Here is a 144179-nt window from a genome sequence, read left to right as displayed (position 1 = left end):
GAGGGGGAGGGAGAGAGAGGAAGGGGGGAGGGAGAGAGAGGAGAGGGGAGAGAGAGAGAGAGAGAGAGAGAGAGAGAGAGAGGGGAGAGAGAGGAGGGGTAGAGAGAGAGAGGGGGGAGAGAGAGAGAGGAGGGGGGAGAGAGAGAGAGGAGGGGGGGGGAGAGAAGGGGGGAGAGAGGAGGGGGAGAGAGAGAGAGAGGAGGGGGGATAGAGAGAGAGGAGGGGGGATAGAGAGAGAGGAGAGGGGAGAGAGAGAGGAGGGGGGGGGAGAGAGAGAGAGGAGGGGGAGAGAGAGAGGAGGGGGGATAGAGAGAGAGGAGGGGGGAGAGAGAGAGAGGAGGGGGGAGAGAGAGAGAGGAGGGGGGGGGAGAGAGAGAGGAGGGGGAGAGAGAGAGGAGGGGGGGAGAGAGAGAGGAGGGGAGAGAGAGGAGAGGGGGGGGAGAGAGAGGGGGGAGAGAGCTCAAAAGAGAGGGGGAGAGAGAGAGCAAAAGAGAGGGGGAGAGAGCAAAAGAGAGGGGGAGGGAGAGAGCGCAAGGGGTGGGACCGCTGTACTGCAAAAAATGGCCCGTGTGAATGGGCTTTAGGACTAGTCTCTAAATAAATTACCAATAGCCCTTAAATTGTATTGCCCTAAAATTACCCCCTAACATTACACCCCCACCCCCCAAAATAAAAAAAGTAACTTAAAAAAAACCTGATCTACCCATTGTCCTGAATAGGGCATTTGTATGGGCTTTGTCCTTAAAAGGGCATTCAGCAATTTTAAGCCAATAAAAAAAGCCCTAATCTAAAAAAAAAAAACACCAGAAAAAAAACTAACACTAACCCCAAAATAGGTACCGATCCATCATCATCCAGGCGGCAAAAGGTATTCATCCAAGTGGCTCCATTTTCATCCATCTAGGGATCATCTTCTATCTTCTTGGTGGAAGCACCGATGCAGAGTGGTCTGTGGATACAGAGTGGTCGGCGGAGCAAAGATGATCAGCGACGAGGAGGTCCTCTTCATGCGATCATCCACTACACACTGAAGATTGAATGCAAAGTACCCCTTTTATATGGGGGTACCCTTGCATTCCTATTGGCTGAAAAATTCAAATCATAGCCATAACTCTAGACAGGACATTTTATTAATATTTCCCTCTAATGCACAAAGTATCAAAAATAATTTGTTAAGATCTCTTGTGTTGTCTCTTTTCCATAAAAAAAAATATATATGCCGTCAATCTGGAGGCAGAAATCTGCAAAAAGATTCTTAAAGACTAATATGCTCAGAAAACCTACTTATAGATCACTTTCCACACTATGTTAAACTATCAGGCAGTATGGAGAGTCCTATGATACTACAAGCCACATGAATAACTCATATAAGGTTGAAAAATTCAGTGGGGTCTATAATAGCTCATATAGGGTTGGAAAATTAATTGGGGTCTATTCTATGGGCACCATGTACCTAATCATCAACTAGCCGCTCACTTGCCATCTTGTGTCAGAGTCTGTGAGTGGATAATAAATCAAAGTGAAAAAAGCCATCGACCCTATGAAATCTGTTATAATTCATTTAATCAACACTTTTGTCAACACTTTTGTGTGCTTCTCCCCATCAAGATCTGTGATTTACATACGCTAACTTTCAGGTGATGGGAACAATAGAAATCGATAGAGGTCCCAGACATACATCCTAAACTTCAATAGAGGGATTAACCCCAAGCAGTGTAAAGAAACAGTACAGTTAACATAAATATAACTTACTGTTTGATTATGCAGTTTATGCCACAATGGATACCTTAATGCATATGTTTATTTTGAGGCTTTTTCATAGACAGGAGAAGGTTGGATGGAAACAAAGAATTGGAACCAGTGGTAGAGGGAAAGTTCCAAGGGGGAATAGAGAGGCAATCTATACTGGTACTGTATAGAATGGGGATCTATACTGGTACTGTATAATGAGGTCATTAAAGTTCTGCAGCCAATGAAGTAGCTATCACTGGCCATTCCTAGATGCACTCTACCTCCCCATTTCCTTCAAAAATAACATTTCTGACACCTTACTTGTCCATTGGGTTCTGGTTTTGCTTTGTAATTATACATGATGATAATTGTGCATGTCTGCGCTAATTGAAGCTTCTAAGTTACCATTTATTTATTGGTCTTCATGTAATATTTAACTTCAAGTGTTTTTTTAAACACATTTCTGGTGGCAGAGGCACTTTCGCAAGATGTGAACCACAGTAGATTAATTTGTTTCTCAAGAAGCGTACCAATTGGTGCGTTAATACATAAGACCCTATTACATTAGGAGAGCTATGGTTTCATTGTATTTTTAATTTGATAGGAACGCCGTTAGAAAACTCAGTTATGTGGTTTTGAGTGACTTCATATTACATAAACTCCAACTATAACAACTTAACCAAACTATTTTGGCCTCTATTGCATGGCTTATCTTTGCTGCTTTCTCATTTAAATTATTTACGGGTTTATAAAATTGTTAGCTATATCTCAAAACACATTTTAAATCTTATGTACATTTTAAATATGGTTAAAAACAATATATAATTGGAAATATGTTTTGGGCATATTACAAATGCTAATTATGAAATTATCTATAACAAATAACTGGTAGATGACCATGTAAATAGCACTTACACCTTAAACAAAATTAATCACAGGGACACAGCAGGTAAATGCAAAAATTCCTTTATCTTAAATAAATGGGTAAAAACAATCTAAATAGCAAAATATATAGGGACTGACAAAACAAACTACACAACATACATGGGCCCCTCACACTAGGAATAAACAGCCAGCTTGTAGCAGTTCAGTGGTGCACCATATAAATATCCAGCACTGAAAACAAGAGGCTGAAAGATGTAGAATTCTGCCTAAACACAAGCAGGGAAATGCTAGACAATTGTAATCTGTTACCTAAAACAAGACCACACAGTAGACCACGGGTAGACCCCAAGGGGTTAAGGCAGTTGGATCGATATAAGCATACAGCCAAAGTCTACCAAAGCAGGACCGCCATTAGCATTAAGCCAACTCCACCGGTCGATGGTATACTACCTGCCCCTTTTGCGTCTTCTCTGGGTGCCGAAATTGTCCCGCTCTGTACATCCAAGGTTTTGAAAGGAGTCTGGTCTGAAGAGTGTTGGGGGATCCTACAGTGTACTTGCTGCAGACCTTTCACTTCTATATTTTTTTAGAGATGAGCAAACTGCCCTTTTCCCTTTCCTTTGTTATGAAATTATCGCCAAATTAAATAAAGTGAAAATGTTGAGTATTCAAGGATGTACTGTGCTTTACCAAACTTATATACCTCAGAAAATCTTCTATTTGTGAAAGGCACATTATGGGCAAAAAGTAGGTGGTCATGAGGTGGTAAATAGCCATAGAACAAGCAATTACTTTGTGTTTGTTCTCTGGTTTCAGTGATCCTCTCTTTCTGTGTATGAAGATTATGCCCTTGGAGAATAACCTTCTTAAAGGTGATGGTGGGATGTGGACCTGTTACACAATGTAACTAGAGGGATATGGCTACACCTTACTGATGAGGCTTACACTAGGCCAAAACATGTCTGGGTTTTTGCAATTTTTCTCATTTAAAGAGGGATTACCAATTATTTTGGGGCCAGATTGTGCTCTTTAGTCAGGACCAGACTTACACATTGCAGGAAAGTTCTTCTTTGTGAAAGGCACATTCTGGGCAAAAAGAGGCTGCTCCTGGACTGGTAACTAACCACAAAACATGTTATTACACTATTGTTTGATCACTTCTCTCTTTTTGTGTATGCTTATTTCTTAATATTTTCATGTGTTTAATTAATTCAAGTGTAAGAAATCCAGACCATTCACCAATATGATATTGGTAATTCAGGTGTCTAAGTCAGCTTTTATATTTCTAATACACTGAAATGCAATAGAAAATGAGAGTTAAAAAAACATCATTGTTGTATGTAACGTTTTCACTCAGTACACTCCAATGGATTGAAGAAATTTCTGTCACAAACTTAAGTTGGTAGATTGAAGAAAGGGACTAGAGTAATCACTTTAACTGCAAACTGTAGCTAAGTGATAAGTTATTTAGCTGCGCTATCCAAAGATAGCTTAATGAGTGTAGTATACTAATGTCTAGATAATCCTATATTAGCACAACTATATAAAATGTATTTAAAATATATTTATTACAATGCGAAAACAAAAAACAGAAAAATAAAATCAAATCAATACAAGCATATACTAATTAGACCATTCAGATACACATAATAAATGGATAAAAAGCAGAACATATAAAGCATAACATATATAGCATACAAACGAGACCAATGAGATGATGTTGATGAGATTATATGGTTCCAATGTAATGGATTGTGGCATATGTGGCAAGCCGTATTAGTAAAGCAGACACATGTGTTTAATAGACACAGCGATGTTAACAAGGTAAGCGTTTTACTTTTTCCTTCCCAAAATTGCAGAGTTGGCAAAACTGCAGAATAGAGGCGAGAAGAGAGGACAAGAAAATCCTTTTACAAACACAAAATGAGTTCAAATTGGCAAGGTGTTTACTAATACTTACACCGGAAGCCAAGTGATGTTCCTCTGTATTTGTTACTCCAGGCGGCAGATTTCAAACGGTCCTGTGCTTCCCTGGAGAGATCAAGTTACACAGCTTAGGAAAATGTTTGCGGCAGTCAGTTCAATGTGGCTACGGAAGCCCAAGTGGTCCAGTATTAGAGTAACGCGTTTCGGCTGTACGCAGCCTTTCTCAAACTCAATACTGTTGTGAATGGGACAATGGTATTTATTTACTCGTCTTAAAGGGATAGATATACCCATTTTTTTCTTTCTTTAGTTTGCAGAATATAAATGTCCAACATATAATAACAATGCAATTTTGCTATGGAGATATATTATGCAGTAAAAGGAGAAATCCTGGCAACAGATTATATATAAAAAAACATAAAATTGATGGATAAAGTCCAACATATGATAACAATGCAATTTTTGCTATGGGGATATATTATGCAATAAAAGAAGAAATCCTGGCAACATATTATATATAAAACAACACATAAAATTGATGGATAAAGAACATCGTTAAAAGACATAAAAGGACCAAATGCAGTATATTAAAGTTACATTGTTTTTTTAAAAAAGGATCGCACTAATTCTAAGCTTAACCTTCAAAACTTTCTTATATCAAAACTACATGTAGAAAACTTAAAAGGGGAATTTATTAGATTGTATAGATCATAAAAAATTTTTTACAACCTAAAGAATAGAAAAAAACTAATTATTTAAGATATTTATAAGTCTTACTCAAATTACACACCTATCTGCATATGTATATACATATGGATCCATACGCATATCCATATACAATATTCCTAATCAGTATATTTATTGCTATTATTTTATAATTTTATAATTTTATACTCCTCAAATTCTAGTAGATTGAGGTTAGAATATTAGGATATAAGAATATATTAAAAAACTTAGGATATTAAAATATTAGAGATCATTAGGATATTAAAATATTAAAATATTAAAAAATTAAAAAATTAAAAGACAGTACATTTACTTCAGATTGAATTTTAAGGACACGTTCTGATTATGGCTTAGATCTTAATATTTCAAATAACAATTTAAGTCCAATTCCAAGTTTAGGCCTTGTGGAGTCAGGGTACCTAGTTGGAAAATCCACTTCCCTTCTCTTTTTAGGACTTCATTATGAAGATCCCCTCCTCTCCAATTTTTGGATACTAGATCTATACCCATGAATTTAAAATCCTTAAGATTGGCATTATTACAGGAAGCAAAATGTCTTGGCACTGGGAGGTCTTTATTACGGTCCTTGTCGTGGTGCTCAATTGACAGGATATGCTCTCTTATCCTATCACGTAGGGGCCTTTCCGATTCCCCTACGTATTGAGCACCACATTTACATTCTATGACATAAATTACGTTTCTATCTGTGCACCGAATAATTTGTTGAATTTTAAAAGTTTCTCCTGTGATATTAGATTTTACCTCTTTTTTCTTCATTCCATATTGGCAGGACTTACACTTATGGCATGGGTAATATCCTTTAAGGTCTTTTCCCCATAAGTCCTTTTTCTTTATTTCTTGTTTTCTTTTTAGATCTGAAGGGGCGAGTCTCATTTTAAGATTTTTTGCTTTTTTATACACAATTTGTGGTTTATCTGGTATAAGTGGACCTATCTTCTCATCTGATTTTAAAATACTCCAATGTTTCCTTAGGATTTTTTCTATTATATTTTTATTGCCACTATATGTTGTAATAAACGGTAAAAACTTTGCTTCATTTATTTTGTTTCTCTCAGTTAAATCAGTTTGTTTTCCCTTTAGGATTAGGTCTCGGTCTAAATCACGTACATTTCCTATTGTTTTGTTTAAGATGTCACTATCATAGCCCCTATTGATGAATTTCTCTTTTAAAATATTTGACTGTATATCATAATCATGTAGGGTACTGCAGTTCTTTCTAATTCGTACGAACTGTCCCTTTGGGATGTTTTCCTTCCATTGTGTGTGGTGACAACTTAATTGATGTATGTAGTTATTAGCGTCCACCTGTTTAAAATGTGTTTTTGAAAGTAACTTATTGCCGTTTATAAATATTTCTAAATCTAAAAATTGTATATTTGTTTGACTCTTAGCACATGTAAATTTTAAATTTTTAACATTTGTATTCATGGATTTAATGAACTCATCTAGACCCTCCTCACTACCGTGCCAAATCATGAAGATATCATCTATGTACCGCCGATAGGTAACCAGGCCCGACCCCAGCACGCTATCTGTTAGGAAATCTTTTTCCCATAAACCCATAAACAGATTGGCATAGCTGGGGGCAAACCTGGTCCCCATGGCGGTACCTTGCTGTTGATTATAAAAGACATCCATAAAAGTGAAATAATTGTGATTTAAAATATATTCTATACAATTTAAAATAAAAGCCTTTTGTTCTTCTGGTAATGAATTATCCAAGTCTAGGAAATGTTTAACAGCCCTCAGGCCATCCTTATGTGCTATGCACGTGTACAAGGATGTAACGTCACAAGTGACAAGGAAATCTCCTTCCTTCCACTCAATGTCTTTAATTAAATTTAGTATGTCTTTGGAATCCTTTAAGTAAGAGGGTAAAGTTTTAACATGTTCTTGCAAGAATAAGTCTATATACTCAGATAAATTTGAGGTTATAGAACCAATCCCCGAAATTATTGGCCTTCCTGGGGGGTTTATGAGGGACTTATGTATTTTTGGTAAACTATATAGAATAGGTATCCTTGGATGCTTTGGCAGTAGATATAGCATTTCTTTTTCTGTTAGTATCCCTATGTTATTTCCTGAATTCAATAATTCTTTAAGAGAGTCTGTATATTCATCTGTGGGGTTTTTTTCAAGTTTTTTATATGTGATATTATCTCCCAAAATTTCTTGACACATATTGATATACTGTTCTTTGTCTAAGACGACAATCCCCCCGCCCTTATCGGCCGGTTTAATTATTAGGTTGTCATCTTTTTCTAATTCTTTAATGGTATTTAGTTGTTTTTTGCTTAAATTATTCCTTAGTTTACCTATTTTTGTTTTATTAATATTTTCAATCTCCTTTAATATTAATTTTTCAAATGTTTCTATCTGCGGCCCTTTGTCATATTTTGGGTAAAAGCAGGATTTTTCTCTCAGTTTTGTGTGTTTAAATTTTTCCTGTGTTGCACTTTCCTGTCTTAGTTCTGGTTCATTCCTTATAAACCATCTTTTAACTGTTAATTTACGGATAAATTTATGGGCGTCTATATAAGTTCCAAATTTATCTAATTTAGTAGTAGGGGCAAAGGTAAGACCTTTGCTGAGAATTTGCTCTTGGGATTTGTTAAGTATTTTACCACTTAGATTAAAAATACCATTCCCACCCTTATTTTCTTGACTTATGTTCTTTTTGTCTTTTTCTGTCCTTCTTGATCCTCCTCTACTTCCTCTCTTTCTGATGACCTTCTTTTTCTTCCTTCCCTTTGGGGTAATTGTTTTGTGTTTTTTATTTGGCCTAATTCTAAAAAAGAGGAGGAAGATAAAGAAGAAGCGGAGGATGATTTATCTCCAATTTCTAAGTGTTTCTTTTTTTTTTTCACTTTCTGACCTACCGGGGTGTTACATTCTGAATTCGTTTTTGTTGGATCCAGTATTTCAAATCTATTTGAGGTGGGGAGAGGACCCTGCCCCCCATTTCTATTTAAATTGGGTGTTGGTCTCCAATCATGATCTCTATATCTATCAGAATTCCCATAATTTCCATAATTTCTATTCCTATAGTTCTGTTGCCTCCAATTGTCTCTACTTTCAAATTCAAAATTTCCTCCCCTATCTCCATTATACAATCTATTCAATCCATTCATAAAATATGATGTTCTATTTTCATTTTGGTTAGAATAATTTCTATTGTAATTGTAACTTTCATTAGAACTACCTCCAACAAAATTTCTCCTATCATAGTGACCTTCATTAAAATTAGTTCTGACAAAATGTCCTCTATTTTGGTAATTATTAACCCTATTCCAATTGTTCTGATAATGCCTTGATTCAGCACCTCTGGAATAGTTATAATAATAATTATTACCATTTCTTTTGTTAGATTCAATTCTTTGGGAGTTAGATGATGAACTCTGCTTATTATCACTGTTTTTTTGTTGTTCATTAGTAAACTGCCCTGCAGTATCCTTACTGGCCTCATTCAAAATACTCACAGCGCAGAGGCCATTTTTTTCAATATATTACTTATTGTTCCAAATCCCCTTTAATAGCCATCTGCAGCAGTGAGTATGGTAGATACTAATAATGAAAACAATGATTTTGGATACAGAACTAATCTTTATAAAGATATATATAATATGCTTTCTAATGATAAATTACATGTAGAAACAGCAATCACTACTGAAAAGCTGGATTTATTAGTAGAATTAATGAAAGAATTACAAACTAAAATGATAGCAGAATTTAAACATAGAACAGAATATATCTTTATTGAAAAATACTTGGAACATAAAAGAGTCCCAAGAGGGTTAAGAATAAAAAAAGAATGTTCTTTTAAAGTCGAAGAGGCTGATTTTAAAAACAAGTGGAATTAAATATTAGAAGAGGCTTCTTTTAAACTAATGAGACTAATTAAGGACCACAGAGGCGAAATTTTAAAACAACTAGAAATAGAAATTCGTCTCTTGGAAGAAAAAATTAATGAATATAAAGAGCTGGAAGAATATAAAATTAAAGAGAAAGAGATAAAGGCTCTAATGGACAAGACAAAGGAAGAAATTTTGGCATTAAAAATTAGGAAATTTGAAAGAGACCGTGATGACTATTTGTCTCACGAGAGTAAACCAGATAAGGATAAATATATTTCACATAGATGGAGATATAATGAAAAGAATGAGGCCAGTAAGGATACTGCAGGGCAGTTTACTAATGAACAACAAAAAAACAGTGATAATAAGCAGAGTTCATCATCTAACTCCCAAAGAATTGAATGGTAATAATTATTATTATAACTATTCCAGAGGTGCTGAATCAAGGCATTATCAGAACAATTGGAATAGGGTTAATAATTACCAAAATAGAGGACATTTTGTCAGAACTAATTTTAATGAAGGTCACTATGATAGGAGAAATTTTGTTGGAGGTAGTTCTAATGAAAGTTACAATTACAATAGAAATTATTCTAACCAAAATGAAAATAGAACATCATATTTTATGAATGGATCGAATAGATTGTATAATGGAGATAGGGGAAGAAATTTTGAATTTGAAAGTAGAGACAATTGGAGGCAACAGAACTATAGGAATAGAAATTATGGAAATTATGGGAATTCTGATAGATATAGAGATCATGATTGGAGACCAACACCCAATTTAAATAGAAATGGGGGGCAGGGTCCTCTCCCCACCTCAAATAGATTTGAAATACTGGATCCAACAAAAACGAATTCAGAATGTAACACCCCGGTAGGTCAGAAAGTGAAAGAAAAAAAGAAACACTTAGAAAATGGAGATAAATCATCCTCCGCTTCTTCTTTATCTTCCTCCTCTTTTTTAGAATTAGGCCAAATAAAAAACACAAAACAATTACCCCAAAGGGAAGGAAGAAAAAGAAGGTCATCAGAAAGAGAGGAAGTAGAGGAGGATCAAGAAGGACAGAAAAAGACAAAAAGAACATAAGTCAAGAAAATAAGGGTGGGAATGGTATTTTTAATCTAAGTGGTAAAATACTTAACAAATCCCAAGAGCAAATTCTCAGCAAAGGTCTTACCTTTGCCCCTACTACTAAATTAGATAAATTTGGAACTTATATAGACGCCCATAAATTTATCCGTAAATTAACAGTTAAAAGATGGTTTATAAGGAATGAACCAGAACTAAGATAGGAAAGTGCAACATAGGAAATATTTAAACACACAAAACTGAGAGAAAAATCCTGCTTTTACCCAAAATATGACAAAGGGCCGCAGATAGAAACATTTGAAAAATTAATATTAAAGGAGATTGAAAATATTAATAAAACAAAAATAGGTAAACTAAGGAATAATTGAAGCAAAAAACAACTAAATACCATTAAAGAATTAGAAAAAGATGACAACCTAATAATTAAACCGGCCGATAAGGGCGGGGGGATTGTCGTCTTAGACAAAGAACAGTATATCAATATGTGTCAAGAAATTTTGGGAGATAATATCACATATAAAAAACTTGAAAAAAACCCCACAGATGAATATACCGACTCTCTTAAAGAATTATTGAATTCAGGAAAGAACATAGGGATACTAACAGAAAAAGAAATGCTATATCTACTGCCAAAGCATCCAAGGATACCTATTCTATATAGTTTACCAAAAATACATAAGTCCCTCATAAACCCCCCAGGAAGGCCAATGATTTCGGGGATTGGTTCTATAACCTCAAATTTATCTGAGTATATAGACTTATTCTTGCAAGAACATGTTAAAACTTTACCCTCTTACTTAAAGGATTCCAAAGACATACTAAATTTAATTAAAGACATTGAGTGGAAGGAAGGAGATTTCCTTGTCACTTGTGACGTTACATCCTTGTACACGTGCATAGCACATAAGGATGGCCTGAGGGCTGTTAAACATTTCCTAGACTTGGATAATTCATTACCAGAAGAACAAAAGGGTTTTATTTTAAATTGTATAGAGTATATTTTAAATCACAATTATTTCACTTTTATGGATGTCTTTTATAATCAACAGCAAGGTACCGCCATGGGGACCAGGTTTGCCTCCAGCTACGCCAATCTGTTTATGGGTTTATGGGAAAAAGATTTCCTAACAGATAGCATGCTGGGGTTGGGCCTGGTTACCTATCGGCGGTACATAGATGATATCTTCATGATTTGGCACGGTAGTGAGGAGGGTCTAGATGAGTTCATTAAATCCATGAATACAAATGTTAAAAATTTAAAATTTACATGTGCTAAGAGTCAAACAAATATACAATTTTTAGATTTAGAAATATTTGTAAACGGCAATAAGTTACTTTCAAAAACACATTTTAAACAGGTGGACGCTAATAACTACATACATCAATTAAGTTGACAGCACACACAATGGAAGGAAAACATCCCAAAGGGACAGTTCGTACGACTTAGAAAGAACTGCAGTACCCTACATGATTATGATATACAGTCAAATATTTTAAAAGAGAAATTCATCAATAGGGGCTATGATAGTGACATCTTAAACAAAACAATAGGAAATGTACGTGATTTAGACCGAGACCTAATCTTAAAGGGAAAACAAACTGATTTAACTGAGAGAAACAAAATAAATGAAGCAAAGTTTTTACCGTTTATTACAACATATAGTGGCAATAAAAATATAATAGAAAAAATCCTAAGGAAACATTGGAGTATTTTAAAATCAGATAGGTCCACTTATACCAGATAAACCACAAATTGTGTATAAAAAAGCAAAAAATCTTAAAATGAGACTCGCCCCTTCAGATCTAAAAAAAAAACAAGAAATAAAGAAAAAAGACTTATGGGGAAAAGACCTTAAAGGATATTACCCATGCCATAAGTGTAAGTCCTGCCAATATGGAATGAAGAAAAAAAGAGGTAAAATCTAATATCACAGGAGAAACTTTTAAAATTCAACAAATGATTCGGTGCACAGATAGAAACGTAATTTATGTCATAGAATGTAAATGTGCTGCTCAATACGTAGGGGAATCGGAAAGGCCCCTACGTGATAGGATAAGAGAGCATATCCTGTCAATTGAGCACCACGACAAGGACCGTAATAAAGACCTCCCAGTGCCAAGACATTTTGCTACCTGTAATAATGCCAATCTTAAGGATTTTAAATTCATGGGTATAGATCTAGTATCCAAAAATTGGAGAGGAGGGGATCTTCATAATGAAGTCCTAAAAAGAGAAGGGAAGTGGATTTTCTAACTAGGTACCCTGACTCCACAAGGCCTAAACTTGGAATTGGACTTAAATTGTTATTTGAAATATTAAGATCTAAGCCATAATCAAAACGTGCCCTTAAAATTCAATCTGAAGTAAATGTACTGTCTTTTAATTTTTTAATTTTTTAATATTTTAATATTTTAATATTTTAATATCCTAATGATCTCTAATATTTTAATATCCTAAGTTTTTTAATATATTCTTATATCCTAATATTCTAACCTCAATCTACTAGAATTTGAGGAGTATAAAATTATAAAATTATAAAATAATAGCAATAAATATACTGATTAGGAATCTTGTATATGGATATGCGTATGGATCCATATGTATATACATATGCAGATAGGTGTGTAATTTGAGTAAGACTTATTAATATCTTAAATAATTAGTTTTTTTCTATTCTTTAGGTTGTAAAAGATTTTTTATGATCTATACAATCTAATAAATTCCCCTTTTAAGTTTTCTACATGTAGTTTTGATATAAGAAAGTTTTGAAGGTTAAGCTTAGAATTAGTGCGATCCTTTTTTAAAAAAACAATGTAACTTTAATATACTGCATTTGGTCCTTTTATGTTTTTTAACGATGTTCTTTATTCATCAATTTTATGTGTTTTTTTTAAATATAATATGTTGCTAGGATTTCTTCTTTTATTGCATAATATATCCCCATAGCAAAAATTGCATTGTTATCATATGTTGGACTTTATCCATCAATTTTATGTTTTTTTATATATAATCTGTTGCCAGGATTTCTCCTTTTACTGCATAATATATCCCCATAGCAAAATTGCATTGTTATTATATGTTGGACATTTATATTCTGCAAACTAAAGAAAGAAAAAAATGGGTATATCTATCCCTTTAAGACGAGTAAATAAATACCATCGTCCCATTCACAACAGTATTGAGTTTGAGAAAAGCTGCGTACAGCCGAAACGCGTTACTCTAATACTGGACCACTTGGGCTTCCGTAGCCACATTGAACTGACTGCCGCAAACATTTTCCTAAGCTGTGTAACTTGATCTCTCCAGGGAAGCACAGGACCGTTTGAAATCTGCCGCCTGGAGTAACAAACACAGAGGAACATCACTTGGCTTCCGGTGTAAGTATTAGTAAACACCTTGCCAATTTGAACTCATTTTGTGTTTGTAAAAGGATTTTCTTGTCCTCTCTTCTCGCCTCTATTCTGCAGTTTTGCCAACTCTGCAATTTTGGGAAGGAAAAAGTAAAACTCTTACCTTGTTAACATCGCTGTGTCTATTAAACACATGTGTCTGCTTTACTAATACGGCTTGCCACATATGCCACAATCCATTACATTGGAACCATATAATCTCATCAACATCATCTCATTGGTCTCGTTTGTATGCTATATATGTTATGCTTTATATGTTCTGCTTTTTATCCATTTATTATGTGTATCTGAATGGTCTAATTAATATATGCTTGTATTGATTTGATTTGATTTTTCTGTTTTTTGTTTTCGCATTGTAATAAATATATTTTAAATACATTTTATATAATTGTGCTAATTTAGGATTATCTAGACATTAGTATACTACACTCATTAAGCTATCTTTGGATAGCGCAGCTAAATAACTTATCACTTAGCTACAGTTTGCAGTTAAAGTGATTACTCTAGTCCTAATTTTTTAAATTAAGGAGTTTGGCGATTCCTTATATTCATTTTTTGCAGCTTTGTGTAAATACTCACAGCGCAGAGGCCATTTTTTTCAATATATTACAGATTGAAGAAAGGGCCCAATACCAACATCTCTACATCAGTTCACATATGAATGCAGAGGCTTCAGTTGCATGATTATTGTTGCTAAATATTGCACCTCAGCAAGCAATAGGGCACTGTTCTGTCATCACAGCTTCAGAATCAGGTAGACACTGATTGCTATACATACCTAAGTTTTGTCTGATTATCTCTCAAACCTGACCTTTAAAAAATGATGTCTGCAAAATAATGACACAAAATGTGAACCTCTACTTGAGTGATTAGACACATGGTAGATCCCCAGATAACGTTATCCCCTACTGGCACACTCATTATGTGAACTCATCATTCATTCTTACAGTCCTACAATCACACTGTTTTTTTTTTTCCAGAATAGTATGATTTCCTAAATATATATCTGAAAATAGTTATGAACATTGCTAATATAATTAGAGACTTAGTTCCTAATGAATGTACATAAAAGCAAAAATAAAACACAGATCTATTCATGGAGAAATATTATTCCTTATTTAAAGCTCTATAATATCTTTTAAAATACACCTTACTATTTATAGTTTTTATTAGTCAAATATCATAATGCAGATTGTGTTCGTAAACATCAATGTTTAACTTTTAAGTGTATGAGCATTTTTTCCAAAAAAATAAATAAATTATAGTACATAAGCACAAGACCAATTGTAATACACAATAATAATGCTTGTCTCCTTAATAGTCTCTTAATTAACAAGCTCATCCGTGGGGAACTGCTGTCATCTTACCTTACTTGATTGACTACTTAATGAAAAAAAGGCTAAACTTTATATGCCTGCTTGCACAAGAACACTTAAGCTGCTAGTGCAGTTAGAAACCACATGTATTAAAATGAGGTTACATGACCTGTAGCACTGGTGACAGATAATAGAACCTTATCAACACTGACAGGAATTTAATACTTGATCAACCATATTTGAGAGTGTGTTTTAAAAAGCACTGCATAATAGCAGGTACTTTGCCTTTCTATAATTACAGTATAACTCCTTGTAATCTTGTAAGACTTGATTTTATTTATATAACCATTTGTAAGTCTGTGTCACATTTGCATTAGTGATCTTAGCTACTGCAAAGATTAAATGACATAAAAACGGAGACGTATAGCATTAAAGAATTCAGCAAATATGGCAGCTATGAACCTGCAATCAAATGCTTTTTCTGCTATTAGAGGCTTAACTACAGGGGTCTCCGGGGGTTTCAATTAGCACCTCTAGGGGGATCATCTGGCCCTGCAACCAGTATTGTTTTAACTACAGAGGCTCAAAGTGTATGGTTTTGTCTTTGCAAATATAGTGACCGCCATATTTGAACAGGAAGGCTGAGCAAGGGCATATCTTCTGCTATGTGCTAAGCAAAGGGAAAAAAACTACTCAAAATCAAGTGTGTGTGCAATCTTAAAGGACCAGAATATACAGCAGATATGCATAATCAACAAATGCATGATAAAAATACAATGCAATAGTACTTAGGCCCAAGATATTCAAAGTAAAGGGTCGTGTCCGAGCTATGCTGGTGAGCGGCGATGTCTCTCCCATAGAAGTCAATGGGAGCGTGACATCACCATTTGCATCGCCAACATTGCCGCTTATCCGCATTTTGCTGCGGCCAGGGGGGGCCCTATTTGGAGTGGGCCTACACAGCGAAGACAATGCACTAACTGAAACTAAAATTAGTTTCCATGTAGGAACACTCCAAATATTGCCGTGGGGACCTAAGTTTAATAACACCTATTCTAACTACCGCAGGTGATGTAGTCTAGACAGCTGATAGCTGGCAAGCCAAACATGACTGCTACCCTCCTCGCAACCTGCTCTTTGATGATTCAAACATATCGATCTTGTGTCGATGTGTCTGAATCAAAATGCAGGCTACTCCCATTACCACGCCCCACTAACTACCCCTGAATGCCTTTAACTACATCACGTCTAAGCTACACTCCCCCTGCTCCACCTCGTTACTTCCCACCAACCACTTACACCTTTGTCACAGCTCCCCTACACTCCCCCTGCACCACTCAGATAACTCCCCCTGGCCGCCTACACCTATGTCATGCTTAACCTACACACCCCTGGAATGCCCAGCTAAGTGCCTATTGCCCCCTACATTTACATAATGTCTAACTCCCACATACTGCCTACTGTATGAAAAATACCTTATTATAATAAACTATAATACATAATAAATCTCCCCATTATAACTATAAAGCTATGTCATTAAAATTATAATCAATGTTTAAATAATGTGTCACAGAGTTGTTCTAGGACCACCAGAGGGCGGGAAAAACCTATCTGGCCTAGCCGGGCTCCTGGAATGAACCTGAATTGAGCACCAGTCAGCTGCTTCTTAAAAGGAGTGCTGATCGAGCAGGGTGCAGGGGATCAAGTTACACTTTTAGTATGTTGTTGGCAATTTCATAAGGCACCTAGGGATACCACTTTTTGGGGGGTGCTACTTCTGGGAGGAATGGGGAACACTTCAATTCCGGTCCTCCATTCCTCCCAGAAGGTAGCATCTCCAAACAAGTGGTATCCCTAGGTGCCTGATCAAATTGCCAACAACATACTAAAAGGGACACTTGATCCCCTTTACCCTGCTCAATCAGCACCCCTTTTAAGAAGCGGCAGACTGGGACTCAATTCAGGTCTGGCTCTAAATTCCAGGAGCCCGGCTAGGCCGACAAGGTTTTGCCATCCTTACATCGTTTCCCACATCTCCTTTACAAAATATGTATTTTCATGTATTATGTAGATCAGTGCTTGACAAATATGTTCAAAATCTAGGAGCCAGCCCAAAAATCTAGGAGCCAGGTATTTTCCGTGTATGTATGTATGTGTATATATATATATATATATATATATATATATATATATATATATATATATATATATATCTCAAAATGTACAAACTGAGTCCAGCACTAAATCCACGTATAATATCCTTATTATGTGCCTGTCACAATGGAGTATCTGTGTTCCTCCAAAGAATTACAGTCCATATATGCAATGTGACAGCACCACAAGCGTTTTTAAAGGTGATTTTTATTTTATTTAGATACAAAACCTTAAAAAGCGACGTTTCGGACCTACATGGTCCTTAATCATGCATGATTAAGGACCATGTAGGTCTGAAATGTCGCTTTTTAAGGTTTTGTATCTAAATAAATAAAAAATAAAAATAAATCACCTTTAAAAACGTTTGTGGTGGTGTCACATTGCATATATGAACTATATATATATATATATATATATATATATATATATATATAATATATATATATATACATATATATATATATATGTATGTGTGAGTGTGTATATATATATATATATATTTTGTGTGTGTGTGTATATATATATATATATATACTGTATATATATATATATATATTTTTTTTTGTGTATGTATATATATATATGTGTGTATATATATATATATATATATATATATAGAGAGAGAGAGAGATATGTGTGTGTATATATATATATATATATATATATATATATATATATATAGTGTGCATGTGTGTGTAAGCCTAAAGAGGCTAGAGAAAATTTCATAAACCACAACAAAACAGTTTTAAAACAAGACCACCCTTAACAGTGCACATGGAGACTTCCCAAACAAAAAGAATAAATCATTTTAAGATAGTAAATAGATTGTAGTACAACTAGGTGTAGAGAGAGGTAATACGATTGATTTAAAAAAAAAAACGCTTCCAGCAATCACTGTGTAGAATGCAGAATTCCACCATTTCTAGGGCAGTGGAAAAAACACAGGAAAAACAACAACTTTGTAGTATATTTTTATTACTTGATTTCCCTATTATCCTCTAATTTTTCCTGTGTTTTTTTACTGCCCTAGAAATACTAGAATGCATTGGCAGATGTGTGTGGGGGGGGGGGGGGATAAATGGAAAATTGTAGGGAAATAAAATAGTGAAAGTACATTGCAAAGTTGTTCTTTTTTATGTTCTAACCAAGTAATACATATTTCACACTCAGACACCAAAACCTGCAGTAAAACATTTTTTCTGCTTGTGACCAAAAAGTAATACATTTTGTGCCAGAGTGCGGTCAGATGTAGTGTGTAGTTCACAAGTGTTTTCTTTTTTTTTCAAATACGGTAGTGTATCTTTGCTAAAAGTAATTTTTTTTTTTATGGCAAATGGTTAAACGCTAATACTTTCTTCTTGCCCTGACCTGTATTACAAAAGTGCAGGCACACTATACAGTGGGTTGTCTTACTGTGAAACAAGTGTCCTACGCTAACTTCCTTCAGCTCCTTGGCTTCTTCATTGCACTCCGGTACTGTTGCCTGCTTAGATACAATGAGCGCACCATGCAAACATGCCCAGAAACCGACCATCCCCCAGATGCAGAAAAGGGACAGTAGGTTAAACACTTGCATATACAATATGTGCACTGTGTGAACGCGCAGTAACTCCATCACTGTCATGTTATTGAATATGTTCCAGCCGCAACAGGAAATAAAGTTATCAGGATGCTGGCGGAAACGGAAAGCAGCAAAGCACCAGAAATTGGACACTATGCACACTGTACACAAGCGCATCATGATATTATTGATGGCCCGCCACTAGCCGCAACAGGAAGTATTTTAATCGGGTGGCTGGCGGAGGGCCAAGGGCAGTATATGGCGGTAGGAAAAGGGACTGGGAAAAGATAACGGAGTAAAATGAAGGCACCAGACATAATTTTGAAGGTGCCAGTGGAGCCTAGGCGCCCAGGATAATCGAGCTCTGATGTAGATTATTTAAACTATTGTAGATATATTAAAAGGATATTTAATGATTGCTTGCTGTTATTTCAAACATAAATATATATTTGCAAATATTTGTTTATGTTTAAAATAATATAAAGCATCACTGAATACCTTTTAGTCCATAGCTATATAAAATACTTTAAACTATTTGCATTGTATATGACTATGCATATCATTTAAACTTTGACCCCTAAACTACCATAACCTAAATCTAACTGTAGAAGCTAAATCCCTACACATAAATATTCAATCTTTAAAATTATGTATTGTTATGCATATTGTTTAAATATTTGCATATAAATTAAAATGTAATTAATGTTGCTTGTTGTGTTTATATTTTTGTTTATTAAAGACAGTATGATTAACTTTATAGTTCTACATAACTGCATGCTTGTTATGTAAACATATAATGCTACTGACTACTATAACATAAATATATATTAACCCCTTAACGACGCATGTCGTACAGGGTACGTCACACACAAAATGGTCTTTAAAGACCTGTGATGTACCCTGTACAACATTAGGGTTTAAAGCGGCTGGAAGTGATCCTGATCGCTTCCAGCCGCTTTCAAGGTATTGCCGTGATTTCTCGATATTGAGGCATCACTGCAATACCTTTTTCACAAGACCGATGTAGAGAGAGCCACTCTGTGGCCCTCTCTGCACCGGTAGCGATGGAGCCGATCATTGGTGGGTGGGAGCAGCTGCCGGGAGGCAGGTGGGCGGCCCATCGCTACCCGGCATCCGGTTTCTGAATGTGCAATGTGCGGGTGTGCGTGCGATTGCACAACGACCACTGCCACCAATGAATGAGAGAGTGGGAGTGAGGCAGGGGGGGGAAATAATGATCAAAAGGATCTGGGAGGGGGAGAGGGAGGGGGTATTGAGGGGGGGCAGCTACGCTATAATAAAATTTAAATTACATGAAAAGAAATTTAAAAAAACTTTTTTGCGAGGCAAATTGGGTACTGGCAGACAACTGCCAGTACCCAAGATGGCAGCAAATAGGTAGTGGGCAAGGGTTATAGAGCTGTTTGAGGGGGATCAGAGAGGTTGGGGGCTAAGGGGGGTCCATCACAGCTAAACAGATATTTTTTTAAAATAAAATTAGTTTAAAAAAAAGCCTTTTATTTTAGTACTGGCAGACTTTCTGCCAGTACATAAGATGGTGAGGACAATTGTGGGGTGGGGGAGGGAAGAGAGATGTTTGGGAGGGATCAGGGGGTTGGATGTGTCGGGGGGGCTGATCTCTACACTAAAGCTAAAATTAACCCTTCAAGCTCCCTACAAGATACCTAATTAACCCCGTCACTGCTGGGCATAATACAAGTGTGGTGCACAGCGGCATTTAGCAGCCTTCTATTTACCAAAAAGTAATGCCACAGCCTTATATGTCTTCTATTTCTGAACAAAGAGGATCCCAGTGAATCATTTACAACCATTTGTGCCATAATTGCACAAGCTGTTTGTAAATAATTTCAGTGAGAAACCCAAAGTTAGTGAAAAAGTGAACAATTTTTTTTATTTGATCGAATTTGGCAGTGAAATGGTGGCATGAAATATATCAAAATGGGCCTAGATCAATACTTTGGGTTGTCTAATACACTACCCTAAAGCTAAAATTAACCCTACAATCTCCCTACAAGCTACCTAATGAACCCCTTCACTGCTGGGTCTAATACAAATGTGGTGAGCAGCGGCATTTAGCGACCTTCTAATTACCAAAAAGTAATGCCACAGCCATAAATGTCTGCTATTTCTGAACAAAGGGGATCCCAGAGAAGCATTTACTACCATGTGTGCCATAATTGCACAAGTTGTTTGTAAATAATTTCAGTGAGAAACCTAAAGTTTGGGAAACAGTTTGGGAAAAAATTTTTTTTTTTTATTTTATCACATTTGGCGGTGAGTGGCATGAAATATGCCAAAATGGGCCTAGATCAATACTTTGAGTTACAATGTACAAAAGAAAACAAAAAAGTTTGTTGCCCAAAGAAAAAAGATTGCTAGTCTCTGATTCAATACTATAAACCCATAAAAAATTGGATGGTCAGATTCACAAAATAACGGACTGAAAAAGTCCAAAATATCACAAGCGTGCACACTTTTACAAAATAACTTTATTAGAGAAAAAATAAAAGTCCGGTTGGACTAGTACTCATGCACTCCCACACACACACAGTTAAAACTTGCTTAAACTCAGATAGACAAATGTCTATATAAGAATGCACATATTATATCATAGTGTATTGCTTGCCAGAAGTGCAAATATAATATATTTCCTAATGGAATATTAACTCCTGGTAGCAGATAGACTAAATGCTATAGGCAGTTGCGTTAAATGTATTTTGTTATTTTTATAGCCTCACACTACGCCCAACATTTTTACTAGAGATAAGCAAAAAAATATAAAGCAGTGATTGTGCTTAATAGTGTCGATCTATTTAGATACTCTGACACACACAAATTATGACTATACTTGTAGCTTTTATCTCCTGTTCAGTAATTGTTGCAATGTGTGTTTAATTTTAAATTAAAATGTTGCCACTGATAGTTATTCAATAGTTTTTCAGAGGAATCCACATATTGTAGATATATTTGGCTAGCGTGGGTATAACATGTGCTTATTTAGAATTAAATGGAATTCAAAGCTATAGGTCTTAATTTGTGCAAAGGGTTAAAATACCACTTTTACTTTGCACCTGTATCAGGAAATTACAAAGACAACTTGTGTTTGACAAGAAACTATAGTTATTACCTTTTAACTGATCACAATGTGACCCAACACTGTTAAATATTACCACATTAATAAGGAATAAATGCTGATTCCAAAATACAGCCCCTACTGTGTAGGCAGCCGCAATTAATATGAGTTACAGTGAAACAACAACAGGCTAATCTCAATAAGGTCTCTTCTATAGCGGAGACCTAATTACATTTAACTGTCTAATCGTGATAAAGTCAACTTATTTAGCGGCATCCAAATATCAACTGAGCAAGCTTACTAAAAAAATAGAGGTTTCATAACCTCGTGGCAGTGCCCCTGACGCGCGTTTCACATAACGCTTCCTCCTTTACTAAAAAAAAATATATACATGTCAAGGGATATTAAGGGATTCCTGACAAATATCAGTGTTTCAATGTAACTATAGCTAATTTTGAAAATAAAATGGTTTGGAAATAGCAAAGTGCTACTTGTATTTATTGCCCTATAACTTGCTAAAAAAAAAAATTCTAAACTCAGGACAAAATTTAGAAACTATTTAGCATGGGTGTTTTTTGGTGGTTGTAGATGTGTAACAGATTTTGGGGGTCAAAGTTAGAAAAAGTGTGTTTTTTTCCATTTTTTTATCATATTTTATATTTTTTTATGGTAAATAATAAAATATGATTAAAATAATGGTATCTTTAGAAAGTCCATTTAATGGCGAGAAAAACGGTATAGAATATGTGTGGCTACAGTAAAAGAGTAAGAGGAAAATTAAGGCTAAACACAAACACAGCAGAAATGTAAAAATAGCCCTGGTCCTTAAGGGAAAGAAACTGAAAAATGGCCTTGTCCTTAAGGGGTTAAGATATATATCTTTTTTATCACTAATAAACTCAACAAGCTAACATAACATAAATACATTTTAATGTATATGCAATACTTAAAGTATTATGCAATATACATGCATATCAGTTTAAAAATACTGAATATCAATGCAAGGCCTGACTACATTATATCTACAATGTTAGAAATAAAATGCACGGTCATTTATAATGCATATTATTTTAAGTATTGGATATGTAAATTAAAATGTAGATATTCTTGCTTTATGCATTTATTATTTTAAATATAAATATATTTTTAAAATAGATATTTATGTTATAAAAGACAGTTGCATTATAATTATAGTATTACATAACTGCATGCCAATTGTAATACTTATTTAAAATATATATTTATCTTTACAAGAAAAAAAAGCACAAGAAAAAAATAAATACATATTAATTTATATACAATATTTAAAAGAATATGCATTATGCAAAATAATCCATAACATTTTAAAAATTGTAGATAGATGCATTATTAACCCCTAAGCTGTCCTAACCTAATAATCTAATCAACCCCCATACAGGTATGGGGGTGGTTAGGAAATGAAAGCCTAAACCGCAACCTCCCAACGCAAACTAGAACTAAACTAACACCTAACCCTCCCTCTAAACTAAACCCCGCTCTAAACTAAACTCAAATTACAAAAAATATCTGTTACAATAAAATAATCTTAGTTAAAATAAAAAATAATAAACTACAATATCCAAATAAAAAAACCCACCATTATACTTAACACTAATCTACATGTCCCATAAAATAAAAAACCCACTCAAAACAAAATAAAAACACTCTAAACCCTAACAGTAAAATAATTACCATAGCCCTTAAAAGGACCTTTTGTAGAGCATTGCCCTAAAGTGATTTCAGCTCTTTTACATTTAAAAAAGAATTATAACCCCCCCCCCCCTCTACAATACAAGTAACCCGCAACCCTCAAAGTAAAAAAAAACTATTCTTAAAAATAAAAAACCCACCCCAAAAAAAGACCTAACTAACCCCAAAAGATGTACTCACCATTGGAAAATCTGTCTCCTCTTGATACGAATTTGGGCCCTCTTCATCCCAGTTTCTGGCACTGGGGTTTCATCTTCACGGCGGTGGAAGCAGACATCGGCGGCCTCTTCTGCCACCTCTGCTCCGCATCTTTTTTTCTTCGGCTCTCTTCCACAAGGCCTCATCTTCATGCAGTCAAAGCGCACACTGAAATTCCAGAAGCGTCAAACCACCTAGGGGGATTAGTCTAGAGTCGGGTTAGGTGTTAGGTAGAATAAGGTTAGATTGCATTCACTGCAGTTTAGGTTTAATTTTAATTTTTGTAACTTCAATTTTAGGAGGTTTAGTTTAGAGGGGGCATTATGTTAGTTTGCATTTGGGGTATGTGACGGTATAGGGGTTAATAGCTTAGAACTTGCGGTGGGTATGTGGCGGTTTAGGGGTTAATAGGATAGCTACTTGGGTATGTGGGGGTTTAGATATTTATTAGTATTTTGTTAATTTGTGATCGTGGGATACTTCGGTTTAGGGATATTAGGATTAGTGGTTAGGCATGGCAGTTATATTGCAAAGGATCTTTCACTATACATCACCAATATGGGCGACAACGCTTTAGACCAATGGCATGTATAGTAAACACCTCTCAGCGATGCTGCTATGTCATGAGCTTGAAATATTTTGACAGACTCGCTCGACATAGCGGTAGATCCTTTGGAATATTTCACCACCTCATAGCAATTTCGATCATCGGGGCCTTAGTCTGAACTTCAAATGATTTTTTCTGACAAATTTCAAAGGTATGTCTATTTCCACTACCCCTGTATCATGTGACAGCCATTGGCCAATCAAAAATGCATAAATTCTGTGAATTCTTGAACCTGCTCAGTAGAAGCTGGTGACTCCAAAAATGTAAATATGTGCACATTTTGTTAATGGAAGTAAATTGGAAAGTTGTTTAAAATTGCATGTTCTATATTATTTACCCTGCAAAATTGAAGACAGATGGTGAAAATGTCCGTGTTTTTAACACTATATTAGAGGTAGAACAATTCCTGAAAGACTCAAATATCTTAGGCACACAACTGTCAGGCCGAAAATAGGCCATTAATGTTCTTGTTCTCTTTTTTTTTTTGTTTCCCTATGTTATGTGAGCATAGATTATGCTGGCCCAGGAGCTGTGGCTGGGTGTGCTCTTTCTCTTTTTCCTTTTTTTTTTTTTTTTTTCTCTCTCCCTCTCTTCACCCCCCCTTCCTTCCTTCTCCCTCATTATCTATATTCGGATTTCGTTTTTTTTCCTAGATGGCAAACTTTAAAGTAATCTCCTGGAATGTGGGTGGGATTCCCACGGGTGGGATTCCCACCCCCATTAAAAGGAAATCTATCTTTACACACCTGAGGAAACTGGGAACCGATATAGCATTCCTACAATAAACACATTTGACTCCGGAAGAGTCCTTGAAACTTAGATCTACTTCGGTGAAAGAAATCTTTTTTTCCCCGGGTGTGGGAAGGAGGAGAGGGGTGGCCATCCTGATAGGAAAAAGAATCAATTTAGAGGTCATCCATAGGGAAGCAGACCTTGAGGGAAGATTTGTGATGATAAAAATAAAAATTTGTAAAACAATTTCTACCCTTTGCAACATTTATGCTCCCAACAAGCTTGACTCAGATTTCTGGTTTATGATACAGGCTAAAATTATCTCTGTTCATGAGGGTCATCTGGTTCTCGGTGGAGATTTTAACATGTCTCCTCACTGCCCACTGGATAGACTTAGACAATCTACTAAACTGCTCAAACATAAAAGGGATAATTTAGAAGCCAAACTAATGAAATCAATTATGCAGAATCTTGCAATCAAGGACGTGTGGAGACTCCAGAATCCGGACGCCAGGGACTTTACCTGCCTATCTAGGGCTCATAAAACGCTGTCTAGAATTGATCTATTTCTTATTAATGAAAGATTAAGTATGTCAGAAGTAAAAGCAGGTATTCTTCCTATTTTTCTGTCAGATCACGGTCCCATTTATCTGAAGTTTCAGTTGAACCACTCCAAAAACAGACCAACACGCTTCATTTTCCCTGCATTTCTTGCGTCTGATCTGAAATTTAAAAATTGGCTCAAACTTAAATTTTCTGAGTATGTTCAACATAACCAGGATCATATAGGCTCTCCTTTGGTGTTTTGGGAAGCTGCGAAGGCAGTCCTCAGGGGTGAAATCATAGCCTATAGAGCTCTGAGATCTAGGAAAATAAGATTAAGAAAGAAAGAAATTACCAACTCAGTAATCAACTCCTATAACTCTTTTCTATTGGAAAAATTGCCTAGAAATTGGGCAAAATACATCAGAGCTAAAAACGCCAGAGACACATTTGCGGTTTTCCAGGAAACACAGAGGGACTTAAAACTTCAAGCCAGACTATATAGATTTGGGAACAAATCCGGCAAACTTTTGGTTAACTTGGTTAAGAGGGAGAAAAAGTAATCTTTTATTGAGAACATCCAACAGGATGGCACCTCTCTTGAGAAACCTAAAGAGATTGCGGAGGCACTTGTCAGATACTATAAGGATCTTTACTCTTGCAGGAGCTCAAATCTTGCTCAAGTGACGCAATTTTGGAGCAAAATTTCCTGCCCTAAAATCTTAGCTGATATGGCTGACACTCTTAATGCCCCAATTACGGAAGCGGAAATTGTAAAGACCATCACAGATCTTTCCCCGAATAAAACACCAGGCCCAGATTGCTTGTCGAATGAGTTCTGCAAAATTATGAACAGTGAGATTGCCTCTTATCTCAATAATCTATATAATAGCATGTATGTTAAGGGAGACCCAGTAGCCACCTCCTTTTCTGCCTCTAATACTATTTTAATTCTGAAGGGCGGGAAGGAACCCTTCCTTAAGGAATCATACAGACCTATAGCCCTCTTAAACGTAGATTATAAAATTCTTTGCTCCATTATCGCTAGGCGGTTACAGTTATCACTTGTTAACATCATCCATTTAGATCAGGCTGGGTTTCTATACAAACGAAACTCTACAGCAAAAATTAGAGAGGCCTTGGTTGTCACTGAATACTTCAGGACTATGGAGGCGTCAGGGAGCCGGGGGGACAAGGGTGCCCCTGACGACGAGGGTGCCCCTGACCTAGCCATTGTCTCAATAGATGCAGAGAAAGCATTCGACTCAATCCACTTCAACCACCTTTTCACCTCATTGGCCAATTTTGGCTTTAGGGGTGAGTTTCTTAAATTTATCACTAACCTGTACAAAGAACCATATACAAGACTGATTGTTAATAACATTGTGTCTTCACAGATAACTCTTGGGAGGGGAACTCGACAGGGGTGCCCTCTTCCCCCCTTGCTCTTCAACGTCTCAATCGAACCCCTGGCAATCATGGTCAGACATCAATCACCAGGAATCAAACTGGGTAACCAGATTATAAAAATCGCCCTTTATGCAGATGATTTACTGTTATATCTATCAGATACCCAAACTAGCATACCCAAATTTTTGGATATTGCTGCTCGATTCGGGTCCTTTTCGGGCTATAAGATTAACTAAGCAAAATCAGAACTGTTATGGCTTAGAAAAAACAACAATTCCCCTCTTAACATCCCTTTCAGTCTGGCTAAAGACTCTCTTAAATATCTAGGAATCCTTATTCCCTCTACCGCAGGGGAGCTATACGACCTTAACATTACTCCAATCCTAGTAAGTATCAGAGAGAAATTTAAAAGTTGGCAGTCCCTGCCATTATCCATCTCCGGTCGGATAGCTTTATTTAAACTGGTTCTATTGCCAAAGCTTCTGTATGTACTACAGAACACCCCATTAATTCTTTTAGAGAGGGATGTCCGGCTGCTTAACAGCGCACTTAGTAAATTCCTATAGCAGGAGAAAAGACCAAGGATATCTCTGAACAAACTATCTCTTCCAAAAGAGAGTGGCGGTCTTGCACTGCCTGATATTCGCCTATATAATTATGCCTTCCTCGTTCGAGTGGTGGCTGACTGTATTTTCCACAGTGATTACGTAACAAATAATTTATTAGAGGAAAATATTTGTTATCCCTATCTCCCGCTAGCATTAATTCATTGCCCACCTAAAGAGCTACCAGGAGAAATTAAAATACTTAAAAACTTTTTCTAACCCGTTGAAGGCCTGGTGGAAGGTGGGGAATCTCTTGTCTTTAAATTGTAAAGTCTCTCAGCATCTCCCATTATTGGGTAATCTGAAATTCCCTGCAGGCCTAAGCTCTGCAATATTTAAGAGATGGCATAATCTGGGTCTGAATAGGGTGGTACACCTTATTGATACAGAGAGAAAATGTGTCAAAACCTTTGAGGAATTAAAAAAATAGTTTCAAATCAATAATAAGGAATTCTATGCATATTTGCAAAGTAGGCACTTTTCCATAGAGCTTATGAAAGAGATAGGCTGGAGTTGGTCCTTGGGCAAATTGGAAAGTTGGCTTACACTGTTTAAAAATGGACATAGGTCTATCTCCTTGTGTTATCAGCTGATCAATCTTAGTAAAGGTGAATCGGAGCTAGAGAAAATTACTTCACTGTGGAACCAGATGATACCCCAGTCCAATATCGATATTAAATCTGTCCAATTATCAATTCAGAAAGTTGCTCAGGTTACCCTGTCAGCCACCTGGCGGGAGATGCATGTCAAACTTATACATAATTCATATTTTACTCCCAAAAAAGCCTGCAAAATTCGCAACCCTAGCTTTAATAAATGCCCAAAATGTTTGTTTCCTGCAGCTGACTTAATGCACATGATTTGGGAATGCCCTAAAATAAGGCATCTCTGGTGGAAGTTAGAGTTCTGGCTTAGTAAATCTCTTAAAATTTCTCTTCCAGGCCTAACACAGTTACAGATCATATTTGCTCTAAGGAACCACAATTCACAACAATCAAATGATAAAGTGATTTTTCTGTCCATATTGGCAACCAGATATCTTATTTTTAAAAAATGGAAATCGAGAGCAACACCATCTATCCCAGAGATCAAGAATTGTTTGAAAAAACAATGTCTATTAGAACAAAGAGACACTAATTTAGATAACGATTTAGATATTAGACAATTTTTTGGCAAATGGTCAGTGTTTATCAAGTCACTGCCCGATATGGAGATGAACAATCTGATATTCCCATTTAGAAATTCTGAATTGGTACTCTTAGGCGCTTGGTAATAATCAAGTAAGAGAGATACGAGCCAAGATGTCATCTTGGGTTTACTGATCCCGAAATTTAGAGTCCTCCAGGTGGGAGGGGGAGTGAACGGGAGGGGGCGCCCTTTTCCTCTACCCCCTCCTTTTTTTTTTTTTCACTTTCCTTCGTTTTGTTATTTTTGTTGGGTTGGGCTGTCGATATAGAGATAAAATTTCAGCAGAATGTAATATTTTACTGTTCGATTTAATTGTAAAATGATTTTGATTTGTTCTAATTTTTATAATTTTCCTTGTGACCTACTGCTGATACGAAAATAAATAATTAAAAAAAAAAAATTGCATGTTCTACCTAAATTATGAAAATTTTACTTTGACTTGAATTTCCCTTTCAATACCAGCAGCAGTTGCTGATCCAGAGGCACCAAATGCAACCATTTGTTTTGTGTGTGCACATGTCTAAAATCGCATATATACTGTATCTTTTTACCATTAAAACTATATAAAAATAACAGAACATACAAAGTACTTCACTAAACCTTTTCCTAAGTTCTTAAAATTATATTATATGTAAATAGAGAAAGAAACAGTTGTCATTAATAGTGACTCAAAGATTATTGGCCAAATGTCTATCGGCTAGATTACAAGTGTTGTGGTACGGCTTTTAACACTAAAAATGACAATTCCAGCGTAATGGCCAGCATATTACGAGTCGTGTTGGTATAGCTATACCGCAAGCATTTTAGCCTGTAACGCAACGTCCATTCCGCATTTAAAAAAATTACGTTTTGTATGGGATTTTCATAGAGCCAGTAGTACAGATTGTGCGTTTTGGCTTAAATGCTTGCGTTACTGCCTATACCGACACGATCCATACCGCCATCTGAGAGCAATAGTTATGGATTTTGCAAAACAAAAATGTTTCACAAAACTCATAACTAAACTGTTACAAAGTACACAAACATCCATAAACTACCTATTAACCCCTAAACCGCCACCCTCCCACATTGCAAACACTATATTAAACCTATTAACCCCTAATCTGCTGCCCACCCACATTGCGACTATTAAATGAACCTATTAACCCCTAATCTGCTGCCTACCCACATTGCCAACACTATTTAAATATATTAACCCCTAAACCACCACTCCCCAACATCGCCAGCGCCACCACTATAATAAAGTTATTAACCCTAAACCTCCGGCCTCCCACATCGCCGCCACTAAATAAACGTATTAATCGCTAAACCTCCGGCCCCCCACATCGCCGCCACTAAATAAACCTATTAACCCCTAAACCTCCAGCCCCCCACATAGTAGCTACTAATCTAAACCTATTAACCCCTCAACCGCCGCCCCCACATTGCAAAACACTAAATTATACTATTAACCCCTAAGCCTAACACCCCCTAACTTTAAATTAAAATTACAATATAACTATCTTTAAAAAAATAAAAACTTACCTGTGAAATAAAAATAAACCTAACATTAAACTATAAATTAAACTAACATAACTATTCTAATAAAATAAAAAAATACTGTCAATTAAAAACCTAAATTACAAATTTTAAAAAACCTAACACTACGAAAAAAAATAAAAAATCTAAAATTACAAAAAATAATAAACACTAAATTACCAAAATTAAAAAACACTAATAAACGAAATTATAAAAAATAAAAACAATTACAGCTAATCTAATAGCTCTATAAAAATAAAAAAGCCCCCCAAAATAAAAACACCCCCTAACCTACAATAACCTATCAATAGCCCTTAAAAGGGCCTTTTGTAGGGCATTGCCCTAAGTTAAACAGATTTTTTTACCTGTAAAAATATACAAAGTCCCCCCAACAGTAAAACCCACCACCCAACCAACCCCCCAAAATAAAAAACTTAACTCTAAAACATCCTAAACTACCCATTGCCCCTAAAGCTTCTTTTCACTGCCCTTAAAAGGACATTCAGCTCTTTTCCAAGTGCCCATACCTAATCTAAAAAAAAAATAAAAAAAAAATACCCAAATTTTTTTAAAAAAAGCCTAACTCTAACCCCAGAATATCCACTCACGGTTCCGGAAGTCTGGACATCCATCTCCATCCAGGTGGCAAGAAGTCTTCATCCAGGCGGTGACACCTTCATCCATCTCAGGGATGTCTTCTATCTTCATCCCAGCGGAGCGGAGCTATCCTGGAAGCCAAAGACATCCTGCGCTGAGCGTCCTCTTCATACGGGCATTGCCATACACTAAAGTTGAATGCAAGGTAGCCATTTCAAAATGGCGTAGCTTGCATTCCTATTGGCTGATTTGATTCTTCAAATTCAAATCAGCCAATAGGAGGAGAGCTTCTGAAATCTCAGTAGCTCTCATCCTATTGGCTGTTTTGAACATCCAATAGGATTTCAGAAGCTCTCATCCTGTTGGCTGATTTCAATTTTAAGAATCAAATCAGCCAATAAGAATGCAAGGTACGCCTTTTTTAAACGGATACCTTGCATTCAACTTCAGTGTACAGCGGTGACCGTATGTGACTCCGCACAGTATATCTTCGGCTACCAGGATAGCTCCACTCCGCACCGCCGGGATGAAGACTTCTCGCCGCCTGGGTGGAGACTTCTCGCCGCCTGGATGGAGATGGATGTCCAGACTTCAGGAACTGTGAGTAGATATTCTGGGGTTAGTGTTAGTTTTTTTAAAAATGTTTTGGGTGGGTATTTTTTTAGATTAGGGATGGGCACTTGGAAAAGAGCTGAATGCCCATTTAAGGGCAGTAAAAAGAGCTGAATGCCCTTTTAAGGGCAATGCCCATACAAATGTCCCTTTCGGGGCAATGGGTAGTTTAGAATTTTTTAGACTTAGGTTTTTTATTTTGGGGGGTTGGTTTGGTGGTGGGTTTTACTGTTGTGGAGATTTTCTTACAAGTAAAAGAGCTGTTTAGCTTAGGGCAATGCCCTACAAAAGGCCCTTTTATGGGCTATTGATACTTTATTGTAGGCTAGGGGGTGTTTTTATTTTGGGGGGCTTTTTTATTTTTATAGGGCTATTAGACTAGGTGTAATTGTTTTTATTTTTGATATTTTTGATAATTTCATTTATTATTTTTTGTAAGCTTATTGTGTTTTATTTTTTGTAATTTAGTGTTCATAATATTTTGTAATTTAGATTTTTTAATTTTTTTCGTAGTGGTTTTTTTAAATTAGTAATTTAGATTTTTTAATTGATAGTATTTTTTTTATTAGAATAGTTATGTTAGGTTAATTTATAGTTTAATGTTAGGCTTATTTTTATTTCACTGGTCAGTTTTTATTTATTTAAAGATAGTTATATTGTAATTTTAATTTAAAGTTAGGGGCATGTTAGGTTTAGGGGTTAATAGTTTAATTTAGTGTTTTGCGATGTGGGGGGGGGTGGCGGTTTAGGGGTTAATAGGTTTATTTAGTGACGTCGATGTGGGAGGCCGGAGGTTTAGGTGTTAATAACTTTATTATAGTGGCAGCAATGTGGGAGGCCGTTGGTCTAGGGGTTAATAACTTTATTATAGTGGCGGCGATATCGGGAATCGGTGGAATAGGGGTTATAAACTTTATTATAGTGTTGGCGATGTCGGGGAGTGGCGGAATAGGGGTTAATAACTTTTATTAGTGTTGGCGATGTCGGGGCGGCGTATTAGGGGTTAATAACTTTATTTAGGCGTCGGCGATGTTGGGAGGCAAATTAGGGGTGTTTAGACTATGGGTTTATGTTAGGGTGTTAGGTTTAAACGTAACTTTTTTTCCCCCATAGACATCAATAGGGTTGCGTTACGGAGGTTTTTAATTCCACACTTCAGATTTTTTTTCTAACACTCTCTCCCCATTGATATCTATGGGGGAAAGCATGCACAAGCATGTCAAATAAGCCCTTGGATTTTGTGCGGTATTTTGGGGGCTTTTTTATTTTTATAGGGCTATTAGACTAGGTGTAATTGTTTTTATTTTTGATAATTTCATTTATTATTTTTTGTAAGCTTATTGTGTTTTATTTTTTTGTAATTTAGTGTTTATAATATTTTGTAATTTATATTTTTTATTTTTTTTCTTAGTGTTAGGTTTTTTTAAATTAGTAATTTATTTTTAATTGATAGTATTATTTTTATTATAATAGTTATGTTAGGTTAATTTATAGTTTAATGTTAGGTTTATTTTTATTTCACTGGTCAGTTTTTATTTATTTAAAGATAGTTATATTCTAATTTTAATTTAAAGTTAGGGGGGTGTTAGGTTTAGGGGTTAATAGTTTAATTTAGTGTTTTGCGATGTGGGGGGGCGGTTTAGGGGTTAATAGGTTTATTTAGTACGTGTGGGAGGCCGGAGGTTTAGGGGTTTATAACTTTATTATAGTGGCAGCGATGTGGGAGGCCGTTGGTCTAGGGGTTAATAACTTTAGTATAGTGGTGGCGATATCGGGAATCGGTGGAATAGGGGTTATAAACTTTATTATAGTGTTAGCGATGTTGGGGAGTGGCGGAATAGGGGTTAATAACTTTTATTAGTGCAGGCGATGTCGGGGGCGGCGTATTAAGGGTTAATAACTTTATTTAGGCGTCGGCAATGTCGGGGGGGCAAATTAGGGGTGTTTAGACTAGGGGTTTATGTTAGGGTGTTAGGTTTAAACGTAACTTTTTTTCCCCCATAGACATCAATAGGGTTGCGTTACGGAGATTTTTAATTCCGCACTTCAGTTTTTTTTCTAACACTCTCTCCCCATTGATATCTATGGGGGAAAGCATGCACGAGCACGTCAAATCAGCCCTTGGATTTTGTGCGGTATGGAGCTTAACGCCACCATATCGCATGTACAAGGAGGCTTTACAGTAACTCGTAATGGCAGCGCTATGGAGAGTGAAATAATGCAACTTTTTTGGCTTTAGTTTGACACCCTGTTTAGAGCAAAACTGGTAATCTAGGTGTATGTTTCTATAATTGTTAGTAACATACATTTTACAGAATTGTTACTAAAGTACAGGTTGAGAGAGGCCTAAGTGGTAAATAATTTAAGGTTTAACAAGCTCTTCCCTTGTTCAATTAATACCTTCTACAGACACTTTCATCTTTCTAACAATAAATGTCCTATGTTTCCTATACATTCTCTGGACAGTGTAAGAACAAAAAATGCAGAATAAAAACTTATAATAAAGATTTTCACCTAACACTACCCCCTAAGTGTTATTTTCTTTTTCTTTAATATCTACTTAAAGCAAATATTGGGTTTTCACTATCCTTAGATATCTGTATATCCTAAATGTCAAGCACATACCAAGCACTTGTGATTTTTGTCTCATTCATTCTCTGGAATTTTAATAAATACATTTTAGCAGGATAAGTCTATTCAGAATGTTTACCCAAAAGTCTTGGGGAATACATCAGGTGCTTTGTATGCATTAGGAACTCACAAGAAGCGCATTTACAGAACCAAGGTATCATTTTAATTTGCTCAAAGCACGCACCACTGTGTCTCCAATAACTGTAAATGTTCTTAAAACAACAGCAGAAAAATGTATTGGATTAATTTTATGCATAGCTTAAGGCTATGTTCAATGTGTTTGGTTTTTAATTGAAAACAGTTTTTTGATTACTTTATCCAAGAAGTTATTAAATCTGTTCATTTCCACATCAAGAAGTACAGTTGCATTTGCATGCACACTAAAAATATTATTAACATATACAACTTCTATGCAGGAATTAACTATATTGGAGCTTATTTAAACCTCAGCAATCAATAAATATTATTTCCATTTTCTTATTTCTAGACTATAGAAAATGTTATCTGTCCATGGTGTCAATTGTAGATTAAATGTTGCACTGCTGATGAATTTAAATGCTCTGATATTTAAAGGGACATGAAACCCAAAATTTTTCCTTTGTCATTCAGAAAGAGCATGTGATATTAAACAACTTCCCAATTTACTTCTATTATTTAATTTGCTTCATTCTCATGTTATCCTTTGCTGAAAAGGTTTATCTAGTTAAGCTCATGAGCAGCAGAGAACTTAAGTTCTAGATGCTGATTGGTGGCTGCATATATATACCGATTGTCATTGGCTCACCCATGTGTACATACATTACACATTTACACCTATTAAACACTTAAATACACATGTATACATAGCATGCACATATATAGACATGTTTACATACACACATACAAGAACTTGCTGTGTGGTAACTTTTGACAGACAAAACTGAAGTGTGTAAATCTTTACAGAATGGCTTCCGTGATCATCTCAAGTACTCCTGACCAGCAGTGTTCACGTGGTAACGTGCTTCGGCCCTCCAATTGGCCTTTGGCCTTTGTCAAACCATGACACTTCTGTGTGGCTGGCTGTCTTTTATACCTTTATCCAGGTATATTTAATTACTTAATCTAGGGGTTATTATTAGTTGACCACCTAATTGCACTTATGTGTGGCTGGGTTTTTTTTTACTTTTATCCGGGTGTATTCAATTACTTAATCTAGTAGTTTTTATTAGTTGATCACACTGAATGCATCTAATTCATTTCAAACACTTAATTGCTGTAAAACCCATCATTGCAAAACTGCTTAATTTTTAAAAAACCTGCTTCATTTGTAAAAACAGCCTTGGCATTATTTGCATCTCTATATTTCAATCTGCAGATGTTTCTTGTGAATGCAGATTATGAGATATATGCGATATGCAGTTGTTATTGAGTTGTGTAATACTTTCAAGTTAATAATAAATAATAGAAATGAGTGTTAAGAAAGCTATGTTACAAAAAGTAGTCAGTGACAACAAAAATAGAGTACACTGTGTAGATTAAGTGAATTGAGTAGTAAAATGCATATATTGTGATAAGACACTATGGGGCAGATTTATCATTGGTCTCTCCGACATAATCCGCTCAGCGGATCATGTCTGACAGACATCGATGAATGCCGAAAGCATATTTATCATTGCACAAGTAGTTCTGGTGAAATGCTTGTGCAATGCCGCCCCCTGCAGATTCGCGGCAAATCTGCCACTAGCAGGGGGTGTCAATCAACCCGATCGTATGAGAGCGGGCGGATTGATGTCCGCAGCCTCAGAGCAGGCGGACCAGTTAAGGATCAGCAGTCTTAAGACCGCTGCTTCATAACTGCTGTTTTCGGCAAGCCTGAAGGCTCGCGCGGAAACACGGGTATCAGGGGCCATTCGTCCCTTGATAAATCGGCCCCTTTGTGTTGTGGCACAGGGATTGCTTGGTTAACTGTCATCCCTTTTCATAGCACAGAAAATATTAAGAAATATATTGATGTTAAAATTTATATTCTTCTGATGTAGCCTTATACATAATCTAAGAATTATGGTGTTTTCTTTAAAGATTATACTTTAGTCTTATTTGGTGCTACTAACATACCGATATGTTGAGTTTATGATTATTTAAAGAAACAGTTGATGTCAAAATCTAAATTTAGACCATTTGGGTGAAGAGTTTGTAGCTCAAAAATTTACTAGACTTCTAATTTAAGTAGTGAGTTGATCATATCACCCCCTCTCCTATCTTGTTCCATTTTTGTAATCGGTGTAAAGGAGACATTTTTTAGATTACTGTTGCTGCTTAGCCTGAAATGTTTTGCTACAGGCAGTTCTAAATTCCTATTCTCTGCTGCATTCTCAATTGTGAGCAGGTGTTCTCTAATTCTTTCTCTGATGGTTCTTTCCGTTTCGCCTACATACTGTATCCCACATTTTGTGCTTTTAATGAGATTCTTTATTTTATATTCCTCTTTTGTTTGTGAGGAAGTAAATAATTTGCTCTTGTCTATATGTCTGCAGGTCTTACAAATCCTACATGGAAAAAAGCCCTCCAGAATATCTCCCTGGATGGTTCTCTCCCTATTTGGATGCTTACCCCTCTTCATTGTTGGAGCTAGGATGTTTTTTAGGTTATTTGCCCGCCTATATACAAATTTTGTTTTTTCTGGAAGGTATGGCCCTAATTTTGAGTCTATCTTTAGGACATTACAGTGTTTTCTCACAATATTTTCAATTACTTTCCTATTCTTGCTGTATTGGGTGATAAAGGACACATTATGAGTGTTATCCTCTTTATTCTTTTTCTATCAGTCATTTTTATTTCTTGCCTCACCTGTTATATTCTATTCACCTCGTACCCCCTATCTACAAACTTCTGTTGTAATGTTAGAGATTGTACCTCATAGTCAGAGCCCTTATTACAATGTAGTTTTAATTGTAGGAATTGTCCTTTTGGAATGTTATTTTTCAAGCAATCTAAATGAAAGCTTGTGGAAAGGATGAAGTTGTTGGCATCAACTGATTTGAAAAATGTTCTGGTGGTTAGGGTACTCTTCTATTGCGATTTCTAGATCTAGGACATGAATAACTTCTCTGCTATGCTTCATTGTAAACCTAATATTTTTCTCATTATTAATCATGGAGTTTTACGCAATTTAGGGGCGTGGCCTCTCTCCCTCCCCATATAAAAAACAGATCGTCTTTATACCTATGGTATATTACGAAGTTGTCTTTAAATATTGTATTCTTAAAAAAATTATGTTTCCCATAATCCCATGAAGAGGTTGGCGTAGCTGGGCGCAAATCTTGTGCCCATTGTTGTGCCACATAGTTGCTAGGAATAATAGCTCTTATATATAAAGTAGTTGTGGGTAAGAATAAATTTGCCTGTTCCTTCTTTATCATGGTATCTTCATTTAAAAAAATGTGTAGTGGCTTCTATCCCGTCTATGTGATTAATGCAAGTGTAAAGGAAGAACACATCGCAAGTCACTAGAATAAGTTCTGTGTTCCATTTTATTGTTTCCAAAATATGTAGGTGGCTAGTTAAGTCTTTAAGGTAGTATGGTAGTTTAGTTACATATTTTTGCAGATACCTATCAATGTATTGTGACAAGTTGGATGTCAGAGACCCTATACCTGATATGATTGGTCTTCCTGGGGGATTGTTTAGATCCTTATGGATTTTCGTCAATGCGTAGAAGACCGTAATTATATGAAATTTGGGTAATAATAATTTTAATTCCTTTGCATTAATAATTCCTATTCTCTTTGCCTTATCCAATCTATCTTTAGAAATATTTGAAAAGCCTAGGTAGGGTTCCTGGTGATTTTCTTACATATTTTCTCATCGTTAAGTAGTCCCTGTACCATCTCAATATATTAAACTTTATCCATAACTACGATTGCCCTTGCCCTTGACTGCAGGTTTGATTATTAATTCTTTGTTTTGTTCTAATTCTTTTATTAAGTTAATTTGTTTTCTGATCAAATTATTTTTGGTCTTAGTATGCTTCTTTCCATCATTTATTTTGTTTATATCTTCCATGATTAGTTTCTCAAATGTCTCTAATGTTGAGCCTTAAAGGGACATAATACTCATATGCTAAATTACTTGAAACTGATGCAGTATAACTGTAAAAAGCTGACAGGAAAATATCACCTGAGCATCTCTATGTAAAAAAAGGAAGATATTTAACCTCACAATCTCCTCAGCTCAGCAGAGTAAGTTCTGTGTAAAAAGTTATACTCAGCTGCTCCCAGCTGCAGGGAAAAAAATAATAATTAAGAAATGAACAGCAGCCAATCAGCATCAACAGTGCTGAGGTCATGAACTCTTTTACTGTGATCTCATGAGATTTCACTTAACTCTCATGAGATTTCATTGTAAACTTCCCTAAACTGAATAGGGAAATAACATGAGAGTGCACAAGGCTTATCCCTCCAGCTGTCCCAGGACAGACATACTAATATGCTGCTTAGAAGTCCTTTACAATGGGATGTGGTTACTGAGGAACTTTTGAGGTAAAATATCTTTTTTTTTTACATAGAGATGCTCAGGTGATATTTTCCTGTCAAGTGTTTAAACATTTGGGTATTATGGCCCTTTAACCTTGTTTTGGGTAAAAATTTGATCTTAATTGTAACCCTGAATGAATGTACCCTTGTGAGTCGATAAGTGGAGTGCCATTTGTCTCATTTATGTGTTCTCTTTCTAGGGGGGGATCTCATAAAGTAACTTTTTAAGGTCAAGTTTCTGATAAATCTGTTTGCATCAATATATGTGTCAAACCTATTTAGGTGCAAAAGATAGTCCTTTGTTTAAAGCATCTATGTGGGCATTGTTCAGAATTGTTGAGCTAAGGTTAAATACTCAATTGTTACCTATCTCAGCCTTTTTGTTCTCTGTTAGTAGTGATCATCTCTTTCTACATTTTAGTGTCTCTTTCCCTCCTCTACATACTCTCTGCCTGATAATCTTCTTTTTCTTGGATTCTTGTTTGGTTATGCCTTGTTTTCTCCTAAAAAATGATGTTGTGATATTTTTGTGTTTGTTTGTAATCAGTATTATTCATTCTACCTTCATGTCTATCATTTCTGCCCTGTGTGTATTTCCTTGTCCCATATGTAAAATTATCCAAGATTCTTTTTGATTGCCAGGAGGTGCTTGGCTGTGGATCACAATAGTCAGTGTGAATGTCTTTATTTCTTTTCAGTTAGGGGTAGAAATCTGTTCCTGACTGGGATATTACTACTTCTAGGCATCTTATCGCTATCGTCGGTTCTATAATTAGTGTTTTTTGTTCCATTGTTCCATTGTGAAACTGTGATAGGTGTATTTTTGGGTTCACTTTCTGCTAGCTAGGACTTAAGTTTCTTTTCGTATACGTGTGATCTATAATTGTCTTGGTATGTTTTGTTTGAACTCTTATTATCATTGTTCCTATATCTAACTTCAGCACCCACTTCCCTTTTGTTTTTTTGATTGGGGATACTAATTATATCTTCATTTATGGCTAATATATTGATCATTGTTCGGCATTAATGCATATGCTTGGTAATCTTCTCTGTCCCTATCAAATTTCTGCATTTTTGTGGAGACTAGTTTCTTTTTTGTTTTAATCATTAGTTGCTTTATTTTCTTCTCATTTTGTTTATATTCTAGGTCATTCAAACATCTGGTCAATATGTTTTTATATTTTTATGTCCTTTGAGGATTTAGCTTTTAGCTTTTACACCTCTTTGTACTTGCACAACCCAAACCTAAGCCCTGTCATATATATTCTTAACAAGCGACCAGTGTTTCTATCCATTTAGGGGTCTGTAATGAACAAAGAAGTCATTTTACCCCATTAGTTCTAATAACACACAAAGTAATGAGTTTACCCCTTTGGAAGATAGTTACTCAAATGAGTGATTTAACCCTTCTCATTTTCTCTGAGAACATCCCAAGCAGAACTGTGATTTTACCCTTACTGACTGCCAGATGCATACACAGAACATTGATTTTACTTCTCTTTGGTAAAAGTAACACACAAGCTGACCACCAGTAAGACACAGAGGGCCAGATTACAAGTTGCATGCTAAATAACTTTTTCGCTCACACGTTATCTAAGTAAAATTTTAATGTGGCTGGGTAAGTGTGCATATTACAAGTCAAACATAAAAGGTCCAATGTGTGCTAACTTCAGGTCTTGGGATACCACACTCACTTCTTCTCCCCATAGACTTCTATGGGGCGTACTGTTACAACAACCTACAAATTATCGCTCAAGCTCTAACCCAACACTGAATTAGACCAACTATGTTAAACCCAAAGTGAGTTACAAAAACTTTACATTCCAATTTTAAAATAAATTGCATTATCGGAATTTTAAAGAAAACTCTCGGCTAGATTACTAGTTTTGCGGTAAACTGAAAAAGCAGCGTTAACAGGTCCTAACGCTGCTTTTTCACTACCGCTGGTATTACGAGTCTTGCAGGTTTAGGGGCACCGCACACTTTTTTGGCCTTATCGCAAACTGACTTATGTAAACTTCGTAAAGTCTTTTTTCTATGGGACTTCCATAGCGCCGGTATTCTGAGTTTGTCCTGGGAGGCCAAAAAGTGAGCGGTACACCCTCTACCTCCAGGATTCCTAACGCATTCTAAAGTCAGTAGTTATGAGTTTTATGGTTCAACGCTGTAGCATAAAACTCATAACTAAAGTGCTAAAAAGTACACTAACACCCATAAACTACCTATTAACCCCTAAGCCGAGGCCCTCCCGCATTGTAAGCACTGTAATACAATTTTTAACCTCTAATCTGCCGCTCCGGACATCGCCGCCACTATAATACACATATGAACCCCTAACCCACCTCGCAAACACTAGTTAAATATTATTAACCCCTAATCTGCCGCCCCTAACATCGCCGCCACCTACATTATATTTATTAACCCCTAATCTTCCACTCCGGACATCACCGCAACCTACATTATATTTATTAACCCCTAATCTGCTGCCCCCAACATCGCCGCCACCTAGCTACATGTATTAACCCCTAATCTGCCGTCCCCAATGTCAATGCCACTATCTTAAATTTATTAACCCCTAAACCTAAGTCTAACCCTAACACCCCCTAACTTAAATATAATTTAAATAAATCTAAATAAAATTACTATCATTAACTAAATTATTCCTATTTAAAACTAAATACTTACCTATAAAATAAACCCTAAGCTAGCTACAATATAACTAATAGTTACATTATAGCTAGCTTAGGGTTTATTTTTATTTTACAGGCAAGTTTGAATTTATTTTAACTAGGTAGAATAGTTAGTAAATAGTTATTAACTATTTAATAACTACCTAGCTAAAATAAATACAAATTTACCTGTAAAATAAAACCTAAACTAAGTTACAATAACACCTAACACTACACTACAATTAAATAAATTACCTACATTAAAAACAATTAAATAAATTACCTACATTAAATACAATTAAATAAATTAAATTAAATTAGCTAAATCACAAAAAAACAACACTAAATTACAGAAAATAAAAAAACAAATTACAAGATCTTTAAACTAATTACACCTAATCTAAGAGCCCTATCAAAATAAAAAAGCCCCTCCCCCAAAATAAAAAAAAAAACCCTAGCCTAAACTAAACTACCAATAGCCCTTAAAAAGGCCTTATTATTGCCCCAAATAAATCAGCTCTTTTTCCTGTAAAAAAATTACAAACAACCCCCCCAACAGTAAAACCCACCACCCACACAACCAAACCCCCAAATAAAACCCTAACTAAAAAAAACCTATGCTCATTGTCCTGAAAAGGGCATTTGGATGGGCATTGCCCTTAAAAGGACATTTAGCTCTATTGCAGGCCAAAAGCCCTAACCTAAAAAAATCAACCCACCCAATGCACTCTTAAAAAAATCCTAACACTAACCCCCAAAGATTCACTTACAGGGAGAAGTCTTCATCCAAGCGGCAAGATGTCCTCAATGAATCTGGCAGAAGTGGTCCTCCAGATGGGCAGAAGTTGTCCTCCAGATGGGCAGAAGTCTTCAACCAGACGGAATCTTCTATCTTCATCCTTCCGGCGTGGAGCGGGTCCATCTTCAAGACATCCGACGCGGAGCATCCTCTTCAAACGACGGCTTCTTCGTAATGAATATATATTTAAGTGACATCATCCAAGATGGCGTCCCTTAGATTCCGATTGGCTGATAGAATTCTATCAGCCAATCGGAATTAAGGTAGAAAAAATCCTATTGGCTGATGCAATTAGCCAATAGGATTGAACTTCAATCCTATTGGCTGATCCAATCAGCCAATAAGATTGAGCTTGCATTCTAATGGCTGATTGGAACAGCCAATAGAATGTCAGCTCAATCCTATTGGCTGATTGCATCAGCCAAAAGGATTTTTCTACCTTAATTCCGATTGGCTGATAGAATTCTATCAGCCAATTGGAATCTAAGGGACGCCATCTTGGATGACGTCACTTAAAGAGATATTTATTACGAAGGAGCCATAGTTTGAAGAGGATGCTCCGCGTCGGATGTCTAGAAGATGGACCCGCTCTGCGCCGGAAGGATGAAGATAGAAAATGCCGTCTGGATGAAGACTTCTGCCCATCTGGAGGACCACTTCTGCCCGTCTGGAGGACCACTTCTGCCGGATTAGTTGAATCTTCGGGGGTTAGTGTTAGGATTTTTTTAATGGTGTATTGGGTGGGTTTATTTCTTAGGTTAGGGCTTTGGGCCTGCAATAGATCTAAATGCCATTTTAAGGGCAATGCCCATCCAAATGCCTTTTTCAGGGCAATGGGGAGCTTAGGTTTTTTTAGTTAGTATTTTATTTGGGGGGTTGCTTGTGTGGGTGGTGGGTTTTACTGTTGGGGGGTGTTTGTATTTTTTTTTACAGGAAAAAGAGCTGATTTCTTTGGGGCAATGCCCCACAAAAGGCCCTTTTAAGGGCTATTGGTAGTTTAGTTTAAGCTAGGTTTTTTTTTATTTTGGGGGGCTTTTTTAATTTTGATAGGGATCTTAGATTAGGTGTAATTAGTTTAAAGATCTTGTAATTTGTTTTTTATTTTCTGTAATTTAGTGGGGGGTTTTGTGATTTAGCTAATTTAATTTAATTTATTTCATTGCAGTGTAGTGTTAGGTGTTATTGTAACTTAGGTTAGGTTTTATTTTACAGGTAAATTTGTCTTTATTTTAGCTAGGTAGTTAGTAAATAGTTAATAACTATTTAATAACTATTCTACCTAGTTAAAATAAATACAAACTTGTCTATAAAATAAAAATAAACCCTAAGCTAGCTACAATGTAACTATTAGTTATATTGTAGCTAGCTAAGGGTTTATTTTATAGGTAAGTATTTAGTTTTAAATAGAAATAATGTAGTTAATGATAGTAATTTTATTTAGATGTATTTAAATTATATTTAAGTTAGGGGGTGTTAGGGTTAGACTTAGGTTTAGGGGTTAATAAATTTAATATAGTGGCGGCGACATTGGGGGTGGCAGATTAGGGGTTAATAAGTGTAGGTAGGTTGCGGCGACATTGGGGGCGGCAGATTAGGGGTTAATAAATATAATGTAGGTGTCAGCGATGTTGGGGGCAGCAGATTAAGGGTTAATAAGTATAATGTAGGTGGCGGCGGTGTCCGGAGCGGCAGATTAGGGGTTAATAAAGATAATGCAGGTGTCGGTGATGTCTGGAGTGGCAGATTAGGGGTTAATAAGTGTAAGATTAGGGGTGTTTAGACTCTGGGTTCATGTTAGTGTGTTAGGTGTAAACATAAATTTTGTTTCCCCATAGGAATCAATGGGGCTGCGTTACTGAGTTTTACGCTGCTTTTTAGCAGGTGTTAGACTTTTTCTCAGCCGGCTCTCCCCATTGATGTCTATGGGGAAATCATGCACAAGCACGTACGACCAGCTCACTGCTGACTTAAGCAGCGCTGGTATTGGAGTGCAGTAAGGAGCTCAATTTTGCTCAACGCTCACTTCTTGTCTTTTAACGCTGGGTTGTAAAAAACCATAATAGCAGCACTGCAGGTAAGTGAGCGGTGAGAAAAAACTGCTCGTTAGCACCGCACAACTCTTACCGCAAAACTCGTAATCTCGCCGTCTATTTACTACATGACATTTCTTTAAAATTCAAAAAGTGCAATTTATTTCCAGGATTTATATTCTACATTGTTGCACCCTGGTTCGTTTAAATGTTTGTATGGTGAGAGTGCTTATCGTTTGGATAATATATATATATATATATATATATATATATATATATACATACAGTATATATATATATATATATATATATATATATATATATATATATACATATATATATATATATATATATATACAGTGTATATATATATATATATATATATATATATATATATACACACATATATATATATATATATATATATATATATATATATATATATATATGTTTTTTTAAATATATGTATAAATGTGTAAATGTTGTGTATATATTTTAAAATAAAAAGGAAAAACATTTCTATGTGAAGAACGTTGCAATTTAAATTTTATTCAAAACACATTAAAACAAATTAAAAATGAAAAAACATTATGTTGCATTTTTCAATGTATTTAACTGGATAGGACACAAATATAAATATGTTGCCTTAACTAGCCAAAGCCTAGTAAAGATGCTAAAGGGAGAAATGGAGACATACATAAGGAACCATTGTACCTACAATATATATATATATATATATATATATATATATATATATATATATATATATATATGTATGTATGTATGTATATATATATATATATATATATATATATATATCATGAATAAAATAACTGTATTTTTAATTTTTTTGTAATTGTGATTTTAAGTATACCCTTCAAAGGCACATCCTTTTTTATTATGCCCATTTTAACCTCTCCAACAGATCCATTTTTTATTTTATTTTAAAGAGTGGATAATTGTTGTTTGCAAATGTGGTATTTGAACCAACAAATGGGGTCTTATCTTGTAATATTTGCTTACCATTTTTCACTATAGAATGCCAGTCATGCTTGTTGTTTGTATCATACTGTTCTATGTATCAGTGAGCAGGTTATGTTTACTGAACTTTCAAAAAATGTCAAGTTATATGTAAATAAGTATGGACTATTTACAGTAAACTTTGTAATCCAATGTGTGCATGTGTTAGAATAATAATTGATTGATATATATATATATATATTTACAGCATATATTGTTGATTACTTTTCCATGATATCTATTAATATAGTAACTACAAATAAATTATACTTCATAAAAGTCTTTATCTCAGTTTTCTTCTCAATAGAAAGTGTATATTCTTAATTTCTGAAAAAGAAAAATTTGAAAGACGCAGTGTTAAAAATGTAATAAACAATTGAAAATGTGTACTACATGCAGATTTGAATATAAAATGTTAAATATATGATAGCTTACATTTTTGTGTGTTCCAAAATCCAGTTTGTAAATTCAGATACTTTTGTGTAAACTCCTGGCTTGCCAGGGCGAGCACAACCTTCTCCCCAACTTGTAATTCCAATTAGGTACCAAACCTTGTCAATTTCACATGTCAATGGGCCACCAGAATCTCCCTATGATACAAATAAGTACACTTACTAAAACCCATTATAAGGAAGTCTGATAGATGGAATTTTTATGTTACATTCACATGGTCAGTGGAATTGCTAGGTTTGCAATTAAGGACAATACCTTAAGCTTTAATTTGTTCTCAGATACTAACCTCTATTAACCCCAAACATTAGACAAAGTTTTTGCAATTTACAATGATGAAGCAGCCTTACTAAGATGGCTGCCTCCAGACAGTGTGACATGCATTCCATTGTTGCTATACACAGTGTAATTTCTTTCTAGAGGCAACAACTTAAAAAAAGACCTAATTTTGGTAATGTGTGCATAAGGGATAGTATGAAGCATAAAAACTATAGTGAAGAACAGGTAAATACCACTACTACTAAAAGAAAATCACAGATAAATCATCATATTGTCTGTGTCATTGGCAATATGATGAGACTAAGTAATATATGAAAAGAAAATGTAGGTAATAAGAGGTTGTAAGGCTACTCCTAATTGATTATTGAATAACAATCCCCTGAAAGGGGTTCCCCAAAATCAAAGATCATTTATTACAACCAATCTCACACGTCTCCCATTCCCAAAGAGTCATATATGTTTTTTGTGCATTACTTATACCCATAATAAGTCTAGTCACTGGTTAGATTTTGAGAAAATATGCATGTGAAATTGTGAAAAAGCCTGGGGGAAATACAGAGGATTTATTTTTTTCCAATCTAGCAAATCCCCTGCACCTAACAAATTACATTACAAATTCCATTCAAAAGAATTACATAATTACAGTAATTTATAATATTAACAAACAATTTTAAGGAGATTAAAATTTATATATATTTAGTAATCACATTCTTAAAATGTTACTGATTTTAATCTTTACAATATAAGCTCCAGAAAACTGGGTTTCAGTTTCGGCCAATATTGAAACTGTGTTTTTTGAGTGATTACAATCTCAAATGGTATCGTCCGCTAAAAGTCAGAAAGGAGTATTTCATAGAAAAGTTCACAAAAACTTGTTTTTGGTTTTTAACTACTTATTATCAGGATCAAAACTGGGAATCCTATTGAAACTGACATTGCCCTTTCACAAGTCTTAAGGTTGCATTACAGTTCTTTTGACATAAACCCTATGTACATTGTGAAGGGTAATCATCATTAATAAGCCTGAGATTAACCAATTGTAATATGGATCCATCCTGGTAATTGGTAAACAATACAAATGCCATTTGTATCTAGACATGATGGATATAATGGGTATGTTTGCTTAATGATTATATTAACAATTTCAATGTTTTAAAAGTATTTTTTTTCAAAATGGCCAATAATTAATTGAGAATGAACTGTTTTCCAGTTTAGTGATATACTGAATATCTTAAATCAATAAGAGCACTGAATAAGATTATGATCACATCATTTTTTCAGATGTATGTTAAAATGAGGGCTTTTTGGCAAGCTGAAAATGCATATTCTGTTTCATACTTTGGTGTATTGTTTGTACTTAATGTAATTGGGGATCTATATTTTACAGTTGTATATATGTTACTGAATCTTAGACTGTTTCAGAATTTACTTCTTTCTTTCCCCTCTAGTAACAAAAATGATGTTTACTTTCTGTGTTTGTGCTAAAAACAGTATACAGGCTTAACATCTTTATTAAAACATTTTTATTGTGTTTATTCTTCAACTGTGGTCATCCATATTAAGTGAGCCCAGTAGAAAATAGAGCTTCTTTCCTACTTATGGTTGTTCATACTCCTTTTCCTATTTATCACCTATTTTCAAACTGTGGACCCCTAAAATGATACTAAGAAATACCCAACTCCACTGCTATATCACTGAGAAACTCCTCTCTAGGTAATCCTGACCCCTTCCCAGCTACTCAGCTTCACCAATACTTCACCCCAAAATCCCTGGGTATAACAAAAACATGTTTGATAAAGGAGCTGTGACAGAGACAAAGCTATAATACAAGAATTAGAACAAAGTAACCTCAGATAACAGAGAGTGTGAGAGACATCAGAACCTTAGTAACAAGTTATGTGGCTATTCTCAGACAATACAGAAGAACACAGATGAGCTTGTAAAATCTGTATGACAATAACTTGTGTCATGCAATGTGATCAAGAGAACAGGCAAACAAAAAGAACATTTGACTGTCATGCCTGCTAAAAACAGTGCAAAATCATAATCTGTACTTATTGTTGGAGACAGCTTTCAATGACTATCCCCATACTTATATATGGATATGCTGGATTCAGTGCTAAAATGTGTCCAAGCCTTCTGTTGCAGCAAAGGGGTTAAATTATACTTAGTACAATACTAAGGCCTAGATTTGGAGTTTGGCGTTAGCCGTGAAAACCAGCGTTAGAGGCTCCTAACGCTGGTTTTAGGCTACCGCCGGTATTTGGAGTCAGTGATTAAAGGGTCTAACGCTCACTTTTCAGCCGCGACTTTTCCATACCGCAGATCCCCTTACGTCAATTGCGTATCCTATCTTTTCAATGGGATCTTTCTAACGCCGGTATTTAGAGTTGTTTCTGAAGTGAGCGTTAGACATCTAACGACAAAACTCCAGCCGCCGGAAAAAAGCAGGAGTTAAGAGCTTTCTGGGCTAACGCCGGTTCATAAAGCTCTTAACTACTGTGCTCTAAAGTACACTAACACCCATAAACTACCTATGTACCCCTAAACCGAGGTCCCCCTACATCGCCGCCACTCGATTAAAATTTTTTAACCCCTAATCTGCCGACCGCCAACTACGTTATCCTTATGTACCCCTAATCTGCTGCCCCTAACCCCGCCGACCCCTGTATTACATTTATTAACCCCTAACCTGCCCCCCACAACGTCGCCGCCAGCTACTTACAATAATTAACCCCTAATCTGCCGACCGCAAAGCGCCGCCACCTACGTTATCCTTATGTACCCTAATCTGCTGCCCCTAACACCGCCGACCCCTATATTATATTTATTAACCCCTAATCTGCCCCCCACAACGTCGCCGACACCTGCCTACACTTATTAACCCCTAATCTGCCGAGCGGACCTGAGCGCTACTATAATAAAGTTATTAACCCCTAATCCGCCTCACTAACCCTATCATAAATAGTATTAACCCCTAATCTGCCCTCCCTAACATCGCCGACACCTAACTTCAATTATTAAACCCTAATCTGACGACCGGAGCTCATCGCTACTATAATAAATGGATTAACCCCTAAAGCTAAGTCTAACCCTAACACTAACACCCCCCTAAGTTAAATATAATTTAAATCTAACGAAATTAATTAACTCTTATTAAATAAATTATTCCTATTTAAAGCTAAATACTTACCTGTAAAATACATCCTAATATAGCTACAATATAAATTATAATTATATTGTAGCTATTTTAGGATTAATATTTATTTTACAGGCAACTTTGTAATTATTTTAACCAGGTACAATAGCTATTAAATAGTTAAGAACTATTTAATAGTTACCTAGTTAAAATAATAACAAAATTACCTGTAAAATAAATCCTAACCTAAGTTATAATTAAACCTAACACTACCCTATCAATAAATTAATTAAATAAACTACCTACAATTACCTACAATTAACCTAACACTACACTATCAATAAATAAATTAAATACAATTGCTACAAATAACTACAATTACATAAACTAACTAAAGTACAAAAAATAAAAAAGAACTAAGTTACAAAAAATAAAAAAATATTTACAAACATAAGAAAAATATTACAACAATTTTAAACTAATTACACCTACTCTAAGCCCCCTAATAAAATAACAAAGACCCCCAAAATAAAAAAATGCCCTACCCTATTCTAAATTAATAGAGTTAAAAGCTCTTTTACCTTACCTTCCCTGAACAGGGCCCTTTGCGGGGCATGCCCCAAGAAGTTCAGCTCTTTTGCCTGTAAAAAAAAAACATACAATACCCCCCCCCCAACATTACAACCCACCACCCACATACCCCTAATCTAACCCAAACCCCCCTTAAATAAACCTAACACTAAGCCCCTGAAGATCTTCCTACCTTGTCTTCACCATCCAGGTATCACCGATCCGTCCTGGCATCCGGTGCTGAAGAGGTCCAGAAGAGGCTCCAAAGTCTTCCTCCTATCCGGCAAGAAGAGGACATCCGGACCGGCAAACATCTTCTCCAAGCGGCATCTTCGATCTTCTTCCATCCGGTGCGGAGCGGGTCCATCTTGAAGCAGCCGACGCGGATCCATCCTCTTCTTCCGGCGTCTCCCGACGAATGACGGTTCCTTTAAGGGACGTCATCCAAGATGGCGTCCCTCGAATTCCGATTGGCTGATAGGATTCTATCAGCCAATCGGAATTAAGGTAGGAATATTCGGATTGGCTGATGGAATCAGCCAATCAGAATCAAGTTCAATCCTATTGGCTGATCCAATCAGCCTATCAGATTGAGCTCGCATTCTATTGGCTGTTCCGATCAATAGGATTGAACTTGATTCTGATTGGCTGATTCCATCAGCCAATCAGAATATTCCTACCTTAATTCCGATTGGCTGATAGAATCCTATCAGCCAATCGGAATTCGAGGGACGCCATCTTGGATGACGTCCCTTAAAGGAACCGTCATTCGTCGGGAGACGCCGGAAGAGGAGGATGGATCCACGTCGGCTGCTTCAAGATGGACCCGCTCCGCACCGGATGGAAGAAGATCGAAGATGCCGCTTGGAGAAGATGTTTGCCGGTCCGGATGTCCTCTTCTTGCCGGATAGGAGGAAGACTTTGGAGCCTCTTCTGGACCTCTTCAGCACCGGATGCCAGGACGGATCGGTGATACCTGGATGGTGAAGACAAGGTAGGAAGATCTTCAGGGGCTTAGTGTTAGGTTTATTTAAGGGGGGTTTGGGTTAGATTAGGGGTATGTGGGTGGTGGGTTGTAATGTTGGGGGGGGTATTGTATGTTTTTTTTTACAGGCAAAAGAGCTGAACTTCTTGGGGCATGCCCCGCAAAGGGCCCTGTTCAGGGAAGGTAAGGTAAAAGAGCTTTTAACTCTATTAATTTAGAATAGGGTAGGGCATTTTTTTATTTTGGGGGTCTTTGTTATTTTATTAGGGGGCTTAGAGTAGGTGTAATTAGTTTAAAATTGTTGTAATATTTTTCTTATGTTTGTAAATATTTTTTTATTTTTTGTAACTTAGTTCTTTTTTATTTTTTGTACTTTAGTTAGTTTATGTAATTGTAGTTATTTGTAGCAATTGTATTTAATTTATTTATTGATAGTGTAGTGTTAGGTTAATTGTAGGTAATTGTAGGTAGTTTATTTAATTAATTTATTGATAGGGTAGTGTTAGGTTTAATTATAACTTAGGTTAGGATTTATTTTACAGGTAATTTTGTTATTATTTTAACTAGGTAACTATTAAATAGTTCTTAACTATTTAATAGCTATTGTACCTGGTTAAAATAATTACAAAGTTGCCTGTAAAATAAATATTAATCCTAAAATAGCTACAATATAATTATAATTTATATTGTAGCTATATTAGGATGTATTTTACAGGTAAGTATTTAGCTTTAAATAGGAATAATTTATTTAATAAGAGTTAATTAATTTCGTTAGATTTAAATTATATTTAACTTAGGGGGGGTGTTAGTGTTAGGGTTAGACTTAGCTTTAGGGGTTAATCCATTTATTATAGTAGCGATGAGCTCCGGTCGTCAGATTAGGGGTTAATAATTGAAGTTAGGTGTCGGCGATGTTAGGGAGGGCAGATTAGGGGTTAATACTATTTATGATAGGGTTAGTGAGGCGGATTAGGGGTTAATAACTTTATTATAGTAGCGCTCAGGTCCGCTCGGCAGATTAGGGGTTAATTATTGTAAGTAGCTGGCGGCGACGTTGTGGGGGGCAGGTTAGGGGTTAATAAATATAATATAGGGGTCGGCGGTGTTAGGGGCAGCAGATTAGGGGTACATAGGGATAATGTAAGTTGCGGCGGTTTACGGAGCGGAAGATTAGGGGTTAATAATATAATGCAGGGGTCAGCGATAGCGAGGGCGACAGATTAGGGGTTAATAAGTGTAAGGTTAGGGGTGTTTAGACTCGGGGTACATGTTAGGGTGTTAGGTGCAGACGTAGGAAGTGTTTCCCCATAGGAAACAACGGGGCTGCGTTAGGAGCTGAACGCTGCTTTTTTGCAGGTGTTAGGTTTTTTTTCAGCTCAAACAGCCCCATTGTTTCCTATGGGAGAATCGTGCACGAGCACGTTTTTGAGGCTGGCCGCGTCCGTAAGCAACTCTGGTATCGAGAGTTGCATTTGCGGTAAAAATGCTCTACGCTCCTTTTTTGGAGCCTAACGCAGCATTTTTTTGAACTCTCGATACCAGAGTTAATTTTATGGTGCGGCCAGAAAAAAGCCTGCGGAGCGTTAATAGCCCATCTACCGCCAAACTCCAAATCTAGGCCTAAGAGTTAAACAACATGTAGACAAACCTTGCAGGCATCGACTTGGCCATGTTTGTATCCAGCGCACACCACCTGATTAGTTATACTGTTCTGATCATAACTTGCTTGACATTCCTCAGTTGAGATTGGTGGAACTTCCGCTTTTTGAAGAATATTAGTTGCCTTGCCTGAAATAAATTAGGAAAATTCACATAAGTTACACTTTAAAAAAACAACAACATTTGGTTACCTACAAAATGCATGAAAACAGTGTTATTGACATAGGGAACTATTATGCCGCCCTCAATTTCAGCTCATGTTTGCCTCATATATTTTTTCAAAACCAAAGTCTGCCAAGGACACCAGGATGATTAACACATCCACAATAGAGAAACAACTATCATTTATTTATAATACAATTAATAAATATAACATTTGGGAACATAACACCAGAAATACATTATAAAACAACAAAAAATATTGGTGCACATCCAACCACTTAAGTCCACTCTTTCATGGCATATTTGTATATGCTTCTGTCTGCCAAATATACTTACATAGCTTCTAATAAGATTGGGATAAACATCTCACAATAATATGAGCCTATATCTGTGCTGCAAAAACAAATATACTTCTATCTGCTAAATATACTTACATAGTTCAAATAAAATTGGGATTAACATCTCGCAATAATATTGACATATTTATGCTGCAAAAAATGTTTTGCTTTAAAAAAAAAAAAATGCCTTTAAATGAAATGGGATCTTAGTCACACAATATGATCATATTCTGCTAAGCCAGTCACCATTCCTACACTAACCAGTTTCCACATTGCAGCAAGTCATGTCTACACAGTGTGAAGCTTTCTAGCTTATTAAGAATATTTATCTGGAACACACCTGAGCTGGGTGGCGTTAATGCACGCCACCCAGCTCAGGTGTGTTCCAGATAAATATACTTAAAGGGCCACTGTAAGTAAATATTTTCTATGCCTGTTACTAACTAACTACCCCAAATACACTTTTTATCAATAGTATTTCATTAACATATCTCTACCGTATATCAGAAATCTTATCTGCAAATTTAATTGTTTTCCAAACCCACTCCGTGGGTTTCCTTTGCTCTGTACCAATCCGTTTACAATACCTAGGTTTCAAAATGGCGCTTTAAACACAAAGGTATTGGTTTAAGTATTTTGAACATGCAGTGCTGAAAATAGTGGGCAGGATAACGTGACATCATCGGCGAATAAAAGATATAACTTTTAGAACGTTATGAAACTTCGTTTTGGAGAAAATATAGGTCAGTAGGTTTTAATTAATGTTTATTAACTTTAATATGTTAGTTGTTTAGCTTAAAAATTATAACAGAAAGTAATCCTTTAATAAGCTAGAAAGCTTCACACTGTGTAGACATGACTTGCTGCAGTGTGGAAACTGGTTAGTGTAGGAATGGTGACTGGCTTAGCAGAATATGATCATATTGTGTGACTAAGATCCCATTTCATTTAAAGGCATTTTTTTTTTTTTTTTAAAGCAAAACATTTTTTGCAGCATAAATATAAGTCATTATTATTGTGAGATGTTAATCCCAATTTTATTAGAAGCTATGTAAGTATATTTGGCAAACAGAAGCATATACAAATATGCCATGAAAGAGTGGACTTAAGTGGTTGGATGTGCACCAATATTTTTTGTTGTTTTGTAATTGTTTTGGTCACTTTGGTAGCACTCCCACAATATGTGTGTTAAGATTAAACATTCCTTTTGTGGTGTGCTTAACCAAAAAACCCCTTTGTTGTATTTCAGAAATACATTATGCCATAGGAAAAAAATTTGAATCAAAAGACAACAACATTTTGTAGATTCCAGAACTTCTTGGCAGGAATTTGAAATCTCCATGGTAGTTTGACTTCAATGTCTAATCAGTTTCAGGAGCAATATTCTCAATATGTAGGTTTTACCTCATTAGGATCATAACTAGCTAGTAGAAGAGGTGCTCAGAGAGACTTGCTAAAGGGAGTAGAGAAAGAGAGGAAGGCCACTAACATGTCTGCTTAGTGTTGTAATGGTCTCGGGACCTAAATGGAGATAATAATGATATGATCCAAAATAGTATAACAAGAGCATGGAAGGCTACCCTCCTTTTAATCATGGCGTGAGTCTCATATCAAACGTATTAATCGTTCCTATATAACACCTAGTAGGGTGGCTTCTTGGGATGCAGATATATTTAAAAACTGTCCAAATGTAGCCTTCATCTCGCAAATGTAATACATTGTGTATGGGGTTGCCCAAAGGTTAGACAGTTTTGGTATAGGGTTTCTTTTTGGCTATCCAAGATTATACAACAAAATATTGAATTACAATTAGAAGAGGTTTTATTTTTAAAAGAGGGAAGTAATAGGCTACATAACAGTAGATTTATTAATTTTGTGGTATTATGTGCTAGAAACATAATTTTTAGTTCTTGGAAATCCCGTAGAGGCCCCAGCTTTACCCAGTTTCTAAGTAAATTAGAGGGAAAGATAATAGTTGAGCAATTTGATTATGTGATCAACTCAGAAACTGATGTGATGAATTTCTTTAAAAAATAGGGACATTTTATTACCTCACTCCCAGTTGGAACGCAAAAACAAATTTACAAGCCGTTTTATAACTCACTATATGTGCAGGGTGCCATCCTAAGAGGAGAGATCGGTTGGCTAAACGGTGTTTAGCCTGGGGGGGGTTTCCCTAGTGTGTTGTTTTGTTTTTTTGGGGGGGAAGGGGAAAATGGGTTTTGAATAACGATCCTGTATTAACTGTCTAAACTAAGATCCTGTTAAGATTTTAAAAAAAGGTATATACGTCATTTTAAATTTTTGTATTTTCAAAAGACAAAATGTAAATGAAATTTTGTTTAAGAAAACAGTATGATTCTATGGAGTGTACATTAGTATGATATTAATATGATATTACATTCTGTTGTAATTTAATTATCCTTATAATAAAAAGATTAAAAAAAACATGTCTGCTAGTTTTCAGGGATATTTTTCAGATTTAATCACAGCTGTCTTAAGGTCCTGGCACAGTTTTTAAATCGGGTTGAGGTCTGGACTTTGACTAGGCCATTGCAACACCTTGATTCTTTTCTTTTTCAGCCATGTGGGACAGATGGTCTCACATTTGACTCTAGAATACTTTAGTTTACAGAGGAGTTCAATGACTGCAAGGTGTGGCTGCAAAACAAGCCCAAATCCGCACCCCTCCACCGTCGTGCTTGACAGCTGGTATGAGGTTTTTGGGCTTATATACTGTGTTTGGTTTTTGACAAACGTGACGCTGTGTATTATGGCCATACATCTCCACTTTGGTCTCATCTGTACAAAGGACATTGTTCCAGAAATCTTGTGGTTTGTTCAGATGCAACTTTGCAAACCTAAGCCGTGTTGCCATGTTCTTTTTTGAGAGAAGAGGCTTTCTCCTGGCAACCTTTCCATACAAACCATATTTGTTCAGTCTAATTGTTCTGTCATGAACTTTAACATTTAACAAGCTAACTGTGGCCTGTAGAGTCTGAGTTACAACTTAGGGGTTTTGCAATTCCTCTGAGCATTGCATGGTTTGATCTTAGGGTGAAATTACTGGGATGTCCACTCCTGGGAAAATGGTAACAGTCTTGAATGTTTTCCACTTGTGAATAATCTTTCTCACTGTAGAATGAAGGACTTTAAATCGTTTGGAAATGGCCTTATAACACTGCACAGATTGATGAGCAGAAACAATTGCTTCTCTAAGATCATTGCTGATGTCTTTCCTCCTTGGAACTGTGTTAACACAAACCTGATGCACTAGACCGTAGACCAGCAAACTGATAAAATCTCGGCTTTTACAGAGGTGGTCAAACTTGATGATGATAAATTAATCAATGGCATTTGTTTAGCAACACCTGGCTTTTACTTAACCGCTTAATTCCTATGAAAGCAGTAAGAGTGCACTTAGTTTTTCACGCATGGTTTCTCGAGTTTGACTTTATTTTTTTTAAATAAATCATGACACAGTGTAATATGTCATGTGTTGTTGTTCATCTGAGGTTGTATTTACCTAATTTTAAAACCTGCTAAGGACCAGATGATTGTTATTATGTCTTGATATTTAAAACCATACAAATCAAAGAGGATGTACTTTCTTTGTCACATGACATATATATATCATTATATCTCTATTATTTATCCTTTTAAGCTTATAGCCAGAAGCAAACAGACCCATAATGAGAGACTGTACTGCATCTTTCCCTTTATTGAATTCCCCATTACTTGTTATAACATCTGCACAGCTAATTACAAATGGAGCGCTATTTAGCTCTTTCGCTTGAGCATAAACTTAGCTAGAAGTAAGCTTTTTGCGCGCATCGGGTTGCGCATGTATTACAAGTTGAAACTAAAAAGTTTGCGAGAAAGCAAAACCCAATGGGTGCATATAAATAATATATATTTAAATAATACAAATTCAATAAAACATAACATTTATTGTTGAATTACAGTTGGATAAAAAGTTACAAACATAGCCACACTCTATCACTAAGTAGCATATGCAATGCCCATTGTGCTAATGCATTTCGGCATTAGCCATAGTCATAGCTTTGACTACCGCTAATGCCGAAACACGTTAGAACAATGGGCATTGCATATGTTACTTACTGATAGAGTGTGGTTACGTTTGCAACTTTTTATCCAGCTGTAATTCAACAATAAATGTTATGTTTTATTTAAACGGATGTACTGGTGCTCCTGATTTGTGCTAATATTGCTAACTATTGGATTTGGGGAGAAGTGAGCACAGTCTCATCAGTCTGTTACAGACTGGAAAGGCTGCAGGAGGATTTGCTACGTGAAGATAATTTGGAAAGGAGACGGTCAGTGTACCAGATGACGTAATCAGAGGTTGCCACAGGTTGAAAGAGGGTGACAAGCAGTTACACAGACGGAGGAAACTTTCATAGCACATGAGTGCAGGAGAAAACCCTGGACAACAAAAGTGGACACGCCAAGAGATCTCCTTACGACCAACCGGAGCAACCTAGACACTAGACACGCAAGAAACAGAGAAGTCTGCCTATCCACTGGTAAGGACTTAGCGTTATTAATGCATGTTCTAATTTGTTTGGACTGATCATTTGTCATATAGTGCATTGTATTCCATATCCACAGCCTCTCATATATGAACTTTTAAATCACCTACACTCACAGTGCTGAGACATTCTGTTCTTATGATTGTAATAAAAATTCAATGTAAAGAACATAGGAATGTAAAATATGCTTATTGCTCTTTAGTGTTTCACACTTTAGGTATAACACAGTGTCGGGTTAGCTCAAATGAAGAATTGCTAACTTCAATGGACGTTATCGTATTAAAATATTAATTATTAAGGCCCCGATTACGAGTGGAGCACAAATTAACATTGAGCATTAATTGCATTAGAAGTAAGAATTTTGCGCTCGTCATGTTGCGCTTATTCCCCCATAGAAGTCAATGGAGAAAAAAAGTGGAAAAAACCTAACACCACTTTCGCGCAAACACAATTGCATATTCTCATTTGCATTAACCTAACATTAAAATATGAATATTTCACATTCCAATGTTCTGCACATAACAGAATATGTTCTATTTCTTCATAAATAAATATTTCTACATATATCTGATGATATGTTGATACAATATATATCTAAACAGATATAAATATATAGGAATACAGGAATACAGTATATTTAGAAATACAAAGAAGATATTCTGCTATGTGCAGATCATTGGAATGTGAAATATTTACAGTAAATACATAGTTAAAACCTTTATTAAAAATGAATATTGCATAAATATGCTTTTACATGTTTTCATCTACTTAACTCCAAAGGGTTCCATATATGTATACATATGTATTTGTGCAATTGTACGTGTATATATGTCTGTAAATATATATATACACATATAAATACATATGTACACGTATATATGCATGTATCTCAATGCTAAAGCCCTTTCCCTGCCTGTTTTTTCCACACCTGAGACCTCATATCTTTGAGCCTTTATAATTTTTGTGTGCAATACTATTATTGAATAATTTGTATTAGATAGTGTTATTATGAGTGTAAGTGTACTTTGTAATGTATTTTTAATGTGTTTTGTCCAACTTTTAAGTTTTGTAAAACAGTTAACCAGAGCTCTAAAGTCACCGTAATCATTCTAGAGTAAATCCCAATTGTGCTCACGCAATCACATTTACTTTAAACTCGTAATACGAGTGGTAAGCCTGATGAGAACAACCCCTCACAATAATCCTCAGGCACTCCATCCATACTCTAGCCCTAAATATTAAAAGAAAAAAAAAATATTAAAAAATGATTATACATACTAAAAAAAAAATCTGAATATTCTAAATAATATATATTCCACGGTATGTATAATAATTTGTAATAATATTTATTTTACATATTTTATATGTAATTTTTCAATAACACATACTGAGGTTAGCAATTCTTCATGTGCTTTAACCCAGCACTGCGTTAGACCTAAATCCCAGTGTCAGGTTGGCGCACATAAAGAATTACTAAACTTATATCATGTTTTTGAAATATTAAATATAAGATATTTTTAAAATGAATAATAATTATTAGAAAATATTATAGATGTCATATAATATATTGATAGATGATAGCTAGATAGATAGATAGATAGATAGATAGATAGATAGATAGATAGATAGATACATATTCTATGGATTATTTAGCATTTTTAACAGGATAATAATTTTTAATAATTATTAATTAATTTTGTTTAATATTTAATATTTCAATAACAAGATGTAAGATTAGTAATTCTTCATTTGGGCTAACCTGAGACCATGTTATACCTAAAGTGGGAACCCCCGATGTGTGTTACTCATAATTTACATTCCTATGTTCTTCACAGATATATATATATATATATATATATATATATATACCTATACCTGTATATCTATTCCTATAGATATATAGGTATAGATATCTATTTTACATGAACATTATATATATATACATATATATATATATATATATATATATACATATATATATAAATATATATTTAATAATAAAAAGTATATTTTGTATGTGAAGAGCATAGGAATGTTAAATATGGTAAAGGCACATCGGGGTTTGCAATTTAGGATTAACATGGTGTCCGGTTAGTGCACATGAAGAATTGTTATCTTCAACGTGTGTTATTAATTTATTAGTTATTAAAACAATTTATAAAAATTATTTTAAATTATTATAAATACTGTAATATCTATTCTATGAATTATTTAGACTATTTTGCAGTGTGTAAAATAATTTTAAATTATTTTTATTACTTTTTATAATATTTTAAATTAAGGGCTAGATTAAGACTGGAGAGCAATTCAGCACTCCCATTGGAGCATAATCTATGTTAGATGGAGACTTTTGCATGCGTCGATTTGCGCTCAAATTATAACTGTATCGCAAGCCTTTTAGCCTGTAACGCAACGTCAGTCCCGTACACGTAGAAATTAATTTTTTTCATTGGACTTCCATAGCGCTGCCATTACGAGTTTTGCGGTGAGGCTAAAAAGCTTGCGTTCCAGCCTATACCGACAAGATCCGTTTCACAATCTAAAAGCAGTAGTTATGAGTTTTATGCTACAAAACTGTTACATAAAACTCATAACTAAAGTGTTACAAAGTACACTAACACCCATAAACTACCTTTTAACCCCGAAACCGAGGCCCTCCCACATCGCAAACGTATTAAATGTATTAATCCCTAATCTGCCGCTCCCGACATCACTGCCACTAATAAAATTTATTAACCCCTATTTCGCCACTCCCCAACATCGTCGCCACTATACTAAAGTTATTAACCCCTAAACCACCACCCTCCCACATCGCAAACACTATTTAAATATTATTAACCCCTAATCTGCCGTCCACCCACATCACCCTCACTATACTAAAGTTATTAAGCCCCTAAACCGCAAGCTCCCCACAACGAAATATACTAATTTAAACTAGTAACCCTTTAACCTAAGCCTAAACCTAACCCTAACGTAACCTTAAACCTAACCCTAACACCCCTAAATTTAACATAATTAAAATAGAGCTAAATTAAACTTACAATTATTAACTAAATAATACCTATTTAAAACTAAATACATACTTTCCTGTGAAATAAAACTTAAGCTAGCTACAATATAACTAATAGTTACATTGTAGTTAGCTTAGGTTTTATTTTTATTTCACAGGTAAGTTTGTATTTATTTTAACTAGGTAGACTAGTTAATAAATAGTTATTAACTATTTACTAACTACCTAGTTAAAATAAATACGAAACCTAAACTGCCTTACACTAAAACCTAACATTACAAAAAATAAAAAACACTAAAATTACAAAAAATAAAAAAACCTAATCTAGAATAAACTACCAAGGGCCCTTAAAAGGGCCTTTTGTGGGTCCTTAAAAGGGCCTTTTGCTACAAAACAAGACAAACACCCCCTAACAGTATACAACCCCCCACCCCCCAAACCCACAAAATAAAACTAAAGTAAAACCTAATCTATCCATTGCCCTGAAAAGGGCATTTGTATGAGCATTGCCCTTAAAAGGGCATTTAACTCTTTTTCCTGCCCTTAAAAGGGCATTCAGCTCTTTTATGAAATGCCCAAACACTAATCTAAAAATAAAAACCCACTCCAAAATGCATCCCTGCAGAGGCAGAGCGGTCGATGCACGGAGGCGAAGGTCCAAGGCAGAGGTCCAGGTGAAGGTCCAAGACGGAGGTCCAGGCGTAGGTCCAAGGCGTAGGTTCAGGCAGATGTCCATCAATCTGATGTGGAGGTCCTCTTCATGCGATCATCCGCCGCACACTGAAGATTCAAATGCAAGGTATCCCTTTTAAACTGGGGGTACTATTGCATTCCTATTGGCTGAAAATTTTAAATCAGCCAATAGGAAATAGAGCTGCTGAAATCCTATTGACTGTTCAAATCAGCCAATAGGATTTAAGCAGCTCTCATTCCTATTGACTGATTCGAATAATCCGCGATGGATGAAGATGGATCTGCCTGGATGAAGATGGAGCCGCCTGGATGAAGATGGAGCCGCTGGGATGAATATTGTTCAAGCCGGACTTAAGCAACTGTGAGTACCTAAAGAGGGGTTAGTGTTAGGTTTTTTTTAAGGTTTTTTGGGGTGGCTTTTTTTTAGATTAGGGTTTGGCCTTGTCTTAAAAGACCTGAATGGGAGGTTAGTTGAGTGGTGGTTTTTACTGTATTTTTTTACAGGGAAAAGAGCTGATTTATTTAGGGCAATGCCCTACAAAAGGCCCTTTTTAAGGGCTATTGGTAGTTTATTGTAGGCTAGGGTTTTTTATTTAGTGGTAGTGATGTGGGAGGCAAGAGGTTTAGGGGTTAATAACTTTATTTAGTGGCGGCGATGTCGGGGAGAGGCGGAATAGGGGTTAATACATTTTATTAGTGGTGGCAATGACGGGACCGGCAGATTAGTGGTTAATAACTTTAAAATAGTGTTTAATAGGTAGTTTATGGGTGTTAGTGTACTTTGTAACACTTTAGTTATGAGTTTTATGTAACAGTTTTGTTGCGTAAAACTCATAACTACTGCTCTCAGATGGCGGCACAGATCATGTCAATATAGGGTGTAATACAAGCTTTTTAGCCTCACCGCACAACTCGTAATGCAATCGCTATGGGAATCCCATAAAAAAACATAATGTTTTTGAGTGCGGGACTGACGTTGCGTTACAGGCTAAAAGGCTTGAGGTACAGCTATACCGACAAGACTTGTAATGGTTGCGTTGCTGTTTTAAAGCTGAAATGACCATTTTTTCAGTGTTAAATCATGAATGCACAACTCGTAATCTAGGTGGATAAAAAATAATGTAATTTTTACTTTTAAATATATACATATATATGATACTGTTAATGTAAAATATATATATATAAATACCTATAGGAATAGATATACAGGTATATATTGATAGATAGATATAGAAATATGTATGTATTTACAATACAAGGTCCATTATCCTGTAAGTGAACATTGCAATTTTAAATATGTACAGTAAAACACATAAATACATATGTACACACATATAAACATATATAAACATATATATATATATTTATACATACATATACATATTAAGACATGTGTATGTATGTATCTCTATCTCTGCCCTTAGCAGTCCTTTTTATTTTTTAAACACCTGAGACCTCATATCTTTTTAATGCAATTGTTTTTAATAATTTTTATAAGTGTTATGAGTGTAACTGTACTTTTAATATATATTTGATGTGTTTTGTGCAACTTTTTTACCTTGCGTAAAAGTTAACCAGAGCTCTGAAGTTACCGTTGCACACAAAGAGATGTGAAATACCCCATATCGCTGGCGCACTATAGTTTGCATGCCACTCATAATCTAGCCCTGAATGGGAAATTGTCTGATGCTCTGTATTTGGACAGTCTTTTTGATTTTTTTAAGATTGATATAAATTACCAATATTGTACTTGGTAAACAACACACATAAATTCAAAGACAGTATCTCAAAATCATCGATCCACTACAAAGAAAACTATTAAATTATATATCTATCTGATATTTTTATTGTCAGATTACTCTTATACTCTCATCTTCTACTATTTTTCACTTGTAAATGGCATCTTTCTATGATGTCCGCATCAGTTCATACCCATGAACTCTTTGTATAAGCAATGTCCTGACTGTTTATCTCCCTATATAGATTTTCAAATATCTCAATGTTCTTTTCTGTCTTTTTTATCATTAGTTTGTCTGCTGAAACAAAATATGAAAGCCAAAATTGGAATATTAATCAAGAATAAAAAAACATTGTTAAGTATTTGGATGTAACACAGATAATCTAAGGCATGAAATGCTTGTAAAGCCAGTGATTAAGGCAATAGTACAAATGAAAGTATAAATTTAACAATTAAATCACTCATGGCTAGATTACGAGTTGTGTGGTAAGCTACAAAAGCAGCATTAACAGGTCCTTACGCTTCTTTTTTACGCCCGCTGGTATACACTTTTTTGGCCTTACCGCAAACCGACTTACATAAACTTCGTAAAGTCTTTTTTCCATGGGTCTTCCATAGCAACGATATAACGAGTCTGTCCTGGGAGGTCAAAAAGTGAGCGTTACACCCTGCCCCGTCATGATTCGTACCGCATTCTAAAGTCAGTAGTTATGAGTTTTATGGTACAACGCCGTAGCATAAAACTCATAACTAAAGTGCATCAGCCAATAGGATTTGTTATACCTTAATTCCGATAGGCTGATAGAATTCTATCAGCCAATCAGAATCTAAGGGACGCCATTTTGGATGACGTCAATTAAAGGAACCGTCATTCAGTAAGAAGACTCTGGATGAAAAGGATGCTCCACGTCGGATGTCTTGAAGATGGAGCCGCTCCGCGTCGGATGGATGAAGATAGAAGATGCCATATGGATGAAGACTTCTGCCCATCTGGAGGACCACTGCGTCCGGCTTGGATGAAGACTTCTCCCGGCTTCATTGAGGACTTCGGCCCGGTTGGATGAAAGCTTCTGCCGCTTCCTTGAGGATGGATGTCCGGTCTTTAGAACAGTAAGTCGATCTTCAGGGGGTTAGTTAGGTTTTTTAAGGGTGTATTGGGTGGGCTTTATTTTTAGGTTAGAGCTTTGGGCCGCAAAAGAGCTAACTGCATCCAAATGCCCTTTTCAGGGCAATGGGGAGCTTAGGTTGTTTTAGTTAGGTTTTTATTTGGGGGGTTGGTTGTGTGGGTTGTGGGTTTTCTGTTGGGGGGTAAAAGAGCTGATTTCCTTGGGGCAATGCCCTGCAAAAGGCCCTTTTAAGGGCTATTGGTAGTTTAGTTTAGGCTTTTTTTATTTTGGGGGGCTTTTTTATTTTGATAGGGCTATTAGATTAGTTGTAATTTGTTTAAAGATCTTGTAATTTGTTTATTATTTTCTGTTTGTTTGTTTTTGTACTTTAGCTAATTTAATTTATTGAATTGTATTTAATTTAGTTAAATTATTTAATTGTATTTAATTTAGTTATTTTTTTTAATTGTAGTGTAGTGTTAGGTGTTATTGTAACTTAGGTTAGGTTTTGTTTTACAGGTCAATTTGTATTTATTTTAGCTAGGTAGTTATTAAATAGTTAATAACTATTTAGTAATTATTCTACCTAGTTAAAATACATACAAACTTGCCTGTTATGAGCTAGATACAGTGTAACTGTTAGTTATATTGTAGCTATCTTAGGGTTTATTTTACAGGTAAGTATTTATTTTTAAATAGGAATTATTTAGGTAATAATATTAATTTTTATTTAGATTTATTGTAATTATATTTAAGTTAGGGGGTGTTAGGATTAGACTTAGGTTTAGGAGTTAATACATTTAGTATAGTGGCGGCGACGTTGGGGGCAGCAGATTAGGGGTTAATAAATGTAGGTAGGTGGTGACGATGTTAGGGACGGCAGATTAGGGTTAATAATATTCAACTAATGTTTGCGAGGCGGGAGTGTGGCGGTTTAGGGGTTAATATGTTTATTATAGTGGTGGCGATGTCCGGAGCGGTAGATTAGGGGTTAAAAAATATAATGTAGGTGGCAATGATGTCGGGGCGGCAGATTAGGGGTTAATAAATGTAAGATTAGAGGTGTTTAGACTCGGGGTTCATGTTAGGGTGCTAGGTGTAAACATACATTTTAATTCCCCATAGGAATCAATGGGGCTGCGTTACTGAGTTTTACGCTGCTTTATTGCAGGTGTTAGACTTTTTTTCCACCGGCTCTCCCCATTGATTCCTATGGGGAAACCATGCACGAGCACGTACAACCAGCTCACAGCTGACTTAAGCAGCACTGGTATTGGAGTGAAATGTGGAGCAAAATTTTGCTCTACACTCACTTCTTGCCTGTTAATGCCGGGTTTGTAAAAACCCGTAATACCAGCACTGTATGTAAGTGGGCGGTAAGAAAAACTACACGTTAGCACCGCATCCCTGTTACCGCAAAACTCGTAATCTCGCTGTCAGTTTTATTAAAGAGACACAATATTTCACAATGCTTTCATATTATTTATCTTGCCCGCTTATCCTGAAATTTGATGAAACGGATGTTGTTTTTTTTCATCTGCCCTCATAGAGACATGAATTGCTTGCTTGGTGCATAAATTAATTTTTATGCAACAAATTGTCAATAGCAAGACAGATAATATAAAGATAATCAAGGGATATGCCCTTGACTGCCAACATTTTTGTAAAATGAGATATTCTTTAAGCATTTACTTGGTTAGAATTCAAGTGGAGCGCTAACTAGTGCTTTCACTAGAGTGCTAACTTTGCTAGAGGTAAACCATTTGCGTGAGTCGGGTTGCGCTGGTATTATGAGTTGAAAGTAAAAACGTATGGCTCCAGCACTAATTCAACTCGTGCAAAAAGCCGAACTTACAATATCGCTTGCTTGCCTGAAAAAAAAACACCATACTTGCGTGCTACCCCGATTCGCCATAAGACACCTACTCTAAGAACCCCTAAACTGCCACATAGCCCACCGCAAAGTCCACACTACACTATTAACCCCTAAATTGCCAGCCCCCACATTGCAGTCTGCACTACACTATTAACCCCTAAAGTGCCAGCCCCCCACATTGCAAAGTAAAGCACTTCCCATTTAAGCCCTAAACTGCCATCCCCCCACCATGAAATAAGCCATTAACATATAAACCCACTAACCTAACACCCCCTAAGTTAACACAAAATAGACTAACCTTTACCAAAAAAAACTAACTACATTTAAAAAAATAAAAACTTACCTGTGAAAGTAAAATAAACTAATCTTACCTTTTAAAATAAAAAAACTACCATTACTATTAAAATAAAAAAACTAACATTACTATTAAAATACAAAAAAACTAACATTACCAAAAAAAAACATACCTCACTTAAAAAAAAAACCCTAACATTAAAAAAACAACACTAACCTTACATAAAATAGCAAATAAATTACCAAAAATAAAAAAAATATATTCTAAAACTAAACTACAAATAGCCCTTAAAAGAGGCCTTCTGTAGGGCATTGTCCTAAAATGATCAAGCTCTTTTGGTAAAAAAAATTAAAAACACCTAACATTATTTTAGTTAGTTTTTTTAGTTTTTTCGAGGGGGGTTTAATGTTAGAAGGTGTTTTTAATTTGTTTTTTACCAAAAGAGCTTGATCACTTTAGGGCAAAGCCCTACAAAAGGTCCTCTATATATGGCTATTTGTAGTTTAGTTTTAGAATAGTTTTTTTTTTTTATGTTAGGGTGGTTTTTAAATTTTGGGGTATAAGAATAGGAATAACTCTTTTTTTATTTTTGATTATTTTTCTTATTTATTTTTTGTAAGGTTAGTGTTTGTTATTTTTTGTAAGGTAAGGTTGTTTGTTTGTGTAATGTTAGGTTGTTGTTTTTTTGGTAATATTATTTTTTTTTTTAATTTTAATAGTAATGGAAGTTTTTTATTTTAAATGGTAAGTTTTTTTTTTTTTTACTTTCACATGTAATTTTTTTTCTTTTTAAAGGAAGTTAGGTTTTTTATTGTAAAGGTTAGTCTATTTTGTGTTAAAGGGCCATAATACCCAAATGTTTAAACACTTGAAAGTGATGCAGCATAGCTGTAAAAAGCTGACTAGAAAATATAACCTGAACATATCTATGTAAAAAAGAAAGATATTTTACCTCAAAAGTTCCTCAGTAGCCACCTCCCATTGTAAAGGATTTCTAAGCAGCATTTTAGTGTGTCTGTCCTGGGACATCTGAAGGGATGAGCATCGTGCACTCTCATATTATTTCACCAATCAGGTAAAGGAAGTTTACAATGAAATCTCATGAGAGTCAAGTCAAATCTCATGAGATCACAGTACAAGTTCATGACCTCAGCACTGCTGATGCTGATTGGCTGCTGTTCATTTCTTCATTTTTTTAAAAAATTTTACCTGCAGCTGGGAGCAGTTGAGTATAACTTTTTACACAGAACTTACTCTGCTGAGCTGAGGAGATTGTGAGGTAAAATATCTTCCTTTTTTACATAGAGATGCTCAGGTGATATTTTCCTGTCAGCTTTTTACAGTTATACTGCATCAGTTTCAAGTGATTTAGCATATGAGTATTATGTCCCTTTAACTTAGTGGGTGTTAGGTTAGGGAGTTTAGATGATTTGTGATGTGGGGGCTGGTGGTTTAGGGGTTAATAGGGTTATTTAGTGCAACTGTTTCCTCTGGACAAACTCTTTACACAACTTTTCAGATCTCGTAAAAAGGTTGAGCGGTAAATGTGATTACGTTTGAGTGATCGCATTTACTTTCAACTTGTAATACGAGTACATATTAATGCTCAACGCTACCCATAGAAAATATGGGGAGCATAAATTAGCGTGAGTTTGAGCAAATTCATTTGTGGTAATTTTAACAGTGCGCCATTTACAATATGGATTTGAGCGTACAGAATACCGTAATATTGTGAAATACCGTAATATTGCGATCGTGATTATTCTCCTAGTTCTAATGATAGCACTCCACTCATAATCTGGCTGTATATCTACTATGCATTTATAAAAATAACTGAAATATCCCTTTAATAGAGAAGATGACTCAGTTGCCTTCAGTGTTGTCAACATATTTGTATATTTTTATTAGAAATGCTGTAATGTAGTATACACTTTATCAAATAGTTCAATAAACAGATATTTTTGTATGCAGTTACCATATTCTTCTATGTATCCCCAACCAGTTATCCAGCAAGTTTTTGGTATCTGAAGTGGTGTTTGATTTGGTGGGAGACATATAGCTTGTTGTTTTTCTGAAACAATATAAAATATGAGGCAATTAAAAAAATAACTTAATAGCTTGTTTATCTGTTAAACAAAATAATAAGGCTGAAGTTTTCTGAGATACATTTGTTTTCCTCCTATCACTTATATAAATAAACAATTAATAGGTTAGCTTCTCTAAGTAATACTAGTTTCAGTACTATGACACAGCAGTTTCTGATCTTGCAGCATTGTCATGAGTTGGAAGGTCTGTCCACCTCCCCTGCCTACCAATAAATGCCCTCCTGTCTTCACCCAACTCCATCCAAACTTTTTCCACCTGTTGCTCTGCTCCTCCTGAAGAATCTCTGTACACTATGCACCCATGGACCACTGCCCCCCCCCCCCCCCATTCTGAAAAGCCTCTAAGAAATGTTTTGAGTTTTCTGATTTGAGGACTTTCAAAGCAGGCATAGCTGTCTATTTACACACCTAGTCATAGCAGTGCTCTTCTACACATGAGTAAAAACTTAGCTACACTTATCTCACCATGTATTAATAATAAAGTATTTTCTATTTAACATATTTTGTTCCGCTGGTTGCAAGATGTTTTGCCTGAAACTACATCATATTTTTTTATTTGCTGGTCTACTTTATCTAGAAATATCTTAAAAGGTTCCTCCCATAGGTCTGGGAGATAAGATGGATATACACTACACAGTACATATCCTTGAATCCGTATATTTTTATTTTTATTAAATCACATTTATATTTACATATTTATGCTTTTTATGAGCTATTATTAAATATTTTTTACTTCCCTTCCCTTTGATCTTGATTCCTTCTACCTTTTGGCTTTGATGTCTTGTGTGTTCCCTACCTGACCTGTAACTGTATACTCCTTCCTGTGCACCAGAGACCTATTTCTGCATATAATCTTAGCCTCCTTCAATTACTTAGGTGATCTATTTATTTTGTAGAGCTTCAGAGACTGTCAATTTCAGGATACATCTACACTTTAGCTGCCTCTGTTTTGACAATATCCCCATGTAGTGTGACAATATCATAAAAAAAACAGTTGTAACATGGTTTTATCATCTTCATTTTAAATCTGCACTTAGAAAAGCAGATACTTTGCATTGAGAATCATCCCCTAGAACAGTATTCCAGTCCATCAGAAAACTTGATTTTTTTTATACTGGATTTGTGCAAATTATTTTATTTCAATAGCATTATCATTATAAAATCCTACTTTGCCCTGTTTGCCCGACAAATCTTGACTTTTCTCTTGGCTCTTATGTAGTGTTTACATTTTTGCATGATCAATTTAGTTTGGAAAAAAACATATTCATGACCAAGTTAATATAATCAAATATATACCTCAAAACACACTTTTAAACTAGAAAACATATATAAAAATATATAATCAACCAAACATCTGTTCCTGATTTCAAGTGTAGGTGGGGTTTTTTTAATAAATGCAGTTGATTGCAAAACCCTTGAGATACAGCAATTAAACTGGTTTTGCAACATCTATTTAAGTCACAAAACTATATTGAGATAGGTCACAATTTGTGATATAGCCTATAGAAAATGCTTACCATTAAATGTAATAGCTGTTTTCAACTTTAACAGGGCTATATCTGTGCCATTTTCTGCTCCATTGTATAAAGAATGAGTTATAATCCGCTCCACTTCATAAAATGGTGTTGACTGTGTTATATCAGACAGCTTCACTATACCTGCATAGATATTCCATACACTAGGATTGTTCAAACTATAAAAATATAGAGAAATAAATTATTTAGTAAACAATGTATCTGCAATTATAAAACATCTAAAAAAGTTTAAAAAAATCATCAAATATTTGAAAATATATTATTAAATATCTTAGAAATTGTAATAAAGTATTGCATGTTACACACTGACTCATATCTCAAATTATAATGAGGAGAATAAACATTCTTAATTAATTAACCACGTGAGGGGGTCTTTTAATGTATTATGTATATACAGTGAATTGAGAACATTTATACCTATCAGGATTCAAATATAGTGTATATAAATATGCTCCACACCCTTATTAAATTGTAGGTTTTTTAAATAAAAAGACAGAAATAACAACAATGTAAATATCAAACTTCTTCCATCTGTAATGTGATCTTCCATAAAAAAAAAAAAATCCAGAGGAAAAAAAGTAAAATGAATTGTTAGGAACATTTTAAATAAAAACACACAAAAAAAATACAACACACTAATTGAAAAGGTTTTAACACTCTCATTACAGAGGCACTAGCTGTGTTCACAGTTAAATAATCACATTCTTAATCCTGTAGGTAGATTGCATATTCTACGGGCAAAACATTCTGACGGTTCAATCAGCTGGGAGCATCCAGGAGGAGGCGGGTCAGTCACACGTCAGACGCCGAAGCAAGCAACATAGTTGTATACAACGTATGTGAATGGTACTTGTTTTTATCTTGTAAGTAGCACTCTTTGGAAGGGGCTATTTAATAAATTTCACCTATTGTCTGCACTCAGATGAGTGTTTGCACTTCTCTGTCTTCTCGTTTTTGTATAGATTGCATAAAGCAGCCATCAAATAAAGGTCAACAGTGGCTGTAGGATTTGCTTGAATGTTTGGGGTTGCGTTCTACTTTAAGAGCCATTGGGGGATATTTAACAAAAGTCTGTTAGACCGCTGCTTCATAACTGCTGTTTCTGGCGAGCCTGCAGGCTCGATAGAAACACGGGCCCTCAAGCTCCATCCGGAGCTTGATAAATGGGCCCCATTGTCCATAAAGAGTTGCCAAAGAAACTGAGAGAGTGAATTGTTGAAAAGTACCAAAAGAGAGGGATATAAAAGAATATCAAAGGCATTGGATGTACTATGGAGCATTGGCAAAACCATAATCAATAAGAGGAGAAAATGTGGCACCACAGAGACATTGCAAAGATCAGGACGACCCTCCAAAGTTGTTGAGAGGACGAGAAGAAAACTTATGAGGGAGACTACTAAGAGGCCAACAGCAACATTAAAAGTGCTACAGGAATTTCTGGCAGATACCGGTCACTCCTTGCATGTGACCATAATTCTGGGGGGGGATAAAAAGAAATTACTTCTTTTTTTTTAAATTGGATTTGTTTTATTTTAAGTGAATGGAAACTTTAATGAATTGAAGGCCAGTGTCAAATAATACTCTTAAAAACAGGGGCACTTTAATGAAATAAAGTTTACAAAAGATGCTTATTTTTAAAAATACTATTATAGTAAACATATTGCCGATCCTCTGTCCGCAGCTCCTGCTTTCTTTAGCATATAGATGACAAATCCGGCTTCCTCCAATCCTTGTGTTGCCCCATGAGCTGGACGCCAAAGGGGCACAAAACGATCAGAGGAAGCCGGATTCGTCATCTTTTTGCTAAAGAAAGCTGGAGCTGCAGGCAGAGGATTGCCAGTCTGCTTTCCATAAAGCAAAGGTAAGTATTTTAAAAAATAGGCATCTTTGTAAACTTTAATAAATTAAAGTGCCCCTCTTTTTAAGATTATTATGGGATACTGGCCTTTAATTCATCAACATTTAAATTCACTTTAAAACAGATTATTATTTTTTAATTCAAATAATGAAAAATATAAATATCTAAAAATAGTTTCTATTTGAGCTACATAAATCCAAAGGTTATTCATCCTGAAATATGGACTAGGTTTTAATTATGTAGCATGTTTAATTTTTTTATAATTAATTCCATTAATCCATTTATGATGCCATTCTCTCCCAGAGGTTTCAGTAAGATTAGTTTTGGCTTTTTTTCTGTCTAGAAGATATCACATATTCTTAATTTTGTAGTTCTGTGAATTTGTGTCTGCAGAAATAACATGCCTCATCTTTACAGCAAAAAACTTACATACAGAGTTGAGAAATTGACTTGACTTGGGCATTTGTTTTGTCATGAATACATAATTGTGACGAAAATCAGATTTTCATTTTCACAAAACAAATATCTGAATGAATACACAAAAAAATGAAAGAAAATTAAAACATGCTGATGAAAATCATCAGTATTCATCAGTGTTGTTTTTTTTTTTTTTTTAAGGAGTTAATAATTACCGTAACTCCTGCTGTTACTGAGGACAGGGCTCTGGCAAGAAGCAGCAAGCTGTCCGGAGTGCGTTAAGGTAAGTATTGTAGCTACAGGTGAACTTTTCACCTGTAGCTTTGAAAGATTTACATTTGCTTTAACGAAAGCAAAAGTAAATGTTTACTAAAATTGAGCATTTAAAACAAAACGAATACTGAATAGGGCAACTAAGGAATATTTGCGTAAACTAATTTCACTGAATATTCAAAAATGTCTTAGAATGGCCTAATCACAGCCCAGGGCCTCTATTTACCAAAGTCTGGCGGACCTGATCTGACAGTGCGGATCAGGTCCGCTAGACATCACTGAATACGGAGAGCAATACGCTCTCCGTATTCAGCATTGCACCAGCAGCTCACAAGAGCTGCTGGTGCAACGCCGCCCCCTGCAGACTCGCGGCCAATCAGCCGCCAGCAGGGGGGTGTCAATCTACCCGATCATACTCGATCGGGTTGAATTCCGGCGATGTCTGTCCGCCTGCTCAGAGCAGGCGGACAGGTTATGAAACTGCTGTTTCTAGTGAGCCTGCAGGCTCGCCAGAAACACGGGGCATCAAGCTCCATTCGGAGCTTGATACATAGGCCCACAGATCACAATCCCATCAAAAAACCTATAGAATTACCTAAAGAGAGTTGTACACAGGATATCTCCTCAGAATTTGAAGGAACTTTTTTGCAAAGAAGAGTGGGATAAAATTTGAGATGTGCAAAGGTAATAGAGAATTATTCACAAAGACTTGCTGCTGTAATATCATTGCAAAAGGTGCTCCAACAAAGTATTAGTTTGGTGGAATTATGCAAGTTAGGACATTGTCTTTTTTTTAATTTAAAATGTTCCTAATAATTTATTATTTGTTTTGGGGTCTTTCCTTTGGATTTTTGTTTGTTGGAAGATCACTTTAGAGATGGAAAAAGTATGACATTTGAATTGTTATTATTTATATCTTTACATTTCAACTAATCTGCAATTTCATTTGGGTGTGTAGACTTTTTATATCTACTGTACAGGCTATATTGAAAAAATTAAGAAAACACTAAAGTAAAAGATAAACTTTCATGATTCAGATGTAATTTAATAGACGTTCCAATTTACTTTCATTATCAAAGCATGCACAGTATTTTATAGGCGCATTACATATATGAGTCTGTGATTGGCTGATAGCAGTCTCATGATACAAGGGGGCCCAGGAAATTTAAATAAATCTACTACTCATTGCATTGTCTTTTTAATATGCCGTTATTGATAATGCAATTCCACTGTATATATTGATCATGATAATCTTTCTATCATGTACATGAAGGAGCAGATGTCTACACCAACATTGCTATTGCTTAAAAAGATAATCTCTTTATTACCCATTCCCCAGTTTTGCATAACCAGCACGCTTATATTAATACCCTTTTTACCTCTTTAATTTCCTTGTATCTAAGCCTCTGCAGACTGCCCCCTTATCTAAGTTCTTTTGACAGACGCGTTTTAGCCAATCAGGGCTATCTCATAAATAACTCCACGGGAGCAAACACAATGTTATCTATATGGCACACACAAACTAGTGCTGTCTAGCTGTGAACTGTCAAATGCACTGAGTTAAGAAGTGTCCTTCAAATGCTTAGAAATTAGCATATGAGCCTACCTAGGTTTAGCTTTCAACTAAGAATACCAAGAGAAAAAAGCAAATTTGATGATAAAAGTAAATTAGAAAGTTTTTTAGAATTGCATGTCCTATTTAAATCATGGACGTTTAATTATGACTAGACTCTCCCTTTAAGTTATGTATAAATAAAGGAGTTAGATATGAATATTGCATAAATATGAGTTTTACATGTTTTCAGTTTCTTGACTGCAAAGGGCTCCAATGCACTTATATACTGTATATACAACCCCAATTCCGAAAAAGTTGGGCAGTATGGAAAATGCCAAAAAACAAACAAAGAGAGTCATTTGAAAATTTAATTCACACTGTACTATATTGAAGACCCATTATTAACACATTATTTTATTATTATTATTTTATTATTATTATTCTTTATTTATAAAGCGCCAACAGATTCGACAATGCTGCCCATAGGTACAAAGATAAAAGTACAATGGAGAAACAATACAATAAAAGACAAAATATGACAGACAAATACAGGGGGAATTGAGGGCCCTATTCCTGTGGGAATTTATAATCTAGATGGGTAGGAAGATGGGAAACAGGAGGTGGGGACTGCAAAGATGAGAATGATATTAGTGAGGAGATAGATGAGGGCAACTGTTAGGTAAGTGAAATCAATTTGTTACTGAGTCGGGTGACAAGCTTCCTTGAACAAAAAGGTCTTTAGGGAGTATTTAAAGGAGGACAGGTTAGGGGAAAGTCTGAAAGCTTGAGGAAGTGCGTTCCAGAAGATTGGTGTCATAGTCTAGCATGGGAGGAGGTGATGGTAGAGGACGCAAGGAACTGGTCATTGTTGGATCTTATGGGGCGGGCTGGAGTATATTTGTTGATGAGTGAGGACAGGTAATGTGGGGAAGTATTGATGAGGGTTTTGTAGGTCAAGGTGAGAATTTTGAATTTAACTCTGCTGTGAATGGGGAGCCAGTGAAGGGACTCACAGGGAGGTGCAGCAGAAACAGAACGTTGGGAGAGGTGGATTAGCCTGGCAGATGCATTTAGGATGGATTGAAGGGGAGAGAGGAGGGAGAGAGGCAGGACAGTTAGTAGGTTATTACAGTAGTCAAGTCGGGAAATTACCAGGGAGTGGATTAGCTGTTTAGTAGTTTCAGTGCTCAGAAAGTGATAGAAAACTGGAGTAGAGTTAGAGGGGGGGATTATAAGTAGTTCTGTCTTGGACATGTTTATTTTTAGGTGGTAAGAGGCCATCCAGGAGGAAATGCCAGATAAGCAGTTGCTGATCTGAGAATTGACAGAAAGAGAGACTGCAAGGATGGATAGGTAGATCTGGGTATCATCAGCATATAGGTGATTGTTTAAGCCATAGCTGTTGATAAGTTTACCCAGTGAAGAAGTGTAAACAGAGAAGAGTAGAGGTTCCAGGACAGAAACTTGAGGTACTACAATAAAGAAGAGGAGTCACCAGCAAAAGAGATGGAGAAGGATCTGTTAGAGAGATAAGAGTGCATATAGGAGAGGGCAGTGTCACAGAGCCCAAGACTTTGTAAATTTATTGTATTTTTTAAAATATACACTTATTTCAAATCTCATGACTGCAACACATTCCAAAAAAGTTTGGACAGGGGACATTTTGGACTAATAGTGACAAGTTGAAATAAGAAGGTGATGTAAAACAGGTGAGGCAATCGTGTAATCATAGTATATAAGGAGCCTCCAAAAAAGCACTATTCCTTCAAGATCAAGGATCGGTCAAGGCTCCCCAGTCTGCCAACAGATGCGTCAGCGAATAATCCAAATCTTTGAGAACAAAATTCCCCAAAGACAAATCAGTAGGATTTTGGGCATTTCACCTTCTACAGTGCACAATATAATTAAAAGATTCAAGGAATCTGGTCAAATCTCTGTGCGCAAAGGACAAGGACGAAAACCACTTCTGAACTTGCGTGATCCCCGATCCATCAGACGTCATTGTCTCAAAAACCATCATGAGTCTGTAATGGATATCCTGACACGGGCTCGAAAATACTTTGCTAAACCATTGTTAGTCAACACCATTCGCTGCTGCATCCACAAATGCAAGTTAAGATTTTACTATGCAAAGCAAAAACCATACATCAACACTGTCCAGAAGCACCGCTGACTTCTCTGGGCTCGGTCTCATCTGAGATGGACAGTAGCACAGTGGAATCATGTTTTGTGGTTTAACAAGTCAACATTTCAAATAGTTTTTGAAAAAAACAGCCATCGTGTTCTCCGAGCCAAAGAGGAAAAGGACCATCCAAGCTGATATCAGCGTCAGGTCCAAAAGCCAGCGTCTGTCATGGTATGGGGGGGTGTCAGTGCCCATGGCATGGGTAACTTGCACATTTGTGAGGCACCATTAATGCAGAAATGTATGTATACATTTAGAAGCAACATATGCTGCTGTCCAGATGTCTTTTCCAAGGCTGTCCCTGCATTTTTCATCAGGACAACGCCAAACAACATTCTGCCCAGATTACAAGTGCATGGTTGCATAAGCAGAGAGTGCGGGTGCTAGCTTGGCCTGCCTGCAGTCCTGACCTTTCTTCAATTGAGACTGTGTGGGGCATTATGAAGTGCAATATAAGGCAACAAAGGCCCTGTACAGTTGCTCAGCTGAAGAATGCATAATGGATGAATGGGGGAAAATTCCGCTTGCTAAAAGTAACCAACTGGTGTCTTCAGTGCCCAAACACATAATAAGTGTTATTAAAAGAAAAAAAGTTACACAGTGGTAAACAGTCAACTGTCCCAACTTTTTTGGAGTGTGTTGCTTTCATTAGATTTGAAATGAGTGTATATTTTAAAAAATACATTAAATTCACAAAGTGAAACATCAAATAACTTGTTAATAATTAGTTTTCAGTAGAACAGGGTGAATTGAATTTTCAAATGACTCTTTTTTTCTTCTTTTTGTTTTTGTCAAACCAGCTCTAAGTATAACCTGACTTAATAAAGTAATGGGGACAACCAGAGACAGCTAGTAGTGTGTGTCTAAGGGTGCACAGGAGGAATCAATGATTATTATATCCATTAAACAGAAAAATAAACTTATAGAGAAAAGGATAAAGATAAGAAAAGATAATAGGATTCCTTAGCCAGCACTTCCCATATCATTACGATATGATTAAATCAGAGGTTAGGCACCTGAGGGGTTATCAAGGCCGCAGCAAAAGCAAAGAATCAGAATGCACAAATCTTATACAAAATATATAAATTTATTAACTACCTTAGTCTAAAATTTTAACATATATCAATAACCCCTAAATATTTTATTTATTTTGAAAATACAAAACCATGGCCATGGTAGAGAGAAATTTGATAATAACGTCTATAATATGCATATGCTCATCAAAAGTAAGAATCGTATCAAAAAAGGGCCCAGAAATGTATACAGTTAGGCATCTAAGACACAGATATTCTGTTGAGTCACAGACATAGGTCATAGGAGGATTCTTATAGTATAGATAGTTGATTTTAAATAGCAAGCAAGCCTATCAAGTATAGACGTATAGGTAAGTACAGTCCAGCAATATTCAACAGTTAGTTCATAGTGCTCATAAATTAGAACGGATAATGCAGTTAGTTGCAGGTTAATGACTTATTGTGGTAAGCAGTTCATGCATGTTAATCGCAATCATATACAGCAGGAAGAAATAGCAGTCCCTTTATAAGGTCACATGCAGCGGGGAGACAATACACTCAGCACACGTTTATGCAATATGGTAGTTATACAGGGGAACTCCTACTGAGAGCTATACTCTCGCCTAAGGGTCCTTTTTCAAATCTCACCACTTCCCAAAAGATTTTTCTTCCAGCGTATTTCGCCAAAGTGCTGATAAAAAGTCACAATCCTGCAGATATTATCTCCATACAACCTGTAGTGCGAGCTGTCCATGCGTGTTTAACATGACTCGGGGAGGACCACCTGAGTAAAAGTTTAGTCTGCTGTGATACAAACTGCCTAGAGAGAAGGCAAGGACAGCCCCTTCTGGTTCCTGATCCCTGGCTTGTTCCTGACTCTGCTGATCTTTGTGTTCCTGACCCAGGCTCGTCTGACTACTCGCTTTGGCTCCTAACCCAGCTCATCTGACTACCGGAACTGGCTTTGACTCCTGGCTTGTCATTTGGCTTTTGGACTATTTATTATTTTTTGTTATTTTTTCAATAAAGGTGTGATTAATTTAGCAAATCCCGCCTCTGTCTGATTCCTGGTTCCCTGACACCTTCGTTGGGAGGTTGATTTCTGCTTAAACATATTACTTTATTTTGTGTTTCTTTTCTATAGCCGTATTAAATTTTTCAGTAGAGCTAATGGTTCACCTGACAAAAGTCAAAATAAAGGTAAAGTAGATATTGGTGAACAATTTAATACACTCCAAAAGGTAAAATAAATAACTGGGAACACATCAGAGGGGAGAACATTTTACAGAACAATGCGAGTTTAACTAATAAGATCAGTTCATAACTGTACAATTTGAAGTATCATACAATTTGGCACAATTTTTAAGCATCTAAACCATTAACTGCAATTGTAAACAAACATTCTGATGTTAATATATATGGTATGTACAAGGCTCATGGTTTAACAGCTGCTAACATAAACTGACCATGCAGAAGAATGCAAATATGTTCAAGCTAATATGGATTTTATTACAAGACCAGAGACTCCTATTTTTGCATTATCTTTCTTTACTACTCAAATGCAGCCTTTAAAGAACAACAATAATAACATCAGTGAAGCATAACATAAGAAGCTAAAAGAAGCTTATTATAATGAACAGAAAAAACAGCCAATAAGAACAGAGAATAGACTATAAACTGAGTACGCAGCTGTCAATCTTCCTCTTTCTTTTGCTGCTCAAACTCAGATAAGTTGTGCACAATTGTTTGATACCTAACTTAGGCCTAGATTTAGAGTTTGGCGTTAGCCGTGAAAACCAGCGTTAGAGGCTCCTAACGCTGGTTTTAGGCTACCGCCGGTATTTGGAGTCACTCAAAATAGGGTCTAACGCTCACTTTCCAGCTGCGACTTTTCCATACCGCAGATCCCCTTATGTAAATTGCGTATCCTATCTTTTCAATGGGATTTTTCTAACTCCGGTATTTAGAGTCGTTTCTGAAGTGAGCGTTAGACATCTAACGACAAAACTCCAGCCGCAGGAAAAAAGTCAGTAGTTAAGAGCTTTCTGGGCTAACGCCGGTTTCTAAAGCTCTTAACTACTGTACTCTAAAGTACACTAACACCCATAAACTACCTATGTACCCCTAAACCGAGGTCCCCCCACATCGCCAACACTCTAAAAAAAATTTTTAACCCCTAATCTGCCGACCGCCACCTACGTTATCCTTATGTACCCCTAATCTGCTGCCCCTAACACCGCCGACCCCTGTATTATATTTATTAACCCCTAATCTGCCCCCCTCAACGTCGCCTCCACCTGCCTACACTTATTAACCCCTAATCTGCCGACCGCAAAGCGCCGCCACCTACGTTATCCTTATGTACCCCTAATCTGCTGCCCCTAACACCGCCGACCCCTATATTATATTTATTAACCCCTAATCTGCCCCCCACAACGTCGCCTCCACCTGCCTACACTTATTAACCCCTAATCTGCCGACCGGACCTGAGCGCTACTATAATAAAGTTATTAACCCCTAATCCGCCTCACTAACCCTATCATAAATAGTATTAACCCCTAATCTGCCCTCCCTAACATCGCCGACACCTAACTTCAATTATTAACCCCTAATCTGCCGACCGAATCTCGCCGCTATTCTAATAAATGTATTAACCCCTAAAGTGAAGTCTAACCCTAATACTAACACCCCCCTAAGTAAAATATAATTTAAATCTAACGAAAGTAATTAACTCTTATTAAATAAATTATTCCAATTTAAAGCTAAATACTTACCTGTAAAATAAATCCTAATATAGCTACAATATAAATTATAATTATATTATAGCTATTTTAGGATTTATATTTATTTTACAGGTAACTTTGTATTTATTTTAACCAGGTACAATAGCTATTAAATAGTTTACGAACTATTTAATAGCTAAAATAGTTAAAATAATTACAAATTTACCTGTAAAAGAAATCCTAACCTAAGTTACAAATAAACCTAACACTAGACTATCAATAAATTAATTAAATAAACTACCTACAATTACCTACAATTAACCTAACACTACACTATCAATAAATTAATTAAATACAATTGCTACAAAGAAATACAATTAAATAAACTAGCTAAAGTACAAAAAATAAAAAAGAACTAAGTTACAAAAAATAAAAAATTATTTACAAACATAAGAAAAATATTACAACAATTTTAAACTAATTACACCTACTCTAAGCCCCCTAATAAAATAACAAAGCCCCCCAAAATAAAAAAAAATGCCCTACCCTATTCTAAATTACTAAAGTTCAAAGCTCTTTTACCTTACCAGCCCTGAACAGGGCCCTTTGCGGGGCATGCCCCAAGAAACTCAGCTCTTTTGCCTGTAAAAAAAAACATACAATACCCCCCCCAACATTACAACCCACCACCCACATACCCCTAATCTAACCCAAACCCCCCTTAAATAAACCTAACACTAAGCCCCTGAAGATCATCCTACCTTGTCTTCACCATACCAGGTTCACCGATCGGTCCAGAAGAGCTCCTCCGATGTCCTGATCCAAGCCCAAGCGGGGGGCTGAAGAGGTCCATGATCCGGCTGAAGTCTTCATCCAAGCGGGCCAGAAGAGGTCTTCCATCCGATTGAAGTCTTCATCCAAGCGGCATCCATCCGGAGCAAAGCGGCAGCATCCTGAAGACCTCCACCGCGGAACATCCATCCTGGCCGACGACTGAACGACGAATGACGGTTCCTTTAAATGACGTCATCCAAGATGGCGTCCCTCGAATTCCGATTGGCTGATAGGATTCTATCAGCCAATCGGAATTAAGGTAGGAATATTCTGATTGGCTGATGGAATCAGCCAATCAGAATCAAGTTCAATCCGATTGGCTGATCCGATCAGCCAATCAGATTGAGCTCGCATTCTATTGGCTGTTCGATCAGTTTGGGCAAAAATTAAAATTTAATTCTAAAGATATTGTGGAAAATCCATCCTCAGAATTAGAGGTGCCCGATGGAGATGACTATACTGATATCAATTCTGATAATTTTAATGAATCTGACAATTCTGATGGCTCTCCAGCAGCTAAAAAACAGAAAAAGAAATCTAAAAAATGTAATGATTACAGTGAGGACGATGAGGATTTTATTGACTGTTTGGGCAATCCTAGATTCAAAGCAGACGAACTAAACCATCCCCGGTCTGCCGAGTGGTGTCCCCCCATTGATTTAGCCAAATTCATTGATTACCAACTTCATAAACCCCTGAAAAAACAAACCCGCAATAAAATGAAAGCAGAATGTCCTCGCCCCCTTTTACCAAAAAATGCTTCAATTACTCCTGAGGTCGATCCCAAAATTCTAAAATTTATCAGCACCCCAGGTTACAAATTAAAGAAAGGAGTGGACAGATCCTGGAAAATATGTCAGGATAAACTATTAGATTCTGTCGGGCCCCTGACTAAGTTGTTTGAACTGTCTGAACAAGGTGTAGCAGAAAACTGTCCTCTAGACCCTTACGTAGTCAGAGAATGGGTCCAAAGACTGCTTTGCTTTGTTGGAAAATACGACGCAACATTTTAAGGAAAATTGACCCAAAAATCTCAGATTTTTCATCTAATAACTTCGCTTCAGATAATAATGGCCTTTTGTTTGGAGATGCATATTTAAAAGACTTGAATCAATATGTAAACATCTTCTCCAATCTAAACAAAGTTAAAACGTCAGTTAAGAAGATTTTTTACCCTATCCAGGGTTTTTCTGACAGGGCCGGGAGAGGCAGAGGCCGCTTTCCCGGTCGCCAAGCTTATTTTTCCAGGTCTCACTATTTCCCCCATCATCAATCCCAATATCATTCCCAACTCCAAAATCAATTCCAAAGAAATTATCCAGACCCATCTACCTCTTGTTTCTTCCCGACAAGAGGACTCCCCTGGACTCAGAGAGGTTTTAGGAGCAGAGCCAGAACTCGACAAGCCTCAGGTAAATTTGTTATTTCCTCCCCCTGTTTCTTTTTTCCCAGAAAAAATTGGTGGCAGACTCGCCCTGTTTGCCCAAAATTGGTCTGCAATTACTTCAGATCCTTTGGTTTTACAGGCAGTCTCTGGTATTCTCATAGAATTCATTTCTCTCCCAATTCAAATCAGTCTCCCTCATCCCATTCATTTTTCTCAAGAAGACACTCTTTTGGTCAAGAGAGAAATTTCTACTCTCTTTTCCAAAAAAGCAATTCTTCCAGTTTTTCAACCCCAAGACATTTACCTAAGCAACTTATTTTTAGTAAAAAAAAACAGTTCAGACCAGTCATAAATCTAAAGTCATTGAATGCATACGTTGTATACCATCATTTCAAAATGGAGGGAATACACTTATTAAGAGAATGCTTAAGAGAAAACGATTGGTTGGTCCGTCTAGATCTTACAGACACCTACCTAACTGTTTGAATTGCTCAAGAACATTGGAAATGTTTGACATTCCATTGGGAAGACCAATTTTGGAACTTTACCTGTCTTCCTTTCGGTTTGTCTTCCGCCCCTTGGATTTTCACCAAGCTACTCAAACCTGTAGTGGCTTGGTTGAGACTTCAAGGAGTTTGTCTGATAATTTATTTGGACAACATTTTAATAATGGACCAAGATTTTCTCTCTCTTCAGAATCATCTTGTTTCTACAATTTCCTTACTAGAATCTTTAGGCTTTATTGTGAACAAGCAGAAATCGGTTCTTTATCCTAAAAGATCTTTAATTTTCTTAGGTTTTCAAATCGATACAGTTCTTTCCACTTTGAGTCTTCCTCCAGACAAAGTGAAGAACATCAAGAAAGAGATTTCCAAAACTTTATCAAAAGATTCAGTCCCCATCAGAACTATAGCCAGAATAGTAGGTTTACTATCATCCTCTATTCAGGCTATTTTTCCCGCACCTTTACATTATCGAGAACTTCAGAGATTGAAAATTCTTCATTTGAGGAAAGGTTTTTCTTATTCTCATTTGATTCCTTTGTCTTCAGAAGCCAAAGAAGAACTTTCTTGGTGGCTTTCTCATTTGGAAGCCTGGAATGGGAGAGCCATTTTTGGCAGGACTCACGATTTTGTTATAGAATCCGATGCCAGTCTTTCAGGCTGAGGAGCACGTTGTGGACCTTCCATCACAGGTGGCAAATGGACATTGGAGGAGAAACGTTTCCATATCAATTGTTTGGAATTATTGGCTGGCTCGTTTGCAGTCAAAAGTTTTGCAAAATTTTCTTCTCCAGTTTCTATTCTCCTACGTATGGACAATATTTCGGCGGTGCAGTATCTCAATCATTTGGGAGGCACCAAATCGAAAGATTTGTCCAATATAACCAAAGAGTTTATTCATCTTTGTTTAGACAGGAATATTTCGGTCAAAGCGGAATATATTCCAGGACAATCAAACTCAGCTGCAGACTGTGGATCTCGTCATTTGACAGATTCCAGCGACTGGAGACTGGACAGGAACTTTTTCCTCTCCCTCCAATCTCTCAGAGGTCCCTTTTGTTTGGACCTTTTTGCATCCAGGACCAATTTCCAGATTCGCCCATACTTCAGTTGGCATCCGGATCCGTAGGCAGCGGCCATAGATGCTTTTTTTCATCCATGGCCTCCTCAGAAAGCTTATGCTTTCCCTCCATTTTCTATGATCCCGAGGTCAATTTCAACGATTCGCAGGGATCTTCTATGCCTAACAATGGTGACCCCCTTTCATGGTACCCCTCTCTCCTGGAGATGTCCGTCAATCTCCCAATTCTCTTTCCTCTGTTTCCTCACCTGCTAGTCAACCCAGAGGGTGACTGTCACAGTCTAATTCTCCAAGGCACTCTTCTCCTGATAGCATGGACAATATCAGGGGACCCTGGTCCCTCCGAGGCCTTTCGGAGGGAGCTAGGTCCCTCATTCAGGATTCCTGGGCCCCAGGTACCTGCAGATGTTATTTTGCTGCATGGTCAAAATGGTCTAGCTGGTGCCTGCGTAGGGACTTGGATCCCATTTCTTCTGATTTAACAGAAGTTATTAATTACCTGTCTCATCTCTTTGAATCAGGTATGGCTTACAGAACCATTAATGTTCATCGTTCAGCTATTTCAGCTAGACACAATTTAATTAACAATCTCCCTGTCGGCAAACATCCTTTAATCTGTAGGGTGCTCAAAGCCATTAGATTAAAACACCCTCCGGTTCCCAAACATGAATTTTTCTGGGATGTGGATTTAATTTTCTCCCTTTTTAAATCTTGGCCTGATAATGGTTTATTATCCCTAAAACAACTTTCCGCTAAACTTGCTACTCTCCTCTGTTTAATTTCTTTCAGACGAGTATCTGATGTGAAAGCTTTAGATTGGAACTCTAAACGTTTCTCTCCTGAAGGAGTTACCTTTTTTCTTTCTCGCAGAACTAAGACTCTGTCTACTTCTATTTTCTATCCTTACCTTCCTTCTGAACCTTCACTCTGTGTGGTTGAATGCTTGAAATCATATGAATCTAGAACTTTGATTTTTAGGAAATCTAATTTTAATCATCTTCTAATTTCCTTTGTTCCCCCTCACGCTCCTATTACTTCTACTTCTATTGCTAGGTGGGTTAAATGGGTCATGAAAGAGTCTGGCATTAATATTTCTTTTACAGCTCATTCTGTTAGAGGTTCTGCTGCTTCAAAAGCCTTTTTAAAGCGGCCCCTCTTCAACAAATTTTAAATACGGCAGATTGGTCCTCTGACTCCATTTTTAAACAATTTTATTTCAACATGCCTCACTTAATTTATTTTCTTAATATGCTTTAAACTTGCAAAAATAGGAGTCTCTGGTCTTGTAATAAAATTCCGATTATCGTAATACTTTGAAGGTATAATCTAGATTTTATTAAACACACAGAGACGAGTATTTTCCCTCCTCAAAAAATGTGATTTTTTCCCACCCTGGTTGTTATTATTATATATTATTAATCGCCTAGATTTAGAGTTCTGCGTTAGCCGTCAAAACCAGCGTTAGAGGCTCCTAACGCTGGTTTTGGGCTACCGCTGGTATTTAGAGTCGTGTAGGTAGGGGTCTAACGCTCACTTTCCAGCCGCGACTTTTCCATACCTCAGATCCCCCTACGCCATTTGCGTAACCTATCTTTTCAATGGGATCTTTCTAACGCCGGTATTTAGAGTCTTGGCTGAAGTGAGCGTTAGAAATCTAACGACAAGACTCCAGCCGCAGAGAAAAGCCAGGAGTTAAGAGCTTTCTGGGCTAACGCCGGTTCATAAAGCTCTTAACTACTGTGCTCTACAGTACACTAACACCCATAAACTACCTATGTACCCCTAAACTGAGGCCCCCCACATCGCCGCCACTCTATTAAATTTTTTTAACCCCTAATCTGCCGACCGCACACCGCCGCCACCTACGCTATACTTATGTACCCCTAATCTGCTGCCCCTAACACCGCAGACCCCTATATTATATTTATTAACCCCTAATCTGCCGCCCCCAACGTCGCCGCCACCTACCTACACTTATTAACCCCTAATCTGCCGACCGGACCTCACCGCTACTATAATAAATGTATTAACCCCTAATCCGCCTCACTCCCGCCTCAATAACCCTATAATAAATAGTATTAACCCCTAACATCACCGACCCCTAATCTGCCGACCGGACCTCACCGCTACTCTATTAAATTTATTAACCCCTAAAGCTAAGTCTAACCCTAACCCTAACACCCCCCTAAGTTAAATATAATTTTTATCTAACAAAATAAATTAACTCTTATTAAATAAATTATTCCTATTTAAAGCTAAATACTTACCTGTAAAATAAACCCTAATATAGCTACAATATAAGGAATAATTACATTGTAGCTATTTTAGGATTAATATTTATTTTACAGGCAACTTTGTAATTATTTTAACCAGGTACAATAGCTATTAAATAGTTAATAACTATTTAATAGCTACCTAGTTAAAATAATTACAAAATTACCTGTAACATAAATCCTAACCTAAGTTACAATTAAACCTAACACTACACTATCAATAAATAAATTACATACAAATTCCTACAAATAAATACAATTAAATAAACTAACTAAAGTACAAAAAATAAAAAAAGAACTAAGTTACAAAAAATAAAAAAATAATTTACAAACATTAGAAAAATATTACAACAATTTTAAGCTAATTACACCTACTCTAAGCCCCCTAATAAAATAACAAAGCCCCCCAAAATAAAAAAATGCCCTACCCTATTCTAAAATTAAAATTGAAAAGCTCTTTTACCTTACCAGTCCTTAAAAGGGCTTTTTGCGGGGCATGCCCCAAAGAATTCTGCTCTTTTGCCTGTAAAAAAAAACATACAATACCCCCCCCCCAACATTACAACCCACCACCCACATACCCCTAATCTAACCAAAAAAAACCTTAAATAAACCTAACACTAAGCCTCTGAAGATTTCCCTACCTTGTCTTCACCACGCCGGGTATCACCGATCCGTCCAGGCTCCGAAGTCTTCATCCAAGCCCAAGCAGGGGCTGAAGATGTCCATGATCCGGCTGAAGTCTTGGCCCAAGCGGGGGCTGAAGAGGTCCATGATCCGGCTGAAGTCTTGATCCAAGCGCGGGCTGAAGAGATCCATCATCGGGCTGAAGTCTTGATCCAAGCGCGGGCTGAAGAGATCCATCATCGGGCTGAAGTCTTCTATCAAGCGGCATCTTCAATCTTCTTTCTTCCGGATCCATCTTCATCCCGCTGACGCGGAACATCCATCCTGGCCGACGAACTCCCGACGAATGACGGTTCCTTTAAGGGACGTCATCCAAGATGGCGTCCCTCGAATTCCGATTGGCTGATAGGATTCTATCAGCCAATCGGAATTAAGGAAGGAAAATTCTGATTGGCTGATGGAATCAGCCAATCAGATTGAGCTCGCATTCTATTGGCTGTTCCCCTTAATTCCGATTGGCTGATAGAATCCTATCAGTCAATCGGAATTCGAGGGACGCCATCTTGGATGACATCATTTAAAGGAACCGTCATTCGTCGGGAAGTCGTCGGCCAGAATGGATGTTCCGCGTCGGCGGGATGAAGATGGATCCGGAAGAAAGAAGATTGAAGATGCCGCTTGATAGAAGACTTCAGCCCGATGATGGACCTCTTCAGCCCAATGATGGATCTCTTCAGCCCGCACTTGGATCAAGACTTCAGCCCGATGATGGATCTCTTCAGCCCCCGCTTGGGCTTGGATGAAAACTTCGGAGCCTCCTCTGGACCGATCGGTGTTACCCGGCGTGGTGAAGACAAGGTAGGGAGATCTTCAGGGGCTTAGTGTTAGGTTTATTTAAGGGGGGTTTTGGTTAGATTAGGGGTATGTGGGTGGTGGGATGTAATGTTGGGGGGGGTGTATTGTATGTTTTTTTTTTACAGGCAAAAGAGCAGAATTCTTTGGGGCATGCCCCGCAAAAGGCCCTTTTAAGGGCTGGTAAGGTAAAAGAGCTTTTCTATTTTTATTTTAGAATAGGGTAGGGCATTTTTTTATTTTGGGGGGCTTTGTTATTTTATTAGGGGGCTTAGAGTAGGTGTAATTAGCTTAAAATTGTTGTAATATTTTTATAATGTTTGTAATTTATTTTTTTATTTTTTGTAACTTAGTTCTTTTTTTAATTTTTGTACTTTAGTTAGTTTACAGGGAGTGCAGAATTATTAGGCAAATGAGTATTTTGACCACATCATCCTCTTTATGCATGTTGTCTTACTCCAAGCTGTATAGGCTCGAAAGCCTACTACCAATTAAGCATATTAGGTGATGTACATCTCTGTAATGAGAAGGGGTGTGGTCTAATGACATCAACACCCTATATCAGGTGTGCATAATTATTAGGCAACTTCCTTTCCTTTGGAAAAATGGGTCAAAAGAAGGACTTGAAAGGCTCAGAAAAGTCAAAAATAGTGAGATATCTTGCAGAGGGATGCAGCACTCTTAAAATTGCAAAGCTTCTGAAGCGTGATCATCGAACAATCAAGCGTTTCATTCAAAATAGTCAACAGGGTCGCAAGAAGCGTGTGGAAAAACCAAGGCGCAAAATAACTGCCCATGAACTGAGAAAAGTCAAGCGTGCAGCTGCCAAGATGCCACTTTCCACCAGTTTGGCCATATTTAAGAGCTGCAACATCACTGGAGTGCCCAAAAGCACAAGGTGTGCAATACTCAGAGACATGGCCAAGGTAAGAAAGGCTGAAAGACGACCACCACTGAACAAGACACACAAGCTGAAACGTCAAGACTGGGCCAAGAAATATCTCAAGACTGATTTTTCTAAGGTTTTATGGACTGATGAAATGAGAGTGAGTCTTGATGGGCCAGATGGATGGGCCCGTGGCTGGATTGGTAAAGGGCAGAGAGCTCCAGTCCGACTCAGACGCCAGCAAGGTGGAGGTGGAGTACTGGTTTGGGCTGGTATCATCAGAGATGAGCTTGTGGGGCCTTTTCGGGTTGAGGATGGAGTCAAGCTCAACTCCCAGTCCTACTGCCAGTTTCTGGAAGACACCTTCTTCAAGCAGTGGTACAGGAAGAGGTCTGCATCCTTCAAGAAAAACATGATTTTCATGCAGGACAATGCTCCATCACACGCGTCCAAGTACTCCACAGCGTGGCTGGCAAGAAAGGGTATAAAAGAAGAAAATCTAATGACATGGCCTCCTTGTTCACCTGATCTGAACCCCATTGAGAACCTGTGGTCCATCATCAAATGTGAGATTTACAAGGAGGGAAAACAGTACACCTCTCTGAACAGTGTCTGGGAGGCTGTGGTTGCTGCTGCACGCAATGTTGATGGTGAACAGATCAAAACACTGACAGAATCCATGGATGGCAGGCTTTTGAGTGTCCTTGCAAAGAAAGGTGGCTATATTGGTCACTGATTTGTTTTTGTTTTGTTTTTGAACGTCAGAAATGTATATTTGTGAATGTTGAGATGTTATATTGGTTTCACTGGTAAAAATAAATTATTGAAATGGGTATATATTTGTTTTTTGTTAAGTTGCTTAATAATTATGCACAGTAATAGTCACCTGCACACACAGATATCCCCCTAAAATAGCTATAACTAAAAACAAACTAAAAACTACTTCCAAAACTATTCAGCTTTGATATTAATGAGTTTTTTGGGTTCATTGAGAACATGGTTGTTGTTCAATAATAAAATTAATCCTCAAAAATACAACTTGCCTAATAATTCTGCACTCCCTGTATGTAATTGTATTTATTTGCAGGTAGTTTATTTAATTTATTTATTGATAGTGTAGTGTTAGGTTTAATTGTAACTTAGGTTAGGATTTATTTTACAGGTAATTTTGTAATTATTTTAACTAGGTAGCTATTAAATAGTTATTAACTATTTAATAGCTATTGTACCTGGTTAAAATAATTACAAAGTTGCCTGTAAAATAAATATTAATCCTAAAATAGCTACAATATAATTATAATTTATATTGTAGCTATATTAGGGTTTATTTTACAGGTAAGTATTTAGCTTTAAATAGGATTAATTTATTTAATAAGATTTATTTTACTTCGTTAGATTAAAATTATATTTAATTTAGGGGGGTGTTAGTGTTAGGGTTAGACTTAGCTTTAGGGGTTAATAAATTTATTAGAGTAGCGGCGAGGTCCGGTCGGCAGATTAGGGGTTAATACTTGAAGTTAGGTGTCGGTGATGTTAGGGAGGGCAGATTAGGTGTTAATAATATTTATTATAGGGTTTTTGAGACGGGAGTGAGGCGGATTAGGGGTTAATAACTTTATTATAGTAGCGGCGAGGTCCAGTCAGAAGATTAGGGGTTAATAAGTGTAGGTAAGGTAGCAGTGATGTTGGGGGGGGGCAGATTAGGGGTTAATAAATATAATATAGGGGTCGGCGGTGTTAGGGGCAGCAGATTAGGGGTACATAGGGATAATGTAGGTTGCGACGGTGTACGGAGGGGTTAATAATAAAATGCAGGGGTCAGCGATAGCGGGGGCGGCAGATTAGGGGTTAATAAGTGTAAGGTTAGGGGTGTTTAGACTCGGGGTACATGTTAGGGTGTTAGGTGCAGACTTAGGAAGAGTTTTCCCATAGGAAACAATGGGGCTGCGTTAGGAGCTGAACGCTGCAGGTGTTAGGTTTTTTTTCAGCCCAAACTGCCCCATTGTTTCCTATGGGGGAATCGTGCACGAGCACGTTTTTGAAGCTGGCCGCGTCCGTAAGCACCGCTGGTATTTAGAGTTGCAGTGTCGGTAAATTATGCTCTACGCTCCCTTTTTGGAGCCTAACGCAGCCATTCTGTGAACTCTAAATACCAGCGGTATTTAAAAGGTGCGGAGGAAAAAAAGCATGTGTAGCTAACGCACCCCTTCTAATGCAAAACTCTAAATCTAGGCAAATATTTTTTGTCTTTAACAGTTTCCATATAAAATCCGTTTATATCTTCTGGATTTCTACCTTCATCCCAAAAGTTCCAGCATCCATCTATTGAATCCTGGACAACTGGTCTAACTTCAATCAAACTCAACATATCCTGGAATATCTTCTATCAATTTTACAGAAAGATGGCTTTCGTTATCCTTTGTTGTTTTGGACTTTTTGGACTTATCATGATGCTTAATATTTTGTTCCTTTTGAGCATCAACTAGAAAGAGGAAGATTGACAGCTGCGTACTCAGTTTATAGTCTATTCTCTGTTCTTATTGGCTGTTTTTTTCTGTTCATTATAATAAGCTTCTTTTAGCTTCTTATGTTATGTTTCACTGATGTTATTATTGTTGTTGTTCTTTAAAGGCTGCATTTGAGTAGTAAAGAAAGATAATGCAAAAATACTTGTCTCTGTGTCTTTAATAAAATCTAGATTATACCTTCAAAGTATTAGGATAATCGGAATTTTCAAGTGTGCAAGGGTGTTTTATGCTGCATTGGAATATAGATGCTGAATTCTTTTTCAGTATAAACAATGCCATAAAATGCACATTATGTGCCATCTTGTGGTTTTGGATTATACCTTTTAGACTTTATATTTTGCATTTGTAAAAAAACTAAAAAATTACAGCTATTAAATCCCTAACCTTTCCTCTGTTAAAACAGTCTTTCAATGTCAGCAAGTGGGTAGAAGAAAGCATTCCTTGCATGTATTACATCTTAACACAAAATGAAAATAATCTCACAATTTGAGAACACCTCGCCCAGATTACAAATGGAGTGATAGCACAAGGGGGCTTACCACATCAAATAGCTCAAAATCTGGTATTACAAATAAATGCTAAAAAAATTTAACCAGGGAATATTAGCATGGACAAATGTTTTTTTATATATATATATATATATATATATATATATATATACACATTTCCACAGAAGGGGACTCTCATTTTAAATGTTTAAACACCAGGGTGCCATCAAAAATATTCACAGCAAAAAGTCCAGACAGGCACTTTCTGGATTTTAATATTGTCACACCTTTATTGTGACATTAAACACCTCTTTCTCCAGATTGGGTACACATCCTATGACCCTGTTTTTTTATCTAGCTGTGTGCTTGCAAAAGAGTACCAGACTTTCTATGTGTTGAGTTAATTATTTTATTTTGTAATATTCCCTATGGGCTTTACACCCAGGCTTGTCTGGAGTTAACTGCTTGAGTCCCTGAAAACTGTGCAGCTGTCTGTGAGTGTTGGTGAGCACCCAGGGCTCTGAGTTTTGCAGGGTCATAGTATATGTACCCAGTCTGGTTTGAGAGTGCAGTCCATTGCTATGAATTGCACTCCAGTGAGGTTAGCGCACTATAGTGCTACCATTTTTATGCTCCACTTGTAATCTATGCCCTTGTGTTTCAACCTTTTGCTTATATTACTGATGAGGCTGACTAGGGTAAATATTATTTAAGAGTAAAGTTGATTTACTTTATTTTTTTATTTTTTAATGTAACTTTATATTTTTTAATAATTGTTAAAGTCATGCAAATAGCTACAATTAGTTATCAAATGAATGAAGAACACAATAGTTTCTATGGAACGGATCTTACAGCTAACAACCATTCTGATGTTCAGTGTCTTTATTTAATGAATCCCAGTGTGACATCAAGTCTCAAGGTCCAGAATGCCCTGTGAGATTTATTCTAACAGGCCTGTGGTGCCTAATGTCTGTGCCTTTTACATATTGTATTATGGACACATTATTATAATGACCACAGAACATGGTAAATATCAACTGTTTAAAAATAGTTGAACTTAGTAATAAAACCACTGATCATTTGTTTTATTCATGTTACTATGTAATACTTACGGAGCTGAAACACAATGGGCAGCTGTTAGTATCCACTGATTGTTGATAATGGATCCCCCACATGTATGCTTTTTATAAGTGGTAGTAAACTTGAGGTGCATGCTCACTTGCCATGGCCACTCACCAAGAGAGCTGTTAGTGCCCCCAACTATTCTGTTTGCCAAATCAGCAGGCTGGCCACAACCTAACAACGAGAAGGAAGATAAGTAAAACAATGACAGCTGTTTCTGAACCCATTGTATTTATATCTAGCTCTACAGAAAGAAAATAAGGTTACTATGATATAGGAAAAATACCTCAAAGCATTTCTTAAAACTATTTAAAAGTAAAGGATACAACAATAACAGGATTGGAAAAGCCTGACACTTAAATCTCAATATTTTTTATTTGAATGATACAGTTCAGATACATTTTGCAGTGGCAAATTCTCATTGTAACATTTCAGAGGTTAATTTCTATAATATAATGTATTATCTGAGAGCCTTGCTCTTCTGGCTTTAAAGTGATATTGTACACTAGATTTTCTTTTCCATAAATGTTTAAGTAGATTAACAATTTATACAGCCCATATGGGAGGTTTTTTGTAACAATGTATAGTTTTGTTTTTAATAAGATTGTGCTATTTTCAGACTCCTAACCAAACCCCAAAGTATCAGCATCGCTAGTTTGTCCGACTTACAGCACTTTAGCAACTGTCGGCGCTGTATATGTGATAGGTCGATATGCGAGGTGAAACTACGGGCGGCGCAGGTTTCCACGCTTCCGCCGCTTGCTATTTTCAGACTCCTAACCAAACCCCAAAGTATCAGCATCGCTAGCTTGTCCGACTTACAGCACTTTAGCAACTGTCGGCGCTGTATATGTGATAGGTCGATGTGCGAGGTGAAACTACGGGCGGCGCAGGTTTCCACGCTTGCGCCGAAACCTGCGCCATATATCGGATCGCGCCCCAGATGTAGACTCTAGTCTACAGATTCCTGCTTGCGCCTGTTTGTGTAATCTGTCTTTTCATATGCATGGGGGGCTGTCTACTATTCCTGCTTTCCCAGCCCTTTTCACTGGGTGTCCCAGCCTACCCTCATCAACAGTTCTAAACGGGGAGCTTCTAAGTAAGTTATTAAAAGGTTTTACACTGGATGTTTAGATCAGTATCTGTGCATATTCTTCTTTATAGTAGTGTCTATTACATCATTACATGCAGTTTTATGAAAACTGGTGTACACTGTCCCTTTAAGGATTTAAAACAAAATGTGCAACAAACACAACATAAATACATTAAATAAACTGTTACACTCATATATACACTATCTTCTAAAAATTATTCATATAAATATTAATGAAAAGGGTTCGTTCAAAGGTATAAACTAAATTTGAAAGTTGTTTAAAAATACATGCCCTATTGGACTCATAATAATATAATAATAATTTGTGATTTATATAGTGCTTTTCTCCCTGTGAGACTCAAAGCACTTTACAAATATGCCAACATAAGACATAAAAGTTAGGAGTTTCTAAAGGTCAGATAGGCGGACTGAATGCCTGATGACAGAGGTGGGTCTTTAGCTTTTTTTTAAAAGTCTGTAAGGACGGTGCCTCTCTGATTGCGCACAGTAAAGAGTTCCAGAAAGTAGGGGCAGCGTGGCAGAATGCTCTGGAGCCTGAGTTTGTCCTTATTCTTGGCACTGAGAGGAGGGATTTGTTGGCTGACCTAAGTGAACGGGATGGGATGTAGGGTGTCAGGAGCTCTTTCAGGTACTGTGGGCCTTGGTTGTTTAAGGCTTTGAAGGTCAGCAGGCCAATTTTAAAATATGTTCGCCATTTCATTGGAAGCCAATGCAGGGAGTGGAGAACAGGTGTTGTGTGGCAGGAGCGAGTTTGATTGGTCAATAGACTGGCTGCTGCGTACTGTCTGAAGGCGATGGAGTTCTTTTTTTGGGAGGCCCAAGTAAAGTGCATTGCAGTAATCTAGCCTAGAGGATACAAATGCATGGATTAATGTTGGCATATCATCCAGTGGAATTAAGTGTTGTATCCTGGCTATGTTTTTCAGATGAAAGTAGGCAGATTTTATTACGGAGGAAATCTGCTGTTTAAAAGATAGTCCAGCGTCATTCAGCACTCCGAGGTTTCGTACCTTTGCTGAACTAACGAGTTTAGAGCCTCCAAGCTCCAGGCCAGTTGGGTGATCGTGGGATATTTTTGATGCCCGGGGTCCCCTCACCAAGAATAACTCTGTTTTGTCCTGGTTAACTTTGAGACAGCTAGCATTCATCCATTCTATGAGGTCTGTTAAGCAATTGTTTATGCGGCATGCTGGGTCTGTAGTATCTGGAGCAAAGAAGAAGTAGAGTTGTGTGTCATCAGCGTAACAATGATACCTTAGGCCATGTCGGTTAATGATGTCCCTCAGTGGTAGTAAGTAAATTGCGAGTAGCATGGGAGACAGGATAAATCCTTGTGGAACTCCGCAGGCCAGTTCTGTTGGTGCTGATGAGCTTGATCCTGATATTACTCTCTGTGATCTACCAGCGAGGAAAGATTTAAACCAGTTAAGGACTGTGCCTCCTAGACCACAAATGTACTGCAAACGCTCTATTAGAATCCTATGGTCAAAGGTTTCAAATGCAGCTGAGAGATCCAGGAGGATTAGAATGGAGTAATCACCTTTGTCTCTTGCCATGAGGAGATCATTTAGCACTCATGAAAGTTTATTTTGGACTTGACTTTCCTTTAATATAACTCATGTTGGGTTAGTTAGTTAACTAGTCGTCTCTGGCTTGGAGATTTAAACCTATTGTGCACTATCATTCTGGGTGATATGATGAAGCTCTGTTACACAATAGCTGAGCTTGTATCTGTACTAGAGGGCTCTATCTATTTGGTATATACGAACCCTGGCGGAATGAGCCAGACACACTTTGTAACTGCCTTTGATTCAGACAGTGAATCTTGCTACACAGCAATTGCACTGTTGCCCTTAGTGTACACACCCAGTCCACTTTGTTAGTTACATAGCTAAACCTGATACGGTGATCAAACTTTATAACAGCTTCTGGCTCAAACGGTAGAAATAAGCCCAGCTCCCCAACTTACACTGGTATATGCAGTATATGCACCCAGTCCTCTCTGCTAGGCTAGAGACAATACTGATCAGGTGATCAACGTGTTTCAACATAAGCATTTGTCACACTTTTGTAGCATGACTTTGCATGGATTAGTGGGAGCTAATATGCCTAGGAGAGGTATGAAAAAAGTAAAAATGTACTGTTTCCTGCAGCAAACTATGAGCTTAGCAAAGTGTAGCATGTGTGACAAAATGCCTGTTATTACTGCAGCTTCACAACATTATAAATAGTGGGCACCCATATTTCAAGAGGATTTTTATAACATTCTTGATTTTCAATAGGGCTGACTGTGATCCCACAAAACAGTAACCAACATACAAGTTATCCCCTCACCTAATATAGCCTGTCAGCCCACTGCAACCTGTTCAGTATAATCCCATCTACCGCGGGGGCCTTCACATTAGTAATGCTTCTACTGTTACTCTCCTAATCAGCCCACAGTGCAGACGAGACTTCTTAGATCTTCTCACCAAAGTAGATAGATTTAGATTATTCAGCCAATTGAGTGAACCACACTGAAATTAAATGCCTAAAGCTTTGTGCCTGGATATCTTTGTATCCTTAATATGGGTAAATGAGAACTACTCTGGTATGCATGTTTAGAAATACCAGTGTCTATTTAGTGCAGGGGTTATAGGAAACCCCATATTGTGTTTATCGTTTAGTCAAGTGCTAGAGATTAATGGGACATAAACATTTACACTTTATCACCCAGCATACCCTGTTAATATACTTAGCAATTTAGTATTACTGTTTATTTGATTTTTTCCCCCTTTAATCTGAATCCCGCCCAGCAGTGGTGTTTACACGGCTACTAAATGGTGCAAAAGCACTGTGCATGCACTTGATTGACAGCTCCATACATCATTTGATCTGCATCAAAAGCATATACATGGAGTTTAAAAAAGGCAAATGGATATTGTTTTACAACATTTACATTACAAAGTGGTTTGTTGGGTCTATACTGTCACAGCATACAATAAATATTGTGTCTGTTACCATGGTTACCATGGCTCTGCAAGTAGAATGTTAGTGGTTGTTCTTTAACTGAAATAACACATAAAAAAATGTAGCAGGTTTCTAGGAGTGGGTAGTGTAGGGTTTCTGTATTTTTATTAACAGATAGATTTTGATCACTTATGACATAAATAAACAGGGTGATGCTGGAAAGAGCTCCATATTTCATACAATTGAGAACAATACTATCCTAAAGCTGCATTTAGAAAGTTTTCTGCACTGCATGATAAATAGTTATCTCAGGATCTTACACTTAAGTTTTTTTTAACATAAGTTGTTTACAAATAAGAAACATACGGCTAGATTACGAGTTTTGCGGTAAGGTAAAAAAGCAGCGTTAACACGTCCTAACACTGCTTTTTTACGCCCGCTGGTATTACGAGTCTTGCAAGTATAGGTGTCTCATACACTTTTTTGGCCTTACCGCAAACCTACTTATGTAAATTTTGTAAAGCCTTTTTTCTATGGGACTTCCATAGCGCTGGTATTACGAGTTTGCCTGGGAGGCCAAAAAGTGAGCGGTACAGCCTCTACCATCAAGATTCCTAACGCCTTTTAAAGTCAGTAGTTATGAGTTTTACACTACAACACTGTAGCATAAAACTCATAACTAAAGTGCTAAAAAGTACACTAACACCCATAAACTACCTATTAACCCCTAAACTGAGGCCCTCCCGCATCACAAACACTATAATAAAAATTTTAACCCCTAATCTGTCGCTCCGGACATCGCTGCCACTATAATAAACATATTAACCCCTGAACCGCCGCACTCCCGCCTCACAAACACTAGTTAAATATTATTAACCCCTAATCTGCTGCCCCCAACATCACCGCCACCTACATTATACTTATTAATGCCTAATCTTCCGCTCCGGACATTGCCGCCACCTACATTATATTTATTAACCCCTAATCTGCTGCCCCCAACATCCCCGCCACCTACCTACATTTATTAACCCCTAATCTGCCATCCCCAATGTCGCCGCCACTATTCTAAATTTATTAACCATTTAAACCTAAGTCTTACCCTAACACCCCCTAACTTAAATATAATTTAAATAAATCTAAATACAATTTATATAATTAACTAAATTATTCCTATTTAAAACTAAATATTACCTATAAAATAAATCCTAAAATAGCTACAATATAACTAATAGTTACATAGTAGCTAGCTTAGGGTTTATTTATATTTTACAGGCAAGTTTTTTATTTATTTTAACTAGGTAGAACAGTTACTAAATAGTTATTAACTATTTAATAACTACCTAGCTAAAATAAAGACAAATTTACCTGTAAAATAAAACCTAACCTAAGTTACACTAACACCTAACACTACACTACAATTAAATAACTTACCTAAATTAAATACAATTAAATAAATTAAATACAATTAGCTAAATTACAAAAAAAACATAAACACTAAATTACAGAAAATAAAAAACAAATTACAAGATCTTTAAACTAATTACACCTAATCTAAGAGCCCTATAAAAATAAAAAAGCCCCCCCAAAATAAAAAAAAACCCTAGCCTAAACTAAACTATCAATAGCCCTTAAAAGGGCCTTTTGCAGGGCATTGGCCCAAAGAAATCAACTCTTTTACCTGTAAAGAAAAAATACAAATATCCCCCAACAGTAAAACCTACCACCCACACAACCAACCCCCCAAATAAAAGCCTAACTAAAATAACCTAAGCTCCCCATTGCCCTGAAAAGGGCATTTAGATGGGCATTGCCCTTAAAAGGGCATTTAGCTCTATTGCTGCCCTAACCTAAAAATAAAACCCACCCAATACACCCTTAAAAAAATCCTAACACTAACCCCCGAAGATTCACTTACCGGGAGAAGTCTTCATCCAAGCGGCAAGATGTCCTCAACGAAGTCGGCAGAAGTGGTCCTCCAGACGGGCAGAAGTCTTCACCCAGACGGCATCTTCTATCTTCATCCTTCTGACGTGGAGCAGCTCCATCTTCAAGACATCCGGGACGGAGCATCCTCTTCAATCAACGGCTTCTTCGGAATGAATGTTTCTTTAAGTGATGTCATCCATGATGGCGTCCCTTAGATTCCGATTGACTGATAGAATTCTATCAGCCAATCGGAATTAAGGTAGAAAAAATCCTATTGGCTGATGCAATCAGCCAATAGGATTGAGCTGGCATTCTATTGGCTGTTCCAATCAGCCAATAGAAAGCAAGCTCAATCCTATTGGCTGATTGGATCAACCAATAGGATTAAAGTTCAATCCTATTGGCTGATTGCATCAGCCAATAGGATTTTTTTCTACCTTAATCCCGATTGGCTGATAGAATTTTATCAGCCAATCAGAATCTAAGTGACGCCATCTTGGATGACGTCACTTAAAGTAACATTCATTCCTAAGAAGCCGTCGATTGAAAGGGATGCTCCATGCCGGATGTCTTGAAGATGGAGTCGCTCAAGGATGAAGATAGAAGATGCCGTCTGGATGAAGACTTCTGCCCGTCTGGAGGACCACTTTTGCCCGTCTGGAGGACCACTTCTGCCGGCTTCGTTGAGGACATCTTGCCGCTTGGATGAAGACTTCGCCCGGTAAGTGAATCTTTGGGGGTTAGTGTTAGGATTTTTTTAAGGGTGTATTGGGTGAGTTTTATTTTTAGGTTAGGGCTTTGGGGAGAAATAGAGCTAAATGCCCTTTTAAGGGCAATGCCCATCCAAATGCCCTTTTCAGGGCAATGGGGAGCTTAGGTTTTTTTAGTTAGGCTTTTATTTGGGGAGGTTGGTTGTGTGGGTGGTAAGTTTTACTGTTGGGTGGGTATTTGTATTTTTTATTTACAGGTAAAAGAGCTGATTTATTTGGGACAATGCCTCGCAAAAGGCCCTTTTAAGGGCTATTGATAGTTTAGTTCAGGCTAGGGTTTTTTTTATTTTGGGTTTTTATTTTTATTTTTAAAGGGCTCTTAGATTAGGTGTAATTAGTTTAAAGATCTTGTAATTAGTTTTTTATTTTCTGTAATTTAGTGTTTGTTTTTGTAATTTAGCTAATTGTATTTAATTTATTTAATTGTATTTAATTTAGGTAAGTTAATATTTAATTGTACTGTAGTGTTAGGTGTTAGTGTTACTTAGGTTAGGTTTTATTTTACAGGTAAATTTGTCTTTATTTTAGCTAGGTAGTTAGTAAATAGTTAATGACTATTTAGTAACTATTCTACCTAGTAAAAATAAATACAAACTTGCCAGTAAAATAAAAATAAACCCTAAGCTAACTACAATGTAACTATTAGTTATATTGTAGCTAGCTTAGGGTTTATTTTATAGGTAATATTTAGTTTTAAATAGGAATAATTTAGTTAATGATATTAATTTTATTTAGATTTATTTAAATTATATTTAAGCTAGGGGGTGTTAGGGTTAGGGTTAGACTGAGGTTTAAAAGGTTAATAAATTTAGAATAGTGGCAGCGACGTTGGGGATGGCAGATTAGGGGTTAATAAATATAATGTAGTTGGCGGCGATGTCAGGAGCGGCAGATTAGGGGTTAATACGTATAATGCAGGTGTCGGCGATGTCGGGGGCGGCAGATTAGGGGTTAATAAATATAATGCAGGTGTTGGCGATATCGGTGGCGGCAGATTAGGGGTTAATAAGTGTAAGATTAGGGGTGTTTAGACTCAGGGTTCATGTTAGGGTGTTAGGTGTAAACATAAAATGTGTTTCCCCATAGGAATCAATGGGGTTGCGTTACTGAGTTTTACGCTGCTTTATTGCAGGTGTTAGACTTTTTCTCAGCCGGCTCCCCCCATTGATGTCTATGGGGAAATCGTGCACGAGCACGTACAACCAGTTCACCTCTGCATTAAGCAGCGCTGGTATTGGAGTGCGGTATGGAGCACAATTTTGCTCTACGCTCACTTCCTGCCTTTTAACGCCTGGTTTGTAAAAACCCGTAATACCAACGCTGTAGGTAAGTGAGCGGTGACAAAGAACTGCACGTTAGCACGGCACCCCTCATAACACAAAACTCGTAATCTGGCCGATGCACTCTGTCTTATAAACATATACAGTTGTAATCAAAATTATTCAACCCCTATTGCAAATCAGGTTTATTGTCAACATTTACAGACTTTTTCAGCTGTGAACCATTCGTTGTGTTGAGCTTTTTCAATTGCTTTTGTTTGATTTGTTCATTGCAAACAGTTGAAAGTCTGTAAATTTTGACAATAAACCTGATTTGCAAAGCGGGTTGAATCATTTTGATTACAACTGTACCTAACAATTTAAATATTCTTTTTGGAAATCCCAAAAGTAGTCTTAGAAATCACCAACTTTTATGCATATTAAGCGGTACCTCCGACTTGGAAACCTTGAAAATGTACAGTCATTTCACATGAAAAAGAAGTGTTTCTGTTTATTCTTTTACTTGTTTCTTTTTACAGACAAGTTATTTCTAAAAAGTATTTGTATTTATATGTATGACAGAATCTAGTGATACTGATGGCATTAACTACATTACATGCATTACATTTTAGAATTATTAGTGAAAGGCAAATTTTACACAGTGATTAAATATTGTCATGTGCCATTAAATGCATCATTGTTTAGATTCAAAATTTTACATACCTGAGGCAGTTTTAGTTTTACACAATCTTAATGAAAATCCTGAAATGCCTCCTTTCCCGTGCGATATTCCAGTTGGCAACCCATTGGAAGATATCTTCAAGTGACATTTGCATCTAGATAAAAATAAATATTTATCTACATAAATAGATTAGTACAAATATAAACAGAAATTATTGTAAAAATTAGAGATGGGTCAATAGCGCAATATCTTGATAGTTGATGCTGTTATCTATTTTTAAAGGGACATGAACCCCATGTTTTTCTTTTATGATTCATACAGAGTATGTGGATTCCAATTTACTTCTGTTACCAAATTGTCTTTATTCTCTTTGTATCCTTCAATGAAGGAGCAGCAATGCACTACTGGGAAGTAGCTAAACACATCTGATGAACCAATAAAAAGAGGCATTTTTGTGTAGCCACCAATCAGCAGATAGCTCCCAGTAATGTATTGCTGCTCCTGAGCCTACCTAGATATGCTTTTCAACTAAGGATACCAAGAGAATAAACCAAATTAGATAATAGAAAAGCATTGGAAAGTTTTTTTTAATCACATGGTCTGTCTGAATTATGAAAAAAATATTTTGGGTGTCATATCCCTTTAAGGCTAAATACATATTCATGAATGCAAATTTCCTATACATGTTTTTTAGAAAATCTTATAAATATTCTAAACACAAAGTATATGTAATTTTATTTAATTTATTACTAATATGGTAACCTTTAAAATTTGGAAAATAATAAATATATAATAACCGGAACATGATTATTTGTGATTCATTTAGGATATCAAAGATTTTTGTACAGAAACACATTGCAGACTTAAAAAAAGTTCAGAGAAGGGACACAAAACTAATAAGGGGAAAGGAGAATTTACACTATGAGGAGAGATTAGCCAAACTGGGTCTGTTTTCTATAGAAAAAAGGTGCTTGAGAGGTGACATGATTACCTTATATTAATATATTTAAAGAGTTGGCAGAAGCACTGTTTATTCCAAGAAAATTGTTTATGACAAGAGGTCACAATTTCAGGCTGTAGGAAAGGAGATTTAATCTCCAGCAATGTAAAAGATTTTTTCACGGTAAGAGCAATCAAATTGTGGAACTTATTACCTAAGGAGGTAGTAAATGACAATACCTTAGATACATAGAAAAATGGTTTAGATATATTCTTGTCTGGAAGCAGAATTCAGGGATATGATTACTGGTGTTAACTGGGTCACCTTTTAAAGGGATTCATTTAAATTCAACGGGAGCTTTTTTTTGTAAAAATATTAAGATATAGGTTGAACTCGATGGACTTCTGTCTTTTTTAAACCTCATCTACAATGTTAATACAGTATGTTACATACATCATCAGTCATTCTTGTTCATTTATGGCGTTCTCTAATAAAATAGTAGTTGGTGGTGCATAATTTTTTTTTAAATAAAATTGTGAATAAAAAGTGGTTTTTGATTTCTGAGAGATTATACATATACATAATGACTTTGAATTCCACTATGTGCACTTATCATTGATTTAAAAAAAAATGTTGTGGAAAGGAAAGGTGCTGCTGGGCCCATTTAAGTACATTGCTGGGCTTTAAAAATGCTTATTGCCCACTGTATGAACCAGGCATGATAAGTATGCAACACATCTTAAAGGGACATTAAAGCCAAAAAATTTATTTTATTTTTCAGACAGATCATACAATTTTGAACAACTTTCCAATTTACTTCTATTATCAAATGTTCTTAGTTCTCTAGGTATCCTTTGCTAAAAAGAATACTTAAGTAGGCTCAAGAGCCAAGAGCTAGCTGCTATTTGGTGGCTGCCCATATATGCCTATTGTCTTCGGCTTACTGGTGTGTTCAGCTAGCTCTCAGTAAAATGAAGCAAAATTGATAATAGAAATAAATTGGAAAGTTGTTTCAAAACGTATATTCTATCTGAATCATAAAATAAACATTTTGGGTTTCATGTCCCTTTAAGGTCATTGCACTCAAACTCTAGGGTTCAAATCTTTTTTTAAGAATATATTCTCTGTTCACTCCTATGTGACTGGTTTCCTCAAAGTGTATTACATTGATAAAATTGTGCTGTGTGGCCCTATTTTGTATGGCAAATGCACTGTAATAGATAATTGTAAAAAAATCCACAAATCTATAATGACATATTTCCATTCATCATGTTAGAGCTGCTGACTAGATAGTTCTGTAACTAAATGAATGAAAAATAATACAAGAGTTTGAAATATTTAAAATATCACATTAAATATTCAAAAGTTATATTCAATTTTAAAATGTTACATTCATTCTGTTAGAAAGAAAGCTTTGAATCGTAAAATGAGCGTCTTAAGGAACATTGGATTTTTGGTTTACTATCTGAATGTTTCTTTCTAGCGAATGAATGTTGACAAATGTATAAACCTAATGCACATCATGTATATACAGGTAGTCCTCAGTTTACGCCGGGGTTAGGTTCCAGGAGGAATGGTTGTAAATAGAAACCATTGTAAATTGAAACCCAGTTTATAATGTAAGTCAATGGGAAGTGAGGGAGTTAGGTTCCAGCGCCCTCTCAAAATTGTCATAAGTAACACCTAATACATTATTTTTAAAGCTTTGAAATGAAGACTTTAAATCCTAAACAGCATTATAAACCTAATAATATAGATTGTATCATCATCAAACTAAGTTTAATGAACAAAAACATTTGCTAACAGCACCTAATAAAATAATTACACAACAGACTGCATCATCATCAAACTAAGTTTAATGAACAAAAACGTATTTTACTTCCATTTTTCTGCAAACAGTTCTCTGCATTGTTAGCATGTTAGATAATAATGGGTCTGCACCTATTCTATGCATTTCAATCTGCAGTGATTAATAGGCAGTTAGGCACCCTCATCTCAAGCAGCTGTACAGGAAGATAATAGGGAAGTGGCTGCTTGATAGCTAATGTCTGTTCTGTGTTCACAGATCAATTTCAGACCTAAGTTGCATAACTTTACTGCAAAACAAGCGGACAGCTCCACCTACTGGCTATTTTAATTAGTGCACATGACTGAAAAAAAAAGGTTGTTATTCTGAAACGGCGCAAATTGAACCGGCGTAAACCGAGGGCCACCTGTATTGTGTATATATTTTATATTATGCATTGGGGTTTTTACGGTATTAGTTGTCGTTGACACAAATATTGAGGGTATAGGGGAAACTCAATTAGTTGTGGCCCATCTCTAATAAAATATATAATATAGTTAAAACAATATATTTCATTATGAACTTAAATATATATTATCCTTTCATACGTGTTTTGAATACAGGATGGTTCATCTGGTTTGTAGGTAAAAAACTGGCATCTGATATTATTTGTACAAATTTGTTGACATTCTTTGTCTCCATTTGCAGTTTCTACCAGAAAGTCGTCTCCAATAAAGTTCACATTTGGGAACAATGGCAATGGACAAACTATAGTAGTGAAAAAGGAAAAGAAAAACATAAACCCCCTTGCCTTAAAAGCCTATAATTTAATTAGAATTATACAGATTACTATTTTTTACCTGTAGGACTGTTTTTACAATGTAAAATGCTAAATCCAGATATAGAATATTCTTTGATTTTCGTTTCATTTGGGAGCCCATTTTTAGATGTCTTTAAAAAACAACGATTTCTAAAATAATGATAAAAAAATTTTACTTTTCCAATGTAATACTTAAATTACTTAATACTTAATACTTAAAATTAAATTACTGCAACCTATCCCATAAGTATATAGGAAGTCATACATTTTAGCTATCAAAATGTATAGATATATACGTATATCAGGGAACCAGTGTGATTACTTATGATAAAATAACTTTATTCACTCCTAAAACCAGGTAAACATAAGAATATGGAGTCAATCTGAAATATGTCACGCTACACAGAGCCTTAGTAAATGTGTCAGAATATATGGAAAGTACTGGGGTGTAATACTTGTAAATACCCAGATTTACTTCAAAAGTCTTCCAACAGACCTTAAGAGTATTTTATATCCTCCTTGTATTCTCCTCTATACAAATTCAATTACATTTGTGACATTTAACCTTGCCTAGCGGTATTATCTATTCACTTTGTCATGCAATCATTTGATATAAGCCACTTAACTATATTACTATGCTTAAAATAAGTCTAAAAGGGGCAAATTATTATTACTGATAGGGAGTCACATAATCTCTCCATATAACCTACTAAGCCCTTTTGCCAAGTTAAACGGACATGAAAGTCAAATTCAAACTTTTGATGAATCAGAGAGAGTATGCAGTTTTAGTATAATTAGATCAGTGGTTCTCAAAAAAAATTCTGACTGTGGCAAACTTGGCAATCCAAATTTCTACCGCAGCACACCTGTGTTCTTAATGCTGGACATTTGTGTAATTAACTGTACATTTACTGTACTTTACAGTATAGGAAGCTCAGGCCTTTCCTGCTCCTGTTGCAAAGTTATAGCATTTTTTTTAAGCAGAAGGCGCTTAATGGTATATACTAGTCAAAATTACATTTTCAGGATTCAGATAAAGCAATTAATTTTAAGCAACTTTTTAATTTACTCCTACTAATTTTTTCTTTATTTTCTTGGTATCTTTATTTGAAAAAGCAAGAATGTAACCTTAGGAGCCAGCTTATTTTTTGCTCAGCACCTGGGTAGCATTAAATGTAGCCATCAATCAGCAAGCACTACCCAGGTGCTTAACAAAAAATGGGCGGCTCTTAAGCTTACATTCTTGCTTTTTCAAGTAGAGATACCAAGAGAACAAAGAAAAATTGATAATAGGAGTAAATTAGAAAGTTGCTTAAAATGGCGTGCTCTATCTGAATCATAAAAGTTTAATTTTGACTAGACTATCCCTTTAACCTTGGGTAAGTGGTGCAGTGTGCCCTGGCCATGCACACTTCTTAGTTTACAGCAATCCTTTCACCAGTGGTTAGCTGCTCATTTTGGGTGCTCTAACAACTAACTGTGGCCATATGAAAGGATAACGTTGAGGTTTAAAGCATAAAACACCAATTATAAAAGCTCTAATTTGTATCCCATCTCCAAAAGCTGACTTGCTAGAGTAGAACGAATGAATCACAACAAAAGCATATTAAAATACAGGTGGGAGAGGAGATTGTAAATAATTACATATTAGTCTTGGGAACGTTTTTATACAAAGATAATTAGATTAAATACAAATAGATCAAATTAGATATAAATAGGCAAAAGTAATCAGTGATTTGGATGAAAATATGTTTTACTATAATTTGGCAGCGTTACCATTTAAGAAACACTCGACTAGATGACTATGGTCATCAACATCTTCCTGCTGAGAATAATGATTTCTACTAAAGTCTATTGAAAACATTAAACATTGCTCACAGTTAATCTACAATGCAGTACATAATATACTATTTTTTCAGGCCAACACTGAGAAGAAAAAACATGCTGACCTACCTTTGCAAAGGGTCTTTGGAGTCTTTTGTCTGGAATGTAAAAAATAAACAGTTTGGAAGGTACGTGCAGATCTTCTGACACATATGCACATCAGGGGCTAAAACACTCGCAAGAAGGTCTCCAGAAAAGTCCAGACTCTGAAACAGGTCCTTTTTGCAATCTAAAGTATGAAATTCAGCATGAAAAGAATTGTATTATTTCACAGTCTTAACACTTTAATCTTCAAATGAGGTTTGATATGTATAACAACATGAGCTTGGGGAAAATCAATAAAGCTATCAACTAAAGTATGTTCTCCCACTGATAAAGGTTACACACCACTGGAAGGAGACAGTTTTGATGTAAATTGCATGGGATTAATCATGATAGTACTCCCACAGCCAAATAATAAAAGTAAAATTAACATTGCAAGGATAGATGTTTACTTTTGAATTTTGAATTTTTAGAAATAGGATACTTCACAAATATTTATTATAATCTGTGTATATATATTTATATACAGTATATATATATATATATATATATAAATATATATATATATATATATATATATATATATATATATCATATTATCTTGTATTTATACCTTTTTTTTCTAATAAATTACCTTTAAACATACACACATATTAAAGGATTTACCTAATGAAGATTTTCCACATGCCTTTAATGATAAACCAGATATAACATTTTCAAGCTGTCTTATTCTGGCTGGCATTCCATTCGCAGTATATTTCAAGTAGCATTTGTTTCTGTAAAATAACATATGACAGTTCATTTAACGCCCCATCTGGTGCACAGTTAAAACGATGCAGCTCGTCATTATTGTTTTCAGTAGTTACAGATTTATGTTTAATATACTACATTAAACAAATTTATTTGATCAACAATTAATTCTACTAAATGTAGTAAATACAGGCATAATAAAGGATATAATTAACATGTACAATTCACTCAAAAGTTAAATCTATTATAGATGCAGAAATTGTGTATTTTTTTAAAACATTCTGTTCACAATACGTTGCAAAATATAAAGACGGAACTTAAAAAAACAAAAAAGAAAGTGAATATTAATATTAATTAATATATTAAATTGGTCTTTTTATATATAATATTAATAATAATATTAATATATATATTTAATGGGTCTTTAAGGCAAAGATTTTCAATTATGCATATGAAGGAACAGTACTTAAATATACTGATATATTTTTGCATTAAAAAGGTAAAGAAAGTTCTGCTCATTGGCTCTTAAGAACAAGTAGAAGTAGAATAAAATAAGTCTCCAGAAGCCGAAAAAATAATAGTAGGTTTATTCAACATAAGACTTATTTAAAATAAAAACCTGTAATACATTTCTAAAATGCCCTTTTTAGAGGAAACTAATTAAAATATGAACAATAAATAAGCACAAATGCATTTAATGAAATGTGGTAGTAAAACAATATTTATCACAGCAAATAAATATAGGTGTGGTTGCCAATAGTGGGCCAGGTTAAAAGTGGAGCACTATTTAGCGCTTTCATTTATGCCCAAACAGTAAACATTTAACGTGCGTGGGTTATCGCGCATGTTACAAGTTGAAAGTAAATTGTTTGCACGTAAGTGAACTAACTTCTTTTTCCTATAGACTTTAATGTAGCACACTATTTAAAAAAACGTATTGCTTGCGTGCAAACCCAACACTGCATTAGAACTAAAGCACTAAACCCAAAGGTAGTTATTCATATTTTACATTCCAATGTTCTTCACATAGAAGAACATGTTCTTTTTATTTGTATATACTGTATATATATATATATATATATATATATATATATATATATATATATATAATCTTTATGGCATGGCCTAGTACTCACGGTAACCTTTGAACCACCGGGGTGCACGTCAAGAGATCCAGCATACTTCATAGATCCAACATAATAAAGAAAGGAAGGCACTCGCCGGGTTTAACAAGGATAAAGTTTTATTCCATATGGCGTAACGTTTCAGAGTTTTACCTCCATTGCCAGTTTGAAAATGGAGGTAAAACTCTGAAACGTTACGTCATAAGGAATAAAACTTTATCCTTGTTAAACCCGGCGAGTTCCTCCCTTTTTGTATTATATATATATAATAGCTTTATGTAGCTTTATGTGAGTGCGATAGCAACCAAAGCTGAGCCTGTTTGTGGGTCATGGGATGTGTACCCGGTCCGGTCTGGATGTGCTGGTCCACTCCTAAACTTTGCTTACGCCGGGAGTGATTACATAAGTCTGTGAACCCTCACTTGTTCCCAGTTTATTTACTAGCCTGCATTTGTGTGTGTGGCTGCTGTTGTGTGGCTGTAATAGGGACTCAGGCACTAGGAAGAGACCTTGACGTGATGCCTGAGCTTGTCCCATTTGGCCAAATGCGGTAACTAACTCTTCCAGTTTTGCTTTTATTGTTGCTGTGAGCTTGTGAGCGAGTGCTGGACTTTTTTTATGAGTGTGACAGTGTTTGTTTCTGTAATTCACCCTGTGGACCTCCACCCAGGCAGGCACGGGGTTAACTGCCTGTGACTCTGCAAGTGGATGTAGCTTTATGTGAGTGCAATAGCAACCAAAGCTGAGCCTGTTTGTGGGTCATGGGATGTGTACCCGGTCCGGTCTGGATATGCTGCTCCACTCCTAAACTTTGCTTACGCCGGGAGTGATTCCATAAGTCTGTGAACCCTGACTTGTTCCCAGTTTATTTACTAGCCTGCATTTGTGTGGTGGCTGCTGTTGTGTGGCTGTAATAAGGACTCAGGCCCTAGGAAGAGACCTTGACGTGGTGCCTGAGCTTGTCCCATTTGGCCAAATGCGGTAACTAACTCTTCCAGTTTTGCTTTTATTTTAGCTGTGAGCTTGTGAGCGAGTGCTGGACTTTTTTATGTGTGTGACAGTATATATATATATATATATATATATATATATATGATTATTTATTTTTGTCAAAAATATTTCTATACCCATATATATATATATATATATATATATATATATATATATATATATATATATATATATATATATATATATATATATATGAATATATATATATATATATATATATATATATACACAAAAAATCAGGTGGTCCGGGACAACTTAAGAATTTGCTGGGAATATTGGCTAAAGATGTTTGTGGGTTTGTTTTTTTATTTTATTTTTCCCATTTATTTTATTTTTTTAAGTGTATTTCCTACACACAAGCTGTTTTAAACTATTCTTAAATAAAGGGGTGGAGCTGGGGGGACCTTGTGTAGTGGCCCAGGGAACTGGCGCAGAGAAGAGAGGGAGAAGATCTGATGAAACAGCTCTACTGCTGGCCCAAACGTTTGTGCAGGGTGTAGGGGTCTTGAGCAAGTCCTCAGCTGCAATTTGTGGAGACTGTGGGGATAGTCATTGGGCTTTTGGAGCCTGCTAATTAATTACATTCAAACAATTTAAATGCAATGCATATGGTCTCACTCCTCTTTGGCTCTCCCCTCTGTGTCTCTCTCCCCTCTGTGTCTTTCTCCCTCTGTGTCTATCTCCTCTCCCTTCTGTGTCTCTCTCCCCTCTGTGACTTTTTCCCCTCTGTGTCTCTCTCCCCTCTGTGTATTTCTCCTCTTCCCTCTGTGTGTCTCTCTCCCCTCTGTGTCTCTCTCCCCTCTGTGTCTCTCTCCCCTCTGTGTCTCTCTCCTCTTCCTTTTGTGTCTCTCTCCCCTCTGTGTCTCTCTCCCCTTTGTGTCTTTCTCCTCTTCCCTCTGTGTCTCTCTCCCTTCTGTGTCTCTCTCCTCTCCCCTCTGTGACTCTCTCCCCTCTGTGTCTCTCTCCCCCCTGTGTCTATCTCCTCTCCTTTCTGTGTCTCTCTTCCCTCTGTTACTTTATCCCCTCTGTGTCTCTCCCCTCTGTGTCTTTCTCCTCTTCCCTCTGTGTCTTTCTCCTCTCCCCTCTGTGTCTCTCTCCCCTCTGTGTCTCTCTCCCCTCTGTGTCTATATTCTCTCCCTTCTGTGTCTTTCTCCCCTCTGTGTCTTTCTCCTCTTCCCTCTGTGTCTCTCTCCCCTCTGTGTTTCTCTCCCCTCTGTGACTTTCTCCTCTTCCCTCTGTGTCTCTCTCCCCTCTGTGTCTCTCTCCCCTCTATGTCTATCTCCTCTCCCTTCTGTGTCTCTCTCCCTTCTGTGTCTCTCTCCTCTCCGTGACTCTCTCCCCTCTGTGACTCTCTCCCATCTGTGACTCTCTCCCCTCTGTGACTCTCTCCCCTCTGTGCCTATCTCCACTCCCTTCTGTGTCTCTCTCCCCTCTGCGTCTCTTCCCTCTGTGTCTCTCTTCCCTCTGTGTCTCTCTTCCCTCTGTGTCTCTCTCCCCTCTGTGTCTCTCTCCCATCTGTGGCTCTCTCCTCTCAGTGACTCTCTCCCCTCTGTGTCTCTCTCCCCTTTGTGTCTCTCCCCTTTGTGTCTTTCTCCTCTTCCCTCTGTGTCTCTCTTCCCTCTGTCTCTCTCTCCACTCTGTGACTCTCTCCTCTCTGTGTCTCTTTCCCCTCTATGTCTATCTCCTCTCCCTTCTGTGTCTCTCTCCCTTCTGTGTCTCTCTCCCCTCTGTGTCTCTCTCCCCTTTGTGTCTCTCCCCTTTGTGTCTTTCTCCTCTTCCCTCTGTGTCTCTCTTCCCTCTGTCTCTCTCTCCACTCTGTGACTCTCTCCTCTCTGTGTCTCTTTCCCCTCTATGTCTATCTCCTCTCCCCTCTGCGTCTCTTCCCTCTGTGTCTCTCTTCCCTCTGTGTCTCTCTCCCCTCTGTGTCTAACTCCTCTCTGTGTCTCTCTCCCCTCTGTGTCTATCTCCCCTCTGTGTCTATCTCCACTCCCTTCTGTATCTCTCTCCCCTCTGCGTCTCTCCCCTCTGTGTCTCTCTCCCCTCTGTGTCTCTCTCCCCTCGGTGTCTCTCTCCCCTCTGTGTCTATCTCCTCTCCCTTTTGTGTCTCTCTCCCCTCTGTGTCTCTCTCCCCTCTGTGTCTCTCTCCCCTCTGTGTCTCTCCCCTTTGTGTCTTTCTCCTCTTCCCTCTGTGTCTCTCTTCCCTCTGTGTCTCTCTTCCCTCTGTGTCTCTCTCCCCTCTGTGTCTCTCTTCCCTCTGTGTCTATCTCCCCTCTGTGTCTATCTCCTCTCCCTTCTGTGACTCTCTCCCCTCTGTGTCCCTCTCCCTTCTGTGTCTCTCTCCCCTCTGTGACTCTCTCCCCTCTGTGTCTCTCTTCCCTCTGTGTCTCTCTCCCCTCATCTTCAATGCAAGGGAGCCTTTCAAAATGGCATCCCTTGCATTTCTATTGGCTGATTTGATTTTTGAAATTCAAATCAGTCAATAGGATGAGAGCTACTGAAATTCTATTGGCTGTTCAAATCAACCAAAAGGGTGAGAGCTACTGAAATGCTATTGGCTATTCAAATCAGCCAATAGAAATTCAGTAGCTCTCATCCTATTGGCTGATTTGAATTTCAAATATCAAATCAGCCAATAGGAATTCAAGGGACGCCATTTTGAAAAAGCTCCCTTGCATTGAAGATTCAGTGAACGGCGGCGACCGTATGAAGAGGACACTCCGCGCCAGATGTCTTCAAGGATGGACCCGCAGTGAACCACCGGGATGAAGATAGAAGATGCCGCCTAGATGAAGATAGAGGACGCCGCCTGGATGGATGAAGACCTTGCAGCCTGGATGAAGACTTCTCGCTGCCTGGATGTCCGGACTTTAAAAACTGTAAGTGGATCATCGGGGGTGAGTGTTAGGTTTTTAAACTTTTTAAGGTGGGTTTTATTCTTAGATTAGGGATTGGGCTTTCTTAAAAGATCTAAATACCCTTTTCAGGGCAATGAATGCCATTTTAAGGGCAATGTCCATACAAATGCCCTTTTCAGGGCAATGGGTAGCTTAGGTTTTTGCTAGAGTTAGGTTTTTTATCGTGGGGGTTGGTTAGGTGGTGTGTTTTACTGTTGGGCCCTTTTATGGGCTATTGGTAGTTTATTGTAGGCTAGGGTTTTTATTTTGGGAGGGCTTTTTTATTTTTATAGGGCTATTAGATTAGGTGTTTTTATTTATTTTATTTTGGATAATTTCATTTGTTAGTTTTCGTATTTTAGTGTTTGTTATTTTTTGTAATCTAGTATTTTTTATTTTTTGTAATTTTAGATTTCAATTTTTTAGTAGTTTTAGGTTTTTTAATGTGTAATTTGGTTTATTTAATTTGTAGTTATTTTAATTTTAGTATAATAGTAATGTTAGTTTAATATATAGTTTAAACTTACTTTTTTTTATTTCACAGGTAAGTTTTTATTTATTTTAAGATAGGGATATTGTAATTTTAATTTAAAGTTAGGGGTTGTTAGGTTTAGGGGTTAATAGTTTAATTTATTTTTTTGCAATGTGGGGGGCTGGCGATTTAGGAGTTAATAGATTTATTTAGTGGCGGTGATGTGGGAGGCCAGACGTTTAGGGCTTAATAACTTTATTTAGTGGGTGCAATGTCGGGAGCGGTGGAATAGGGCTTAATAGTTTTATTATAGTTATGTCGGGAGCAGCAGATTAGGGGTTAATAACTTTATTATAGTGTTTGCAGTGCGGGAGGGCAGTGGAATAGGGGTTAATAGGTAGTTTATGGGTGTTAGTGTACTTTGTAAAACTTTAGTTATGAGTTTTGTGAAACATTTTTGTTCACAAAACCCATAACTACTGGTCTCAGATAGCGGAACGGATCGTGTCGACAAGCATTTTAGCCTCTCCGCACAACCTGTAATACCAGCCGGAATCCCACCCAAAAACGTAATTTTTTTTTAATGTGGGACTGATGTTGCATTACAGTCTAAAATGCTTGCGGTATAGCTATACCAACAAGACTCGTAATTGCTGCATTCCAGTTTTTATGCTGAAATGGCCATTTTTTCAGTGTTTAAACCCAGAATGCAAAACTCGTAATCTAGGTGTTTGACTTTACTGTCCCTCTAATGATACAGTAGAACCAATTTCAACTATATAAGGAATTTCAATTATGATAGCTTAAAGTTTGATTAATTAAAGTTTCTGTTGATATTAAAGTGAATGTCAATTTAGATGAATCGGTGCCCGGTTTTTATAATCCTTTATAAAAACAAGGGTACTTTAATTCATCAAAATTTACATTACACTCGTTTTCATCAAATACTTACCTTTTAATCCTGACAGCTGCTGCAGCGCTTCCTCCGCCTGTCACAAGCCCTCTTCGCGGGTACAAAATTACATATCCGGCTTCCTCCAATCACGGCGTTGCCTCAGGCCATGATTCCCCTGGGGGGGAAGCCGTGATTGGAGGAAGCCGGATTCGTCATTTCTGACGTATGAAAAGGCTTCCGACAGCCGGGGGGAATCGCTGGAGCGTCTGTGAAGATTAAAAGGTAAGTATTTGAAGAACGAGTGAAATGTAAATTTTGATTAATTAAAGTGCCCTTGTTTTTAATAGGGTTATTAAAAAAACGGGCACCGATTCATCTAAATTGACATTTATATTAAATGCAAGTTCAATTTTGACTTTACAGTACCTTCAAATTAAAGGGACATATGACTCCCAGAAATGTATTAAATGCAAAGTAGGTATTGTATATGTTACCAATCAAAATTTTAATCTCTGAAGATATCTCTGTCCTAGAACAATGTTTCTCAAAGTGTTTTCTGTGGAATAACTATAATCTAATGAACATACAAGCAAAATAACTTGAATATTTAATATTAGAGCCAAAGAGATTTATGGAACATTCAATCAATGCAGATTTTGTTTGAAAACAGTGTAAGTTGATCTGAATATGGAACTTTTACATCTTTATGTAGACAATTAAATATTTTAAATTTTAATTGAATATGCCCATTAAACTGGGCATTAAATCATAGCATCTTATAGATGATAATGAAATTATCTCAAATACATCCAAATTAGCTTCAGAATGCAAAATGTTTCTAAATCATATAAAAAGCCCAAGATCACACACATATCAAATGCTAGAGAAAATGTAGAGTGTTTTGATGCCTGAACCTGTGGTCATTAGACAGAAAACATAACAGGAAGACACACTGCGTATTTAATACTGTGCAATGACCTAGAATAAATTCTGGGTTTTCTTTGCTTGTTAGTACTAAATTAAAACAAAATAAATCAAAGGAGCTTTGCTATTATTTTATTTTAGAATGTAATGTTTAGGCAATTTTTACATCTATAAAATAGATTTGTCTGCCTTTCTAGCCAGCTTGTAGCATAAAATAATTACTGGAAGATAAAAGATTAGTTGTAGAAATTTTACAAGTGAGCAATAATATTTTTTGTTTAATTCAAAGAACAGGCGATAAGAGTCCATGTCTTGTTTTGTGATTGGATAACAAAGAAGTTGTTATTAATATTCTGTTCCCGGCAATGAACTGAGCTTGAGGAAGACAATGAGTGTGGTATTTTCACTGTAAAGTGTAAGATAAAATGTGCAAAGGCTGAATTGATTACTTTTCATTTGGAGGTAAAGTGACTCTTCTGATTGTATTTAGTTATGGATCAATTACTCTGATGGAAAAGTTGACTTCAAGTAGGTGAAATGGTTTTAGAAATTTAAAAAGACGTAGATTTGCGTGTGGTCCATATGAAGGAGCAGCATCTAAATACGTTTTTTTTTTTTTTTTTTTTGCATTAGAAGGTGAGACGCACCTCCTACTTAAAGGGACAGTAAAATAAAAAAAATTTCGGGCCAGATAACGAGTGGCGCGCTAACAGTTACACGTAAGCGAAAAGGGTTTTATCATGGGTGTTTGCAAGAGTCAGTTTCAACTCTCGTATTACAATTTGAAAGTATGGGGCCCATTTATCAAGCTCCGGATGGAGATTGAAGGGCTGTGTTTCTAGCGAAACACAGCCAGAAACACAGCTCCATAACCTGTCCGTTTGCTCTGAGCAGGTGGACACACATCACCGAAAATCAACCCGATCGAGTACGATCGGGTTGATTGACACCTTCCTGCTATGGCCGATAGGCCACGATGCTGAATACGCAATGCTGAATACAGAGAACATATTGCTCTCCGCATTCAGTGAGGTCTGGCGGACCTGATCCACACTGACGGATCAGGTCCTCCAGACATTGATAAATATCCCCCTAAATGTGAAAACGGGAGCTCAATTGCGATTTACACAAGAATGATTATGGCGTCCTCAGAACTCTGGTTAACTGTTTGTGAAACAAAACACAGAAAAAATACATTAAAAAGTACAGTTAAACTCATAATAACACCATCTAATAAAATGTATTTTTTTAAAAATGCACGAAAATGTTATAACAGCTCAAAGATATGAGGTCTAAGGCCGGCAAAGGACTTTAACATTGAGATACATACATATACATGTCTAAATATTGAGAATATGCAATCAAGTTAACACACAGTAGGGTGTTAGGGTTTTTTCAACTTTTTTTTTTTGCTCCATTGACTTCTATGGGGGAATATGTTAACGTGATCACATTATTCTAACTTCAGCTTTTTGTGCGCATCAGGTTTACTTTCAACTTGTAATATGAGTGCTACCCTACGTGCGCAAAAACCTTACTTCTAGGTGAGATAGCGTGAGAACGTTAAATACAACTCCACTTGTAATCCAGCACTAAATGTTTAATTATGCAGAACAAAAAAAAACTGCAATACACTTATTTTTTCTTGTTATTATTTTGCCTGCTTTTCCTACAATTTAACTTTGAAAATTACAGTGTTTCCACTCCCCCCAGAAAGGCTGGAGTGCATTCAATGGAATGCAGAACATTGACACTCTTAAATGCTGCAGTGATTGGTTAATATGTATTGGACACAATAAAGGAATTCAGATAAAAAACATTTTTGGGGCTTTTTAAAGGGTGTGTTTCTTTTGAGGTGTAGTAAAAATGTTCTGAAGCGTAAATAAAATATTAACTTTAATAAAAAATAAACTTTAATGTCCTTTTAAGATCATTGGCTTGTGCATTTGATTTTGTCACAAATGCAAATTTGTGACAAAACAGGGGTATTCGTTTAGTTTCCACAAAATGAGTATCCAAACAAATGCACCTTGAAATTTAAAGAAAACCAATAAATACTGCCAAAATTTGCCAGTCTTCTTTTGTTTCCTTTAAATTTTAAAATACTTTTGCAAGCTGGAGAAGGTCCTTAATGCAGGCCCTAGGAGCCGCCACACTAAGTGGCCGAATTATCAAGCTCCGAGTGGTCTAAAGACTCGCCGGAAACAGAAGTTATGAAGCAGCGGTCTAAAGAGCAGTGCTTCATAACGTGTCCGCCTGCTCTGAGAGGGCGGACAGAAATCAACTCCATTGAATACGATTGGGTTGATTGACACCCCCTGCTAGCGGTTAATTGGCCACAAATCTTTAGGGGGCAGAATTAAACAAGCAGTTCTGGTGAACTGCTTGTGCAATGATAAATGCCGACATAGTGCCATCACTAGGGGGTGCGGGGGGTGCGGGTCGGTTTTTTATTTTTTTTATATTATTGAAATTCAAAGAAATACAATGTAGACAATTAAATATGCATAGATTTTTTTTTATTAGAGGGGCCAGCATTTGTGAACATAAGTGGCACTGGGGAAGTTGTAGACACTTAATTTTTTTGCCCCTTGAGCCAGCACTGCAATTTCCACAAATAGTTTTCCCGGCTGCTTTTGCTTGTTTGTACTTTGCTTCTCCCTTGCCCAATTTCATTATGAATGTTGTGGGCGTGCCGTGGGGCTTGCGAAGTTGCGCTGCTAGCCTAAACCTGCCTGCCTATCTGTGCTCACTGCTCAGTGACGTGTGGAGCAGTGGAGTCACTCACTGCTGTGCTGTGCTTTTGTGTGAGTGTGTCTGAGTGTTTTGTGTGTGTGTGTCTAAGTGTTTGTGTGTGTGCCTGAGTGTTTTTGTGTGTGTGTCTGAGTGTTTTTGTGTGTGTGTCTGAGTGTTTTTGTGTGTGTCTGAGTGTGTTTCCTAGTGTTTGTGTGTGCATCTGAGTGTGTTTAAAGTGTGTCTGAGTGTTTGTATGTGTGTGTGCCTGTGTTTTTGTGTTTGTGTGTGTGTCTGCTTTCTGGGGGAAGGGGGGGTGACACCATAACTTACCGCACTGGGTGACACCAACCCTAGTGACGTCACTATGCTGACAGCGTATGCTACATCGTATCATGTCCACTCACACTTTGATAAATATACCCCAAAGCCTTCAATTAACATGGCGGGGTTCTATGAAGAAGAGCAGTTAATTAGTGCAGCTCTCCAGCTTGCTATAGCTAAGTATAAAGCTGCATGTGAACTTTTTAACCTGTAGCTTTACATTTTTGTAACAAAAAAGAATGTCCTCCAGGGGTGGGAGGGAGCGGTCCACAGTCACACAATCAAGAGAGATATCAACTGAGGGGAAACCGCTCAAACACAAAATACAAGTAAACAATGTCATTAACATTTCCTCGATTGTTCTAACCCAAGCACAAATTGAAGTCTTGGGTTATGGCTTAGGATTCGCACCATCTGTAAATTTTAACTTGTTTCAGACTTTAATCGATCTTAATAAATTAGTGAGAAATATTACCTTAAAAAAGTATTTTGCAAATAAAACAGACTCCAGTACAATTCCAACTACTGCACGTGTGGGGAATGCCATTGGACACGCAGAGTTCCATACATTTGAAGAGAACTGCGATCTGGCTAGCCTACAGGCTCTAGAAACTGCCAGTATGCCTGCCCAGGGTAACCTCAACAGTGGTGCCAGCTTTCGAGAGAAGTCGAAATTCTACCCTATTCATTATAGAGGTCCTATTGTAGAGACCTTTTATGATAGGGTGGAAAGAGATCTCATAGCTCTTCAGTGTGACCTAGGGCCTACAAGGCATAATCTTTCTTTAAAGCAAAAAGAAGCACTAAGAGCTCTTTACAGAATAATTCCATTGTGGTGCACCCTGCGGATAAGGGCGGCACCACAGTGGTAATGAATCGATCTGATTATGTCTTGGAGGCACTGCGCCAACTTGAGAATGAACGAGACTATGAAGTGTTGTCCCACAATCCTACCAATGCTTTGGGAAGTAAAGGACATCTTGGACGTTGGTGTGGAACATGGGTATATGGATTTACATACTGCACAATATTTGGAAGTTTCTTTTCCTATGATACCCATGTTCCACCACTTTCCCAAGGTCCATAAATCTTTAAGTGACATTAGGGGCAGACCCATAGTCAGCGGGGTGGATTCTCTGCTAGAATGCCTATCCCAGTGGCTTGATGCCCTATTACAACCAATTGTACTTAATCTTCTCTCCTATACTCGTGACTCCAAACACATCCTCAACCTCCTTACTAATGTGAAGTGGGACGAGACATACAGTTGGATAACCATAGACGCTGTTTCTTTGTACTCGTCCATTCCGCACTCTAGGGGGATTGAGGCTGTCAAATTCCATCTCACCAATTCCACAGAATTTACCTCTGATTTTCAGAACTACATTCTTAGGGTCTTTGAGTTTCTTTTAACTCATAATTTTTTCTGCTTTGAGGGGGTGTACTATCTCCAAAGATGTGGCACACCGATGGGGGCGAAATTTGCTCCATCTTATGCCAATCTCGATCTTGGCTGGTGGAAGCTGTGCCACATCTTTGGAGATAGCAATCCTTTCTGAAAACATATACACTTTTTTAAGCGGTTTATTGATGATCTGTTGATCATATGGACTGGTCCTGTGGAATTGGTGAAGGATTTTGTGGATCATCTTAATGATAATACTTACAATCTTCAATTTACCTATGAACATAATCCAACATGTATCACTTTCTTGGATCTATGTCTGGAGGGGGAAACAGATGGCAGTATACATACCAAGGTTTACCGCAAACCAATTTCGGGGAATACACTGCTGCATGCAGATAGTTGTCACCCCAAAAATGTATCGTATGCTGTGGCCAAAGGGCAATTTTCTCGTCTGAAGAGAAATTGTAGTAAGGAAGCAGATTATTTTAGGGAATCTAAGAACTTAGAACAAAGACTACGTGAACGAAAATATAGTCCAAGCCATATCAGGGAAGCTATACACAAAGTACATAGCATACCAAGACACAAATTGCTGGAAGATAAAAATACCCAAGTCGACTCCTGTGATTTTCAAGGAGTACACTTTGTGACCACTTATAGTGACCAATACTCCAGCATATGTAGTATTGTAAAAATACATTTTCCCCTGCTTGCGGCGAACGATTTGCTTAAAGATACTGTCAAAAAGGGCATTAGATGCACTTACAAAAAGAGCCGCACTTTAGGCAGTATACTTTCACCCACTCAACTAAAACCTGTATATACTTCAGTGAGTTCATGGTTACCCATTGGGGTATGTTTAAGTGTGGACACCGTAGATGTAGACCCTGTGATTATGTACAAGTTTCAAACTCTTTTCACTCATAAAGACATAAAGACATGCATAAATTGTACTCACACGGGTGTCATTTATTTAATAACATGCATCCAAAGCAACAGTCAATATACAGGACTTACGTCCAGAGACATTAATACTCGCATTAGAGAAAATATTTCCACCTTAGAGAAAGCTAAGTCTACCTCCCTGCTGGTGCAACACTTTGCTACTATTCACAATGGCAAGTTGGACACATTTAGATGTATTGCCATTGAGAACGTAGTAACACCAAAAAGGGGTGGTGATCTTGAGAGTATTCTGGCTAAGCGTTAAGCCATGAGGTGTTCTGGATATTCCATCTTAAAACCAGGACACCTCATGGCTTAAATTCCAGATACGATCTGATTAACTTCTGGGAATAACTGCTTTACTGAGGGGATTTCAGGTTCAGGGTTCCCTCTTTGTACTCTTTCAATCTATCTGGGGTGCAATAATACTAGCATCAGTATGTCTCCATTTTATACCTCTTATGGTCAAACCTGATATATACATACATATGTTCAATTTTGCATATCTTTATTATTATTTTTAAGTACTATTTTGTTACGTATCTTTGGTCTTGCATTTGTATCTTTGTACCATATATACATTCTTCCATCAAGTATTGGCACCGTTCTAATACTCCAATCCTTCTTGTCCACACAGTTAAACATGTATATATATGTATATCTCGATTTTGCTAAGGTTTTTGCACATGCTTTTATCATGTTCTTCTGTGGATTACTTGTGTGCCATTTATATGGATGGGTAACCCCACTAGATTTTCATGTGGTCCCATTCCTATATTTGATCACCCACCCCTGCTGTTAGATAGTATCCTGACCCAGACTATTTACTGTTGCAATGTTGTACTTATTTCTATTTAAGTGCATTAGTGTATATCTATATTTCCATCTGCATTTATATATCCAATGGAACTTTATCACTATGCTAGTAACACTCTTCATTTTTGAGAGTACTTGTATGCACTTGGATTTAGATATACTTTAAATACACTGGCTCCTGTATATTGTCTTGGTCGCATAGATTTATTTATTATTTTTTACATATTTATTAATATTATGCTCTCTAATTATGTACTTATGTATAATTTATTTCTCTATGTGAACTGATTTGGTGTATACAGACATCTCCAGTTTAATACTGTATTGTAGCATTAATGGGTTAAAGTTTGTGTGCATGTAGCTTAGAAGGCATCTTTTTCTCTTAATTGCTTCACCTATCAGGTACTGCGATACCTTTTTTAAATCACTGTTGTGCAAAGCAAAGCATGCTATGACTACGACCACCATGGCCGAAACATGTTAGCAACTGTGCGTTGCCTACCTATGCTTTGGGATGCCTCCAAAATTTTAAAAGATTCCTAATAAAAGATTGGTTTTATTCTACAGCGGCTCCACATCTTCATTTTTTCTTTGTGCTGCTAGATGCTCCGGAACCTCTGTGCCCGCCTGGTTGGGTCTTTTGCAGTTAGCCCAGGTACCTTGCTCCTTTTCTGGTCTCCCCCCCCCCCCCGCACATACGTCATCGTGGACGTCAGTGGAGCCTCACTTCCGGATTTCGGAGACGCGTGTGGAGTGCGTATGCCGGGGACAAGTTGAATCAGCTGCCGAGTGCATCTCAGCCGGCGGAGGATACAGACACAGTCGGGTAGATCAAGTTAAAAAGCCTTGGTGTCCTCTTCGCATCCACTCAGATTGGCCTTCAAGGTATTCCTTCTTATTTTCTACATTGAGGTAGGGGGGGAGCAAGGACAGTGCTTATGTACAGGGAGTGCAGAATTATTAGGCAAGTTGTATTTTTGAGGATTAATTTTATTATTAAACAACAACTATGTTCTCAATGAACCCAAAAAAACTCATTAATATCAAAGCTGAATAGTTTTGGAAGTAGTTTTTAGTTTGTTTTTAGTTTTAGCTATTTTAGGGGGATATCTGTGTGTGCAGGTGACTATTACTGTGCATAATTATTAGGCAACTTAACAAAAAACAAATATATACCCATTTCAATTATTTATTTTTACCAGTGAAACTAATATAACATCTCAACATTCACAAATATACATTTCTGACATTCAAAAACAAAACAAAAACAAATCAGTGACCAATATAGCCACCTTTCTTTGCAAGGACACTCAAAAGCCTGCCATCCATGGATTCTGTCAGTGTTTTGATCTGTTCACCATCAACATTGCGTGCAGCAGCAACCACAGCCTCCCAGACACTGTTCAGAGAGGTGTACTGTTTTCCCTCCTTGTAAATCTCACATTTGATGATGGACCACAGGTTCTCAATGGGGTTCAGATCAGGTGAACAAGGAGGCCATGTCATTAGATTTTCTTCTTTTATACCCTTTCTTGCCAGCCACGCTGTGGAGTACTTGGACGCGTGTGATGGAGCATTGTCCTGCATGAAAATCATGTTTTTCTTGAGGGATGCAGACTTCTTCCTGTACCACTGCTTGAAGAAGGTGTCTTCCAGAAACTGGCAGTAGGACTGGGAGTTGAGCTTGACTCCATCCTCAACCCGAAAAGGCCCCACAAGCTCATCTTTGATGATACCAGCCCAAACCAGTACTCCACCTCCACCTTGCTGGCGTCTGAGTCGGACTGGAGCTCTCTGCCCTTTACCAATCCAGCCACGGGCCCATCCATCTGGCCCATCAAGACTCACTCTCATTTCATCAGTCCATAAAACCTTAGAAAAATCACTCTTGAGATATTTCTTGGCCCAGTCTTGACGTTTCAGCTTGTGTGTCTTGTTCAGTGGTGGTCGTCTTTCAGCCTTTCTTACCTTGGCCATGTCTCTGAGTATTGCACACCTTGTGCTTTTGGGCACTCCAGTGATGTTGCAGCTCTGAAATATAGCCAAACTGGTGGCAAGTGGCATCTTGGCAGCTGCACGCTTGACTTTTCTCAATTCATGGGCAGTTATTTTGCGCCTTGTTTTTTCCACACGCTTCTTGCGACCCTGTTGACTATTTTGAATGAAACGCTTGATTGTTCGATGATCACGCTTCAGAAACTTTGCAATTTTAAGAGTGCTGCATCCCTTTGCAAGATATCTCACTATTTTTTACTTTTCTGAGCCTGTCAAGTCCTTCTTTTGACCCATTTTGCCAAAGGAAAGGAAGTTGCCTAATAATTATGCACACCTGATATAGGGTGTTGATGTCATTAGACCACACCCCTTATCATTATAGAGATGCACATTACCTAATATGCTTAATTGGTAGTAGGCTTTCGAGCCTATACAGCTTGGAGTAAGACAACATGCATAAAGAGGATGATGTGGTCAAAATACTAATTTGCCTAATAATTCTGCACTCCCTGTATATTAATAGGTCCTGGTGAAGATAATCACTATCATTGGATTACTCTTGTTTCATTACAAACCTTTGCAGTGTGCCTATTCTCTCCTAATTCAATGATAAATGCCGACATAGTGCCATCACTAGGGGGTGCGGGGGGTGCGGGGGGTGCGGGGGGTGCGAGTCGCACCTGGGTGACACCCTCAAGGGAGTGACACCACCAGAATTTTTTTTTTTTTTAATTTTATTGAAATTCAAAGAAATACAATGTAGACAATTAAATATGCATAGATTTTTTTATTAGAGGGGCCAGCATTTGTGAAAATAAGTGGGACTGGGGAAGTTGTAGACACCTTATGTTTTTGCCCCTTGAGCCAGCGCTGCAATTTCCACAAATAGTTTTCCTGGCTGCTTTTGCTTGTTTGTACTTTGCTCCTCCCCTGCCCAATTTCACTATGAATGTTGTGGGCGTGCCGTGGGGCTTGCGAAGTTGCGCTGCTAGCCTAAACCTGCCTGCCTATCTGTGCTCACTGCTCAGTGACGTGTGGAGCAGTGGAGTCACTCACTGCTGTGCTGTCTCTCTAAACGGGAACCGTGAAATCATGAGGGGGATGCCTGGCACCTGACCGCATGACTGTCTGACACTGTCTCTAAAGAGAAGGAGCCACGTATGATGCCCACCAGAACGATACGGTTACGGTACACTAAGTGCACACTGAAGAGGTAGGAGGGGAGGGCGGGTGGGCATAGGAGTGCAGAGGTGATTGGCCATAAGAAGCGGTAGGCACGCGGCCCGGGGCTGTGCACTGACAGACTTGGAACAAAGTTAGAGAGCAGAATTTTAATAGTTTGCACGCCTAAACCTTTTCTTTAGTGATTTATTTTTAGAGTGCTCTGTATATCTTTCATTTGATGCTCTGCTGAGCCAGGGACCAGCTCTAGGCATGAACTTTATATAATTAATGCAGTGCAGTTTACATATTTTGTATGTGTGTGTGTCTGAGTTTTTATGTGTGTGTGTCTGACTGTTTTTGTGTGTGTGTGTGTCTGAGTGTTTTTGTGTGTGTGTCTGAGTGTTTTTGTGTCAGTGTGTCTGAGTGTTTTTGTGTGTGTGTCTGAGTGTTTTGTGTGTGTGTCTGAGTGTGTTTTCGAGTGTTTGCGTGTGCATCTGAGTGTGTTTTAAGTGTGTCTGAGTGTTTGTATGTGTGTGTGCCTCTGTTTTTGTGTTTGTGTGTGTGTCTGCTTTCTGGGGGGAGAGGGGGTGACACCATAACTTACCGCGCTGGGTGACACCAACCCTAGTGACGTCACTGTGCCAACAGCGTATGCTGTCAGCATTTATCTATGTGCAGTGGACATGATACGCTACATCGTATCATGTCCGCTCACACTTTGATAAATATACCCCAAAGCCTTCAATTAACATTGCCGGGGTTCTATGAAGAAGAGCAGTTAATTAGTGCGGCTCTCCAACTTGCTATAGCTAAGTATAAAGCTGCATGTGAACTTTTTAACCTGTAGCTTTACATTTGTGTAACAAAAAAGAATGTAAATGTTCTTCTAAGGATATTTATTCAGTATTTGTTTAGTTTAAAATTAAACAAATACTGAATAGTGCAGCTAACTAACATTCGTTCTGAAAAATTTGGCCAAACCAAATTTTTTATGGCTGCACACCACTACTAAGAAGTACCTATAAGCTTATCATTGTCAGAAACAGATACATGTAAAATATGAGATGCATTTTGAAAGATATGCAGTTTATACATTTTAAATCCTGGACCACATTTTAAAACATAAAAAGAGAAAATGGGATACAAATATGTTGTAAAACGACACAATTACATTTTATACTTACCATACAATGTACTCACCGAAGTTTTACACTGTGGAAGGAACCAGTGACATAAGTAAAAAACTGGCAGTGTATGTCATTGGTGCATTGTTCTATGCATTGCTGCACATTAGCTGCTGTAGTTATATTGTAATTTGTACCAATCATATCAAGTCCAGCAAAGGTCTTTTCATTGCAAACTAGAAAATAAATGTAAAAAGTAAGTAAATAAATATATAAAGACATTAAAGAAAACTCTAATGTGAATTGTGTTTCCCCATTTGTATAGCACACATGAATTTAGCGTTAGTACATTTGTGTATATAACACATGTATTTAGGGTTAGTGCATTTGTGTATATAACACATGTATTAGGGCTAGTATATTTGTGTTTAGGACACATGTATTTAGGGTAAGTATATTTGTGTATAGGATACATATATCTTGGGTTAGTACATTTGTGTATATAACACATGTATTTAGGGTAAGTATATTTGTGTATAGGACACATGTATTTAGGGTTAGTACATTTGTGTATAGGACACGTATTTACGGGTAGTACATTTGTGTATATAACACATGTATTTAGGGTTAGTATATTTGTGTATAGGACACATGTATTTTGGGTTAGTACAATTGTGCATATAACACATGTATTTAGGGTTAGTATATTTGTGTATATAACACATGTATTTAGGGTTAGTATATTTGTGTATAGGACACATGTATTTTGGGTTAGTACAATTGTGCATATAACACATGTATTTAGGGTTAGTATATTTGTGTATAGGACACATGTATTTAGGGTTAGTACATTTGTGTATAGGACACATGTATTTAGGGTAAGTATATTTTTGTATAGGACACATGTATCTAGGATTAGTACATTTGTGTATATAACACATGTATTTAGGATTAGTACATTTGTGTATTTAACACATGTATTTAGGATAAGTATATTTGTGTATAGGACACATGTATTTAGGGTTAGTACATTTGTATATAGGACACGTATTTAGGGTTAACACATTTCTGTATAGGACACGTATTTACGGTTAGTACATTTGTGTATATAGCACATGTATTAAGGGATAGTACATTTGTGTATATAACACATGTATTTAGGGTTAGTACATTTGTGTATATAACACATGTATTTAGGGTAAGTATATATGTGTATAGGACACATGTATTTAGGGGTTAGTACATTTGTGCATAGGACACGTATTTAGGGTTAGTATATTTGTGTATAGGACACATGTATTTAGGGGTTAGTACATTTGTGTATAGGACACGTATTTAGGGTTAGTATATTTGTGTATAGGACACATATATATACGGTTAGTACATTTATGTATATAACACATGTATTTAAGGTTAGTATATTTGTGTATATAACACATGTATTGAGTGTTAGTATATTTGTGTATAGGACACATGTATTTAGGGTTAGTACATTTGTTTATATAACACATGTATTTAGGGTTAGTATATTTGTGTATAGGACACATCTATCTAGGGTTAGTATATTTGTGTATAGGACACATGTATTTAGGGTTAGTACATTTGTTTATATAACACATGTATTTAGGGTTAGTATATTTGTGTATAGGACACATCTATCTAGGGTTAGTACATTTGTGTATAGGACACATGTATTTAGGGTTAGTACATTTGTGTATAGGACACATGTATTTAGGGTAAGTATATTTGTGTATAGTACACATGTATCTAGGATTAGTACATTTGTGTATATAGCACATGTATTAAGGGATAGTACATTTGTGTATATAACACATGTATTTAGGGTTAGTACATTTGTGTATATAACACATGTATTTAGGGTAAGTATATATGTGTATAGGACACATGTATTTAGGGGTTAGTACATTTGTGCATAGGACACGTATTTAGGGTTAGTATATTTGTGTATAGGACACATGTATTTAGGGGTTAGTACATTTGTGTATAGGACACGTATTTAGGGTTAGTATATTTGTGTATAGGACACATATATACGGTTAGTACATTTATGTATATAACACATGTATTTAAGGTTAGTATATTTGTGTATATAACACATGTATTGAGTGTTAGTATATTTGTGTATAGGACACATGTATTTAGGGTTAGTACATTTGTTTATATAACACATGTATTTAGGGTTAGTATATTTGTGTATAGGACACATCTATCTAGGGTTAGTATATTTGTGTATAGGACACATGTATTTAGGGTTAGTACATTTGTTTATATAACACATGTATTTAGGGTTAGTATATTTGTGTATAGGACACATCTATCTAGGGTTAGTACATTTGTGTATAGGACACATGTATTTAGGGTTAGTACATTTGTGTATAGGACACATGTATTTAGGGTAAGTATATTTGTGTATAGTACACATGTATCTAGGGTTAGTACATTTGTGTATATAACAAATGTATTTAGGGTTAGTACATTTGTTTATATAACACATGTATTTAAGTTAAGTATTTTTGTTTATAGGACACATGTATTTAGGGTTAGTACAATTTTGTATAGGACACGTATTTAGGGTTAGTACATTTCAATATAGGACACATATTTACGGTTAGTACATTTGTGTATATAACACATGTATTTAGGGTTAGTATATTTGTGTATATAACACATGTATTTAGTGTTAGTATATTTGTGTATAGGACATGTATTTAGGGTTAGTACATTTGTGTATATAACACATGTATTTAGGGTTAGTATATTTGTGTATAGGACACATGTATCTAGGGTTAGTATATTTGTGTATAGGACACATGTATTTAGGTTAAGCATATTTTTGTATTGGACATGTGTTTAGGGTTAGTACATTTGTTTATATAACACATGTATTTAGGGTTAGTATATTTGTGTATAGGACACGTATTTAGGGGTAGTACATTTGTGTATAGGACACGTATTTAGGGGTAGTACATTTGTGTATAGGACATACATTTAGGGTTAGTACATTTGTTTATATAACACATGTATTTAGGGTTAGTATATTTGTGTTTAGGACACATGTATTTAGGGTTAGCACATTTGTGGATATAACACACGTATTTAGGGTTGGTACAGGAGGACAAATGAGGGGAAAGTAATTATATTACCAGAAAATCTATTGTCGATGCTTTCAACTGCTATTATATCTTGTCATACTTAAATGTATTTAATGGCTTGTCGTTGTGATGATTCAGACAGTAAATACAATAGAAGAACTCACCTTTGATCTGATTTCTGCAATGCTTTAATGAGTACCCAGATACTGCCCCAGGTAAAGTCACATTTGGCAGAGTGTTTGTGGCACTGTCCTTTAGAAAGCAAGCAAACCTATGGGAACATAAAAATATAAAATAATTTGGATATTTTTGTGGTGTAAGGTAGGTCTGAAAGTTTATCTTACAGCACAGATGGACCACAACTCCTTGGGTATTTACAATTATTTTGCAGCAGCTACGCTAGTGTTTGTAAGCTGGGGCAGACAGCAAATAATCAGAAGCGTAGCTAGCACAGATGCCAGTGAATACACATTTAAAGGTCGGTGAAGTGGGGGCCATGGCCTTAGCCCTGTGGAGTGGGGGCCCTAAGCCTGGATGGGGTTCTGTTGCCCAGATGGGGGCCCTACAATGCAGTCTTACGCCTAGATTTAGAGTTTGGCGTTAGCCATCAAAAGCAGCGTTAAGGGCTCCTAACACTGCTTTTTACCGCCCACTGGTATTTGGAGTCAGCCAGGAAAGGGTCTAACACTCACTTCCAAGCCGCGACTTTTCCATACCGCAGATCCCCTTACGCCAATTGCATATCCTATCTTTTCAATGGGATCTTCCTAACGCTGGTATTTAGAGTCTTGGCTGAAGTGAGCGGTAGAGCCTCTTCTGGGCTAACGCCGGATCATAAAGCTCTTAACTACTGTGCTCTAAAGTACACTAACACCCATAAACTACCTATGTACCCCTAAACTGAGGCCCCCCCACATCGCCGCCACTATAATAAATATTTTTAACCCCAATCTGCCGACCGCACATCGCCGCCACCTACATTATCCCTATGAACCCCTAATATGCTGCCCCTAACAAAGCCGACACCTACATAATATTTATTAACCCCTAATCTTCCCCCCCCCCAATGTCGCCGCTACCTACCTACACTTATTAACCCCTAATCTGCCGACCGGACCTCGCCGCCACTATAATAAATGTATTAACCCCTAAACCGCCGCACTCCCGCCTCGCAAACCCTATAATAAATAGTATTAACCCCTAATCTGCCCTCCCTAACATCGCCGCCACCTAACTTCAAGTATCAACCCCTAATCTGCCGACTGGACCTCGCCGCTTCTATAATAAATGTATTAACCTCTAAAGCTAAGTCTAACCCTAACCCTAACACCCCCCTAAGTTAATTTTTTTTAATTCTAACGAAATAAATTAACTCTTATTAAATAAAGTATTCCTATTTAAAGCTAAAAACTTACCTGTAAAATAAACCCTAATATAGCTACAATATAATGAATAATTATATTGTAGCTATTTTAGGATTTATATTTATTTTACAGGCAACTTTGTATTTATTTTAACTAGGTACAATAGCTATCAAATAGTTATTTACTATTTAATAGCTACCTAGTTAAAATAATTACAAAATTACCTGTAAAATAAATCCTAACCTAAGTTACAATTAAACCTAACACTACACTATCAATAAATTAATTAAATAAATTAACTACAATTACATACAATTAAATAAACTAAACTAAATTACCAAAGAAAACAAACACTAAATTACAAAAAAGAAAAAAAGATTACAAGAATTTTAAGCTAATTACACCTACTCTAAGCCCCTTAATAAAATAACAAAGCCACCCAAAATAAAAAAATTTCCCTACCCTAATCTAAATTTAAAAAGTTAACAGCTCTTTTACCTTACCAGCCCTTAAAGGGGCTTTTTGCGGGACATGCCCCAAAGAAATCAGCTCTTTTGCCTGTAAAAAAAAACACAATACCACCCCCCAACATTACAACCCACCACACACATACCCCTACTCTAACCCAAACCTTCCTTAAATAAACCTAACACTACCCCCCTGAAGATCTCCCTACCTTGAGCCGTGTTCACCCAGCCGGGCACTGATGGACCAAAAGAAGACATCCGGAGCGGCAGAAGTCTTCATCCTATCCAGGCAGAAGAGGACATCCAGACCGGCAGACATCTTCATCCAAGCGGCATCTTCTATCTTCATCCATCCAACGAGGAACGGCTCCATCTTCAAGACCTCTGGCGCGGAACATCCTTCTTCAATGTCGACTACCCGACGAATGAAGTTTCCTTTAAGTGATGTCATCCAAGATGGCGTCCCTTGAATTCCGATTGGCTGATAGGATTCTATCAGCCAATCGGAATTAAGGTAGGAAAAATCTTATTGGCTGATTGAATCAGCCAATCAGATTCAAGTTCAATCGGATTGGCTGATCCAATCAGCCAATCAGATTGAGCTCGCATTCTATTGGCTGTTCTATATGTCATAACTAGAAAGTAGGTACATTGACATCTTACATAAATTGAAGCAACTCGTGAGCAACTTAACCTTTATATACATAATTGGTGACTTATTTTATTTCATTAGTAGGTGAAAATATTCCCTGTTGCTGTTTTACTTTAATTTTAATTGTTAAGGAAACCATATTGCATGTTATATCTTAAGTATGATGGATGTAATACAACCTTCCACTTTATACCAAAGCAAGATACAAATGGACTATTCATCTAAAGAGAAATCTATAGACTTTATATCTTGGAAGATATGTCGGATATTTCATGCAGCACTCTATAAGTTCTACTTGTGTTGTTTTGAATGTTATACTGTTTTCATACAAAAAACTTGAATAAAAAATGTAATTGAAAAAAAAAAAAGATATAAATGTATTTTAATTTAAAGACAGCCTGCAATAAACATGTCAATATATTTATATTCATGCAAAAACAGGCACAATGCTCATGTAATGCCAAAATCATACAAAACAAATTGTTTAGTGTAAAATATGGACATTTTTTTCCAACTTCAGCAGAAAGGATTGGATCTGCAAGGCAATCAACTGCTGTCATTGGCATCAGTTGCCCACCATTGTCACAATCAATTGCCCACCCCTGAGAGGCCAATATAACTAATGTGACATAGGTGAAAAGCACAGCCTTACTCTTTCCCATCATTTGTTTCACATGCATAGTTTAATGTTTAGTGGTTGAATATTCTTTTTTCAAATGAATCAAAGAAAATCTGTTCCAAAGTGGATTACGAATAATGCATTTATGCTACAGGTGTGGCTAACATTTTTGAGAGTATATGCCCAAATCGGTGGAAATCTACAAAAAAAAATCTCATGTTCCCATGCTCCCATTTTTTATTTTATTTAAAGGGCATTAGATAAATATTAAAGTTATTTTAATAAGAAATAAATAAGATATATGAACCAGCTAATATACCATGGGTTCAAAGGAAAAATAATGTATTAAATACCCTAACTGCAGGCCATAAATCCAAGCAGTACAGTGATGACCCAGAGTATAGTTTATTGATTGATTGATTGATTGATTGATTTAACAAATAAAGATAAGTATGTGGGCCAATTCATGACTACCAAGTTTTTGTTTTATTTTTATTGTTTTTTTGCTGCACTTGTTAAAACTTATGTAAAAAATAAAAATGGTGTTCTTGAAGTAAATGTTGTAAATTTGTAGTCACATACACATCACATTTACACTCATTTATTCCCTATTAAATTAAATTAATGACTAGTTCTCTACATAAAAACATGTTTGGCACCCCTGTATTAAACTAAGCATACCTCTCATTTTGGGATGGCCAACTTTCTGGTAGATAAGAAAACATCAAACATTTTGGGTGGAATGTGCAAACTAACTGGCAATATCCAACATCTGGTGCAAACACAGAACTACAGTCTCCTCCTTGAAAATATACATCTTGAAACAGTGTTGATATACATTCTGAAAAGAAAAAAAAAATTTTTTATACATAATATCATTATTATTACTGCAAAGAAGTATTTAATTATTGACTCTTTAGCAAAATTTACTATTTTATTATTATTTACATAATTTGTTTTGACTGCAGTAATAAAGTACTAACTCTTGTTTTTAGAAAATTACCAACAACAAATAATACTGGACTATGATTTATATTTATTCTTCAACTGCAAGGTCTCAGCTATGTCCCAATTTTATTTCATAATTATTAACCTATTAATTTATATATGTATGTGTGTGTATATATATATATATTCATTTATAGAACGCTAGCATATGGGAGATATACAGGTATAGTGGCCCATGTGGCATTTTTTTTCTATTTTTTGTTTGTTTTGCATCCAAGAAAACTATATTGTTTTCTCAAAGGAAGTAAAAATAAACATCTAGATTACAAGTTTTGTGTTTGTGTTTTAACGCTGCAAAAATAGTAATTTCAGCGTTAAAAAAGCAATGCAGCCATTACAAATCATGTCGGTATAGTTATACCGCAAGCCTTTTAGCCTGTAACGCATTGTCAGTCCCGCACTCGTAAAAATTTTGTTTTTTCATGGGACTTCCATAGTGCAGCCATTACGAGTTTTGCGATGAGGCTAAAAAGCTTGCGTTGCAGCCTTTACTGACAAGATCTGTACCGCCATCTGAGAGCAGTAGTTATGAGTTTTGCGCCACAAAACTGTTACACAAAACTCGTAACTAAAGTGTTACAAAATACACTAACACCCATAAAATACCTATTAACCCCTAGACCGATGCCCTCCCACATTGCAAATACTATATTAAAGTTATTAACCCCTAATCTGCCGCTTCCGACATCGCTGCCATTAATAACATTTATTAACCCCTATTCCGCCGCTCCCCGACATCGTCACCACTATAATAAAGTTATTAACCCTTAAACCATCGCCCTCCCGCATGGCAAACACTATTTAAATATTATTAACCCCTAATCTGCCATCCGCCCACATCGCCCCACTATACTAAAGTTATTAACCTCTATTCCGCCGCTCCCCAACAACGCCGCCACTATAATGAACCTATTAACCCCTAAACCGAAAGCCCCCACATCGCAATAAACTAATTTAGACTATTAACCCCTAAACCGAAAGCCCTCCACATCGCAATAAACTAATTTAAACTAGTAACCCCTAAACCTAATGCCCCCCTAACTTTATATTAAAATTACAATTTCCCTATCTTAAATTAAATTAAAACTTACCTGTCAAAGTTTAAACTAACAATTAAACAAATATAACTATTAAACTAAAATTAAACTTACTACCAATTAAAGAAAACTAAAATACACATTAAAAAAATCCTAACACTACTATAAAAATTACAAAGTAACTAATTACAAAAAATAGCAAACACTAAATTATAGAGAAAAACAAACGAAATTATCAAAAATAAAAAAGAATTACACCTAATCTAATAGCCCTATAAAAATAAAAAAGCCCAACAAAAATAAAAAAAACCCTAGCTTACAATAAACTACCAATAGCCTTTAAAAGGGCCTTTTGTAGAGCATTGCCCTAAGTTAAACAGCTCTTTTTCCTGTAAAAAAAATACAAATACCCCCCCAACAGTGAAACCCACCACCAAACCAACCGACCAAAATAAAAAACCTAACTCTAACAAAAACCAAATCTACCCATTGCCCTGAAAAGGGCATTTGTATGGGCATTGCCCTTAAAAGGGCATTTATCTCTTTTTCTTGCCCTTAAAAGGGCATTTAGCTCATTTAAGAAATGCCCAACCCCTAATCTTAAAAAAACCCACCCAAAAAACCTTCAAAAACTTAACACTAACCCCTCTTTAGTTACTCACAGTTGCTGAAGTCCCGCTTGAAGGGTCTTCATCCCGGCGGCTCCATCTTCATCCAAGTGGCATCTTCTATCTTCATCCTGGCGGCGTCTTCTATCTTCATCCCGGCGGCGCCATTTTGAAGATAGAAGATGCCACCTGGATGAAGATGGAGCCGTCTGGATGAAGATGGAGCCGTCTGGAATGAAGATCCTTCAAGCGGGACTTCAGCAACTGTGAGTACCTAAAGAGGGGTTAGTGTTAGCTTTTTTTTAAGTTTTTTTGGGTGGGGTTTTTTTTAGATTAGGGGTTGGTCATTTCTTAAAAGAGCTAAATGTCCTTTTAAGGGCAAGAAAAAGAGCTAAATGCCCTTTTAAGGGCAATGCCCATACAAATGCCCTTTTCAGGGCAATGGGTAGATTAGGTTTTTCTTTATTTTTATTTTGTGTGTTTCAGGGGTGGTGCTTTGTATTCTGTTAGGGGGTGTTTGTTTTTCTTTTGTAGGAAAAGAGCTGTTATCTTTAGGGCAATGCCCTACAAAGGGCCCTTTTAAGGTCCCATAAAAGGCCATTTTAAGGGCCCTTGGTAGTTTATTATAGAGCTTTTTATAGGGCTTTTTATTTTAGGGTGGGTTTTTTTTAACGGATATTAGAATAGGAATCATTTTTATTGTTTTGGATAATTTCATTTGTTATTTTTTGTAATGGTAGGATTTTTAATTTTTTGTAATTTTAGGTTTTAGTGTAAGGCAGCTTAGGTTTTATTTCACATGTAAGTTTGTATTTATTTTAACTAGGTAGTTAGTAAATAGTTAATAACTATTTACTAACTAGTCTACCTAGTTAAAATAAATACAAACTTACCTGTGAAATAAAAAAAAATCTAAGCTAGCTACAATATAAGTATTAGTTATATTGTAGTTAGCTTAGGTTTTATTTCACAGGTAAGTATGTATTTAGTTTTAAATATGTATTATTTAGTTGTAACTTTAATTTAGCTCTATTTAATTATGTTAAAGTTAGGGGGTGTTAGGGTTAGGTTTAAGGTTAGGTTTAGGGGTTAATAGTTAAATTTAGGTTGTTGCGATATGGGGGGCTGGTGGTTTAGGGGTTGATAGGTTTATTTAGTGGTAGTGATGTGGGAGGCCAGAGGTTTAGGGGTTAATAGCTTTATTTAATGGTGGCGATGTCGGAGAGCGGCAGAATAGGGGTTAATATATTTATTATAGTGTGGGCGATGTTGGGTTGCAGGGGAATAGGGGTTAATAACTTTAGTATAGTGGCAGCGATATCGGGAGCGGCAGATTAGGAGTTTATAGATTTATTTAGGTTGCGGCGATATCAGGAGTTGCAGATTAGGGGTTAATAAATTATGTAGGTGTCGGTGATGTCGGAGGCAGCAGATTATGAGGGTTTATGTTAGGGTGTTAGGTTTAACCGTAACTTTTTTTTCCCCTTAGACATCAATGGGGCTGCGTTACGGAGCTTTTCATTCCGCAATCGCAGGTGTTAGTTTTTTTTCCAACCCGCTCTCCCCATTGATGTCTATGGTGAAAGCGTTCACAAGCACGTCCAAGCAGCGCTTGTATTTTGTGCAGTATGAAGCTCAACGCAACCATATTGCACGCACAAGGCGGCTGTTTCAAAACTTGTAATGGCAGCGCTATGGTGGGTGAAATAACGCAACTTTTGTTGCATTCGTTACAAACCCTCTAGCGCGCATAACTTGTAATCTACCTGAAAGTTAGGTGATCAGAACATGACTGAAGGATTGGACCTCTCAGCTTAAGAGCTGGTATACTGTGAAAGTGACACTCAATTCCAAATTAAACTTTTATGATTCAGATAGAGCACACAATTTTAAGAGACTTTCCAATGTTCTCCCATTATCAGATTGTGCACAGTCTTTGTATACGCACACTTTCTAAGGCACCAGCTACAAATGAGCATGTGCAAGAATTCACAGTGTATATGTAAATGAGTCTGTGACTGGCTGATGGCTGTCAAATTTGTCAGAATAAAAATCTACTGTTCATTTAAACTTCAGAGAACGTGCTATTACATTGTTTGTTTTTTAATTATTATTATCCATTTATTGATTCTGCAATTATATTACATGTTATGGTCATTTCAGTAGTGAGTTGATAAGCGCAACCTAACTAAGGGTCAAATAGCAACAGTAACATCAAGGTACTGATTCATTTATATATTATATACATATTTATTTATACTTTTAACTAATGGGGAAACATTTTTGGAGGTCTGTTGAACAGTGATCTGTGTTTAAAGGGCCACTGTAAGTAAATATTTTCTATGCCTGTTACTAACTAACTAGCCCAAATACGCTTTTTATCAATAGCATTTCATTAACATATCTCTACCGTATATCAGAAATCTTGTCTGCAAATTTAATTGTTTTCCAAACCCACTCCGTGGGTATCCTTTGCTCTGTACCAATCCGTTTACAATACCTAGGTTTCAAAATGGCGCTTTAAACACAAAGTTATTGGTTTAAGTATTTTGAACACTCAGTGCTGAAAATAGTGGGCAGGATAACGTGACATCATCGGCGAATAAAAGATATAACTTTTAGAACGTTATGAAACTTTGTTTTGGAGAAAATATAGGTCAGTAGGTTTTAATTAATGTTTATTAACTTTAATATGTTAGTTGTTTAGCTTAAAAATTATAACAGAAAGTAATCCTTTAAATATGGTTAATTTTACACTCTAAAGAAAACAACAGCACCGCATGTATTTCAAGCACTATCTTAATTTTATCATTTTTATTTTAGTGCTCGTCTTTCTTCCTGTAAATCTTGTATACGTTTATATATATTGACCAGGTCATGAAGACTACAGCATGAAGCATTACACGGGGTATTACTCTTAATAACATGGTGATTTAGATGTTAAATTATAAAGTAGGATCACTTACTAAATTATACATGTAATTTATTCTACCATAGAATATACAGAAAACTGAAAATAATCAAATATAATATAATATTTTGTTTACAGTTATTCACTTTGTTTTATTAAGTATTTTATACTGTATTTAGCTCTTAAAAACATATATACATTGTTCAGTAAGTCAATATGTGCCATTATAAAATACATGTTATTCTACAAGCATAAAATAACTAACAAAAAATCATATAAATGTGAGGTACCCCTCAGATATATAATCTTAAACTTTTTATTGATTTAAATTTAAAAAAAGAACACAGTAAATATCTATAAGAGCACCTTTTTTATTTTAATAATATACTCACCTCCAGACACTGAAACAAATAAGACAAAACAGCATATTGTGATCGAATAAAAGGCCATTCTACAAGAACAAAAAGATTTAAACGATTAGCACTGACAAGACACACACGCATTAACAATCCAGTTTGACACAAACAAATACAATTTATTCAACTATAATGTACCCATAATATTTTATAATAAGAATACATGCATAGATAGATAGATAGATAGATAGATAGATAGATAGATAGATAGATTTAGATATAGATATTTACATATATAATTAATTTATTTCGCTACAATGTACCCAAAATATATTTTAATAAGAATATATATATATATATATATATATATATGTGTGTGTGTGTGTGTGTGTGTGTGTTTGTGCATATATATATGTCTTTTATAGATATATATATATATATATATATATAAATATATATAAATATATATAGAGAGATACTTACACACAATTTGACACAAACAAATACAATTTAGAACACTAGAATATACCCACAATATTATGTATTTTTATATATATATATATATATAGAGAGAGAGAGAGAGAGAGTGAGTGAGTGAGTGAGAGCGAGAGAGAGAGAGAGAGAGAGAGAGAGAGAGAGAGCTTTAACTATAGGTATATGAATATACATTTAGTTATATCAGTTCAATCATTTATCTTATTTACATTTTTAAATAAATATTAACTAAACTTTTAAAAATATATAGATATTTAAAAACATATGATTTTCTTGAAATCATCTTTCCATTTTTATAATTATTCATAAAATATATACCTGGGTTATTTGGGCAGATATATTCCAAAAGAATTGGATAGCTGGTACTGTCCAAGATTTTTGTTTCCATAGAAAAGTATCCTATGAATATGCAGACAATGTTTAACTGACTAAGGGATAAGTTCAATATTTGCTGTTCAAAAGATTGTTGAAATAACATACCTGTGGTCAGAGATAGCACAGCACTGCAAATAAAAGTTGGTAAAATGTGTATCATACTGCAGTTTTGCTGAATAATGGGAAAGTGTTCCCCTTATGAAAGTCTTTATGGCTCATTTTCTTTGTATATCATATATTACTATTAAACATTTTAGCAATACTCTATACTATGTTAACGTTTGTACAATTATTTTTGTGTTTACTGGAGATTGATATGCTCACTCATTGATTTCCTGTTTATAGCAAACGCATGTATGAAAAATCTTCTGATGGTTTGTTCTAAAAGTTTATTTACCAGATATGTTTTACACATACTTATATTTAGACACATTTACTCTTAAAAACAGTTTCCACATTTTTACCCCACAATGGAACAAGCAAGCACAGTATCTACTTACCATATTCAGAGTAGAGAACTAGGCACCTCTTTCCAAAATGAAAAGTGGGACTAATCACTTCAAAATGTGCTGGTATGATGTGATAATTACCAAGTAGGCTAAACGCTGCCAGTTCATTTTGTGGGTTCTACCAGTTTGTTAATTTGACCCACACTGGCTGCTTTAACATGCATACAGATAAAGTGGTCAGATAATTAATCAACTAGCTTGAAACAAAATCTGTAGTCATGCAAATCAATTGAAACTAATATTATGTAGAAGGCATTGTACATCCAGATTTTTGTTGTTGGTTATTCTGGTTACATGTGTTCCTTGAGGTTATATTACATATACTTTATTGCAGATAACTGTTAAATGCTATGACACAAAAACAAAACAATCATGACCCCATACTATGAATACGTTCCGCTTAAATGATACTAGACACACAAGTGGGTATAAAGGCCGTAGCCCGCATTTATTAAATCTTTTATAAAATATAACATATTAAACAAATACTTTAACTCATTAACACAATAAACCCCATAACCTGGGTTGCTTGCCCACAGAGCTGTACCTTCCACTGGCATATCACCAGGTACATCTCCCCAAACTCTCTCCCGCCTCTTTAGGGAGGTACCCATTTACCTAACCTACTGAAAAAACTAGCACCCCCGCCCACCAGCATTGAATTCCTAGCCTCAAGGGGAGGGAGGGAGGGAACTTCGCCTTGTGGTTGCAGGGACAGAACAGAGGATGAGCTACTTCCACGGGGCTCTTATAAACCCCAGGACCGCTCCACTGCTACGATGGGGGGGTCACTATCCCCTCCGTCGATGCTCTCCTCCAGGGGGGCATGACCCCATACTATGCATACGTTCCGCTTAAATGATACTAGACACACAAGTGGGTGTAAAGGCCGTAGCCCGCATTTATTAAATCTTTTATAAAATATAACATATTAAACAAATACTTTAACTCATTAACACAATAAACCCCATAACCTGGGTTGCTTGCCCACAGAGCTGTACCTTCCACTGGCATATCACCAGGTACATCTCCCCAAACTCTCTCCCGCCTCTTTAGGGAGGTACCCATTTACCTAACCTACTGAAAAAACAAGCACCCCCGCCACAGCTCGTCACCGGCGAGCCACCCCCACCCGGGCTAAGGCCTTTTGCACCCCTTCTTTGATGTTAAAATTAAAGAGGTGCAAGCCCACCTCATTGAGGTGTACCCCATCTTTCAAGAAAAAACAACGACCTGTCTCCCCTTCAAATTCTACGTGGCGAATGCCGAACCCCCCCATTCTGCCCACCAAACTAGTTATTGTTCTGTTAACCTTTTTCCTAGAGGCCTCCAACTTCCTGAAATCCCATGCCACCCGTCACACCGATCGGGGTTCGATGTCCGACCAAACAATTACTAACCAAGGGAATAATTCCCTCAATCTCCCCAAATCCTTCCTAATCCTATCAATCAAGTCCTTTTGGGACGAAAAACCCAAATCGTTGCCCCCGGCGTGGATGACTAAAATATCTGGGGGCTGAAACAACCTAGCATGGTCTACCACCTTCCTAAGAACTTGGTCCCACCTTAGACCTCTAACCCCCAGCCAACGTAAAAACACTGTCTCCTCCTGAAACTTCAACTGGGCACCTTCGTCCATCACTGCTGCTGCCTTCCGGGCCCAATATATATAAGAATGGCCCACTATCCAACATTGTATAGGACCTATAAAACAAAGAACATACTAATCCACCAGGTCTGGTCTGACATATAAACGGAAACATCCAGACTTCCAACCACCAATCTGCTTAATCACACTCTCCCCCAGCCCTAAACTGGCAGCTTCAGTGGCAGCCCCAATCCGAAAGGAATGCGTCCCAAATTCCTCTGCCTTGAACCCCAAGCCCCTTAATGCCCTCCGAAGCATCACTGTGAACAAACAACAGCAACTGAGCATCCGGCCTGATCTCCAAAAATGCCTTAACATTGGCTACCGGGCATCCTGCCCCTTGAGCCTCCCCCAGCTTTATCAACCTACCCCGCCCTTCCTGGTCCGTCTTGGACCCGCGAAGCCAAATCCAAACTACTCTGTCCCTAATTGACACATCCCTGGCCTGTAGGCCCCCCACATCTCTTCTATTTGCTCCAACCAATTCCGATACCCGGAAAGCCCCAAAGAATGCTGTCGTGAAAGCCGCCTTGAATAATACGACCTCAAACCTTGAGGTACACACCGCCTCCAACTCTGCTAAAATCCTCAGCAGAAGCTGAAAACCAATAGGGCGACGGCTGTCCTTCGCCACTTTTTTCTTACAGGTCCCTTTCACCGCCAACTGGATAAGAAACAGCTTCGTTAAGTCTTCCCATCCCAACAGTCTAAACAAAAACCTCAAAGCTGCCATATTCCTCCTCACCGACGCCCTAGAGAGCCCCCTCTCCCCCCATTCCCCAATCCATGCCGTTAAACCCCGAATCCAACCTTCCCTAGACGCCACTATGCCCCTATCTGTCAGAACCTCCAACCATTGCCTCCATGTTCGAACATAAGCACACCACGTACCTGGAGCTAACGCTCCCCTTGCAACCCTGATTAGTTCCAAGCCTCCAGCTCCAGCAAGTCCGGTGGACAACTGATTCCTTCCTTCTCCGCTCCTGGCGCCACTTCCCGGAACCTCGCCCACTGAAAGTGAGAAAGAGCATCAGCCACAGTATTGAAATAACCTGGAACATGCACAGCGCGAAATAGCACATTCATCCTCATGCAGTCCAGCACAAACAGCCTCAGCAGGCGAACCACCAGGAGGGAGCAAGACATCAGCTTATTAACCGCAAATACTACCCCCAAGTTATCTGAGAGGAACACAACCTTCCTATCTTGAAGTCTATCCTTCCATACCCTTACTGCCACCAAAAGTGGAAACAACTCCAAAAAGACCAGATTCTTCGTCAAACCCATAGCTCACCAACTGGCTGGCCATTTTCCGGCCACCCAGCTCCCTTGGCAGTAAGCCCCAAAGCATAAAGACCCCGCTGTGTCCGTAAACAAGTGCAGCTCTTCATTGGTTACCGCTTTACTTTGGACCAAAGCCCGCCCGTTGAAACCCGCCAAAAACGATAACCAAATTCTCAGATCATCTTTCAGGTCTGTACCCAAAACAATCCATGCCTTGGGGACTGCGGCTCCCGTCGTGGCCATAGAGAGCCTCCTACAGAAAACCCTCCCCACTGGGATTATTCTACAGGCAAAATTCAGCTTGCCCACCAATGACTGGACCTCGCACAATCGAAGCCTCCGCTTCCTGAGTGCCGCGGCTATGACCCCTTGTAGGTCAATAAGCTTGTCCATAGGCAGCCGACATTCCATCCGAATGGAATCAATTTCAATTCCCAGAAAACTCAATGTGGTGACCGGACCTTCAGTTTTGTCGTGTGCCACCGGGATTCCAAATTCATCAGCCACCCGAAAGAATTGGTCCATTAGTTTCTCACAGTCCGGTGCCTCAGCGGCTCCCACAAATAGAAAGTCATCCAAATAATGGACGACTGATGACAACCCTGAACGTTGCCTTACGACCCACTCCACAAAGGTGCTGAACTTCTCGAAGTATGCACACGATATGGAGCACCCCATTGGGAGACAAAGGTCCACATAAAAGTAACCCCCGAAGAAACAACCTAATAAGTGATGACAAACCGGATGCACTGGTAAAAGCCGAAAGGCAGCCTCCACATCCACCTTCCCCATCAATGCACCAACGCCAGACTCCCTCATCAACCCTATCGCCTTATGAAAAGACGCATACCTCACTGCCGTTATCGCGGGATCAATGTGGTCATTGACCGAAGACCCCTTCGGATATGATAAATGGTGGATCATGCGGAATTGCCCAACCGCCTTTTTGGGAACGACCCCAAGTGGGGATATCCTCAAATTTTTGAAAGGTGGGTGCGCAAAGGGGCCAGCCATTCTCCCCAGTGCTACTTCCTTATCAATTTTTCCCTGAACCACCTCCGGCAATTCCTTTGCTGACTTCAAATTCCCCGAAATTTGAACCCCTTGCTTCTCAACAAACGGGATCCAGAACCCCGAGCTAAAACCCGTGAGCAAGAGTTCCACATCCCCCGCCCTACCCCGTACCTTAGCGAACCATTCTAGCCAAGGAACCATCTTTTCTACCTTCACCGGGGTCCTGGCCCTTAGCAGCAACCTCCCCCTGTTTTCCACCTCCCCCGTTTCTCTTGAAACACTTTGCCCACGAATGGGCGCCCTCACATCCTGAACAAGCGTGTTTGTACTTGCACCCTGTCCCGAACTTACATTGCCCCTCATTATACTGGAAGCAGAGCCCCTTCCTAATGGCAACTGCTGCTCCCCCCCACTATTGCCAGCTGCTGTACTGTTGCCCCCCGATCCTCCGATGCCACGAAAGGACCCCCGCAACCGAGTCATTAACTCCAGCCATATCCCCATGTCCCTGTCGTCCCATCGCATCTCCTGTCGCACCGCCATCCGCTGCCTGAACTGCTCATCATACCGCCACCACGCTAAGCCCCCATAAGTTCGATAAGCCCCCGAAATCTCGTCATGATAGCAGAACAACGCAGAGCATTGTTCAGAGAATTTCTCACCCACTACCGCCGCCAAAATACAGAATGCCTTGGACCAATTGGATAGAGTTTTTGGCAATTTACGATATCTCTTCTTCCTTTCGTCTTCCTCTTTCTTCTCCTTGTCGCCTTTTGTATCTTCTTTTATCTTGAGCACCTGTTCTAATGGTAATAGAGAAAATATTTCCAAGAACTCTCTCTTCCATATTTTCTCCTTAAGCTCCTGAGTGAGATGGATCCCCAGCGGCCCAATCGAACATAGACAGGGCCTCCTCAACGCGTTCTCTGGCACCTTCAGCACCCCTCCAGTAGCTGTAGTTCCACCTGACACAGTTGCAGCTCCCCCTAGACTTTGCCCCACCGGCTCCGCTACCTGACTCACCCCCACAGTTGTCCCCCCAACCCCCCATGCTGCTGCAACGTTCCCCTGCTGCCCTGCCAGACGTCTCTCGAACTGCGTAAGCAGATCCCTCATGCCACTCATCACGTATTGCACACCTAATCCATGCACACCTCCAGCCATGCCCGTGTCAGTACTAGTACCCTCACCTCTGTTTCCGGGCACCGTCGGAGCTCCCGTCACTTCCACCGGTTCTGCTGCTATCCTTGTCCCAGCCTCAGGCTGCGGCCTAGCCTCCTTGTGTCTAGGTCTGTGTGTCCGCCTCCTCTGGGACGGCGACCGAGATCTCCTCCTTCGACTGCTCCTCTCATGTGACCTATCGAGCATCCCCCATGTGGGCGAACGCCTTTCCCTCCTCCGTTGCGTTCTCTCCCTGGGCGACCGGGATTTCTCCCTTCGCCGTTCAGCTCCCGACCTTCTTGGGCTGCGGCGCGTCGGGGGGTCCTCCCCCCGAGGCCGTGTCTGCAGAGAGGAGACAGTGAGATCCCTAACCTGTTCCCTACCCCCCCCACTCCTGATACTCCCTTCCGTACCCCCCTGCCCTATCCTACCTTCAACACTCCGCCCTCTACTTTCCCGCCCGCCTCCCCCGGCCCCCAAGGATCTAATCAGCTGCTGTAAAGCGGCCAGGTTCCCTACCTGCCGTGTGCCCACTGGTC

The 144179-nt window shown here is 36.9% G+C and overlaps 1 protein-coding gene across 2 annotated transcripts; it reads right to left on the bottom strand.

Annotated features, from left to right (window-relative positions):
- Nucleotides 1-44975: 44975 nt before the first annotated feature.
- LOC128648207 (coagulation factor XI) lies at nucleotides 44976-138545 on the bottom strand. 2 transcript variants are annotated; one of them, XM_053700852.1, is made up of 16 exons: nucleotides 138525-138545; nucleotides 137191-137249; nucleotides 131916-132075; nucleotides 128297-128403; nucleotides 125096-125255; nucleotides 107107-107216; nucleotides 106468-106627; nucleotides 104555-104664; nucleotides 104303-104462; nucleotides 101010-101122; nucleotides 92259-92442; nucleotides 69646-69821; nucleotides 67999-68094; nucleotides 52242-52381; nucleotides 45606-45760; nucleotides 44976-45497 (listed from the first exon to the last, which is right to left on the bottom strand). In XM_053700852.1, exons 2-16 carry the CDS (start codon nucleotides 137246-137248, stop codon nucleotides 45491-45493), a joined length of 1896 nt encoding a protein of 631 aa, XP_053556827.1. In that variant the 5' UTR covers nucleotide 137249; nucleotides 138525-138545; the 3' UTR covers nucleotides 44976-45490. The 2 variants fall into 2 exon arrangements, with proteins under 2 accessions (XP_053556827.1, XP_053556826.1); XM_053700851.1 differs by lacking the exon at nucleotides 138525-138545 and adding an exon at nucleotides 137968-138053.
- Between the last annotated feature and the right edge of the window lie 5634 nt (nucleotides 138546-144179).

This window comes from Bombina bombina, chromosome 2 (assembly GCF_027579735.1).
Source record: "Bombina bombina isolate aBomBom1 chromosome 2, aBomBom1.pri, whole genome shotgun sequence".
In the NCBI taxonomy this organism is placed as follows: Eukaryota; Metazoa; Chordata; class Amphibia; order Anura; family Bombinatoridae; genus Bombina; species Bombina bombina.
This window is presented reverse-complemented; position numbering and strand designations above follow the sequence as displayed.

Excerpts from the sequence above, each read along its gene's own strand:
- LOC128648207 (XM_053700852.1), bottom strand. The coding sequence starts at position 137,248 with ATGGCCTTTTATTCGATCACAATATGCTGTTTTGTCTTATTTGTTTCA. Across the intron at positions 125,256-128,296 it reads TTGCAGAAATCAGATCAAAG|TTTGCAATGAAAAGACCTTT; the intron begins GTGAGTTCTTCT and ends TTTATTTTCTAG. Across the intron at positions 92,443-101,009 it reads TAAAACTAAAACTGCCTCAG|GTTGTGGCCAGCCTGCTGAT; the intron begins GTATGTAAAATT and ends TCTCGTTGTTAG.